Source organism: Lissotriton vulgaris, unplaced genomic scaffold (genome assembly GCF_964263255.1).
Source record: "Lissotriton vulgaris unplaced genomic scaffold, aLisVul1.2 SCAFFOLD_1773, whole genome shotgun sequence".
In the NCBI taxonomy this organism is placed as follows: domain Eukaryota; kingdom Metazoa; phylum Chordata; class Amphibia; order Caudata; family Salamandridae; genus Lissotriton; species Lissotriton vulgaris.
In genome coordinates this window covers 322,822-467,000 of record NW_028254130.1, presented here as the reverse complement: position 1 = coordinate 467,000, position 144,179 = coordinate 322,822, and the positions used below count along the sequence as shown (strand labels likewise).

The 144,179-nt window shown below is 46.5% G+C and overlaps 1 protein-coding gene across 1 annotated transcript; it reads right to left on the bottom strand.

Moving 5' to 3' along the window:
* Window positions 1–29,300: 29,300 nt before the first annotated feature.
* LOC147660659 (E3 ubiquitin-protein ligase TRIM39-like) lies at window positions 29,301–129,300 on the bottom strand. Its single transcript, XM_086951553.1, has 5 exons — window positions 128,861–129,300; window positions 110,670–110,765; window positions 102,109–102,339; window positions 31,818–31,840; window positions 29,301–29,415 (listed from the first exon to the last, which is right to left on the bottom strand). Exons 1-5 carry the CDS (start codon window positions 129,272–129,274, stop codon window positions 29,301–29,303), a joined length of 879 nt encoding a protein of 292 aa, XP_086807679.1. The 5' UTR covers window positions 129,275–129,300.
* Window positions 129,301–144,179: the final 14,879 nt, after the last annotated feature.

The window sequence follows — 144,179 nt, the reverse complement described above, 5'->3', positions numbered from 1 at the left end:
ACACCATTAACACCACCTTAAAGACCGACACCTTCCCCGACGACTGGAAACATGCGTAAGTTAGATCCCTGCTTAAGAAACCATCAGCAGATTCCATGGACCTCAAGAACTACCGGCCAATCTCGCTCCTCCCCTTCACGGCAGAAGTCACTGAGAGAAACGTCAATGCACAGTTAACGAGGTTCATCGAAGACAACTCCATCCTCGACCCCTCCCAATCTGGATCCTGCAGCAATCACAGCACCGAGGCCACCCTACTCGCTGCCACAGATGACATCAGCACCCTCTTCGATCAAGGCCACACTGTAGCCCTCATCCTGCTCGACCTGTCAGTAGCATTCAACACCGTCTCCCACCGCACACTCGCCGCCAGACTGCATGATGCCGGCATACAAGGAACCAACCTTGACTGGATCTGCTCCTTTCTCACTGGCAGAAGCCAAAGAATCAGACTGCCACCTTTCCTCTCTGAACCTACAGAAATCAACTGCGGAGTACCTCAGGGATCATCGCTCTGCCCAACTCTCTTCAACTTCTACATGGCCTCCCTCACGGCCATCGTCAAACAGCACGGCCTCAGCATAGTATTCTACGCCAACGACACCCCGCTCATCCTCTCCCTCACCAAGGACCCCACCACCACCAGACTCAACTTCCAGGAAGGAATGCAGGACATCACATCCTGGATGGGCAACAGCTGCCTGAAGCTCAACTTTAAGAAGACAGAAAGTCCTCGTATTCGTAACCACCCGTCAGCATTGGACAACACCTTGGTGGCCCATCGCCCTCGGAAACCCTCCGACCCCCATGGACCACACCAGAAATCTCGGCATCGTACTCAACTCCTCACTTACCATAAACAAACAGGTCAACGCTGTTGCTTCCAGCTGCTTCAACACCCTCTGCATCCTCCGAAAAACCTTCAAATGGATCCCCCCCCCCCCGAGTCAAGAAAGACAGTCACTCACGCACTCATAACCAGCAGACTGGACTATGTAAAAGCCCTCTATTCAGCAAGCTCCAGACGACCCAGAACACCGCAGCCAGACTCGTTATGGGCATTCCCTGTCAAGAGCACATCAGCCAACACCTACGGAACCTCTACTGGCTCCCCGTCGAGAAAAGAGTCACATTCAGGCTACTCACCCACACCTACAAATGCCTCCACAACACAGGACCCCAGTACCTCAACCTGAAAATCTCCTTCCACTTACCGAAAAGAAACCTCAGCTCCACCAACATTGCACTCGGCGAAACCCCGCGCATCCGCAGAGCCAGAACAGGGGGAAGAGCCTTCTCCTACATCGTGGCCAAGACCTTTAACGAGCTCCCAATCTACATCCCCTGCCCTGAGTGCCCAACTGTGCTGTTGTCTGGATCCCTAATGCTGATTCTTTTGTCATAGAGTAACACAGATCATGTGTGTGCGACATGACATAGGTCTGTCTCACTGATTTCTGTCTTGTTGGACCCGGGAGGGGCACCCAAAGCACTAAAACCCTAGTGATGGAAGGCTACCGCCTTCGCCAGGAATTAAGCAGCATGTGTGCAGTGGTGGCTGCATACCGACTCGTGATTAGTAGGATTTTCTCTTCTCCTCTCTTCTAAACATGGAGGGAACGAAATGAGGTCACTTTCTGTGCAAATGGATGAAGGAAAATTAAGTTATTTTGTCTAGTCTCTTCTTTGATAGGTAGTGTTGGCGGGAACCAATCATGTAACTTCTAGGGGAGATGAATCATGGTGAATAAAGTCCTCTTACAATGCTTTTTCTTTACATATGATTTTGGCAGAAAACCAGGACACAGATTTCTGCGCAGATGGATGATAGGATATGTCCCTAACGTCACCACGGTTTACCAAGTCTTGCAAAGCATAAGCTGAAAAGTCTGAATTGCATGCTGTAGCATCTTGCCAGCCTATGTACTCGCCTATAAGCATGCCACACAGAAAGAGTACTTTTACACATCTTTGTTCTGCTGCGTGCAAGTCAGAATTCAACAATCCAAGCTGGTCTTCAGTGTATCTCCCTTATGTCGTAGGCCTCCTGATGCACAGTGGGAACAAAAAGAGTTCAAGCATTTCTTTATTTACAAAACACAGCATCTCTAGCTTTTTTACATAAAAAGTTACACATTTTTCAAACCAGTGAATAAATTAAAAAAATGCATAAACAATTAAATACATAAATAATCATGAATATACAAACAATTAGAATTCTTCAATTAAATGCCATGGCACCTCGATTGGGCCACAGGAAACCGGGAACTGGCAGTTGAAGTGTCAGGGATCGGTAGAAAGGAGGTGGAATCATCAGCAGGTACAGAGTCCTTGACCATCTGCCTGGACCCAGTCTATACATTGACATCGATGTTTGTTGAGTGACGTGCCACATGCCGGAAGTGAGAGCAGTCCCTCGTACTTTACTGTTTGCTGTAATGATTATAAATAAATAAATAAATAATTGAACGGTCAACAATAAAAACCTGAGAGGAGTCCCTCATTAGGAACTTCCCAGGACGTTGGGCAATCACCAAGTGTCCTTTGGTGTGAGTGACAGATAAGGACTCAGCCTCAAAAGGAGCAACAGATTCTCTTTGTTAGGTTGTCAACAAACCCTGGACCGCCTCGTGTAAATCTAACAGTCTTGACACAATGCTGTCGGTCTACATATGGCTTTATTTTCTGTTTTCAACCAAAGACCATAATCCAAATAGCTTCCTAATTTTTACCTCTGAGGTTGGTTCATTGGGTCCGCGAGGTCAGCATGGCTCTACCAAACATGAGAATCACAGGGATTTCCCCTGTTGTTGAATCAGGGGCGAACGATAAGCTCGAAGAGTGGTGTTTAAAACAGCTTTGAGATCAAGTTTCTCCAGAGCAGAACGCTGTACAGCCTTCTTCAGAGTACTCAAGAATCATTCCACCAGTCCATTGGCCTGCGACCAAGGAGGAGTGTTTTTATGGGTTATATTGAGGTGAATCAGAAAGTCTTTAAATTCCCATCTATTAAAAGGAGGACTGATATAAGACTTCAGGACCGCAGGTACAGCCCATGTTGCAAAGATGTCATCTAATTTTTGAATGATCTTGTCATGTGTAGGGGATAAAAGGTCTTCAACCAATGGAAAACAGGAGAATTTGTCAACAATGACAAGAAGATGATGTCCGTTTTCAAGAGAATTAAAGAAATCAATTGCAATTCTCTCCCAAGCATGGCGTGGCAATTCTGACGTGTTCACTGGGTGCTGAATGACTTGAAGTGAAAGAGAGTTGCATATGTGACACGTCTTTTACTCTTTTTCAACCTTTTTGTTGAGATATAGAACCCATACTTGGTCACAGAGAGCTCTCTTAGTGGCAACTATTCCTAAATGTCCCTCATGGGCGACATCGATCACTTGTTGTGTCTCTCAGGAATGACAGTTCACGTACCTCACGAAATGAGGCCATCTTGTGTTACTGAAAGTTCGTCTTTCACATTCTTGAACTTCAAATGAATGAAATGAGTGAAGTAGTGTGGCTCACTGGTTAGAGGCGGCAGACCCGAGAGCAGAGGACGGCCCGGGACCAGGGTTCGATTCCCAGCGCGGCAGGTTTCTGGACCAGGTTCAGCGGACTCGACAATTCTCTTGCCTCGGTGCCCACTCTGATCAGCGATCACACTCGGCAACTCTGGGCATTAGCTTGCCTCATCTTCACTAACGGCAGGATTCTGATCTTTCCCTGGATGATAACGAATCGTATAGTTGTATTCATGGAACTTCAAACCCCAGCATTCAATCTAAAAGGAATCTTTGCTTTGGAATTGCAGAATATTGTTAGCAATGCTTGATGATCCGTACAAAAAGACATGGAAATATTCACAGGCTCAGACCACTGCCAAACTTTCTTTTTCTGGTTGTGAGAAAGCACGTTCAGTTTGTGACAGGCTTTTACTATTACATGACTCTATGTGTCATCGGGGATTTGGCTGTCCATTGCACTGTGCAAGTATGGCACCTACCCAACAGGGCTAGCATCAACTACATCATCTGTGTGAAGTTTGGGATTGAAGTAGGCCATTTCAGTGGCACTCTCAATGGCTTGCTTGATCTTTTGTAAGTTCTTTTCAATTTCTCTTCACCAATGAACAGACACTTTTTCTTTGTCAATTCTCGTAATTGTGCAATGACGTAGCAAAGTCTTTTATATACCTCAAACAGTAACTGGCAAGTCCAAGAAAGGATCACAATATAGGAATATCTTGTAGGGGAGTTGCAGTAGACAATGCTTTCTCTTTTGCTAGATCAGGCTTCATACCCCTATCATAAAATTCAAGCTGTTCCTATGGAATTCACATTTGGCAGCATTCAGGGTTAAGCCTGCATCATTCACACGATGACACACTTACATGAGAGCCTTGTTGTGCTCTCTGTGTGGCTCGAAAACCAATACGTCATTGCTTTAGTTAAATGCATTTATTACATGCTGTAGGATACGTAGGATGACATCTTAGAACAGTTCAACAGCAGAGTATACACCAAAACTCAATAGCCTTGTCAGAATCATCGCTGGTATACACTATCTGCCCTTCATGCACGGAAACCCGCATACAGAAATAAAACTACATTTACCGGCATGCAACGCAAGTCATGTATCACAGGACTCTGACGTCGCGCTGGGAAAAATAAGGACGGCAGCTGCCTGGAAACGCTGCCGATTATTTTTCCGGTATCCACAGAATCGGACTCCTCAGGCTACTCCTCGGATTGCTGGGCGGTAAGAGTGCTCGCGCACTTCTCTTCGGCTGCCTGTTAATGCTTTGAACAGTGATGAGTTCACTGTGCTTTCCTCTACTGAGTCCCCTGTTGGTTGAGACGTGCAGGACTCGTGGTCTCTTGCAGGGGAGCTTAAGTGAGTTCTCTCACTCTCTCCAGTATTGTGGCCCATCACAGCAGTTACACGGTGGCGAGCACAACGTGCTTTTCTTTTCTTTGAATGTTTTTGGTGCTTCTCATGTCGATTTTTCTTCACTTATAGAGTTTTTCCTCACATTCGACCAGTCCCACATCTACATGCCTTTTTGAAGTGAATATCGACGTGGCACAGTTATCATTGTCACTTTCACTGGAAATTGATACTGAGTATCTCTTTCTCAATGAGTTAGACTATGAGCGACTTCGTTTGGTGTCGACTTGCCTCAGTTGATGTGACCGCTTGGCCTTGTTGAAGCACTTTGAACGCCGCTGAGGTAGCATTTGGTCAGCCATTTTGTCTTCATGCTGTGACCCACTTATTTTTCTCTTTGCCTTGCCAGTTGGCACAAAATGGTTGACTGGGGGTGAGTGTCTGAAAAGTTTCAGCGCTCCGTCCATCATCTCCTTGTGTTGCTTTGTTCGCCCTAAGTTGGCAGGGTATTCCCAGACGTGAGTCCCTTGCTCACTTTGCCACTGGATTCAAGCTAGGCTGGCTGATGAAGGGTGTTACCCAGAAACCAGTCCCAGGATGCTTGTTTTCGGTTCCGGACAGACCTTGCTTGGCAGTTCGGGCTAGACTGTTCCCATAAAGCACAGGGTCAAGACTGATTTGCATGTAGCTGGGTCTGAACTGAGGTGGCGAAATGAACTAAAGAATCATTATGGATTATAAACTCAGATCTGTGACCGGGGGTGAGTGTCTGAAAAATGTCAGCGCTCCGTCCATCATCTTCTTGTGTTTGCTTTGTTCATCACAGCCAGTACATATTTGTCAGATTGCAGGACATTTGCCTTCATGTGGAATGGATAGTCCACATCTGTAACACGTTTTTGTTTTCTGGGGAGACATCACCATGTGTCCCTTGGCCTTGAACTTCAATTTGCTATTCATGCCCATAGCTGATGCATTTTTGGCGCCTCAGGCCTCCATTTCCGTTGCTTGATGATCCGCACGATCTTCAACTCGTGCAGCCTTGAGGACTTGCTCTAAGCTCAGAGTTTCCATCAGCATTCATCGGTGAAAGGAATCTGACAGATATCCGTTGGTTACTCGGAATCGGTGGCTACCTCATTGTTGAATTCATTGAACTTACAATGCCTCACCAGAACATCCAGTCTCTCAACAAACTCATCAATGGTTTCACCCCGTCTCTGGCATTCTTGATTGAATATGTATCATTCACAATCCACATTTAACACTGGATTACATTTGGCATTGAAAGCTGTCCTTATATGATAATACGTTACTTCACCTTCTTGTGGTATCATTTTCATGCCATCTTTCACTGCTTCACCAGCCATATTCTTTTGATACTTTATGATCTTTTTGTCCTATTTTTCTTCAATTGCATCTATGAAGTATTCAAAAACCCTTATCCATGCAGATGAACAATTGCCAATAGTATGTTTCTTGGCAATGCCAAATGGAGATGGCAGTTTTAAGAATGCAACAGCAGTACATACATTGGTGGACAGTAGTGGTATTTCAGGCGCTTCTTGTGGAACTTGGTCAGGTAGAGCCTGTCGAGTACCTTGTGATGTGCTCGCTTCCAGGTAAGTCTTGACGACTTTTGGAGCTGGGGTTTCGCTGTCTGGGCACTTGTGTGGTGGTTTGGGTGAAGGCCTACTTCTTTTGGAACTGCTCCGCAAGCACAATGCCTTGCCCTCTCTCTGGGACCATTCTGCAGGGCACTATGGAACAAAGATTTGTTTCTTGTTTCGGTAAGTAGATGAATCTTATCCATTGCAAGCAGAGAACAATGGTGGGCTTTAGTGGGCTTTGTGTTTATATATTTCTTCAAAAACATCTGGTTTTTCTCTGCTCCGTAACAAATGAATTTCAATGTGGCTTCATTTACACAATTGCTAAACGCTGCTTTAGTAACCTGGTTGCATCCGCCTTTAGCGTTCTTACTCTTGTGAGCATATACTATTAATTTGTGTAATGGCTCTGTACCTTTAATGTGGCTGTTTCATTCAATTCCTGGCCATCAACAGGTAGATTTTTGATGTTGCTTTTTTTTCTTGAAGTGTTTTACACAGGCTGGCATTACACTGAGACTCCACCAGTGTCGACTCCGCACTTCGACTGCAGCACAGCAAGCTCTATGGAAGAGTGCTTTCAGTGTATGGGCTTTGTATCCCATCCTCATTGCCAGTTGTAGTGTCCTGCCAGCCTGAGTACTCACCAATAAGCAAACCGTGCACATAGAGTTGTTTTACAGGTGTTTATTCTGCTGCATGTAAGTTCATCTCCCTGACGCTTACGTCATAGGCCTACAGTGTATAGTGGGAACCAAAAGAGTTCCAGCATTTCTTTGTTTTACAAGACACTACACATGGCAGGTATTTTCAACATGTCATATGTTTATATGAGGAAACTCTGGCAGACAGTTATAATATCTGCCATACACCCTCCTGATGTCCATTAACATTAAGCCTGATCTGAGAAGTTTACCATGACCCCCCTCGTTGTCCCAGCTGCATCATTAAAAATGTAATGACGTGTCTTGGCATCTGGACATGGAACATTATTCCTACTATGCAGGCCAAAAGCAGCTTCGAGCATTTAATGTTAGTGAGTGCCCAGATAAGTCAGAAGTTCAACAAGGCACTGAAAACATTGAACCGCACCTCAGGGACATGTCCACTCAATATTCCTAGAGTGCACATGATGCATATGATGCAGGAAATAAACAGCACCAGTCAAGAAGCACCCCTGTAACTGCGGCAAATCGTGATACGCCCCAAAGCAATGCAGGAATACCACCCCACAGAACAGTTCAAAGTAATGTCTTTCCTCCATCTGATCCTCCCACCCACTGTCCCTTGCAGTTACCAATTGCAGTGTAGCCTTCTATGCAGCATGGATGAGCAGCTCACATCCCGACAGGGTCCAGCCCCTGTGCTGCTCGTTATACGGTGAGTGCTCCTACTCTCCGCCCCTCGGTCAGGAGTTTCAACGCTATTTTGATCAGCCCAGAGATAGCACTGAAGTGACCCATCAAGAGTGGGTTACGGCACCCTTGTTGTAAGGAATGACGCAATACTGGATTCCAGGTTGAAATTAGAAGGATTGATTTTGAAAGATCAGAGACAGCACACAAACTCTCCTGACTGCTCCAGATCACTTCCACCTGCTGTGATCTGGAAGCATCATATAGAATCTACCATGAACATTCCAATAAGAAACACAACACATGTTTCCCCTTAACCCACCATTTACAAAACATTACCCCAAACTGAACAAAGGAATTGTTGAAAGAAAACCAATAAATAAAACAGAAACAGCAAATGAAATCTGGAGGAAGATAACAGGATGCCAAAACAGAAACTGTTGAAGCCGAACATGGGAAACAAATGCTTAACATCTCAATACATGACATCATGTACACCTTAACACAACTTAAAATACAATACTGTAGATTGTTATGGCAGAACATCAAAAGCAAACACACAATCTACCAAGTAATACATCATGAACGCCTTTGTTATTAATCCACATATCATCCTACAGATACCTGGGGCAGCTTTGTTCCCCTTTTACCACTAATCTTCTACCATACTCATATTAGCAGCAGACAGATCATGGACACCACTACCACTATTTATTTTAGTTTTCTAAATTGTTTTTTATTAACCATTAAACATTTGCTTCCATAATACAGTACAATATACATAGTGGTGGTTCAGGGTATACATGCACTAAGCATCCTTTCACAATGCACATTCCCACTAGATCGTTGTTGCCCCTAGGTGTTCATCACTAACCGAAGGTGCAAGCTCTCTGACCATGGGCCCCCTCGCGTGGTTCTTCATTGGTCCCTATAGTTCATCCATGCCCCCCAATTCTTTTCCCACTTGCAGGGGCACCCTCTGCTCCGGTGTACAATCTGTTCGGCCCACTGAAACCAGTCCAAGTCAGTTTTCCAGCGTCCAACAGTTGGTACCTCCGCTGTGCCCCATAGCCGAGCAATAGGGTATTGCACGGTTCTGGGGGCATATGACCAATGAAGAATTCGGAGTTGAACTAATCGGAACCGTGCTCTCATGGCTATTTCTCTGGGGGTCTGCAGGGCCTCTGCCCAGTCATCATCTTTGAGGAGACCAACAACCGACTCCCACGCCTCTCTCAGTAGTCCCAGGGGGTATGGCAAGTTATTTATTAGTTTCCTATATGTGAGGGAAATGCCCCTATAAATCATGGGATCAAGCAGAAGCCTATCCTCCAGTGGTGCACATTCTGGGGGGGAAACTCCCTCTTTCAAGGGGCAATGAAGTGCGTGTCGCAGCTGCAAATACCGAAAGTACTCACCCTCCCCCATCTGGTATTCTGTCTGCTGGGTGGCATCCACGAAAGCCCTTAAGGCGTGCGGTCACAGCCAAAAAATACCTCACCCACAACGGGGCCTGCTCTGTCAGTTTAGTCTCCCACCCTGTCATCCTGGTTGCCTTCTGCCATACTGAAGTTACCGTCCACGTGTGCGTAGGGAGAGACATTTTACACCTTCATTTCGTGTAGAGTGCAGAGAGATAAGTGCCCCTCCCCAGTGCCATTCGGTCGACTTGATATGCAGGCTCCTAGGTCGAAGAGAAAACCCACCCATTGACATTCACAAGCTGCGTCGACCAGTAATATTTTCTAATATCTGGTACTGCCATCCCTCCCTCATACCCCAGTTGTAGCTTCCAAAGGGCAATTCTGGGACTCCTCCCCCCCCCACACACAGTAATGTACGCTGCTCTGACTCAATCGCATGAAAGAAGGCCACCGGGATCAGAAAGGGAGTGTTCTGTATCACGTATAGTAGGCGCGGGACAGCCAGCATTTTAAATAGGACTGCACGTCCCATGAGCAACACCAGTCTGTGACGCCAGTGGATCACCTCTCCCATCAATATATCTAATTGTGCGTGTACATTTAGCTGCATAAATTCCCCCAGGCACCTAAAATTTGCTTTCTGAACCAGGTCTTTGCACGCTGATGTCAACACAGGAGGCTCTCCAGCCAGCGAGAACACAATCGATAGTTGATGCGGTACCCAGAGTACTCACCAAAAGATGCTATAATATGGATGAGTCTATGGAATGTTTGGCTAGGTCTGTGGGCTTATAGGAGGATGTTGTCAGCATAGAGGGAAATACGTTTTTAACAGCCCCCTCCTATTCAATGCCACATACCAACGGGTCCCTTTGCACCTATGAGGCCAGTGGTTTGAGCGCAAAAAGGACCGGCGAGAGCAGGCAGCCCTGCCATGAACCCCTATGCAGTTCAAAGACCCTGGACATGGCCCCATTCACCCTGACCCGGGCCAGCTGCTCCGAATATAGAAGCCCCCAGAAGCTCGGGACAAATCCCAATTTGGCCAAGACTACGAACAGGTATGGCCACTCGATACTGCCGAATGCCACATGGGTGTCGAGCGATAGGAGTGCTGCCGGCATCTCCGGCCATTTTGAGACCATATTCCTCACCCCATATAGGCGTTGGAGGTTTAGTCGGGTGCTCCTATGGGGCATGAAGACAGACTGGTCTGGATGTATCAAAGATTGAATGACCGAGCCTAGCCTGTTCCCTAACACTTTCACCAACACTTTGGCCTCAAAGTTAAGCAGCGAGATAGGCCTATAGGAGCTGCAGAGCTCTTGAGGCTTCCCATTTTTTGAAATCATGACAATGGTCGCAGCTCGCAGGTTTCTCGGCAGTTGGCCCACTGCTTTGGCTTTTTGGAACATGTCGAGCATGTATAGTGCAATAGTCCCCGCCACATTTGGAGCCTATTAGATAGGCTCCAAAGAGTCCAATCTGCGGCTGCAAAACTGGCTCTGGGGCTCCCGAGGCGATCCCATGGAGCATCCGCGTTGGCACAATTGCACTGGCTACCTCTTAGATAGAGAGTGCAATTTAAGGCCTTCTCCACATTGTTTTTAGGGCCCTTCACGGCTGCGGCCCAGCCCCCCTACAAGCCAAATTTGTGTGGTACGCCCCAACCAGACAACTCCGCTACTCGGATGCCAAATTGCCAGTCATCCCCAGATTTAAGAAGGTCAGATCTGGAGGTAGATCTTTTGAGGTTACCGCCGCCAGGCTCTGGAACTCCCTTCCCACCGAGATCAGACAGATCGATGAACTCCTACCTTTTAGAAAAAAGGTCAAAACGTGGCTCTTCCCGGGCTAGCCCACGTCCTTTTTCTGTTTCACGTCCTTTTCTGTCTCTGTCAGCGCCAGGATGCCTGAAATGGCGACAGTCTGCGCTTTATAAATTCTTAAAATAAATAAATAAATAAACACACTTGAAGGACTCCGCAGGAAACCCATTAGAGCCTGCTGCCTTTCTGGACTGTAGATCCCTCATGACCCATTCAACTTCTTCTATGGACAGGTCCGAGTCAGTCGCTTCCCTGTCTTCTACACTAAGCTGCGGCAGCACTATGTCTTTTAGAAACTCTTTGCAGTCCTCTTCCCCTCTCCCGGTCTGTGATTGGTAAATCTCCTCATAGTATTGAGCAAACGCCCCCACAATATCCGCCCCAGCAATCTGCGGTGCCCTCTCAGAAATCCGGATTCCGGTGGCCGAGGTTCCGACTTCTGTCTCTCCTTTCCAGCCATGCTATGAGTTTATTGGCTTTATGACCTAGGTCGTAAACACGCCTCTGCATCGCCAGTGCATGCGCTTTGACAAGGTTTTCTACCAGTTCTCTAAGCTCCTTTTGTTTGAGCTGAATGGCGTGTCTACGCCATGCATCACCCCCGGGATCCAACCCTAAATTGCTGTTCCTCTGGACCCAGTAGTGAACCAAGCGTGGACCAAGAGGGTGTACCCAAACCTATTAAGGGCTAGGTAATTATTCATTTCAGGTGCATTTCCTGAAGATCGCAATATCAGGGGTATGTCTCTGCAAGTATTGAAGCACCATAGTCCGCTTAATTTCATCCCCCAGACTGTTCACGTTCCAGGATAGCACCTGGAGCCTTTTAGCTTTCTGCGCGGCCATTCGAGAGCCGTATTGTACCCCTTTCCTCCCATGCCACCCCTTTAGCCCCCCACCACCCAACCCCGTTTGCACACCTTTGGAAGCATTATAAACATAAACAGATGAAAATAAAACCTGCTAACTGACCCCCTCTCCCTGATACCCTGCCTTGTAGGTCTAAAACTACCCACATCCCAAACTAGCAGAGCGCCTGTCACCCATAAAACAAACAAGTAAAGTAGAGGTTTCCGGTCGCCGCCTCCATTCAGATCCCTGAAGGCCCAACTCAGCCTGAGTCTTACAAAGTTTGTTGCGATAAGGAGTCCATAGCACATTACGGCGTACCAATCTGCGGGCCACTCAGCGCACTGAATGCAGTGACCCACCCACAAGTACATTTTTGTGTACATTACGTGGTTCAGCAGTGAGTTCCAATATCCATACATCTGCAAAGCTGGGATTATTTTCTGTGATTCTCTGATACCGCTGGGCTCATCGACCTTGACCTAGATTGTCGGCCATGGTTGTCTCTCCAGCCACCCTCCTGGGACTGGTTATGCTTCTGGGAGCGACCTCCGTCCAGCCATTCCTGTACCTCCGATGGAGTTGTCAAGAACCAGGACCTGCCACTGTCGAGACCTTTGAGTTTCGCCAGAAAGAACATCATATACTTTATGCCCTTCTTACGGAAGGTGCGCTTTACTCCATCAAAGAAGTGGCGCTCCTGCTGCACCCTTAAAGTAAAGTCCGGGAAAAATGTAATGGACGTGTTTTCAAGGGGTGACCACCATGCAGTCTGGCTGCCTGCAGGATGGCATCCCAGTCCCTGTAGTTCAGGATCCTAGCAATGATGATTCTGGGAGGTACCCCAGGTTTTGGCGGGGGGACTGGGGCCCTGTGAGCCCTCTGCACAGAAAAGAAGGCATTTATGTTTGAGGTGATTCAGTATGATGTCCTCGGGGAAGAGGTCCACACTGGGGCCCTCTGCCCCTTCCGTGACCCCCACCACCCTTATGTTGTTCCTGGTCCTCTAGCTTCAGGGCCATTTGTTTCTGTTGTTTTCCGTGTAGTAGATTGTAGCTCTGCTATACTCGCCTCCGCAACTGTAAACCTCACCGAGGTCTTATTAAGGTCAGCCCATATCAGGTTCATTTCTATCGATAGGTTATCGATCTTTGTTTCAAGCGTCATACCTAGGACTTGAATGGTAGCCATTATGGATCCTAGCAATGGTTCAGACGCTTCCTTCTGCCCACCCTTAGCTCCTTCCTCCAGGTGCAGCTGCTTTTGAACCACATATTTGTCAAGGTTGTTGGACTGCACCGGTGGGGCCCCTTTGGGCTTCATTATGGTGGGGTCTAGACTACAGCGAGAACAGTCTATGACGAGCAATCAGTGTCCTCCTGTCTGACCCGGCTCCTCAGATCCAGGCCTAGCACCACTCTGCGCGATAGTCCTTGTGCCATGGCCGAGGGGGGCCCATAAGTAAACCGTACATGCTTTCTGTTGGGCCCTGATTCGCAATCAGTATCCACTTGGGTCTAGACTACGCACGGGCCCTGCGCCGGGGTGCTCTGGCAGACTGGGTCCTCTCCTCCGCTATGCAAATAGCGCGTCTCTGCAAATCAGGCCATCTTGGAGCCTCCAGCACCTTGTTCCACTACCAACGCCGGTTTTCTACCTTCAGGCGGTTCATTTTACGGGCCCACGGCTTGCGGTGAGCCCTGCCATCTATTTAAGGTGGGTGTGAAAGGAAAGGGGTGCGAACATTGATAAGGGTTGGCCCGATCCTTTGTGGAGGTCACAAATAGGAAAATGGGTAACATGAAGATGGTATTATCTTGTGTACAAACCAAGATGGATTTGGCCTCATGGAACGTTCTTCTAACACCTTTTTGCAGCCGCAAGAAAGATCATCCTGACTGAAGTTGGTTAAAAATGGTTTGAAAAATATTCCTTTTATAGGCGAGATATATGGTCAGTATGAATTCCTCTAATTCCACACAAAAAAAACACTGGTTGGATGCTGCTTCTCTGCGCACCCATCTCTAAATATTTGTGATATTCATTCATCTGATATAAAGAGTGTTGCCCTAAGCAACTAAAATTACCATCACTGGACGGGCCACGGTACTGTTTGAATCTAAATTAAAATTCAAAGGTGAGCAGGAAATACCACTTTCTGCAGGTTTTTTCTTCATGATATTTTCCCCGATATTTGCCATGCACAGCTGGCAGAATTTGTGCAGAATTCTGAGTTTCACAGCAAGGAATGGTGGAAAATGCATGGCATCACTTCGGTATGGCCCATTGCAGATGCAGAGCTTGGAATGATGCAGTAATTCCACACTCATTAAATACCTCAGACTGCTGTTTCGATATTCACCAGGTGTGGTACACCAAAAGACGCCGGGAATTATAACCAGGAACAAGGTGCTTCATCTAGGAAGACTAGGACATGCTCCCCAGTCAAAGGAACACTCCTCTGAGAACAAAATAAACTTCACAAACATTCTCACAGGAGCAACTATATTATTTCGTAACAGTTGTGAGAAGTTGGCCTGGTATATAATGCTCACTAATTCTTAGTGATCACTTTGTACCATGCCAAGCAACCCTTATGATGATGGTTGTAATTCAACCTTGTAGACCAGTTATCCTAGTGGTAACGTTGACAAAGCAGTCTTAGGCTAAACTCTGAAAGGCATGTGAAGCCAGCTGTTATACCATACACAACCCCCTTGAATACCAAATGAAAGGGACACCACACAGATATATATTGAAAATATATATTGATTTATTAACTATAAAATCCCCTGGACTCTTTATGAGCACAGAAGCACAAGCGTTAAATCACAAGACAGTTTAAAATACACAAAAGTTGCACAATATGGATGAGCCCTAGGGGCCACCTAAACCATATACTAAGAAAGTGGTATAAGAGATACCAATAGGAAAGTGAAGAGGCCTAGGGCCTTGGGAATCGCTGGAGCTATTCGAGACTAGCAGTGACTAAGTCGGGAGAGGCCCACGGGACTCGGGTGCAGTGTTCAAAGTGCACGCACTTTCCAACGTAAAGTCTATGGTGCGTAAAAAGTACAAAGTTAGAAAGTTAGGAACCTTCCGAGTGACCTACGGAGTTAAAACTTAAGACACAGGCCCTTGAGATGTGTACCAATGCAGGAGCACTGGCGGAGCTGAGTTACCTCACCCACAGGAAGCGGGTGCACAGGGTCGAACTAGTGTCGGGTTTCGTCACGCCGGTCGATGGTGCTTGGAGCTGAAGATGCTGCAGGCGGCTCGATGTGAAGAGTTCCGGTGGATCCAAGGGTGGATCTGAAGATGTGAAGACCTGAAAGCAGAGGGGACAGTGTTCAAGACACCCTGAAAACTGCAATGTGCACAGCACCTATACTCTAGGCACCCGACTTTTTGAAAGAATTTGTTGTCCAGACGGATGCTTCAGAGCATGGCGTGGGGGCTGTTCTAGCTCAGGTGAATGAAGAGGGCCGAGACTTGCCTGTAGCCTTCATCAGTCGGAGGTTACTTCCCAGGGAAACGAGGTGGAGTGCGATAGAGAGAGAAGCATTTGCTGTGGTCTGGGCGCTGAAGAAGCTAAGACCCTACCTGTTTGGGGCTCACTTCCGGGTTCAGACAGACCACAGGCCCCTCAGATGGTTGATGCAGATGAGGGGTGAGAATCCGAAACTGTTGAGGTGGTCCATTTCCCTACAGGGGATGGACTTTACGGTGGAACACCGCCCTGGTACAGATCACGCCAATGCTGATGGTCTGTCCAGATTTTTCCGCCTTAGTGATGAGGACTCCCTAGGTCAAGGGTAGTTCTCCCCACATTTCAGCTGGAGGGGACACGTGTTAGACCTGACATCATTGGCTTGAGTCTCTCCTCCATTTTTTCTGTTTGCCTCCACTGTTTTTCGATGTTTTGCTGGATAATGCTTTGGGCGCCGTGCCACTGCTAATCAGTGCCACAGCGCAAGTGCTCCCGATGTTAAATTGATGTATCGATTGTATCCATGTTTGGCTTATTTGGTTTACTGTCAGTCCCTAGTCTAGTGCACCAGGAGTGCCGGGGCTTGTAGATCCAAATGCCGCTCGTGGGCTTGCAGCACGTGTTGTGCTATCCACAAGAGCGGCCTCGTAAAAGAATGTCTACGGGTCGGTCATTGCGAGACCCACGTGCAGTCTAGTACTGTCACGCGGACTGTGCAAGTATACCTACTTGCCAGTCCCTCAAACCTTCCCTGAACTTCATGTTAGTCACCCCTATGGTAGGCCCACGGGCCGGGTGCGTTGTAAGTATAAGGTAGGACAAGCCTGACCAAGTTGGCATGTCCTAATAGTGAACTACGGCCATCTTCGTTCTTCACTATTGCGAGGTAACCTGCTCTCCGTTGGTTAGAATGGCCCACTGGGATTATTAATGCTATGATCCTAGTTGGCTCGGGGAGCATGGTGCAATGTCGAGTTTGGTATCCCTGAACTAGGGGTTTAATTACGCATCCGTTGGTGTGGATGGTTTTTGGACTCTGGGTTTGAAAATAGCACTGTTAGAAAGTGTCTATTTTCTTATCTAACCATTTCTGGTTTCTGCTGGTCTTGCGTGTGTGTGACAGGAGCTGGGTGGCTCCAGAGGTCTGGATGAGTCAGTGTGGGATGAGTGGGACATTTGCGTTGAGAGTAGGGGGAGAGTAGTTGCTGATAGCCTTCCCTGCCTGATACAATGCTGGCTCCACCTCCTGCCAAGCGACGGATGGCTCTGTGCCTGCCATGGACGATCCTAGCCCCACCTCCTGCCAGGAGGCCGATAGCTCTGCTCCTGCCAGTAACAATGCTGGCTCCACCTCCTGCTGGGCGTCTGAGGACCCAGCCCTGCTCAGTGAATAAGCCAGGTGCTTCTGCCTGGCTCCACCCACAACAGACCCAGGACGTGGGGAAAGTCCCCTGCATGGACAAAGGGATCAAAGCCGAAAAGGGGTATAAGAGTAGGACCCCTGAACTAAGAAATCAGATCACTTCTGACAAGGAACCCTGTAACCGAGGACAAGAGGCCTGCTGATCTGAGGTCTTGCCTACCCCTTCTGCCAGTGTGCTGTTTGCTGGGGGGAATCCTGCAGTGCTTCTTTATTTTTGCCAAGGAACCAGGAGAGAGGAACTGTGTGTGTACTCTCACGCTTGCTAAGAAAATCTCCAAGGACTGGAAGAGTGCCAGTCTCCTGCCGAAGTCACAGGGCTAAAGGACTTCACCTGCTTAAAGTGCTATTTGCTGGAACCTGTGAATCCAGCACCTCTGAAAGAACCAGCAATCTTGACGCCGACGGACGTCGCCGAATCCAGCTCGACATAGTGAGTACGGCTCCAGTGTCCCGCTTCCTCGACGCCGGCCGCCGGGCCCGATCGACGCCAGCAGCAACGCCAGTGAGTAGTGAGTTCGGCTCCAGCTCCAAGGGACCTCGTGTCTGCACCGCTGCTGATCGCATCGCCTCGTGCCCTCTCGACGCCGTGAGCGCTGCTCACACTTGCAACAGAATCATCGACATCAACAACTGCTGAGGCCTGATCGACACCGAAGACGCGACGCCGGATTGCTCGACGCCGCTGATCATCGTGTGCCTCATTTTCCAAGGTACTGTATATGTTGGGGGTCCGTGTGACTCCGGGCTCGACGTAGCGCTCCTCGCGGTCGACGCCGAACCTTTGGATTAACTTTGCCTCGACGTCGTGTAGCTCCCGTGTGGGTTACCGTGTTGCTAAGAACTGTGTTTCCAAGAAGAAGAATTGCTTTGATACGAAAAGACTTTGTCCTAAAGAAGCATCCGCATTTAAACCTTTATTTTCCCTTCCAAAAGTATTTATTAAGATTGTGTATATTTTTGTCGTTATTTGGTCTTGTGCTAAGCCTTATATAAAAATCCTTATTTTTATAATACTACTGTGTCGTGTCCATTTGTAGTTTATTCACTTTATTACTGTATGTGGTCATTAATGCTTAACGCACAGCCTCTGAGATAAGCCTGTTCTGCTCTACCAAGCTACCAAGGGGGTGAGCAGGGGTTATCAAAGGGTGTGATCCCCTTGCCCTGACTAGAAAAGGTGTGTCCCTATTTGTCAGAAGTGTATACCTCTGCCAACTAGAGACAGCCGGTTCTAACAGTATGTCGGGCACATTTTGTAATTTATCACAAACTACAATTTGTTTTATAGTAACAGTAAGAAATGAACTATTTGGTAATGTAAAGGCCTTCAATGACGTAGTGATGTGAGTAAAGGAGTACAACATAATTGCAGGTGTCTGGATTTGGTTGTAAGCAATATCTGAGACTAGGGTATTAGAATTGAAAAATCAGAACTACCATTTAAAAAAAACTACATTTACTAAAACAATGCGGATCAGCACTTCATTACAGAAATATCAAATATATTTTTATACTTTGTGTTGCAGTTTAGGTTTTCAGGCACAGTGTACAAAATACGTACAATTAGTTTAAATTGGCTTATCTTTTAAACACCAGTTGAAACGAATATGATTTTTTAAATTTAGAACAGGTTTTATTATAAAGAGAAATTAAGGAGCAGTAGTAACAAGACATCGGTGCCACATCCTTCTTTGTTCATGACTAAGGAGTTAGTGGACATCCGAAAGAATGGCTGGCTACATCTTCTGCTGAAATTATGCTCTAAAGAGACACACGGAAGGCGTTAAATCAGTTTGATAAAATAAGAGGTACAGAAAGAGTGAACTTTTTATGTGCCACAACGAGAGTTGACTCGTTGATGCCAAAATACCTTTTCGCGTGGTTGCAAATGCATTAATTCCCCTAAGAAGTCTAATTTTTTGGTAACTGCAACATCATGGAATGTTCTGCTCTGAGAGATTAAACATTAAACTTAATTCCCAAAGGGAACAGTGCTGACAAAGCACTGCTAGAGGTCTGTCTTGTTTTTCTTTTTCTTTAATTATCTTCCATTGACATGAATTTTATTAAAATGAGCAGTGTGCACGCCACTGTGTCCCGCTGCAACAGGTGCCACGGCGCATCCTTGTTCGTTCCCGCAGCAACTGCTTTAAGTTAAGCAAACTGTGGTACTGTGCAGTATCTCCCTTGCATGGACGTGTTATTGGAAAAAAAAAAGGATGTTAAGGCCAGAAACCAACCAACAGCGACTCAACACATGAGTGATTGTGTTCAGGCCAGACAAATACAAACACATGGAGAGAAGAGCTGTCAGATCAAAGTGTGCGTCCCGACACAGCAGGCGTCACCGTGCATGCCTCTGCTCGCTCCCGGGGCAATACTCCATGTGCATTAACTGTTGAGTAAATGTGGGACATGCACCAACCAGTAGCCATTTGGAGGCTACCATTTTTGAGTGACGCAGACAAAAGTCAATCCAAAGCAATGGGAGGAGTCAAACCCCCCAAAGTACAGACAACAGATAGTCCTGCAGCGCAAGCGTTGTAGGCTTGACCTAAATTAGGCAGAGCGAGGAACCACTGAAGTTGCCATTATCTCAATGTTTTGTCTCAATATCAGCAGAATTGCAACAACTGATGCCAAAGATTCTCTTTCTCTAAACTCTGCTGGAGGGCCAAAAGTTACTAACATTTGACGCAACGCAAACAGCAAGACAACTTGCTGCGCTGCATTAATGGCGATAGCAGGGATGTGCCATATTTACCCATATAAGTCGCATTCATGTTCGCTCTCTGCACTGGTGCACTGTTTGCACCCTGGCGCTAACACAGACGCCAATGCGGCATGCTGCAACTGTGGCTGCATTACAGGCAGGATTGTTTTTGTGCAGGAAGGGACACCGGGATTTTTTCTTTCTATGCGTGCTGGGGAATGCAGTACAAGTAGAAAAAGAAAATATTGAGGAGAAATAAACATATTTCTCTTTGTTATGCCTCTGTTGTGATGGCATAATATGTTGACGCAGTCCCAGATTTACTACTCCAGTCTTTTCTGTGTTGGAATTAAATCTACAGTGGAGACCGTGCATTACTCACTTCAGTTTGGAAGTTTTCAAACATTGATATGTGGTCATATCCTGAAATGTATGAACATCAAGACTCAGAGGGGCATACGATTATCATACAATATGAAAACCTGCAGGAGTCGCTATTAAATATGCGGGAAAAAACAACTAAGAGATCCCAAATGCGAAATATGAAGATCAGCTTGTGAGTCTAAAAGTGAACTTGGACTTCAAGTGCAAGACTGAGGATTAAGTTCAGAAGCAGAAATTACAGGCAGATGAATACAGCAAGGCACCAGAATAGATGGTAGCCATGCCTACAATTGAACACTGGACAGTTTTTCATCTCACTAAGGTTTCAAATGGAGAAATTGTGGTGTGTGATGAAGTTTAAAGAGCATATCATTAGTCAGTGAGAACCACCTAAAAGGCATGCCTCACCAGGTAAGTGTGAGGGGCTGGAATTGTCTGGTAAAGAATCAAGCAAGGCAGTTGAAGGTAACACTCACAAAAATGGTTTCGGAGATCAACTGTGGATGGTTAGTCAATTCCTGCTATGTAAAAGGGCTCATCTTAAAAAAGACATGGGGCAATATTACGGAGAGTGCCCCAGGGGTGCATTTGGTGTTTGTGCCCACTTTGCAAGCCCCCGGACACTTTGTAATACAGAAGGGGGACAGACACTTGTGCAGCCAATCTGTAATTCCAATAGCGCTGGCGCACATAAAGCACCTGCGATATCTGCATGAGGCATGCCCTCATTTGCATGGGAGCATGCGCCCGCGCCGTATTACAGACGCATGCGCAGAGGCAAAAAAGCTGTTAAAAGGCACACTAAATGGTGGCGCACTGTCAGTGTGCCCCCTGCGAGAAGCTCTCTGAAAAGGGTAAAGGGGGTCCTATAGACCCCCAGACAACCCCTTGCAGCCACGTGCAGTCGCTGACTGCACCCGCCTGCAGGGGGATCTCTAATCCTCCTTCAAAGGGCAGGCAGGTTGCTGCCTGCACAGTGAAACACGGAGCGGCTGCTTCAAAGCCCCTTTGTTTTTCACAAGAAAGCGCACATGTTCGTTGCTGCCCTGGGGGCAATGCAATGCATTCTATGTAATAGTGCGCACTTACACTGTTTGCAACCCGGCTCACCTCTTTATAGGTGTGCCAGGCTCAAACAGGCTAAGTGCGCCCTAATTGCAAAACGATGGATTTGGGCCCAGATCTTTTGACTGGGGGAGTGTGTGACCTTGATCCACATTCGGTCCATCACCTGTTGTGTTTGCATATTCCACCCTAAGTGCGCTGGGGATGCCCAGACGTGGGTCCCAGGCACTCTACACCACTTGGAGTCAAGCTATCCGGGCTGATGAGAGGTGTTACCTCGAAACCGGTCCGGTCCTCGGATGCTTGATTCCGTTCTGGGAAGGACATGGCTTTTGTAGTTCGGACTGGACTGTTCCCATGGGGCACAGGGTCAGAGCTGATTTGCATATCGCCATTGTCTAACCCAGGGTGGTGTGGAGTGCAAAAAAACGATGGATTTGGGCCCAGATCTTTTGACTGGGGGAATGTGTGACATTGATCCACATTCGGTCCATCACCTGTTGTGTTTGCATATTCCACCCTAAGTGCGCTGGGGATGCTCAGACGTGGGTCCCAGGCACTCCACACCACTGGAGTCAAGCTAGCCGGGCTGATGAGAGGTGTTACCTCGAAACCGGTCCGGTCCTCGGATGCTTGATTCCGTTCTGGGAAGGACATGGCTTTTGTAGTTCGGACTGGACTGTTCCCATGGGGCACAGGGTCAGAGCTGATTTGCATATCGCCATTGTCTAACCCAGGGTGGTGTGGAATGCAAAAAAACGATGGATTTGGGCCCAGATCTTTGGACTGGGGTGAGTGTGTGACATTGATCCACATTCGGTCCATCACCTGTTGCGTTTGCATATTCCGCCCTAAGTGCGCCCTAATACAGAATATGGTCCCAGAAGACATTTCATGCTTTGTAGTCCTCGGTTTGATGTCAGAAGTGCGTGCTGTAACAGTCACGAAAGCAGTAACATATTGCAATGCTTGACACAGAGCCTTCAGAACCATGGTAATACTGCTATTTTTTTTCAATGAGATATGGATATGCAACACTGATAAAGTTAAATACATAATATGAAATTGTAATTTTACCTGATTTTAAACAATCACTGGCCATTATTTCATATATATCGACTGAAAGGCGAAAATGTAGATTCATTTTTAAATAAAGGATGATATATTTGAAAACCAAAACCATTACCTTGAACCATGATGCTTTGCAACCACAGATGAGTAATGTCACTGTACTTAGTATGAGCCCATATTCTCATGTCTCTGTGAACCTCATGCCATGCTCTGTGGTTCAATGCCGCTCCAGGGTATCAAAGGCTTTCCCGTAGATTGCTACGGCCTTTGCTATAGCCCATCCCATGGCCAGCTATGACTCCCCCGTTGTCTTAGTGACATTATGACCTCTCATTATCCTAATCTCACCCATGATTCAGAATGAACCCAATGTTGACAAAGTCCTAGTCTCTCTAAAGGCTCTGTAGACTCTGTCTGCTCAGTATAACCTCAGGGTGTCTTAGCTTCTGCCTGTGGGTCTGTTTGACTCCAGGATATCACAGTAAGTCCTGTGGGTCAGCAAGATCCCGGTGAATATAATCCCAAGGTGGCACAGTATGATCCAAATTCATTGTCTTAACCACTTACACGAAGCCTACAAAGAGGGTGTGGAGTTTGGTACTATCAATGCGAATCAGGTTTACTCACTTGCGTAGGTTTTCATGCATCTCCACTCTAAAAGTAAGGAGAGAAAACTTAGTTTGTGAAATCAAATAAAACAATAAGAACTGAGTTAAAAACTAAAATTTATTATACTGAATTACCTTACCCAGTTCTACAGGAATTGTTGCTGTAATATAAAAGATATTTTGTATTAGATACCAAATAATTTTAGTCAATTCTTACCTGTATTCCTAGTGCTTGTACAGCCCATCAATCCTTCTCACCTCACTCTCTCCAACCCACACAACTTGTACTCTTGTTATTAGCTTAGTTGTAATGTTCGATATAGCCTACAGTATGTGTATGGGATACATCTCCAAATGATCAAATGTGACCCAGGAAGATTTACCAAAGACAGTCACGCAGTAAGAAATTCTAGGTTGATATGCAATATTGTCTGCACAAGACCTCGAACACCCACCACCTCTGAGCATCACCCTCGCTAACGGACTGAAGGAAGAGACTCAAAACTTGTCTCTTTGACTACGCCCAGCAAACCAGCGCCTGGTACCCTCACGGGTGATAAGCTCTGCTCTACAAATACGGACTGATTGATTGATTGAAGATGTTATGTTATAATATGTACAATCTCTCCCATACCCAAAAGAGGTGTCTTGATTCTGAAAGGATATCTGAAGAGAACAAAAGAGAGGTAAGAGTTAGGGGATGAGGTGATTCTTCAGTTGCCTTTGCACAGTAATATGGTCAGTCGCAGAATAAAATTTGACAGGCAAGTAATTCCAGTGTTTAATAGCAAGGTCTAAGAAAGAGCAGCAGCCAATGCAAGCAAAGAAGATTTTAGGATGTTGACATGGGCTAGACGTACTGGAAAAAGGGATCTGTAAAGTGGGGATGTTGCTGAAGATATTGAGATGCATCTGTCTCTAGGCAACCAATGCAGAGTGTTCAGATAGTGAGAAATAGAAGAACAAGTACATAAGCCAAGCAAGAGACCTCCAGCTTTATGTATTTTGAATCAGTTACAGACGCTGCTTAGGATGAGCTGGGAGACCAAGATTCAGTAAATTACAACAGTCCAGGTGTGAGGGAATAAGCAGTGGAACTGTGCACTGGCTGCAGTTATGAAGTGAGAAGGGGACCGTTTTGTATAGAAACCGATGAATAAGGAAATATGAAGTGACCTTACTAACCTGCTCCTTAAATAAATTAACAGTCATAAATGGCTCTCAGGCAGAAGCTAACACTGAGGGTCACCACATCAAGGCTCACCACATCAAGGCTCACACAAATCACAACCTCAGTCTTCTCACTGCGGAGCTTCAACACATTAGTACTCATCCGGTGGCACCTCAGAAGTATGGAAGTGAGACTGGGCCTAATTGATATGTTCATTGAACGACACAAGGATTTGTGGATTGCGCATTAATGACCATCCAAAACCTAAGAACTCAGAGGAATCCTCCCAAAAACTTTGGACTAAAGGAGGATTGGTGAGGGACGTCACTAGGCAAAGGATGAAGAGAGGAATGAAAGGGCCTGATGTACTCAGATTCCAATCAAGAAATTGTAAACTGATTCAAATAACGATGATTAGAATCTACTAAAACGGATTCAGTAGAAGTGGGTGCAATTTGCACATTGACTTCGACAGAATGCATTGGTATTTTGTGAAACAACCTATGTATTAATAGGTTGGTTCACAAAATACCAATTTACACTGGATAGCAATTTGACCCACTTCATTAATATACATAAGGTAGGCCGCAAATTGGAACCCTCTATCATTGATTAAAGTCACAGGCCTGGTGGCCTGCTAGAGTCAGCTGACCACCATGGGCCATATGTAAAAAGCATTGTTTGAGGTCATAAGCAGACCAATTCGCAAACAGGATTTTTAAACTGTGCAAATGCCAAACTGCAATTCGGTAACTTGTTAGGGTACCTCTGCCAAATTCTGAATCGTAGTAGTATGTATTAATGTTTTGCGACTGAAATGCGGTCACAAAACAGTAATATTTTATAGACACATAAAAGGAGGTAGTAACCCATTTGCACACGGGAAGGGTTCCCTAAGGTACCCCTTCACCTTTGTGAATGGTAAAAAAGTATTTTTCACGAGTAGGCAATGGTCCAATGGACAACTGCATACTCTAAAAAAAATAATTTTTTTAATTTACTTTTTGTTTTTTTATTTAAATGCATCCCAATTTCCTTTATGGAAATTGGGATGCATTACATATAAAGAAAAAAATGCTTTATTTAGAAGCAATCACAGACATCATGGTCTGCTGACCTCAACAGACCACCATGCCTTTGATGGCTGCGATTCCTAGTGGGTCACAATTTGCGACCTACCTCATTAACATTCACAAGGCAGATCGAATTGCGACCCATTACAAATCAGTAATTTAAAAAATGACCTAATAGTACATAGGCCCCTTCGCAACTCACCACACTGGGTGCAAAAAATTCTGGTCACAAATTGCAACCAGTATTTTGCAGCCAGTTGTACGTTCATCTGGCCCCAAGTCTGTAATTGCTTGTTAAAAAAATGCAGCCTATTTTCCTAATAGAAAAACAGTATGAGTTTAAAAAATAACATGAATACCTTTATGAATTTTTTTTTAAGAGTAGGCAGACATTCACAAAGGAGGATGATGGGGTTCTTTGGGCACAAAAGAAAAAATGCTACAGCACTATTACTTTTTGTAATTTATTTTTTATTAATTTAAATAGATTAAATTATATTGATGTTTCAGAAGTTTAAATTAATTAATTAATTCCCACCAAAAGACATTTTTTTATTATGCTATAATTATTAGAAGAGATGTACAGAATGAATTACAAATAATTCAATTATATTTTAATAATACATTATATTAATGTTTAAATTAAAAACATAAGTGCTAGTTTTAAATTTGTATTAACATTACAATTATTAATATTTTAAACTATTTTAAAATAATTTAATTTAACATTATTTCCTATAGGATGTTATTTAAAGTTCTTACCGCCATTACTTTCTATGTGGGGATGTTGTAGTAGCAGTAGTTGGCCATGTGTAGTGCTGGATTTACTACTATTTTGTAGTAGTACTATTGAAGTGCAGTTTATGAATAGCATTTTGCAGTGAGTTTGTAGTAGTATTGTACTACTGCAAAAAATCTACAAAATGCAGTTTGTGAATCTGACCCATAATGATTCCTTTTGGCATTCTCAGAAAATTGCTTGTTTGTCCCTAAACCGTCATTGATGGATTAACTTAGGTGACCAATGTCATCTTGAAAACATGGCTCAAGAGAATAAGCTTGGTTTTAACCAATGACCTTTATAACAGTATCTGAAGATCACGGAAATGTATGCATAGAGCATTCTTTCTGCCCCTATTACAAAAACCATTGAGAATTAGCAAAAAATTAGCAAAAATCATCTACTGCTGCAGCTTCTCAGGAAAGAAGATAATTTGACAAGCATTATGAATGTTGAAAAAATATATAAGGAAGCTTTTTGAGAGGAAATTGTGATGTGTAAGATGAGTCGACTTCCTATGAGCAGGAAAAGGAATTAACATCACAAAACAGTTACACGTTGTCCTCTATTTGGCTTTGTGCATTCCAACATGTTTATTTAAGGCATACCACATTCCAACCAGAATGTGACGGTGATTTCAAAACATTATAAACCATGGTTTTTGCATACCTAAAACTAAATACTTTTTGAAAATGTATGTGGTGGAATATATTTCTACTTAACTATTTCATGGAAATGGACCTCGTTTTTTTTAGTTTAACAATACTATTATATAGAGTCAGCCAGCATAAGTAGATAATTTCCCATAATGATTGTGGCTGGAATGATCACTGTCACATACAACTGGAAGGACCACATCGATATCCGTCCTGTCAAATGGTGAAATATTCTACATACGTTTACAATGGAAATTAGTGGACAATTTTGAAGAATTTAAAAGATTTAAGACATACAAGTATCCAGCCATTTATTGTAATCTGAAAACACATACAATAATGAGACATTACAATTGTTGTAGTACAAGTTCATATTAATTTGTTCAATAATTATGTTTCATTATATTTCTTATTGTGTAGAGTTTTCCTGATTCTTCACACAACTTTCACCACCTGCAATGCTATTTTACATTTGTCTGTAATTTCTGGTTTGAGAATTGGTTATATGTAGTTCACTAAACGATTGCATTTCTAAAAAGTAGGATTTTATGCCATTTAAAATGTGTGGATACAAAACAGTTAACAAAAACTATGTTTGCAAAAGCCATAAGACGTCAAATTCATTTTAAAATCAGTTTCAAACGAATTTTAAATATAGTCAAAATTATATAATCTTCAGCCTCCTAAAGTACGGTATGGGGAAACACTGATTACTCACAACGCATCAATACAATCAGCAACAAGAGGATGTTGGTTTATGGGAGGCTGCCTAGGCTGTAGAATTGGCATAATAATCAGCAGGGATCCCTTCTGTTGCGCCATCTCCTTTTAATCAACTGCCAACAAACAACATGTAACACCTGTCTTTCAAACTCCACATAACAGAGTGGCACCCTCATCTATAGACCACCATATCTCCGCACCAACTTTGCAAACACCATCACAGACTTAGTCGGATCACTTATCCTCAACATTAGCAATGTCCTCCTTCTTGGAGACCTGAACTTCTACCTGGAATCCCTCGCTGACCCCAATGCACATGCCTTACTCAATGATCTGGGAAACCTTGGACTCACCCAGTAAGTAAAAGGACCCACACACTCCAGTGGAAACCTTCTGTACCAGTTATTCACCACATTCAACAACATTTCTGTTGACAAGCTAATGGCTATAATCTGAACTGACCACGCTCTCATCAAATTTACCACTCCTGGCTCACACCATCACAGAGCCGCCACAACACGGCCATGACATAGAGATTGAAAAAGCATTACAGAGGAAGACTGGATGACCAAACTCTAGAGCTTCTGATTTAACACAGCAGCCTACCTAGTGCCTTCGCTACCTTCAAGAAATGGATCACCACCTGCACTGACACAGTGGCTCCACTCAAGCCCAGCAAAGCCACAAGGATCCAGACCACAAACTAGTTGGTACGCAGAAAGATTAAGGTGATAAAGAACCACTGCAAACAACTTGACTGCTGGTGGAGAGTGAGCCAAGACAACGTGGACTGAAACACCTTCAAATCTGCCCTGAGAAGCTACTGCCAGTAGATCTGGGCCACCAAACGTGCAGTGCTCAAAAACTACATCAACACCAGCTCCAACAGCAACAATCTTCGATATTATGAAATATTTCACCTCACTAGCAGCCACCTCTAACAGCAACCCCCATACAGTACCGCTGCCACAGGTTCTCACAATTTTTCTGCCGCAAGATAAACAGCATATACAACAACTTCGACCTCTAACCGGACCTATCAGACCTCACATCACATCTCCCAATCATGTTGAAGGACACCACGATGGACACATGTCATCATCATGGGCAAAACCACCATGCAGTCTATTTGCTATAGAGCCCTATTGGAACCTTGCCTCAACCACACCTTCGCCCAAGGACTACATCCCATCACAAACAACTTTCACCCTGATACAGAATGACTCCCACAACACTAGTTAATTACAGGAACATCTCAGTGTTATCGTACTCACCTGAAATCCTAGAGAAAATCGGCAACACATGTTCCACCAACCATCTCAATGACCACCAACTCCTCAAGTCAAAGTCACACATTCTCGCTTCTGGTCAAACCACAGCATTGCAACAGATCTCCTTCTCACTAAAGATAGCATACGCTTGAGCCAGGACAGAGAAGACACTTCTTTCGATACAGTATCCTACTCCCTTTCTCATCAGATGCCCGCGACTTGTCTGTAGAGTAGCACAAGGTTCCTCATTCAGCCCGACTCTCTTCAACACTTACATGACCACACTCAGAAGCATCATCTACCCAGGACATCAACGTTCCCTCCTACGCTTACAACACTCAACATACTCTACCTGTCGGACAACACTCAGATCAAGTTTGCCGCCTGCATGATAAAGATTGGCAACTGGATGAAAACCTACTGTCTCAAACCCAACATTGCCAAGACAGAAGTTGTGATCTTCAGAAATAAACGATCATCTTGGTAGTCTACCAGGTGGTCAGCTGAATTGGGATCCACTTCCACCCCGCATTAAGAACCCCAGTATTGTTATCAACAACCACCTCAATATGACCACCCAAATCAATGCGATCACAGCCTCCTTCTTCCACATCCTGCTTATGCTTATGAAAGTCTTCAAATGGCTGGCTGCCACCATCTGCTAAACCATCACTTACGCCCTAGTCACAAGAAAGCCGGCCTACAGTAAAGCCTGCCATGCCTGGATCAGCAGACAACTCACCAGATAAATACAAATCATTCAGAACTCTGCAGCCAGAATCACACTAAACCTCCCATGCCCCACACATATCGCACTGCATCCGAGGGAGCTCCACTGGCTTCCAGTGCACATAGGTTATGCAAACAATCCTGCAACTTAAATAATTCTGATTTAAATATGCCTTGTCTCGTTGTTAGACATTTATTTTACCTATTAATTCCAGCCGCTTATCCTGTGATGAGGCATATTGGCCAATGCTCTGAAAAGTCTGCTCCTGCTGAGGTTTCTGGGTCTTCACTTTATCACATCTGTAGATTAGGAAACAATATTGTAAGTAACCCTAAACCTCCACATGACTCACTCTCAAATCATACTTTTACCTACTCTAGGACACTGCAGGATCTAAATGCACATATATGTGCGTTTTAGGGTGTGACATCCAGACAACACTAGTCATTTATTCTCCCCACAGCCTGTGAGTCTATAAATTCGATACATCTCGGATGCACTCCTGCCCACCCCAGCCTGGTATTCTGAGACTGCAGCAAGTGGAGAAGTGTGGCTCAATGGTTAGAGCGGCAGACCCTGATGCAGAGGTCTAGCCCGGGACGAGGGTTCAATTCCTGCCTCGGCGGGTCTTGGGATAAATTTCCTCGGACCTGATAATTCTCGCCTCGTGCCTATTCTAATTCATGGGTCCCACTCTGCAACTCTGGGCAATAGCTTCCTTAATCTCCACAACGGCCCCAACAATGCTAGGATGCCTGGCTTCACCTTGGGGGTGCCCAGGTGTGGGCACCTCACAGGGAAAAGCCAGGAAGGGTTCACAGCGGTATGCGTACAAGCGCCAAGATGCCTCATGGGTGATTCGTGCGCTATACAAGTACTACTATATTTACATTTACATATAATAGGTTGAACACATCCAGTGATCACACAAACATGGATTCTTCCCGAGATGAAAATATCAAGCAAATGTCAGGTAGATGGCACAACTATGTACACAGTGCAACGACCTTCATCCTTTTCACTCTTCTCAAATCAGAAGACACGAGCCAGGAGAGTTCTGTCCATCTACTTGCAAAACAGTCTAAAAGCCCATCGGGATTCTCATGGGATGTCCCTGGCTGATGAAGTTCACCACCTGTGGAAATATGGAGCACTATAGAAGCTGTGGAGAAGCTCCCTTACCAGGGGTGCAATAGTAAAGAAGTACCCTACCTCTGTTTTGACAGAGTTTTAGTGTCAGAGAGGTAAGAGTTCTTTAGTGATCAATGTCTGCAAGGCACATACTACAGGAAACATTTCCTGTAGATAATTGAGAAATAAAAGACTTTATACTGGTGAGAATCAAGCAGGAGACACTAGTAAGAGAAACCAGGCCAGGTGTCACATCATTGTGTGTCCATAATAGATCCTCATGGGGTGGTTGCACTGGGGATGCTCATGTCATATTGACTGACCACCAGGATCCGATCGCTTATGGAGACGCAGGTCTAATACTGCCAGTATTGAGCTTGTTCCCAATCCCGAAAGAGACCAGAGCGGCAAAGGAAAGATTTACAGTGAAAATTACTAACCAGAGAGGGATTACTATTAATAAGGATCTCTTAAAACCAAAACCTATTTCCTTCTTCTCCAGGCAACGATTCATGAGAGGCATGAGAGATCTCTAACGATGGTAGAATAGGAAAATGGATCTGTACTATGGGTTTAGATAGAGAAGTGGGGGATCTCTTAGGAGTCAGGATCTAACATACAGTCTTCATGTTATTATAAAAATGAAAGACTAAGTAAGACTAAGAAACCTCCCAGCAGTCAAGATGGGGCAGGGATCTGCACAAGAACTTATTAGCTATTTGGAATGGGATAAAGGTGAAGGCACTTGCCAACAAAAGTTATACATTTAGAGGCTGCCCCAGTCCTGGACAGGATTTTGTGGAAGTGAAATCCTTGTTCGGTCTTCATAGGGGAATACATTCCAGCATTTCTTCACTGGGGTCAGTGATGGCAGAAAGCAATCTTGGCATCTTGGTGGACTTTGCTGCTTACCCCATTTCAGAAAAGGCAGGTTTAATCATCATAAAGCACTAAGACTACTTTTCCTACACTTGAAGTATTTACAACATGTTCTACCTGTGGTCACTTTGGTCTAGATAGGATTAACCAGAGGCATCTACAGGTGCTTCCTGGGCACTTGAAGAAGAAACTAAGACGCTACAAAATGCTGCTTCCCATACCCTCACTAAAACCACTTTGTGGGGACTCATTTCACCAGCACTCAGTTACACTGGCACCCTGTGGAAAAGGGTACAACATCTAACATCATGCATCATTTACAGGATAAGTGGACACCCTTACTGCTTTCACATATGACTAACCAGGTCACCGGTGCTTGAAATAGTTGTTTGTGGATGGCAGGCTGCTACATTATTCACCAGACACCTTATCTTTGAAGCTCACTGTCAGCAAATCATTAGTGTTGCTCAAATCATGCTTAGTTCAGCGACCTTCTTAAAACAGGACTACTTAACCTGCCATTTAAGATCCATACACAAGTTAATACTATTATAATGTAGCAATACTACGAAAATACTACTTTTAGTGAATGTTATGATTTATATAAAACTTGTACCATAATCTAAGTGAAAATAAGAACTCATGTAATTGACAATATTGAGTCCTGGTTGTCCATGGGAAAAGAACATACCTGCTCAAGATGATCTGCACATCCTAGAGAGAAATTAAATAGATAAATATTAATAACACATGATTTTACTCATGGATTCCTTTAACATCAGACACTACGGTGCATCTGGCGTTGGCGATTGTTCGGAATGATGACAAGATACATTGGTCCATATTGAGCCACTCTGCAGCCTGGGATTCAACACTGAAGGTGTTTGTTATGCCAGGTTGTTAATAACTAATGAAGCACATAACATACTGAATTATGGTATCTTGCTGCTAAGCTTACAAGGGAAGCAAAAACCAGCTTCCCTCAGCTATTAAGTGGAGGCTAAATGATAACCAGTGCTTCTAATTGCTCTGGAATGTGACATCAGAGTCAAGAATCCATATATTGATGCAGCGTACCCTGGGATTCTCTCTTATTTCTGAGCATCTTCCGTAATACCATACCTGGTTGTATAACTGCGATGGAATAACCACCTCAGTGGAACCCAGCAAAATAAAAAGTTCTAAATCATTCGGTTCATGGATCTGAAATCATAAATCTTTCTGGAACTTCTCCAGAATCTTGCACAAGTTATGGGCTCTTTAAACCCTCGATAGTACAAATGTAGTCAACATACCAACATGAGACAGAGAACCCAGTGGACTGTAACCCACATAACCCATTGAAAATCACATGAGGAAGGTATATATTGACTCACAGAAGTCGCTGTTATTTATGGGCTTCAAACCTCCTTTCACCGTGAATAGACACACTCAAGAATTTACAACAGGGATATACTTTGATGATTTTAATAAAAGGTGTGCATATAATATGACTAGCGTTTACTACAAAGGCAAAAGATGGTTACAATATTGGCAAACAAACCAGTATGACATATTACAACATAATAACAGCAACTTTTCTACCCCTCCCTTCCTTTCTCTAACTAAGTTAATATTACCACCAGAAGGAAAGGAGCCAATGAGAGCTTCTGAGATGGCCTTGTTCTCACCCTCATACCTTAATGGAACAGCAGAAGTACTGTTTCATATGAAGACAGCTGTTAGTTATCGCTCTGCACTCACCAGTAATGCTGTTCCAGGGTAGCCGATTTGGCTTTTTGGAGGCTCAATGTGCCTTCCTTTAGCCTTCATATAGCAAAAGGTTAGTGCTTACTTTGTAAAATAACAAGTGCTAGACCTCCAGTCAGGTGGACCAGCAGCTAGCTCCACCCATTGCCACTGCCAACATTGCCACTGGCAGCACCAACACAAGTACCAACCATCACACTGCCCCACGTGTGACAATTCAGACTACTCCAGGCCTCCACAGCCATAGAAATGGCTTGGGCAGCAGGTATTAGTTATTTTTTAATGTATCCTTTTAGGCAGCCTTCGCATCCGCCACCTTCCGGGAGAGTTGGAAACACGCCGAGCTGAGCGCCCTCCTGAAGAAACCCACTGCGGACCCCACGGATCTCAAGAACATCCGCCCCATCTCGCTCCTCCCCTTTCCAGCCAAAGTCATCGAGAAGACCTTCAACAGACAACGCTCCGCCTTCCTCGAGACCAACGGATCCCTCGACCCCTCACAGTCTGGCTTCCGAGCAAACCACGGCACCGAGACCGGCCTCATCGCAGCCACCGACTACATCAGGTCCCTGCTCGACAACGGGGAAACGGATGCCCTCATACTCCTGGACCTCTCAGCAGCCTTCGACACCGTATGCCACCGCACCCTGATACAACGCCTCAGCAACACTGGAATCCAAGGAGCGGCACTGGAGTGGATCATCTCGTTCCTCGCCGGAAGAACCCAGAGAGTCCGCCTCCCCCCGTTCTCATCCGCGGCCACCGGAGTCATCTGCGGCGTCCCGCAAGGATCCTCACTCAGCCCCACCCTCTTCAACATCTACATGAGCCCTCTCGCAGCCATCACCCGCCAACACAACCTCAACATCATCTCCTATGCCGACGACACCCAGCTGATCCTCTCCTTCACCAACGACCCCGCCACCGCCAAAGCCAACCTCCAGGAAGGAATGAGAGACGTCGCAGAATGGATGAAGATCAGCCGTCTGAAACTGAACTCAGACAAGACGGAAGTCCTCATCCTTGGACCATCTCCCTCCGCCTGGGACGACTCCTGGTGGCCCCCTGCCCTGGGCAGCGCACCCAAACCAACGGACCACGCACGCAACCTGGGCTTCATCCTGTACTCCTCCCTCACGATGACCAAGCAAGTGAACGCCGTCTCATCTTCCTGTTTCAACACCCTGCGCATGCTCCGAAAGATCTTCCGATGGATCCCCACTGAAACCAGGAAGACGGCCACACAGGCCCTCGTCACCAGCCGTCTGGACTACGGGAACACCCTCTACGCTGGAACCACAGCCAAACTCCAGAAAAGACTCCAGCGCATTCAGAACGCCTCAGCACGACTCATCCTGGACATCCCTCGCCGCAGCCACATCTCTGCCCACCTGAAACACCTTCACTGGCTCCCCGTCAACAAGAGGATCACGTTCACACTCCTCACCCATGCACACAAGGCTCTCCACGACATAGGCCCGAAGTACCTCAACAGCCGCCTAACATTCTACAGACCCACCCGCCAGCTCCGATCCACCAGCTTCACCCTAGCCTCGGTCCCACGAGTTCGGAAATCCACCGTCAGAGAAAGATCCTTCTCCTACCTGGCAGCCAAGACATGGAACTCCCTCCCCACTCACCTACGGCTGACCCAGGACCACCTCTCCTTCAGGAATCAACTCAAGACCTGACTGTTCGAACAGTAGCACAGTAGCGCAGCAAACACAGTAGTCTTCATTGGAAAGGCAGACACGGCAGCGCAGCCGATGCAATGGAAGTCTTTTATGGCCCTGAGACTTCTAGGAACAGGGGGAAAGCCAACATGCCCTTGGAAAACACTCTTAGTTCCACACAGTGCAAAAGTAACAGGCCGCAGGCCAGCACAGCAAGGCAGGCCGCAAAGTGGCAGTACTGCCTGCAGCTCAACACGTAGCAGGTCAATACAGTAGAGCAGTTAACAGAATGGCAGGCCATCCTGGCTGCAAATCAATTCCTTCTGACAATGGGCAGTTATAGAGCCAGCGATGACTGGTTACATGTCCAAAAAGTGTCTGATTAGATGGGCCAGGTACCCAGTACTTATACCCAAATGTGCCTTTGATGTGGTGGTGACTTCAAAACAAATCTCTGAAGTGCAGATGTCTCCTTTCATCCCAGTCCTGTCTGCCATCATAGCTATGGGGAGGTGAATCAGCACTTTGTAGGAAGACAGTGTTATCTTCTCGCCTTCCTCCTGCCCAAGATGACCCATCAGTATGCAGATGAATGCATATGCAGTTGAATGTCCTGTGCTGTGACTATCTAGAGGGAATGCACAAATCCAACCTCACCAGTAAGTAGAATTTATCAATAAGGGAAGAGGTGTGGTGCCGCGGCCAGGGCGACTGATGCTAGAATCTGGGGCTCACAGTTCGATCCACGGCACCAGCGGAAGGTCAGCCCAGCACCATGTGACTCTGGCCAATAGCTTGCTTAATCTTCCAGACGGCCCCTAGCACCTGGACACCTCCGTCGGAGGTAGCTGTGCCCTTTACAAATGCTGGCATTTACATTTACCTTAATGTCAAACCATCGTTTAATCAGTTGCCTGTGTGATTGAAATGTTCGGTAGTGGGACTGATTTCACTTTCTCTTGTTCTCCAGTAGTGATTACACATACACCAACCACGAGCATGTTTAGGGAAGAAGCACATGCACTTTAGCACTGTTTAGCAGTGGTAAAGTGCTCAGAGTCCTAAGGCCAACAAAAAGATACAGCAAAAACGTGGAGATCCAAAGCAAACAGGCGGAAAGAAAGCCACCCTAAGGCTGACCGGTCTAACAATACTGAATTGATGACAATTACTGTTTTGCTCATCTCTAAATTATACAAACAGTGCTACCATGGGGCACCGGCTCAAAGGAAGCACCAGAAAAGCTGTTTACAGCTTTCGTCTGCGAGACCCGAACCTTATATTATCCTGCAAGCAAAGATTCTACACTGAAATAATGCTGCTTACCTACGCCACTTAAACTATGATGAGTATTATTAAAATATTCAATATAGGAGACCCAATCCTTATTCATCTATGTATGTTCCAGTGAAAATAAATATAATACTAAGATCTCAGATTATACTGAAACAAACATTAAACAGTGCATTTGCAATTCCAATAAATACACTTGAATAAAATCTATACTACTATTATAAAGAGAAAACTTGCACCTTTAGGCAAGGTAAACTCGGGAACTACAGCGCCAATCCACACACCCAAGACATCTTAGAAAACCTCAGGGCAAGCAGAAGGACATAGGCTACATAAAAATAAAAATAAAACGTTTTTTAAAATATTAATAAATTTAAAAAAAGTAGTCCCTTGCAACTAGCGCCGGCAGCGACGTCTGCGTGAGGGGAGGAGCAGCGTTTCCCCAAACCAGGAAGAGCGGACGAAATGAGGGGAGGAGCGGCGTTTCCCCAAACCAGGAAGAGCAGACGAAATGAGGGGAGGAGCGGCGTTGACCAGAACCAGGAAGAGCGGAGGACAACAGCGCCGGTAGGAGCTGCGAGAACCTGAGGAGCAGTGGCAGTGAGAGGTACATTGCTGAGGCGGGAGGCGGGAGGCGGGAGGCGGGAGGGAGTCGGCGGGTGTTTAATGTTTAAGGAGTCCGGGCGGGAGGCGGGAGGCGGGGCTGCTACTTCTTAAATTAATTCAAGTCCGGGAGGCGGGAGGGAACGGAGAACATGCAGCCCCCAGCCCCCTTCTGCCCAAGTCAACGCTGGGGCGGGCTGCTAGGTCTACACCACGGTTATTTTCACGGCACCCTGCCTGGCGTGGCAGATCTGTTTGCTTATTAGTGTGAATGTCTCCCGTGCATGTCAGGCAAGGTGCTGCGCTCTGGCGTGTCTGTGAATGAGCAGCAGGTAATGCGATCTGGGAGCTTCAGCCGACAGCGAGTGAGGAAGAGCGAGGGAAGGGGGGTGGGGTGGGCTGCTTCATAGCAAGGGAGAGGGCAGGAGGCAGAGGAACCGACTACAGGAGCTCCTTCGGCATTCACCTTTCCGCCCAAAGGCAAGGAGTACAAATCCCGAATATAATCTTATCTAAACTGCGTTAACAGGAAGAGCGGCAAGGGAGAAAGGGGACGCGGGCGGCCCGGCCGGGACTAAGCAAATGCACAAAATGCAGCCCCCAGCCCTCTTCTGCCCCCGGGCAACGCTGGGGCGGGCTGCTAGTAATATATAAAATGCAAAAGGGGATACCTACATGGAAAATATGAATATTATATAAGCTCCATACATCTAGTGCTCCCAAAAAAACAATTCCTGACTTTTAATTATGCTAAGGATAATGACCTATTAAGGAACAATACTTTGGGCAAACCAATATTTACTAACCAAACACAATTGGTCAATGAAAATTCCAAAAAGGAGCACAAACTCTGAAGGAGCTTATGTACAATGCTAATGGTAGAAGAGCTCAATACAAATACTGATAAAATAATGTAACTTCATTTTTAACCTGCCAAAATCCGCCTCAGCCTCCCAAGTTAGGCTAGAATTTGGTTTGCAAAACCAGACGTTCCGGAGCATGAGCGGTTTCGCGAAATTCTGTTGCAAACTTAGATCTGCAGATCCAGATACATTGGACTGGCTAGGCTGGGAGGAAATTAAAAAACGGGGGGAATCTGAATCTGTGAACAATTGGGGAAAGTATCTGATACTCTGCGTGGGAAAGTTAGAACTGGAAGCCGTCTGGAAATCTGGGACCGATAAGGCAAGTCTAAAAAAATTAGTTAACTCGGCAGCAAAATGGAAATCCTTTGTGGAAGACAAAGAGTTATTATCAAAACATCGGCATGCTTGGACCATCATGAACTCCTTTACAACCCCTAAAATAAAATCATATTGAACATCCCACTTCAGTGGTCATCTAAAAAAGGCTTTTATAGATTATCGGATGGGGATGCATGTTACAAAGGATTTACTACTGGCGTGGAAAGCAACACACCAGACGTCCCAATGTCGCCTTTGCGGGTATAAAAACGAAACCCTCGTCCACCTTTTCTGTATATGTCCGGCCCTGACAATCCAGAGACGACTGTTATTGAAATCCATCTTCAATGTGTTAAACATTCGATCTTGCAGACACGCAGTTACAAGTTGGCTCGGAGGTACCTCCATAATTCTAGCATGCCGTGGAGTTAAATTCTTGGCAGAAGCAAGAAAACTTTTAGAACTAACAGAACAGGAGGACTCCCAGTTGGCGGGCAAAAATGGTAATTCCAGCCCTCGGATTTCATGAACGCTGCCACAAACAAAACAGAGGCCGAGAGACAATAATTTTAGCATTTTAATAATAAAATTGTACTGTTATTTATTATGTGAATTTTGTAACAATTTTAACAAATTATGCAAATAAAACCTTTTTGACTTGCAAAAGGGGATACCTACATGGAAAATATGAATATTATATAAGCTCCATACATCTAGTGCTCCCAAAAAAACAATTCCTGACTTTTAAATATGCTAAGGATAACAACCTATTAAGGAACAATACTTTGGGCAAACCAATATTAACTAACCAAACACAATTGGTCAATGAAAATTCCAAAAAGGAGCACAAACTATGAAGGAGCTTATGTACAATGCTAATGGTAGAAGAGCTCAATACAAATACTGATAAAATAATGTAACTTCATTAAAAATAGATAATAGATGTTTTAAGAAATAGTGCTATCTTCATACAAAGCTGGTACACGGGAGGTAGAGTTGATCACAGTCAAGCAGTTGTCAGTGAAATGATTTTGATCATTGAGAAATACGGAGGGCACCTTCTCCCAAATTTGTGGAACAAGCTAGTATATTTTTCTGGTCTCAAAGGACCCACCTGCCTCTGCAAAGAACAACATCTGCATTCATCGTCCATCTGTGCTGCCACAGGGGCTCCAAAATCCTCGAGACCCTCGAGCACAGATGAGCAGTGACAGAGGCAACTATGGTTCTGAGCGACAATAATCCTCAGGGAGATGTGTCCAAGGCTTCCACTTGACAGCCTGTTCTCCAGTTCAGCAGACATTACTGCTTGTAATGAAGTACCTGAGTTCTTGTACAATTGAGAAAGGCAGCGCTCAGTAACCTGTTTTGGTGTAAAGTGGTATCTTTTATTGTAACAGAATAGACAGCAATTCTTTTATTTTTTTAATTTTTAATTTTTCAAAAACCTTTATTGACAAGTTCGATACAAACAGAATACATTTTCCATCAGGTCAGAGCGACATACACAGTGAATTTTTTGCCAAATATTGTAAATGTAACAACATTACCAACGTGCAAGAGACGAATTCCCTGAGGCACTGTTAAGGCAGCAAAAAAAAAATCTTTTTTCCCAAAGAAGGTGCGGGCACAACTTCAGGAATGGTGAAAAGCAAAGCGAGCAGGGAAGGCGAAAGGATAGAGAGAGACAGTTACTAAGTTACCTATATGTGATCGGACGAGATCTCGCAGGGAGTAAATCCCAGAATTCCGATAGCAAGGTCTGACATCTCGAGGCGTCTTCGAGCCAATGAGCGAATTGGGGCGCCGGTTTGCGACCCCAGCACATGGCCACCTTGCGCCTAGCCAGAACGATCAGCATTGCAATCAGGGGGCGAGAAGCATCCGGGCAGAATTTTACAAAGCCTAGCAGACACAACGTTGGTTCGGGCTGTACTGGTGTGAAGGTTATCTCAGAGATAGCGGTGCATACCGCCTGCCAAAAGTCTGACATCGTAGGGTACATCCACGCTAGATGAGCAAAATCCGCAGCAGGGGCAGCGCAGTACATGCAACTATCATTAGGAATGAGTCCCAATTTGTGATGCAGAGCAGGAGTGCGATATAGCCTATGTAAATATTTTAAATGAATAAGATGAAGCCGGTAGTTGGGTGACAGTTTCTTTGTCTGATTGCAGCAGTAGAGCCAGTCAGCCTGGGCGATGTCCATGCCCAAGTCCTCGCCCCATGCCACGTGCGCTCGGTCTGTGGAGACGGAGGTGATAGCATGAGGGCAATCATTTAGTGACTATTTTGTGAGGAGTTGGGGATGCGTATATGAAATCGAGAGCAGGCATCATTGGCGGAGGCTGGGGGAACGTAGGATGTAACTCCCGGCATATAGCATGCAACTTATTAAACAATAGTGTCCAAAGGACCAGCGGAGGCGGGAGGATAATAGAACGTGTCACCAGGATAAAGATCTGCCAATGTCGACAGGCCCAAGTGCGATGCATGTCTAGACACGCCGGATGGCTGAAGAGGGGGGAAAAGCAGGATGCCACACATCGGCATGGCGTTAGCGGAGAGCATCGGAAGATTAGATTTATTTATTTATTTATGCATTTTTATATAGAGCGGACTTTACCCGAAGGTGTCGGAGCGCTTCACAAAAGGAACAGAAATGAAACATAATGAGAAACATTACAAAGTAACAGATTACAAAAGCATACGTTACGTTACATAAGGTAAAAGTGACAATTGTGAGCAAACAAAATACATGAGGTAGTAAAAATTGTGAGCAACCAAAAATACATGAGGTAGTAGAGGTAATAGTGACAATTGTGAGCAAACAAAATACATGAGGTAGTAAAAATTGTGAGCAACCAAAAACATGAGGTAGTAAAAAGTGCACAAGAGGAGAAAGTGACAAGTGTGCAGTTACAAGAGAAAACAAAGTGTAATTTGAGGTATAATACTGCAATAAGTATATAATAACTCAGGCACAAGAACAAGCGTTACGTAGGCAAAGGTGGCACTTGTGCAAGTATCAAAGGTAAAAACATGTGAGAGGTAGCAAACCGTGTGTTACAAGGGCAAAGTGGTGTGTGCATGTTACAAAAGGGCACCAAACACAAGTACATGGAAAATACTGCAAAAAGGCAGACACTCCAACCCCAGGAATACACTGGGAAGGCACTTCCATGGTCATGGAAAGTAGAATTTATCAGTAGTGGGAAGTCTTCCTCCAAATAACACGAGGACATGAATTACTTTTGGAGGTGTCTCTGGAGGAGGAGAACTTTGAGGTCCCTTTTGAAGGCCTGGGAGGAGGCGGTGGTCCGGAGCTGAGGTGGAAAGGAGTTCCAGATTCTCACTGCGTTGCCTGAAAAGGATTGGGCCATTGTTCTCTCGTTCTTGAAAGTGGGAGGTTCAAGCAGTAGATTCTCTGCATTGCGTGAAGGTATAGAGCCTCCAGAGAGTTTCAGTTTATTCGCCAGGTAGCGAGGAGAAGAGGAGTGCAAGGCTTTGTGGGTGATAAAAGCGGTCTTGTAGATAGCTCTAGCCTCGAAGGGAAGCCAGCGGAGGGTGGATAACATCGGTGTGATGTGATCGCTTCCTTTGTTATGTTATGTTATGTTATTATAGGTCTTCTATAGCGCACGGCTACTCCAAAGGAGTGTCCCGGTGCTTTGTGCTCCAGACCTAGGAGAAGGAACAGACAAAACATAACAGTGAAAAGGTAAAAAAGACACAAACCTAAGATGGGGCAGAAAATCTCTAACGGGTAAAAAGCCAGGTCTTTAAACCCTTCCTGAAAGCGAGTAAGCTGGACGTGGAACGCAAAGACAAAGGTAAAGAGTTCCATAGCTGAGGGGCCAACAGCCTAAATGACCGTCCTCCGATGCGGGCTTTCTTTATTCGGGGGACTACTGCCAGTGCAAGAGACTCCGATCTTAAAGATCGTGCCGGAAGGTAAAAAGCCAGCCTCTTTTGCAAGTATTGGGCTCCCGTAGCATGCAGAGCTTTGTGGGCCAGTGTCATAGCCTTGAATATTATCCGCTTCCGGATGGGGAGCCAATGTAGAGTTTGCAGTAAATTCGAGGCGCTAGCTCGCCGATGCAGGCCAAAGATGGCTCGAGCGGCAGCATTCTGAGCCACCTGCAGGCGTTGTAGGAGGTATTCCGGAAGACCAAGGTATAGGATGTTGGCATAATCCAGTCTGGATCCAATGAGGGCCTGAACAATTGTTCTCCTATGTTCTTCAGAAAGTAACGGAAAGAACTTCCGGAGCATCCTGAGGATGCCGAAACATGTTCCTGTGAGAGTAAGCACCTGGGATTTGAGCGTGAGCCCGTTGTCTATTTTAATTCCCAGGTTCTTGGCTGACTCGGATGAATGAGCTGGGGGGAACAAGTCGGCAGGCCACCACCCTTGCCAATCCGGATCCGATGGACATCCGAAAAAAAGTATCTCGGATTTGTCTGAGTTGCACTTGAGGCTGTTCAGTTGGAACCAGTTAAAAACAGCCCCAAGGCACTCACGGATACTTTCGCTATCAAATTCTTCACCCTTCCGGCAGGTAAAGAGAAGCTGGGTGTCATCGGCATAGGAAACGATCTGGGCCCCGTAGGACTCCACCAATGTCGCCAGAGTGGTCATAAAGATGTTAAATAGAGTTGGGCTCAATACTGGGCCCTGAGGAACTCCGACTCCCAAAGGCGACATTTCGGCAGAACCAGGGGAGGCCCAGACCGTTTGTCGGCGGTTGGCTAGAAAGGAGCGAAACCAACTGAGCACCGTCCCCCTCAGACCGATGTCATGCAGTCTTACGATGAGATCCTCGTGGGGGACGGTGTCAAAAGCCGCCGACAGGTCTAACATGACTAGCATCACCCTGCCTCCGACATCCAGCGTCTCCTTAACGACCTCTGAAACCTCCAAAAGCACGGTTTCTGTGCTTAAATTGGGTCGGAAGCCAGATTGAGACGCGTGCAGTAGCTCATTGGACTCCAAAAAATTGGAGAGCACGCCATGAACATGCTTCTCCAGGATTTTAGTGAGTGCCGGAAGGAGCGAGATGGGCCTATAATTGGCAGGGACTTCTGGGGCAAGGCTTGGCTTTTTAAGAAGGGGGATGACCATGGCCTGTTTCCATGAGTGAGGTAGGGCCCCCTGACTCATAGAAAGATTCAGGATAGGGTTAGCTAGAGGGTTTACAGTGGCTGCCATTCTAGCTAAAAATTTGGCAGGGCACGGGGTCACGTGGCGATCCAGATTTGAGATTCATCATAAGTGATAATGATGAAGATATCGTAAGAGGCGGAAAGACCGCCAGTACAGGGCCAGAAGTGGAAGAATGGACTAACCCCTCCGGCAAGGTCGAGAGACCGACCGTCGGTCTAGAGGGGAAAGAATCCTGTATCTGCCTAATTTTCGTGGTAAAAAAGTTAGCTATGGTATCGGCCCAGGTCTCAGACGGAGCTTCCTGTGCTGAGTTAGATCGCAACTCAGCACAGGAAGCTCCATGGCCCCATAAATGAAGCAAGCTGCTGAATGGAAAACAGACTTAAGTGGGGACAGGTGAGATTTGGGAAGGCCAGTAAGAAGAGAATTGCAGTAGTCTAGTCTGGAGAGGACCAGCGATTGCACCAGGGTTATCAGGTCCTGCTCCGGGAAGAAGCGTCGGATTCCCCAAAGAAGGTGCAGTTGGTAACGAGCAGATTTTGCAATAGAATTGATGTGAGGAGTTAGAATGAGTTTTTTGTCTAGAATGACACCAAGGGATTTTGCGCTGTCGACAATGATGGGTTTATTGTTTAGTAGATTCATCTGATCCATCCATGATTGAACCGGGGGAGGAGAGAGTGAGGAGGAGAAGAGGAGGAATTCAGTTTTGGAGGGATTCAGAATCAGTTGATAAGTTGACATCCAGTATTGGATGGAGTTCAGAGTAGAGCTTAGGATGGAGAGATCATGAGTGGAGGCAACCTTGAGGTAGAGTTGAGTGTCGTCTGCATAGAGATGATAGTGAATCCCGGATTTGTTTAGGAGGTTTCCCAGTGGTTCTAAGTAGAGATTGAACAATGTGGGTGCAAGTATAGAGCCTTGAGGAACACCCTGACCTACCGCCATAGGAGAAGAAAGACTGTTCGCTATTTTGATCATTTGGGATCTGTCAGAGAGGAAGGATGCAAACCATTTAAGCACAGTGCCCTCCATGCCCATTCTCTGTTGAAGGATATTGAGGAGGGTGTTGTGATTGACAGTGTCAAAGGCTGCAGAAAGGTCAAGGAGAATTAGAAGACAGGACCCCCCCGAATTGAGTATCCTCAGCGCGTCATCAACCACTTGCAGTAGAGCTCGTTCAGTGCTGCAGTTTTGGATGAAGCCGGACTGACAATTTTCAAGAAGATCATTGACCTTGATATGACGAGAGAGTTGTTTTGCTACACATCTTTCTGTGATCTTCGCAAGAAAGGGAAGGTTAGTGATGGGGCGGAAGTTGTTGAGGTCCTTCGCATCAGCAGTGGGCTTTTTAAGCAGAGGGGGGACCTGCCCAGTTTTGAAGGAGACAGGAAGGGAGCCTTGCCAGAGGGAGAGGTTGATCAGAGTGGTCCAATAGGAAAGGGAATGGGTATAGAAGTCAAAGGCAATGGCACTGGGGATAGGGTCAAGAGAATGGTTGGAGGGCTTTGTTTCGCGTATGCACTTGAGAAGGGCATCTTCAGATATGGGGTCAAAGCTCTGCCAAATGGCTAAGGATTTGCGCTCCTCTGGAGGTGTAGGATGAGCGACCTGATCCACAAGTGATTTCACTTTTTCATCGAAGAAAAAAGCGAAATCCGCTGCTCTCTTAGTTGAATCCTCCACCTCGGAGGATGGGGGAGAGCAGCTCGGAATCTTGATGAGATCGAATAGTTTTTTGGGTCTATTTTTGGCGGAGTCAAGGAGGGTTTTGAAGTGCGCCGCTTTCTAAAGGAAGATATGCTTGTGGTACTTGGATCTTGCTGTGCGAAGCATGGCTAAATTGTCTGTGGAGGGCACTTGCCTCCATTGCTTCTCCAGGAATCTTAGCTGCTTCCTTTCCTCATAAAGGGATTTGTTGAACCAAGGTGCTGAGGGAGTGGGCCTTATCCTTTTGCTTTTGAGTGGAGCGACGTTATTAATTTCAGCTGCAAGAACTGTGAGGCATTGGGAGGTGAGATCATCAACAGCTATGTTCGGGTCTAGCCTTGGAAGTGATAGCAAAGCTGATTCATTGAGGGGACCGACATCAATATTTTTGGCATCTCGGAACCAGGAGTCGGCCCTCTTGGGTTGGCCAAGAGTTATAGAGTGTGAGAGTTGAAGAGAGAATGGGATGAGGTGGTGGTCAGACCAATCTACATGGATTGGGGTAGTGGTAGAAAGCATGCCTGCTTTAGAAATAACAAGGTCCAGGATTGCGACCTTAGAGTGGGTTGGTTCAATGCAGTGTTGGATAAGATCGTTTGTAGAGAGGAAGGTGGCCAGAGAGTTCGCAGAGGAGTCTTGCGGTGAGCCCCAGTGGAGATTGAAGTCACCCATGAAGGTCCGATTGTCACTTTGTGTGTATTGGTCGCTAATGAAGTCAGTGAGATCTTCTATAAACGAAGGGCCACTTCGAGGCGGGCGGTAAATGATATGGAATCTGAGCGGTGAACGGTGTTTCAATTGAAGCTCAAGAAAAAGGCATTCAAAGGTGAGGGAGGAACTGATTGGAGAAGCCTTAAGTTGGAGGGCGTTTCTAAAGATGACTGCAACACCTCCCCCCATGTTGTCAGTTCTGTCATTCCTAAATATGGAATAACCTGTGGGTAATAGGAGATCAAACATAGTGAGAGGTATCTTTGAACCAGGTCTCAGTGAGGAAGAGCATGTCAAGTTTGTGAAGGGTGATGGTATCGGAGATTTCAAGTTTGTGTTTTACTGCAGATCTGCAGTTGTGAAGCATACAGTGCAGCTCTGTCAAGACTGTTTTGGTGACGGGGGCACTTGGGCTCTGAAGGGTGATCGGGATATTGTACTTATGTGGGGGTGCTCGGGAAGGTTTAGGTGGATGCTTTGTTCTGACAGATGTGATGGTCGGAATAGTGTAGATAGTGGGGTTGCTAGGGTATGTCTGTTGAAGAAGGGTGGCGTTCAAGGGCTTGTGTGAGTTAACGACGTTTGCAGACGAGAGGTTGAGTTTGGCTGTATTGGGGTGAAGGGGCGATGTGCATCTCATGGGAAGTTGGGAGGGAGTAGAGGTGCATGGATGGGTGGAGATCTTAGAGCATAAAAGTGAAATGGCAGCTGTAAGCTGGGAGATGGAGGTGATCAGAGAGCCTAGCGTATTTTCCAGTGAGAATGAGGCAGAGCACGGAAGGTTGGGTGGCTGGATTGAGACAAGGGGGGGTGGAATTGGTGGTGGAAGGCAGGGAGAGGTGGGGGGATAGGAGGTAAGTTGGCGAGAGGTGGGGGGACAGGAGGTAATTTGGGGTGTGGGGTTCACAGGTGGAGTAAGTGAATTGGGCATTAAGGGAGAGTTGTCATTGTTGGAGGTGCAAGAGGGAGAGGCGTTAAGGACAAATTTAGAGGGAGAAAGGTGCGGAACACGGCGGTAGGGAGGTAGGAGGGGGGTGGGGGGAGGCCTGAGTGGCGTCATGGGAATGTAGGAGGTTTGGGAGGAAACGAGGTGCAGTGGTTGAGGAGGTCCTGTCAGTTAGGAGAGGTGGCAGTGAGGGAACGGTCATCTGGCCGAGTGAGGGGGGTTGAGAGAAGGGGAAGTTGAGGAAGGGAAGTGGTCCTGCTGGGCCCGAGGGAGGGAGATGGAAGGGGTTACTAGGAGGGGAAAGGGGGTAGTGCAGCAATACTGGAGGAGTAGGAGGGAGGAGAGAGATGCAGTGGGAATGTGGCGAAAACGGGATGAATGGCGAGGGGATGAAGGGGTGGAGAGGAGGGATGGAAGGAGGGATAAGGGGAGCATAGGGAAAGTTAATTGGGGGAGAGGGTTGGAGGAGAGGTGGACTAAGAAGGGGGTGATAGGGAGAAGTATTAGCTAGTGGTAAGGCTGAAGTAATGTGGGAGGGGACATACTGTGAGGGGGGAGGAATAGGAGATGATGTAAGTTGGGGCGGGGAGGGAAGAGGGCCGACCTGTGCTTCTCGAGAGTGCAGCCAATTGGAGTGGGGTGGGGTCGGCGGAGGAGAAAGGGAGTAATGGGTGGAGCTGGAAGGAGAGACAGGGGGAAACCCGGTTGCAGAGGAGGGGAGTAAGGAGGGGAAGAGGTGGTCAAAGAGCGAGAGGCAGGTGTCTTTGCCTTGGATCATGACAGTACAGTTGTTATAGATTGAGATAGTGAGGTAGCCATTGAAGCACTCAGAAGGTGAAATTTTTAGTTGTTTCCCATAAGGGATAGAGGAGGAGGAGGTGACGTTGAGGGAATTGTAAAAACTGTTGGACCAAGAGGGGGTGTCACGAGTGAAGAAAATTAAATCGTTTTTGAGCCTCCAAAGACAACCATTGTAAAATTGATCAACAAAAAGGGAGTCCGGGAAACGTTCAATAGTGTTATGCTTCATTCGTTTTATTGTAGCTTTAGACTGGTCGGGAGGATAAATGATTTTGTAGCAATTGGCTCCAGACTTAACTCGAGAGGTGGCCATGTTGGGAGGATGAGGCGAAGAAGGGTGGGGGAGGGATGAGAGGGGTGTTATAGGGAAAGCGGTGGTGAGGAGAAATAAAAGGGCAAAAAGGGGGCGCATAATCCAAACGTTTATGGTGAGATAACCGAGTTAATGTGCCGTCAGGGAAGTGAGGTGGGAATTTGTTGGGCCCTTCATCTAGGAGTATGAGGTGCCACCTAGCACTAGATAAAAGTTACAGGGGAAGTGTTTGCAAATAGTAGGGACCCACCACAGAGCAAATACCGACAAAGTAGAACAGAATAAAAATGACCACCCAGTGACCATTGGAGAACACTGAACTTAGTACCAGCCTGCTAATAGAACCATATTCGGTACCAGCCGCCATGTATGCCGAAGTTCTCAACAGACTACTATATGACCTTAAGCTCCTATGAGACACTAACGTTAGGGCAAAGAGCATAGGGTGGATCACAAATTGATTAGCAATGACTAGAAAATGCACAGCAACCTCGTCATCTTCAGACCACCTCTGATGCAGCAGGAATCATGACTCAATTTGATCTGACCCCAGGGAGAAAGTTGCTTAATAGGTGCAGCAGGCACTACTTGATGTGCATCTGTGAAAAGGTCTAATCCATGCAGCTGGCATTACTTGCTGTACATCTAATTGATGGCCTAGACGGTGCAGCTGGCACTACTTGCTGCGTAGCTGTAAAAGGCCTAGACGATGCAGCTGGCACTACCTGCTGCGCAGCTGTAAAAAGGGCCTAAGCGATGCAGCTGGCACTACTTGCTGCGCAGCTGTAAAATGCCTAAACGGTGCAGCTGGCACTACTTGCTGCGCAGCTGTAAAATGCCTAAACGATGCAGCTGGCACTATTTGCTGCACAGCTGTTAAAGGTCTGAACGGTGCAGCTGGCACTACTTGCTGCGCAGCTGTAAAAAAGGCCTAAACGATGCAGCTGGCACTACTTGCTGCGCAGCTGTAGGAGGCCTAAACGGTGCAGCTGGCACTACTTGCTGCGCAGCTGTAAAATGCCTAAACTGTGCAGCTGGCACTACTTGCTGCGCAGCTGTAAAAAAGGCCTAAACGATGTAGCTGGCACTACTAGAGAGTTGGTGCAGTCCGGACCAGGTCCAGCGCAAGGTCTCAATAGTGTCCACCTCCGCACGCTGGCGGCCAAGGAGATGCAATGTCTGTCTCCACAGCTACGAGTGGGTGATAAGGAGAGGGGTGGATCCAAAAATGCAGAAAGCTGGCCTGGGCGTTTAAGGCATAAAGTTTAAAATTAGGAGCTCCCATGCCTCCTACCAACATAGGGAGAGTGAGGATGTCATACGCAACTCTAGGTTGCTTACCAGCCCAAACTAGAGAGATGATCAAGGAACGGATTTTACAAAAGAAATGAGCAGTGAGGAGGATAGGGATGTTTAAAAAGAGGTAAAGGAATCTTTGCAGCACCACCATCTTAGCGATGGCTATGCGGCCGGCAAGAGACAGTGGATGCCGATTCCAATGCGGAATTTTGGACTCCAGCCAATCCACCGCTTGCCCGAAGTTAGACCTCCAGAGGTCGTCCAAGTCCCTACTCAACTAGATCCCCAGATAGCAGGTGGGGCCCGAGGCCCAGTCGAAGGGGAAGTCCGACGTAAATGGTTTGGGGGCATCCGTAAGGGGGAACAACATAGACTTGGTCCAGTTCACCTGTATGCCCGACAATCCACCGTATTGTATTATCTCACCTACAAGAGGGCTGAGATTCTCTTGGAGGTGGCGAACATATAAAGTGATGTCATCAGCATACATAGAGTCTAGGCGTAAGCGGCCCGAGAAACCTATACCCCTCTGAGTATGATGCTGCCGGAGTCTGGCCGCAAGAAGCTCCATCACGATGGCAAAGAGCATGGGTGATAGAGGACACCCCTGCTGAGTACTGCGTCCAATCAAGATGGGATCCAATACCTGCCCATTGATTCGGAGATGAGCCGAACGGCGAGTGTAGAGAAGAGATATCTTTAGTATGAACATATCGTTAAAACCAAGGCGTGGTAGAAGAAAAAATATAAAGGGCCATTTGAGCATGTCGAACGCCTTTGTGGCGTCTAGAAGAGCAGCAACAGCGGGAAGACTGGGATTGATTTGATGAAGAACCAAAACAATGGTCCTGAGATTGTGCGAGGTGGCCCGACCAGGAATGAAGCCAGACTGGTCAGGGAGAGCAATGAGCGGCATGAGTAGGAGAAGGCGGGAGGCAATTAATTTAGCAAAAATTTTATTATCAATGTTAATTAGGGAGAGGGGCGATAGGAGTCGCCACAGTCAGCAGGTTTGTCAGGCTTGAGTAATAGGGTTTTCATCGCTTCGCGGAGGGACTGAGGAAAGAGGCCATTGTCGAAAGCGTCGTTGTACATGGCCGCCAAATGTGGTTCTAAAAGCGCTGCAAAAGTTTTATAAAAAGTAGCTGGAAGACCATCCAGACTAGGGGCCTTATCGGTCGGTAGGCTATTTATTCCAGCAAGTATCTCCTCCCTAGTGAAGGGCTCGTCTACCAACGCAATGATCTCAAAATATTGTTCGAAGGTCTCGCGCGAAGTGGGGGGGGGGATAATGGGGGGAGGAGGGGGGGAGTGGGGGGGGGAGTGGAGGGGGGAGTGGGGGGGAGAGTGGGGGGGGGGGTTGGGGGGCGGTGAGGGGAGGAGCCGGCGGTGTAGAGCTGCGAATAATAGTCCGTGAAACGGGCCTTGATTTCGTCAGGAAAGGTGGTTCTAGTGGGGCCACCATCACTAAGAGCCGTAATGTACGACGCAGATCGTGGGGGAGTTGGAGGTTGGCTAAGGTCTTTCCAAGTCGATCGCCTTCCCCAAAATGACGGGCCTGGGCCTCTCTGTCCAGAAAGGCAAGCTCTCTATCCACCTCTTCAGTAAATTCAGTATGCTTCTGCCTTAAAAGCGCGAGGGTCTCGGGCCTGGGGTGGGCAGCCTGAGCGCCATCCAGAGCCCTGATTTCAGTTTCCAGCTTTGCCAGAGTGGTGCAGATAGAACAAAGGACTCCTGCCTCTTTAGAGATGCACTTGCCCCGTATTACTGTTTTGAAACCTTCCCAAAGAACGGATGCAGAGTCTACCAAACCCACATTTAGTTCAAAATAATTGGTGATAGCTCGTCACAGAAGACTGGCAGCCCGATTCATCAAGCGAAATTGCGCTCGCAAAGGGCCAGATTCTGAGAATCTGGCCCTTTGCGAGTGCAATTTTTGCATTTGGGATTCATCATCCCAAATGCAAATATTGCTATTAGCGAAATCGCATATTTGCGAGGAATTGGATTTAAGTAATTTCTAATAGAGATTCCTTAAATGCAATTCATCAACCAATTAGAAATTGCAATATCGCAATATTTGGTCGCAATTTACCACGAAGTCTGACTTCGTGGTAAATTGCGAAAAAAGAGTAAAAAGCACTTTAGTGCATTTTTTTTTTTGCATGTTACACACACACATGTCCTTTGGACATGTGTGTGCGCAACACCTGTTTAAATGTGCATTTAAGGGGTGCTACAGGGTGTCCTTTGGACACCCCTGGCACCCTTCAAATCGCTATCTTATTTGCGATTAGCAAATTGCTAATCGCAAATAAGGAATACTCCCCATTCATTCCTATGGGCCTTTTGGCCCATAGGAATGAATGGGGAGTATTCCTTATTTGCGATTAGCAATTTGCTAATCACAAATAAGGAATGTGTAGGAATCTCATTTAATTTTGCGATTCCTACATGAATCCCGTTTTGCGAGTCTGTAATAGCGATTCCTTATGAATCACTATTAAAGACTCGCAAAACGGGTCTTTGATGAATCTGGCTGTGTATCTCGGAGTGTGTTCGGAGGGAGCCACCATGTGAATGCTCGCTGCCCAGAGTGAGGGAGACGGAGGCAGATTTGAACTGGTGCGTGATTCGAAAAAGTCTGTGCCATATGAGTGGCAGATGTGAGCCAATTGAGGACGTCCGGGGGGTGAGCCAAAGATCAATGCGTGACCAGCAGCCCTGAGCTCCCGTGACGCAGGTGCCCTCGCAGGCATCTGGCCACAAATGAGGCCAGGCATCATACTCCGAGTTGTCAATAAGTATGGACTGGAGTAAGGTGGTAGCGCACGGATGGGAAGAATGGGGCCGGGACGGTCCAATGCCGCCGAAAGAGTAACATTAAAATCCCCCCCCAGAAAAGAGCAGCCGGTCCGAGGGAAAAGATAAGATGCCATATATGGGTGAAAAGATTGGGATCGTCCGAATTGGGGCCGTATACAGCAGCAATCGTCATGGGTTGAGTCAACAAGGAGCCATGTAGGACCACGTATCTACCGTCGGGATCCGTAAGTACCTGAATAGTTTGCCAGGGGAGACCCCTACCTATCAAAATGGAAACCCCCCATGCGTAAGAGGAGTAAAACGAGGAATGTGATTCTCCCCAGTAGCGCGACTGGAGTTTGGAGGAGGTCCCGGGCAAAAGGTGCGTCTCCTGTAAGAGACAAAAGTCTACCCTGTGTCGCTGCAAGTGATACTGGATAAGCCTGGCTTTTCGGTGATCGTTAAGACCACGGATGTTCCAGGTCCAACAAATGGTGTCAGTCACGTTGTGCTATACAATAGGGAAATGAGGTGCAGAGGGAATAGGGCAGGCATCGGGTAGAACCAGATGATGTGCCGCAACGTAATGGCTCTCACCGGCAGGGAGGCAGGATGGTCGCCCTTAACTAATAGTAGGGTAAGTTGGACGTAAGCGGCATGGGCCAGCCAAGTCGTGAAGGAAGCTCTCAATGCACAGAAACCGGGGAGGGGAATAAAAGGAAGGGAATAAGCAGTGCCTTTTGGACAGGGGGGAATGTTGTGCACAAACTAGCTGCTAAAGGAAACAATAGTCACAATGAGGTGATGCAATCTGACCACACAGAACCAGCAAAGATTAATCGTCAAAACTCCAACCCCAGTGGAGCGCCAGGCAGACCCACTGTACACCCTTCCCCAATCGCATCCACACTTCTGAGCTCACCCCAACCCCGATTCAAACAGATGTAGTACCAGAACCACCCCACCTAGCAGACCCTCCCAAAATTGCAACTCAAAATACAATCCGAGTAGTTTTACCAAGTCCCCAACCACCACCCATCAATACCACCCCAATCAACCCAAGCTCAGCATCAAAAGGAACCCCAACCCCGCACCCACTCCAACCCCCCAAAGAGGCTGAGATACCACCCCAAACCACCCCAGGTACCTAAGACTTGGAAGAGAGGAAACAACATTAAGAAAGGGAATTATCCTGTGATGGCCAAGGTAGCCAAGCTTGAGGAACATCTGACAATCGATACAAGAATAAACATTTTACGTATCACAGCATTTCAATTGTTATCACTGAGGTGTCCAGTAGCGGCAAGCTGAGAGCTGGATGGAGAAGAGCATTCTGACTTGTCGTGATTTTGCAAAGGCAAGGGCGTCTCTAGGGTCCTGGAACACAAGCATTTTAGCGCCCTGCCTGACTCTCAGCTTTGCTGGGTAGGCCAGTGAGTACGAGACCTCATGATTTTGGAGAATCCCCTTTGCGGTAAGGAATTCACAACGAGCGGCCTGGACAGTGAGGGTGTAGTCCGGGTAAAATTATAGTGGGTTGCCTTGATGTACAATTTTGAACTTATCACGAGCTGTGCGGAGTCTAGCGTCCCGATCTCTGAAATTTAGGATTTTCACAATGATGGTACGAGGCGGCAGCCCAGGACCTAGCTGAGGGAACCATGTGCGCGTTCAACAATAAAAACTGAAGATAGAACGTCACTGAAAGGTCCATTGACAAGTTGCTCCACAAAATCCTCCATGCGGGCCATATTTGTGGATTCCAACACAACAGTAATACGGAGGTTGCTCCGGCGTGAACGTGCCTCCAAATCCTCACTTTTCTCACGGATCGCAGCGAGAATTTTGTCCATTTGCAACAGCTTCTGGTGATCCCGGGTGGCGTAATCCTCGGCATCTGATACCCTGGACTCAACGTGGAGGAGGCGATTGTTGTGGGAGTCAACCCGGGCTTTAACCGAGTCCAGGCGGGCGGAGAGTTGGTCCAATTGACTTGCAACGCTGGTGACTGTTGATTTCACGTCTAGCATGATTGCTTTGAGGTCGTCATCTCGAGCCAGAGCCGTATCCATGAGGGGTACAGAGTCGCGACCATCCGACTGGCGCCATCCTGGCGAGTAGACTTACGCTGTTCAAATGCGACTTTGGGATCTGTCCTACCCATGATGGTGAAGACCAGGCGGCAGGCCGCGCCAGGCAGCAGAGGAAGAGTGGTGCAATCCAGATGAGCTGCAGAAGGGAGTTAGAAGGGCAGGCCCCCAACTCACAGATGGCAGAAACGCAGTCAGGGGAGAAAAGTGAGGCGACAAAGGGTGACGGCAGCCACCAGGAGCATCAAGCGCACCAACCGCTGGTGCAGAGGAGCCGCAAATCGCATATGCCATGGGGCTTCCGCAAGTGCAGTGAGTACCCCACCAGAGCAACACCACACTGGAGCTGAGGACTCAAAGGAAGACCTGTAGACGGGCCAAACACTGCAGCAAGGTAAGGTGACCCTCCAGTGCAAGGTCCTCCGCAACGAGCAAATGGCGGTGGTGTTGAGTGAACAGTTAATATAACATAAAGGGGTGCAGGATGCCTCCTGAAGGTTTCAAACATCTCCCACGCAAGCGCCTGGCATGTAAATGAAGGAGATAGGAGCCCCTCCAAAAGGTATTGAAGTGTGGCCACAGGATGCAGAGGCGCCCTCCAGGGGCTGCGGAACAACCAGATCCGGCGGTAGCGGCCTGGGCCTCCGGCAGAGTCAAGTGCAGTCATCAGAAAGGCAGGCCCCACACCCAGGGGAAGTGGCAAGTGGAGCACCGAGCAGCCGCATCCACAGGAACATTTAACAACAAGGGGTGGTGATGGACAGAGTTTCTGAATTAAGCAGAATACTCTCACCCAGTCAAGAGATCAGGGCTAGATCCAACACCGTTTTATAGCTCACTGCACCATCCCAGCTCAGAACCTGGCTATATGCAAATTAGTCTGTTCCTGTCCCAGTGCATGATGGGAACAGGGCAAACCAAACTACCAAGCCAATTCTTACACTGGGAAGGAAACAAGCTACCGGGGACCGTTTTCTGGCATTTCAGCCGTCGTCGGCCCGGCTTGCTTGAATCCTGATGGTGCAATGAGCAAGGGACTCGCATCTGAGTATACCCTTCCACGCTTAGGGTGGACAAAATATTTAACAACAAGGGGTGGTGATGGACAGAGTTTCTGAATTAAGCAGAATACTCTCACCCAGTCAAGAGATCAGGGGTAGATCCAACACCGTTTTTTAGCTCACTGCACCATCCCAGCTCAGAACCTGGCTATATGCAAATTAGTCTGTTCCTGTGCCAGTGCATGATGGGAACAGGGCAAACCAAACTACCAAGCCAATTCTTACACTAGGAAGGAAACAAGCTACCGGGGACCGGTTTCTGGCATTTCAGCCGTCGTCGGCCCGGCTTGCTTGAATCCTGATGGTGCAATGAGCAAGGGACTCACATCTGAGTATACCCTTCCACGCTTAGAGTGGCCAAAATATTTAACAACAAGGGGTGGTGATGGACAGAGTTTCTGAATTAAGCAGAATACTCTCACCCAGTCAAGAGATCAGGGCTAGACCCAACACCGTTTTTAGCTCACTGCACCATCCCAGCTCAGAACCTGGCTATATGCAAATTAGTCTGTTCCTGTCCCAGTGCATGATGGGAACAGGGTAAATCAAACTACCAAGCCAATTCTTACACTGGGAAGGAAACAAGCTACCGGGGACCGGTTTCTGGCATTACAGCCGTCGTCGGCCCGGCTTGCTTGAATCCTGATGGTGCAATGAGCAAGGGACTCACATCTGAGTATTCCCTTCCACGCTTAGGGCGGACAAAATATTTAACAACAAGGGATGGTGATGGACAGAGTTTCTGAATTAAGCAGAATACTGTCACCCAGTCAAGAGATCAGGGCTAGATCCAACACCGTTTTTTAGCTCACTGCACCATCCCAGCTCAGAACCTGGCTATATGCAAATTAGCTGGGTTCCTGTCCCAGTGTATGATGGGAACAGGGCAAACCAAACTACCAAGCCAATTCTTTCACTGGGAAGGAAACAAGCTACCGGGGACTGGTTTCTGGCATTTCTTTTCTTTTCTGAATCATTTTTGGCCACTATAGGTGTGGCAGGGTATACTCAGACATGAGTCCCTTTCTCACTGCACCATCAGGATTCAAGCAAGCCGGGCCGAAGAAGGCTGAAATGCCAGAAACCGGTCCCCGGTAGCTTGTCTCCTTTCTGGTGAAGAATTGGCTTGATAGTTTAGTCTGGCCTGTTCCCATGATGCACTGGGCCAGGGACAGACTGATTTGCATATAGCCAGGTTCTGAGCTGGGATGGTGCAGTGAGATAAATAACGGTGATGGATCAAGCCCTGATCTTTGGACTGGGTAAGAGTGGTCTGTTTAATTCAGACACTCTGTTCATCACCACCCCCTTTTCTGAAGCATCCACAGGAACAGCAGCAATGTCAGACTGCAATGGTGGTAGCACAGGAGCGGCAGGCCGGGCAGACTATGAAGCGGCCACTCATAGAAGGGGCCCGGTGCACTTATTTGGGGCCCGAGCCAGCCCAGGAAGCCAACGCAGCGCCACACTCACCAGCGGGACCCACCGGGGCAGCGCAGGGGGCAAATAAGGTGAGGATCTAAAGCACGGGCCGGCCTTCAGTAGCGAGAAAGTCCGTATATCCCCAACAGCAGCCCGGATGATCAAGGGCGAGGGGAGTTAAGTGCGCCCGCACCTCACAGCAGGCAGTAGGCCGGGGGGCGCACCTCAAACCAGGGCCCGCCAGCGGGAAGACAAGGGGGGCCCACCGCTCCTGTCACCTGGTCCAGGCGCGTGTGACCATAATGCGGCCGGATTAGGAAGGAAATGGCGCCACGGCTGCCAAGGCCCGGACCGGGCGGTACAGCCTGTGAGCCCCCACCACACCAGAGACTGCCACTGCGGCCGCAGCACTCTCCAGACCACACCGCGTGGTGCCCGCCGATATCCCGTGGGCAGAGGAGGGCCAGGAAACTCCGTACAGGAGGCGCTAAAGGAGGGCCGGATCCGATTGGCCGCATCACCCAGGTTAGGCGCTGTCTTCAGGCGGCGCCGCCCGGCCCCAAGTTGTCACCAGGAGACCGAAGCGGGATCAATCGGCTCCGCCAGAGGCTCTGACTCAGGAAATGCTGCAAAAAGCCAGGTTGGAACACGATATCTGCAGGATGATGTTGGATAATAGAGCTTGGCTGGCAGAGCCCACTCAGAGTGCGACCCTCTTGCAGCCGGCCAAGCCACACCCCCATAGACAGCAATTCAAAAGCGTACAAAGAGCCACAGGCTTCATTGTTCTTTAGACCTATAGGAGTGGTAAGCTGACTGTTGGGTGCTCTGGGACAATAACTTGCCATTGAACCAAAATATCTTACATTTTCTTAAATGTAAGATGTTCAGGTTCCCTTGTAAGGGTGTTTGACTGGAGAATCCATGACTTGGCTGCCAGAAAAAAGACCGCACCCAATTCAGAAATTTGAGATCCAGTTTTGGGATCTTGGAATAAAAGTAGGAATGGAGCCAAGCTTATTGGGTGGTAGTGGCAGTATTTACTCGAAAATAAATGTGTTCTTAAAGCCTAGAAAGCCCAAAGGACATGGCATGAAGATTGGTCATTGACTAATGGACAGGGAGGCAATGCAGACTGAAAATCATGATCAGATGATTCCTATTTGAACAGCATGTGGGGGCCTACATCCTGGACCTTCTGAAGAAGCTATAGGCTTCAAAACACAAGGGTTTACATACTTGATGTGGAAGGTGTTGCCAGGAATGAAAAGGCATTTCATTCATTTTTTTAGGCATAAAAAGTGCTATTGGGTGAGAATCTTTGCTGGAATGTATAGGCTGACAAAATGCTTACTGCCCAACCCCCACAGCTACGGGATCAGTTAACAATGGGAAAATACAACTTTCTTTAATGGATATTGACTTAGTATAGAAAAATGAGAATTGGATACAACTTTCATTTTTAAAATGTGGAGTATGACCACAGATCAGATGAAACAGTGTTTCACTCCTGGCTTGTTGCATCATTAGAAAGTGAAGGGATACGTCGTATTTACAGCAATACAACGCATTCCTGTGCTTCCCTCTGGACTTGCAAACAATTGGCTTCCTAGCACCGATTCAGGGACCCTTGCACCATGGTGCAAGGCTGCCTGCATTGCAAGGATGATTGTTTTTTAGCAGGACGAACACCTTCCTGCACAAAAACAATAATTGACAGCGTTTTCCTCCCATGTGTGCTAAAAAGAGCAAACAACGAAGAGAAATAAAGGCATTTCTCCTTGTTGTGCCACTTAACGCCTCACCTGGGAGGCGATAGAATCGGATACATTCCCTGGTTTAAGAAACCTTGTAATCTGGCAATGCATCAGAATCCATGGGTGTTGCTTGGGTACACCAACAGTAACACTCATGCAATGCCCTTTTCACGCAGAGTAATGCATGAAAGGGGGCCATATTTACAAGGCCATTAAAAGCCAAGCAGGGTGGCTTTGCATGGCCTTGTAAATATGGCTCAGCATTTTGCGCCCCTGGAGCATCAGAAAAAGTGAAGCTCCGGTGGCACAGGGGCCTTATAAATGTGCCAGTGTTCATCCCTGCATAATTTAGACACTTTTAAAGTTTCTGAACCAACCTTATCAATGAAAAGTAATATTTTAAAACTAAATATGTAATTAATGGATATGTGGTTATATATTTGGGAAAAGGTGATAAATTCAGTTTAGAACAATAAAGTATTCATTCAGGTGCAATGCAAAATGTAGAAAAGTACTGCCTGGCCGCGCCTTCCCCCCACCTCCCCCTTTATCACTATGGCACACTCTTGCAGAAGGAGGACTTCAGAAGGAGACTAAAAGCCCTTCTTTTTGAACAGGTTGTTGGTTTTCATTTCAGCGACTGAACCACACTTAAATCTACTCATCTTCCACGTCTAATAATTGGCCATAAGTGGTGAATAACAACCTCCCTGCCTCTGTAACACTCTCTCCAGCCAAAAGCACTTTGGCATTGACAATACCTTTAATTTATGTTTTAAAAACCAATGCATAAATAAAAGGCATTGTCATTTACAATGCTAATACCTCCAACTCACGTAAATGCGAGACCTATTGCTTTGCAAATGCTTGTTTAGGGCGTGTGCCCTGGTTGGGAAACAGGGAGTGGTTGAAACAGCCAGAGCAGCAACCCCTTGACTAGCGAAGGTGGCCAGGCCCGAACTACAGACTCTAGCGTATTCGGGGAGCAGCAGAATGGCAGGGGGAGGACCTGTTGTACTGACAGATCTCTAGGACTTCCTGGAGAGTCGTGTTCATGGATCTCTTGTTTTCCAATCATGACTTGCTACCAATATGACGTTAAGTGTCTAGACACATTTAATTTTTGAACGACTATTGAACAAATAAAGTACCATTGATGTGATGAGTTTCGTCTTTGTAGCTTTTGTACAAGGAGATGGTGGCTCGTGACTTCAGTTTTCTATGCAATTGTGACGTAACTACTTATGAAAAGTGTCTTCATGTAGAAGGAGCCTTTTTAGGTCTCGCCTAGGCAGTGCGCAAGCGCTGTCTCTCCGAGACATCCAGTAATCCCTATAGCGAGAGTAATCCCGCCTGCTGCTTGCCTGTGGCTTCTTATTTGGCTCTGTTACTGTCCTTCACGAAAACTTGTTTGCCAGTGGGTAACCCTCCCTTTTTGTCAATCCTTTTAGTTTCCATTTGGGCCGGATGCAGCACTTCCCAAGTACTATATTATTACACCGTAGGTGTTTATGTCTTTGTTTGGGGCCTTCTTTTGTTTATGTAGGCAGCGCACATGCCTGGGCAAGAATAATGGTGGTTGCACCTTTCTTTTATTATTTACGGTGCGAAAAAGTACCCCATACCTTTCTTTTAATTCTTAACCAGCTCAGAACTAACAATGTTCTTGCGACCGCATGCTAGCAGGCACGAGACGCTCCTCCATGATGCTTTTTTTTAACCAGCTCAGCAAAAACAACGGCAGCGTGCCTGCTTCTGTTCGTTGCTATTGCATGCCTCTTCCGTCCCGATTTTTCACTTCAGCCACTAAAAAAGGCACCCAGGCTGGCAAGACCGCCAAGAAAACATTATGTGTGCACTTTAACTTTTACAATGGCGGCCGCGCGTCAGACATCTGCAAACTGTTCTGACGTGATCTCCACTGCCAGCGTGCCGCTCATTAGACTGATTTTCACGTAAAAGTTTCTAGTATTAGCCGTCTCTAAGGGCAATTAGGAATCCATGGATCCGTGTGATGGAGCAAGGATTCGCACGTAAAGCGACTTGCTCTTAATCAAGAACCTTGCCTAACTTATAATCATATTAATTCAACCTGTCCGTCATTTATTTAGCGTTTTCCCCAACACGCGGGTGTCCCCAGGAGGCTTGCCTGTGTGTCTTTTCATCCTAACCATGCTTGCACTACAGAAATGGCTGCTTCGCAGAAATCCAGTCTGCGCATGCGTCGGTCATACTCACGTGATGTGACGCACTCGCATTTTGGAAGGATTTTGTTGCTCATGCGCATTGTTGCAAACATGGCCGCTTGTCTCTAACCATGCTATCTGCTTGCCACCGCTGCTTATGCCAATCTGTCTTTTCGCACTAAACCTTAATGCTATAGATATTATAAAGTAAGGGGTACAGTGTAGTTCTTTAACGGTGTACAGTGTAATCATTTTTATGTATGATTCTAATTTGTTTTCGCTTACTTTTCATGTATTACGCATCCATGGGCTGGGGTCGGGAGATGGAATCCATTTTGAAGTCTGTAAACTCCCCGCACACGTGATGAGGGAAAGTCCCAACTGCGCAGAAGCAAAACTCAGCCAGCTGGCTCCTGAAGCAAGATGTGCCTGGGAACCTACCTAGGCCATGGGAGAAGATGCTGACATTCACCTTGCTAATGCAACAATGTTTCTATATGCTGTGCACTCTCATTGTTTTCCATATTCCTATGCCTGGGAACGTGAACGCAAGAGGCGGGTATGAAAAATTGAATATTCATGGTGGGAACACTAAATTTTAGGAGGTGACAATGACATAACCTCCTCGCTTGACCAATCATAAGCTAGGACCTTGTCACTTGCAACATTTGTGGGTGGTCCAGGGGTCCCAAAAAGGTATAACTAGCCTAGTATAGCTTAGAGAAATTGTCCGACTTGTCCGAGTAGCAGACCTGTCACTGACCCTACGAACTCTATAGGTGATTAATACAGAGCCCTGCGGAGTACTCTGTCCGTATTTTCCACAAAACTCCAAGGGGTGGAAATAGTCTTAAGTGCTGGCGGAGCACTTTGCTGGGAGATTCGAAAACCCAATCGGGGTTACTGGCGGATTACTTGCAGAGAGGGGGTAACGCAGGCATTGCATCCGAAGCTGTGGGTGTTGGTCGTACCTTGGTGAGCCCAGTCCTGACCCAAACCTGAGGGGTATCCTGTCCTGACTGTCCACGAGCTGTACCTGCTCGCTTTCTGGTATTCCAATCCTTGAGGGTCCTTGTCCCCGTCCTTCCAAAGCTGACCCGTGGCCAGGGTTAGTCCTCATTCTTGCCTAGGTAATTATTAAACTGTGGGTGTACGTCTTTCTATCACTCTTTCTTCTCTTCTTAATAAAGCACTCTTGCCCGTGATATTGCCCTATCACTTTTAAGTGATTTATATGCAACTGTTTATTAGTGATGTTCCACTTCTCTCCCTACCTATAGGATATTATTGAACTGTCATATTATTTTAGTGTGTTTCATTTTCCCTTCCCTTTAGTATGTTTGCCGTGAACTTAGTAAGAATAGCATAAGATCTAGGGAGTAGGTTAAAGAATATTAGTGCATATATTAGGTCCTTCTCATGTCCCTTAGTTTAAGCCTATGTTGAATAGCGTTTTCCCTGATACTCATACTCTGTAGTGTTCCCTAAATTCTCTAATGGTACTTGCCCTAATTCATAGTTACATCGTGGCTTTAATACTGATAATTGATGTACTATTTTGTATCTGCCTCATTATACTGGCATATTCATTCTGAAATTTCTTATATAAAACTTTAAACCTCATCAGGTGTCTGTGGTCATTTTACAACGTAAATGCTATTAATATATTAAACGTGAAAATATTCTACAACTGTTAGGAAATCTTGTTACCTGTCCACTGCTAGCTCCTGATCCATCAGGAGTAATGTGCCTGTGGTAAGTCAGGTACATGAACAGTAAGTGGTGTAAGTGACACCCCCCGGATTACTCATAGTAGCGTGGCAAAGGTTTCACCCGGTTCATGCAAAACACTGTCATCATACGCACGCCAGGGCCCAGTGCGTGCAAATTGGTAAACTAGTGACCCGGGTGACCTGCGCGCTCTATCAGTAATTTTCTGGTAGCAGAGGAAATGGTTAGGACTAGTTAAGATAGGTAGACAAGATAGTTAAATAAACCGTGAAAATAAAATGTGCTGCTAAAATTTTATATTGACTGTATTGTTTCAAATATTGCGCAAATGTTCTAAAGTTTTTTTTATATATATGATTTTGCATTGCTGCTATAAGTGTTATATGTTACATTAACAGAAATTGTTTGTAAGTGTTCAGTGTAGTCCGAATCCCCGGGGAAGTCTATAGCTAACGGTGAGTAGAATCCGGTTAGCTGATGAGGTCGCTTGTCGTGAGTTATTAGTGCAGGGTCAGGAGAAGACCAGAAGCGCTAATTAGGATCTTTTGTTGTATCTGAGTGATTGATAGGTAGCGAGTCCTTGTATAAAACTTCCATTGTGATATCACCTAGTAAGGGTCACATACGGAAGGAGTAATTGGGTCTCCAAAGCTTGAATGAGAAGCAAGGTAGTCCGCTGGTGAAATCCTGACTTAGTATATATCCCGGAAAGAAGTGGATGAGTCAGGGGAATAGCAGGTTCTATATTGCGCGTTTGTGAGGTTAGGCTGAGAAGTCTACCCTAAGTGAATGAAAAGTAGACAGAAGTGGTTTACTTGAAGTGAAAAGAAAACTTTCTATCTCTTTAGAACACTCAGACACAGCGGCGAATGTTGTACATTGTTAACTAAAATAAGCGTTCGTACTTTAGGAAAAATTTAAAGTTTCCGTTACCTTGTACAGGAGGGAGTCGGTCGCAGGGCTGCGCTGACGTCACTCCGTACCGCGCTGGTATTGGTCAGAACAGCGGGTGTGTAGCGAAGCTGAGTTTGTAAGGGAGGGGTGAGTGCCGAAGCGTGAGACCGTGTCTCGTGAAAGGCCGCGCACCCATTGGCTGAAAAGTTTTGCAATCTTGGTTTCAATTGGTTGCTGCGAGATAAAAGTCGCGCTAGCATTGGAAGCACTAAAGTAGACAAAATTAATCAACAGGAGCTTGAGGATAGTTTGGAAAAGTGTATGTGGTACCCTGAGTTTATACCTAATCCACAGCACTTAGGCTTCTATAAGGAACAGATTTTACGAGGTAGACCAAACAAAATGTACGGAGTTAAGAGGAAGATGTCTCTTGCTGACAAAATTAAGAATTATTTCAAGAAAGACCAGCCCATTAGAACTAGGGAGGGTGTGATCATTCCTCCACCAGATACTCCTGCCTCCTTCATGATGTTTGATAAGGGGTATCACACTTGTGTGTGGTTAGAGAATTGGGTAAAGTATACTGCAGATGACGGAGTCCTAGCATTTCCTATCAATGGTTCCTTTAATGGCAGAATCCTGTTTAACCTGAGGAACCGAATGAATGAATTACACCCCAGACCCAGATTAACACAGTACGAGGCACTAGAAGAATGGGAGATTGAGGCTCTGGAAAGAGACAGGCCCAGAATGGATAAGGGTTTGAGTAGATGGTATCCAAAATTGCAGAAAGAAACCAAAGAGCAGAAAATGAAACAGTGGAGGCAGAATATGATGGTTGAGGGGTTGTTTCCAATGATGGGGGTACTGGAACAAGGGAAAGGAAAATGTACTGAGAAAACCCGCCACTTAATGACCGTGGGGGACTCAGAAGATGAACACCTGGAAGATTTGTTGATGAAAAACCCCCCTCCCTATGTTGCAGAGTCAGAGCCTTTGGGTTCACCAAACCCGTTTTCTAAATATCCTAGATGTCGGAGGGATAGTGAAACAGATGGAACGGGGACAGATAGTAAAACCAGTGATGGGGATGGGTTTTGCAGACCTAGTTCTACAGTCCCGAATTACCGTCCGTTTGGGGAAGACCCACCTCGGTTGGTTACTCCAACAGCCCCAAATATTTACCCTCCCTTGGTACCCCAAGTGTTGCATGACAATTCCGCAGAAAGGGCTTTGCGTGAGCGAGAGAAGGAAGCCCTAGCCAGACAGCGAGATGATTTAATTCGGACCATAGCCCAGATACATCCCCATCCAGATTCACTGACTATCCCAGTAACTATCGGTCCAGCTATTCCTCTTTACGGAGATAGACTGGCCAGTCCACGGACTCCTGTTATAACCCCAAATATGCCAACTCCTAGTATTCCACCCCCGAGAAAAGAGACGCTCATAGATGATGATCAAGAAAGCGAATGTGAGTCCATGGTCTTAATGGATCTGCCCGTAAGGGAACCTAGAACAAGTGTGCCAAGAGCAAGAAGTCAGAGTAGGGCAAAAGAGGTTATGATTGAAAGCACCTCTGGGGTTAGGAGTGCCACAGTAGTATCTCCAGAGGAATTGGACAGATGGACCAGAGTTAGAGAAAGAGACCACACCTCAACCGAAACCCTTAGAAATCTATAGACTAAGGATAGAAATAGAGGAACTAGTGGCTGGTAATGTAGGATTAGACCGGTTAAACTCCTTTAGTGAAGATGAGTTACTGTTTATCAGCAAAAACCTTACCAGGAGCACTAGATTGCTACATGAGAGATTGATGGACATAGCCACTGACATGGGAATCGATATTAGTCGATCCAAAGTCCTTAAGAACCTTACAGAGCAGATTTTTCCGACAAAGTCCTAGAGAACATGAACATGGTAGGAAAACAGATCCAGATAAAAGAATTACTGAAAATCCTACAGAATTGGGGAAATGTAGAAAAATGGAAATCCCGGTGGGCGAAAAAGAAAGAAGAGAGTAAGGCTAATCCTAAGGGTTCAGAATACTTACTAAAAGATGTAGAACCAGCAGAAAAATTGTGTCCCATGAGAGAGGTACCGGGGGGAAAATATATCCATGTCCCTTGGTCCCGACAAGACATTGTGTCATTTACTAATGACTTTCCAAAATTGCGGGAAAAACCAGTCGACTGGTACCGACAGGTTGAACGCTTCATAAAGGTTCAGAAATGCCTTCTGAAAGACCTGGATGGGTTTTTCGACATTGTGGTGCCTGTAGATTTGTGGACCGATTGCAAAATTGAAATTGATTGGCCCAATGATGAATATGTGAGAGACCCTAGAACCGGAGCTCCCTCGCCTGAAGTAATGAGGAAGTATGAGCAAGTCATACAATACCTGAAGAAAAAGGTGCCCGCAAAAGAAACTGATTGGACCCGGATAGATAGAACTACCCAAGAGCGCGATGAAACTGTTCATTCCTTTTATGAAAGGTTATTGCAGGTGTTCAAAACTTACAGTGGAATTGATAATGTGGACTTGAAAGACATGACCCATTTCAGTTACAGATTCGTGTTAGGATTAAGGCCTGAAATATCCCAGTGGATTCGAGATAATAAAATCAGTTGGCAAGGCAAGCCCATAGATGATGTCCTCAAGTACGCCAAGTACTGTGAGGATGAGATAGAAAATAAGAAGAAAGCCCTAAAGGAGAAGGTGATGTGGGCACAAGTGAAATTGGCTGAACAGCAAGAAAAACAGTTAAGTAAAATGAATAATGCTAATAATGCCCAAAATCCCAATGCTGGGGGAGGAGGAAAACCCCGGGTAAAAATGAGTAGGGAGGAGGCTATGAAGAAGTTCCCCTGCCACGGGTGCGGTCAGATAGGGCATTTGAGAGACGAGTGTCCACATCTGCAGGCTGGTAATGCCCCTGTAAATGGTTTAAATCCACAGGTGCAGAAAGAGGGGATACGAAAGAACCAGCAACAGGTAAAGCTACCTCCAGTGCCTCGCGCTCCTAGACCGAATTATAAGAATCAGGGTCAGCAGAATGAAAGGGCCGAGGTATGGGAAGGAGAGAATGAGAGAAATGCAGCGATTCCACAGTTTTTGTTAAATGATTCCTTTCTCTGTGATGATCAAGATTGACGGGGCCTGAGGGGGGAGGACAAGGAGTGCGTGTTTGGCGCCTCCTTACCGGTAGACCAGACTGGACCATATATTGAAGGAAAGGTTGAGGGAAAAGACGTCACCTTTCTGTTGGACACTGGTGCTACCCGTTCTACTGTGAGAACAGTGGATGTTCCTAACCTACCCCTCTCGGGAGAAGCAATCCAAGTAGTGGGTGTTTCAAATCAGATAATCAGTACTCCGGTAACTGAACCAATGGAGATCTCCATAGGGAACTTCAAGGAAATGCACAGATTCGTGGTCTGTGACTCCAGTCCCGTGAACCTGTTAGGACGAGATTTGCTGTGCAAAATGAATTGCACCATATTTTGCACACCAAATGGCGTCGAAATTCAGACCCCTGATGAAGATGGCCTGTACAAATTGATGCTGCTAAGGCCAGATACAGAAGTTAGACCCCTGTCCATTGAAGACCTTCCTGAAGAACTACAGTCAAAGGTGGTACCTGAAGTTTGGGATTTCACTGGAAGAGATGTAGGCTTAATGGCAAATGTAGACCCAGTTAAAATAGCAATAAAAACAAATGCTGTTTATCCAAAAACCCGGCAGTACAAGATGAGTGCAGAAGTAAAGGCTGGAGTCGCAACTGAAGTAAAACGGTTGCTCGAGGCAAACATAATACAGGAAGTAATGAGCAGTCCCTGTAATACACCATAATTGGAATTAAAAAGCCTAGCGGAAAGTACCGGGTAGTGCAGGATCTGCGCAAGGTAAACCAAATTGTTGTACCTTGCTGTCCCATTGTGCCCAACCCCGCCGTGATACTATACCAGATTCCTTGGAATGCAGAATGGTTCACTGTCATTGATCTGTGCCATGCATTCTTTTCCATCCCATTGCATCCAGAAAGCAAGTTCCTTTTTAGTTTTGAATTTGACAGCCATATCTATGTCTGGAATCGTGTCCCCCAAGGGTACACCGAAAGTCCATCGATTTTCAACCAGATCCTGAAAAGATGCCTTGAATCTTTAGTACTGCCGAGAGAGTCTGTTCTGGTACAGTACATAGACGACCTTCTGGTGGCGTCTAAAAGTCAAACTGACTGTGTCACTGATACTATTGCCTTGTTAAATCACCTAGGAAAGGGAGGACATAAGGTCTCGCCTGACAAATTGCAGTTCTGCAGAAACTCAGTAAAATATCTGGGGCACCAGATAGAGAAAGGAATTCGAAAAGTCACTACAGAAAGGATCAAGATAATTCAAAATATGGGCCTACCCATGACCCAGAAAGAAGTGAGAATGTTCCTAGGAGTTGTAGGATACTGCAGACAATGGATTGTAGGGTTCGCAGCTCTAACAAAACCTTTGATAAACATGACCAAGAAGGGAGTGGAAGATCCAATGAAGTGGAATGAGGAAAGCATGTCCGCTTGGGTAAAATTGCGAAATTGTCTATGCTCAGCTCCTGCATTAGGAATGCCTGACTATTCCAAGAACTTCGAATTGTTCTGTGACACAAGAGACAATTGTGCGCTCTCAGTCCTAATCCAGGAACATGGGCTGATCAGGCGTCCCGTGGCCTATTTTTCGGCCACTTTAGATCCAGTGGCTGCTGGATTACCAGGATGTCTGAAAGCAGTAGCTGCTACTTGTGTAAGTCTAGAACAGAGTGAGAACATCGTCATGGGACATCCTGTCACTGTATATGTTCCTCATTCTGTTGTGATCTTACTGACCCGAACAAAAACCCAGTATCTCACCCCTAGTCGGCTGACTAAATATGAGAGAATTCTAGTTGGTGCCGAGAATGTAATTATTTCCCGGTGCAATGTCCTGAACCCTGCAACCCTGTTGCCTATTCCTCTGGATGTAGAAGCCGAGGATGAAATGGAGCATAACTGCATGGATTTAACAGAATTTAGCACCAAGCCACGTCCTGATATCAGAGAAATAGCCTTACTTGATGAGGATATTATGATGTTTGTGGATGGCTCATGTTTAAGACATGAAGATGGAGGTCTGAGTGCTGCCTATGCCGTAGTCACATTGACGACAACCCTGGAAGCATCTTATCTATGCGAAGTGAAATCTGCACAAGTAGCAGAACTAATCGCATTGACAAGAGCTTGTAAGCGGGGGAAAAACAAAAGAGTAACTGTGTATACCGACAGCCAGTACTGTTATGGGGTTGTTCATGACTTCGGCCAACTATGGTTACAAAGAGAATTCATGACTTCCTCAGGTACCCCTATCAGAAATGGAAAGGTGGTACAGAACTTACTGGAAGCAATTCAATTGCCCAAAGAATTGGCTGTGGTCAAGTGTGCGGTTCACAGATCTGGAAATGATGATGTGACAGCCGGAAATCGATACGCTGACCAAATTGCCCAGTTTTGAGCCCGACACAAAATGTCCCTCCAAATTGGATTATGGGGTGGTGGAAACAGCTGCCAACTGATGTTGTTTGAAAGTGTGTCTACATGGGAGGAATTGAGAAACTTACAACAGGCAACAGACAGGGAAGAAAAGGGCAGATGGAGGACGAACGAATGCAGAATCAGGAATGATGGTGTGGTGGTGAACCCAACTGGTGTGCCTGTACTGCCAGACAGCCTGGTAGACCCCATGGTCAGAATGATACATGAACCAACACATATGGGAAGGGATGCAATGTGTCGTGTGTTTGACAAAGTGTTCTATAATTCAAAATTCAGGAACCAAGCGGAAAGACTTTGCCAGAGGTGCCTAGTGTGCCAGCAATTCAACGCAGGAAAGAGGACAGTAGTCGAGCAAAGTACAATTGGAAAGGCAGAAGGTCCCTTTGTCAGGATGCAGGCGGACTTTATAACATTGCCCAAGTGCAAGGGATATAGATATGTCCTGGTCATAGTTTGCCTGTTTTCCAGGTGGGTGGAGGCTTACCCAGCAAAGAAAAATGATGCCATAACCGTAGCCAAACTATTACTCAGGGAACTGATACCTAGATATGGAATTCCAGAGACTATTGAAACAGACCAAGGTGGGCATTTCTCAAACGAAATCCTAAAAGAACTCTGTACAGCCTTTAAAATGGAGCAAAGGCTGCACTGTGCATATCATCCAGAGGCTTCTGGAATAGTTGAACAGATAAATGGTACGATCAAGTCCAGACTGGCGAAGATGTGTGATTCCACCAAAATGAACTGGATAGAAGCTTTGCCCCTAGTGCTGATGAGTTTGAGAAGCATTCCAAACCGAAAAACAGGCCTGAGCCCCCATGAGGTACTAATGGGGAGAGTGATGCGACAGGCATGGGTACCTGGACACAAACTGCTAAGTATCTCTGATGATTTGGTACTAGAATACTGCAAGCAGCTGGGTGACCAAGTGCGTTCTATCTCTCACCAGATTGGAGAGACTGCTGACGATTGGCCCAAGACTCCAGCACATAAACTGCAACCAGGCGATTGGGTGGTGTTAAAGAAACACACCCGGAAGAGTTGCCTTGGACCAAAGTGGGGAAAGCCAAGACAAGTGATCCTTGTCACCACAACTGCTGTAAAGTGTGCTGGCGTACCGAAGTGGATCCATGCCAGCCACACGAAGCGGGTAACCGGAGAAAACGCGACTGAAGCTGAAGGTAGTCCAGCTGAGGAGACTCCCGAAGAGGGTCCGGATCTTGCTGACATCGAACTACCGAGCACAAGTCAAAACGTTGATTTGTTCCCTGCCGACGACCAGGTTCTTGATCCAATACGAACCAGAAAATATTCCTACCTAGATAGTGAGTGGGATAGTGAAGGAGAGACAGAACTAGAGGACAAAGGTCAGGTCAACGAGACTCACATCAAACCTGATCAGGAAGTAGGCCAAGTAGGGACAGATCAAGTCATCGACACCCCTCCTGAAACTCCAGAATCTGGAAAGGGACAGATAGTGAGTAAAGTTGAAGTTCATGCGGAAGAAAATCAAGAGAACGAAGTGCATGAACAGAAGCAGATAGATATAGACGAACGTGTTCAGGAAACAGAATCCAGATCGCCCGAAAGTAAAGAAAACCTACCACTCCAACCTGAACAAGGCCAGCTTAGAAACCAGGCAGAAGAAATAGATGAAAGACCTGGAACTAGTCAGACAGGAAGGGAAATAGACACTGCCAAAACAAAAGTACCACAACAAAGCGAAATCAAAAGAGTGCACGAGGAAGGCCAAGTTTCCTCGACCACTGAAAGCCACCAAAGTAAGGGTGAACCCTGGTACATCAAAAGACTGAGACTCCGAATAAAGACAGTTGAAGAAAAACTAAAAGACCGAAAAAGGGCTGAAAGTGAAAGGAAAGAAGCCCGAGGCAAGTCTCTCAGAAAAGGCGACAGAGTAAAGAAACAGAACAGATTGTATCGGAGCCCTGAATGGACTTACTTGGTGTTGGAAGAAATTGACGAGCCCAACCACAGTGGCAAAAGTGACGAAGAGTCCATTGCTGATCGGAGCTCTGACGAAGACCCTCCCTGAAACACACCTAAGTGAGCTTCTGGTGTAAAGAAACAAAGAGGGGTTGAAAAGCCACCTGTAAGCTATAATGTCTGATTCAAGTGTCAATGGAAGATCCAAATTTAGGTGTTGCAAAACTTGCTGTAAAATATGCTTATGTAGTGTAGCCATGTTGATAGTGATATGGATAGGACTAACAGTCTTTATACCTTTTATGGTTAGTAAAGACCCTAACTTGTACCCAACTGAACCAGAGACGTTAGACACAGAAGTTGTACAGACTGAAGAAACACCACGAAGTTTAGAAAAACGTGACAATACAGTCAGCCTGAGACACACACGACCTAAATTAGAAGCATCAGATGAGGGTGGACTACATTTTCACAAGATGAGAAACAGGACACATTTAAATGTCTTCGCTAACCTTTTAGTGCATTATGTAGAGGCTATGGAAATAGAAGACTGTTATGTCTGCATGAAGCTACCCACTTCTGTAGCTGAAGGTGTGACATATCACCATTTACCCCTAACCTATGGAATTTCCTGTAGTATATTAGCTAGCTTGTTTTATAGAAGCACTTTACAGTACTACTACTCAAACACTGACGTAATCTTTTCAGAACTCCCTATTCGAGGAAACCTGAACCTTGTACATATTAGAAGTGAGGTGACCCGCTACATGGGAGAATATTTCCTGACCATAGGTGAAATAGACTTAAATGAAGCAAGACAAGCTAATCTGACCTGTTCCTTACAAGAGCAGGAAAAGATGTTTATAAAAATGGCAGATAGGAGAGAAAAGTTTCAGAAAAAGGCAAATGACGAAAAGGATAGAATCCCTAGGTGGGCAGAACATATGGACAACACCTCTCAAGGCGAAGCTACTCCTGCATTGTTGCTGGATTTTGAACGGAAAGGGAAACTTTGTCTCCATAGAGAAAGGACAGATTATTATAACAATGTATTCATCGGTTCCAGCGAGTGTGAACATAATTATAAGGTAATTGGAGGTTGGGGTTTCAAAAATGGGTCAGAACCTGTGTTTCCCGGAATTTATTATATATGTGGGAACAAGGCTTATTTCAAATTACCGGATCACTGGTATGGGAGCTGCTACTTTGGCATTGTTTTCCCAAAAGTATACCATGTGAACAACGCTGCTGGAAGCAATGAAGAAACTAATGGCTTAGTGCGTAGAAAAAGAGAAAGTGTAGGAGAAATTGTAGGTGATATTTTTAGTGCACTGATACCTGGAATGGGGGTAGTTCTGAATACTCACAGAATCTGCAAATTGTCTACAGTAGTGGATCGGTTATCAACTGACACTGCTGCCGGATTTCTGCTGGTCAATACTGAAATGGTTGCGATCAGATCAATGGTTTTACAGAATCGCCTTGCTCTTGACACCTTATTGGCAAAAGAGGGCGGAGTCTGCAGGATGCTGAAGGCGCAACATTGTTGCACCTACATACCTGACAAAAGTATCGAACTTAAGAAATATGTAAGAAACATAACTAATTTGGAAAAAGAGCTCAAACCATTAGAGGTTGACAGTGCCTGGAAGAGACTGACTGATGGTCTCTCCTCTATAGGTAGTTGGTTTTCTAACTTAGGTAAAAGTCTTCTGTGGAAAATACTGATGCCAATAGCTGGAATAGGTGTGGTTATATTGATCATCTTCATCTGCTGTAAATGTCAAAAATGCAAAAAGTACACAGTAAATAAGAGAGGAGTGAAGCGAAATATTGATGAGCTAGAATTAGAAGAATTGAGAAACAAGATCTATAAAAATGCTAAGAATTACCACTCTCATAGAGAACCCGAAAGAAAACTCAACAATAAGTCTGTTGAAAGTGAGATGGATGATATGGAAGAATGAAGTTGGCATCTGTTTCCTTTATAGTGATGATAGTAAATATCATCAAAGAGGGGATTGATGGAGCAAGGATTCGCACGTAAAGCGACTTGCTCTTAATCAAGAACCTCGCCTAACTTATAATCATATTAATTCAACCTGTCCGTCATTTATTTAGCGTTTTCCCCAACACGCGGGTGTCCCCAGGAGGCTTGCCTGTGTGTCTTTTCATCCTAACCATGCTTGCACTACAGAAATGGCTGCTTCGCAGAAATCCAGTCTGCGCATGCGTCGGTCACTCACGTGATGTGACGCACTCGCATTTTGGAGGGATTTTGTTGCTCATGCGCTTTGTTGCAAACATGGCCGCTTGTCTCTAACCATGCTATCTGCTTGCCACCGCTGCTTATGCCGATCTGTCTTTTCGCACTAAACCTTAATGCTATAGATATTATAAAGTAAGGGGTACAGTGTAGTTCTTTAACGGTGTACAGTGTAATCATTTTTATGTTTGATTCTAATTTGTTTTCGCTTACTTTTCATGTATTACGCATCCATGGGCTGGGGTCGGGAGATGGAATCCATTTTGAAGTCTGTAAACTCCCCGCACACGTGATGAGGGAAAGTCCCAACTGCGCAGAAGCAAAACTCAGCCAGCTGGCTCCTGAAGCAAGATGTGCCTGGGAACCTACCTAGGCCATGGGAGAAGATGCTGACATTCACCTTGCTAATGCAACAATGTTTCTATATGCTGTGCACTCTCATTGTTTTCCATATTCCTATGCCTGGGAACGTGAACGCAAGGGGCGGGTATGAAAAATTGAATATTCATGGTGGGAACACAAAATTTTAGGAGGTGACAATGACATAACCTCCTCGCTTGACCAATCATAAGCTAGGACCTTGTCACTTGCAACATTTGTGGGTGGTCCAGGGGTCCCAAAATGGTATAACTAGCCTAGTATAGCTTAGAGAAATTGTCCGACTTGTCCGAGTAGCAGACCTGTCACTGACCCTACGAACTCTATAGGTGATTAATACAGAGCACTGTGGAGCACTCTGTCCGTATTTTCCACAAAACTCCAAGGGGTGGAAATAGTCTTAAGTGCTGGCGGAGCACTTTGCTGGGAGATTCGAAAACCCAATCGGGGTTACTGGCGGATTACTTGCAGAGAGGGGGTAACGCAGGCGTTGCATCCGAAGCTGTGGGTGTTGGTCGTACCTTGGTGAGCCCAGTCCTGACCCAAACCTGAGGGGTATCCTGTCCTGACTGTCCACGAGCTGTACCTGCTCGCTTTCTGGTATTCCAATCCTTGAGGGTCCTTGTCCCCGTCCTTCCAAAGCTGACCCGTGGCCAGGGTTAGTCCTCATTCTTGCCTAAGTAAATTATTAACTGTGGGTGTACGTCTTTCTATCACTCTTTCTTCTCTTCTTAATAAAGCACTCTTGCCCGTGATATTGCCCTATCACTTTTAAGTGATTTATATGCAACTGTTTATTAGTGATGTTCCACTTCTCTCCCTACCTATAGGATATTATTGAACTGTCATATTATTTTAGTGTGTTCCATTTTCCCTTCCCTTTAGTATGTTTGCCGTGAACTTAGTAAGAATAGCATAAGATCTAGGGAGTAGGTTAAAGAATATTAGTGCACATATTAGGTCCTTCTCATGTCCCTTAGTTTAAGCCTATGTTGAATAGCGTGTTCCCTGATACTCATACTCTGTAGTGTTCCCTAAATTCTCTAATGGTACTTGCCCTAATTCATAGTTACATCGTGGCTTTAATACTGATAATTGATGTACTATTTTGTATCTGCCTCATTATACTGGCATATTCATTCTGAAATTTCTTATATAAAACTTTAAACCTCATCAGGTGTCTGTGGTCATTTTACAACGTAAATGCTATTAATATATTAAACGTGAAAATATTCTACAACTGTTAGGAAATCTTGTTACCTGTCCACTGCTAGCTCCTGATCCATCAGGAGTAATGTGCCTGTGGTAAGTCAGGTACATGAACAGTAAGTGGTGTAAGTGACACCCCCCGGATTACTCATAGTAGCGTGGCAAAGGTTTCACCCGGTTCATGCAAAACACTGTCATCATACGCACGCCAGGGCCCAGTGTGTGGAAATTGGTAAACTAGTGACTTGGGTGACCTGCGCGCTCTATCACGTGCACCAAACAATTTTTTTTTAAATCAGCGCAAAGCGATTCCAGTTTAACAATACCAGCAGCCTCGGCTCCTTCATATGTGAGAAAGTGAGCAGTGCTCCCTTCCACATTCGGCATCTGTATACGTTTTGTCTTGCAAAGACACTCTCCCACTTAACCGCCACGCAGCAAGATGTGCTTTCTGGGAACCGATCATAAGGTTTGATTTTTATTTCTGTTTACATTCTGCATTTTGCAGCAAACGTAATGTCTTCCTCATGTTTTAGTCCCTTTTAAGTGGCTCCCGTAGAAAAAGAGCATGTATAGCATTAAATCTGGTGATGTTTCCTGAGCGTGCAAGTCTTTTTAGCATTCCAGGAATTTAAAGATGTAGACTTAACCTCTGACTCCATTTTCCACATTCCGTTCTAACTTATTGTGATTTACACGATGTCCACCCCATGCTTGTTTCATATGTTGTTCCTTATGTTCGAGCCGCAGCGCCATTGTTTTCACAAGCGCCAGGAGCACAGATGGACTAGCGGGGGACTCGAAGTCCCAGGAGGCAAGAGGCAGCTTCCACAGATCGCCCTCTCCTGAGCCTGCAGGGGGACTTAAAGCACATCGACGCTCCCGCTACGTGGTACGAGCCTGGGCGCGCGCCAGGTAAAGCCCGGGCCAAGGGTGGGCCCTTTCGAGTACGGAAGAGGACGGGCCGGGCACCCCCTCTAACCTGCTATATCCGAAAAGGTTAGTTTACACTTTTTGCTCAGTTGATAAACGGTCTCTGTCTCGCTCTGGTTTCCCAAATTTTCCTGGCTCACCACTATGGCAGTGAGGTCCTTATGATGGCTCTTGCTGGTGGAAAGGGGAAGCACTCGCCTATGAGCGGCTCTGTCGCAGGCACCCTACACCAGTTTATAATCAGGGCAACCTCAGTCTTGGCTCAAGAAATTGCAATTACCGAGTGGAGACTATCTCTGGAGACAGTACAGCCCAAACGTTCATCCTTGGGAGGGCTGACGTACGCAAGGTCCCCGGAGACCCGTGGACGGAACCATTGAAATTCCAGCTCGGGGAGAGCGTTTGATCAGTCCCCGCACGGTTCAGAGACTACCTCCACTCTGGAACTCCCAGCTAATTCCAAACCAGTGGCCCCAGCACAAACAGTTCCTGACTGTATATTACCACGATTATCAACAAGGTCAGTACGTAGCTCTAAGCCTCAAGCTACGAACCATGTGCCTGAATCTGCAGCAAAGATAAAACGGGGCGGGGGTCCACAAAGGAATAAAAATGCTTAAACTCATAACCGAATCCGATTGGCACTTCTCAGCCTCCCATATTGCCGGCCTCTCCTGAAAGGTCAAGTCAAGTCAAGTCAAAGGTTTATATAGCGCACTACATACCCGGAGGGTCTCAAGGCGCTTGAAGAAGGGTGGGGAATTACTTGTCGAATATCCAAGTTTTAAGTTGCTTTCTGAATGCTAGGTGGTTCTGAGTGAGACGAAGGTGAGTGGGGAGTGAGTTCCAGGTTTTAGCTGCGAGGTAGGAGAAGGATCTACCTCCCATGGTGGTTTTATTGATGCGAGGTACGGTAGCAAGCGCTTGGTTGGAGGATCGTAGTTGGCGGGAGGGGGTGTAAAAGGAAAGTCGTGTGTTGAGGCATTCGGGTCCAAGTTCGTAAAGTGCTTTGTGTGCGTGGGTTAGGAGGAGGAAAGTAATCTTCTTATTGACGGGGAGCCAGTGGAGGTTTTTCAGGTGACTAGAGATGTGGTCTTTACGTGGGATGTCTAGTATGAGTCTGGCTGATGCGTTCTGGATGCGTTGGAGTTTTTTCTGGAGTCTTGCAGTGATACCGGCGTACAGGGTGTTTCCGTAGTCAAGGCGGCTGGTGACCAGTGCATGGGTGACCGTTTTTCTGGTTTCGGTGGGGATCCAGCGAAATGTCTTTTTGAGCATGCGAAGAATGTTGAAGCAAGATGATAAAACGGCGTTGACTTGTCTGTTCATAGAGAGTGAGGAGTCCAGGATGACGCCCAGGTTCCGTGCGTGGTCCGTCGGGATGGGTGCTTTTCCAAGGGCTTCTGGCCACCAAGAGTCATCCCAGGCGGAGGGGGAGGTACCTAAGATAAGGACTTCTGTTTTGTCTGAGTTAAGTTTCAGACGGCTGTGCTTCATCCACTCGGCTACATCTTTCATTCCTTCATGTAGGTTGGTTTTGGCGGTGTTAGGGTCTTTGGTAAGTGAAAGGATCAGTTGAGTGTCATCCGCGTAGGAGATGATGTTGAGGTTGTGTTGGCGTGCGATGGTCGCGAGGGGGCTCATGTATACGTTGAAGAGGGTGGGACTGAGTGAGGACCCTTGTGGTACGCCGCAGATGACTTCAGTGGCCTCTGAGTGGAATGAGGGAGGCGGACTCTCTGGGTTCTTCCGGTGAGGAACGAGGTGATCCATTCCAGTGCTTTTCCTTGGATTCTGATGTTTCTGAGGCGCTGTAGAAGGGTGCTATGGCAGACTGTGTCGAAGGCTGCGGAGAGGTCGAGGAGGATGAGGGCGACTGTGTCTCCATTGTCCAGTAGAGTTCGAATGTCGTCTGTTGCTGCGATAAGGGCGGTCTCAGTGCTGTGTTTGGCTCGGAAGCCGGACTGTGAGGAGTCGAGGGATTTGTTGGTTTCGAGGAAGGCGGCGAGCTGGTTGTTGACAGCTTTCTCGATGACTTTGGCCGGGAATGGGAGGAGCGAGATGGGGCGGTAGTTTTTGAGTTCGGTGGGGTCAGCTGTGGGTTTTTTCAGAAGGGCGCTGAGTTCGGCGTGTTTCCAGCTTTCTGGGAAGGTGCCGGATTTGAGGGAGCAGTTGATGACGTCTCGGAGGTGTGGTGCTATGATGGAGTCTGCTTTGTTGTAGATGTGGTGAGGGCAAGGGTCTGAGGGGGATCCTGAATGGATGGAGTTCATCAGGCGAATGGTGTCCTCAGTGGAGATTGGGTTCCAGTCATTAAGGATGTTCAAGGGGGGTGAAGGTCCTGCAGAAGGTTGGGTGGGTTGGTCTCCGGGTCGGTTGTCGAAGCTGTTGTGGATGTCTGCGATTTTTTTGTGGAAGAACGAAGCTAGGGAGTTGCAGAGGGCTTGAGAGGGGGTGTTGTTGTTGGAGTTGGCTGAGGGTTGGTAAATTCTTTGACGATGTTGAATAATTCCTTGCTGTTGTGGGCGTTGTTGTCTAGTCGGTCTTTGAATGCGGCTTTCTTGGCAGATCGGATAAGTTGGTGGTGTATGCGGGTGGCGTTTTTGAAGGCGTCCCTGGTGCTGGTGTTTGGGTCTTTTTTCCAGGCCTTCTCGAGGGAGCGACAGAGTTTCTTTGATTTCTTAAGATCATCGTTGAACCAGGAGGCGTTTTTGCGGCCTAGTTTGATTTGACGTTTTTTCAGCGGTGCTAGGATGTCGGCGCTGTTGGATAGCCATTGGGTGAGGTTAATTGCTGCTTGGTCGGGGTTTGAGGAGTGGGCAGGGGGGTTTTGAAGAAGCGATGAGGAGATCTGGTCGATGGTGATTTTGTTCCAGTTTCTTCGCAGAGTAGGTTGAGGATGGTTGTGAGTTGTGGTCTTATTGTAGGTAAAGTGTACGCAGCTGTGGTCCGTCCAATGGAGAATAGTGGTGTGACTGAAGGAGACATGTTTGCTGGAGGTAAAGATAGGGTCAAGTGTGTGACCTGCGATGTGGGTGGGCGTAGTGACAAGTTGTTTGAGTCCGAGGTTGGCGAGATTGTCCAGAAGGGAGGTGGCGTTGCTGTCATTGCTCTTTTCCAGGTGAAAGTTGAGGTCTCCCAGTAGAATGTATTCCTCGGAGGGGAGGGCGTGTGGGGTGATAAAGTCAGTGATAACATTGCTGAATTGTGCACGGGGTCCTGGAGGTCGGTAGAGGAGTGTGCCTCTGAGTGTGGACTTGGGGTCGGTGTGGATCTGGAAGTGAAGGTGTTCGGTGCTGGCAAGGTTGACGTCTGAGCTGGTTGAGATGCGGATGGAGTTCTTATGGACGATAGCGATGCCTCCTCCTGTTTGGTCGGTGCGGTCCTTACGGATGATCTTGTAGCCTTCCGGGATGGCAATGGTGATGTCTGGGGCTGATGAGGCGTTCATCCATGTTTCTGTTAGGAAGGCGACGTCGGGAGAAATGGAGTCTAGTAGGTTCCAGAGGTCGATGGCGTGTCTGTGGAGGTCACTTTCTACTTCCTTGGGCTCATCATCGATCGATTTGGTTGGGGCCCTACCTTTCCAAGTTGAGGAGGCCTTCTGGAACAAGCTGGGTGTGATACTTATCTCCTCATTGACTCCTATCATCGAGATACAATAGCTTATCGAGGATAAATTGCTGCACCTTGACTCACTTTTTGCAACAAATCATCTTAATGGGGATAAATCACTGGGTTCCCAACGGGAGCCCCTAGACTCCATAGAGAGTGCTTCTTGTAATCCTCATAGTACCATCCAGCAGCCATGTGTACCGTCCAGTTTGCCATCTATCTCTGCTACTAGGATTGTTGCGGGCGGTACCGTCCCGAACCCTGGCAACATGCCAATTTGGGGGGGGGGGCTCATTGAATAAGCCTTTGTGTCCGGGGCCAGGGAGATAGTGTGCCCAATCCCTCGCACAATGTTAAAGCCCACGACCATCGACCGCCCCACTTTAGCCCTAGCGTAGTGACTCCTTGTCTACTCCTTGTCTACCATGTATTGACTTACCCCCGGCTTCGACCCCATACATGGTTGTTCTGGTAAAAGTACCGGTGTTGGATCAGGGTGTTGAGGAGACATATACCGAGCTAAAAAACAAGTGCACTCATTGGTAAAAAACACTAACAAACCACTACCACCACAGGTGCACAGCGAATTCCTATTCGCTCGAAGAGTTAGTTGGGTGGGCCAAGGCACGAAATGCTTTTAGGGAGACTGTATTGTTGTCATTAATTTTAGAGACAGGATGGTGGTTGACTATATAGGTAACTGGGACCCGAGGAGGGGCGTCCGTGGGATTCAGTCATTCCCCCTAACCTTCTTCTATCCTCATCAATTGGCTCACTCACCACCAGAGAGGAGAGCCAGATCGTGGGAAAGATGGGACACCCCTGCTCGGGTGGCTAGTGTAAACTACTGGAATCATACCCTTAATAGTTTGCCATCAGTCCCTCTCCATGCAAGCAATAGGTTCAGCGTTTTGGACCAGGTGGATTGACTGACCCTTGGATATAACTATGGTGCCAGGCCCCACCTACCAGGACCTTGAATCAATTATGAGGGTCCTCATCCCTGTGGTGGCACAGGAGGAGGGGTGTGGGGAACCCCCCAGGGTGGTGGCTGGGGATGTACAGGTTGTTAGCACTCTCATGTTGGGTTGGGAGGGGGCCAGTATCCCTATATTTAAGCAGGGACATATTGCCAGTCCATGACAGGTCAATGAATCCCAGAGGTTACAGGTTGGTGAAGTTTGCGATCAGCCATCGACGATGTTTGTTCCCCCCAAGATATAGTGAATGCTGTAGGGAATGTAGTTTGTAACTCTAATGATAATGAAGAATTTATTGGCGAGGGCGAGATAGTGAATACATCTGAGGACATTGATCTAGGTCCACCTATTGTAGCTACGCAGAATTACAAGATAGCAGTGAATCAGGTTCTTAAAATCTTGTCCTGGAACGTAGCTGGTTTAATTGCCAAGATAGATCAACCGGACTGGGGCAAATTCATTGATACCCAGGAGATCTGTCTATTCCAGGAGAAATGGACCCTGAACCCTACACATAGAATAGGGTTTGCAACTTTTTGCAAAGCAGCCACACAGGGGCCTAGGGGAAGACCCTCTGGAGATTTGAGTATATGGGTTGGTACACATCTTGAATGTGAAGTAAAGTCGATAGAAACCCACTCCCCGGATATCCTATGCATTATGGTCTCCCCTAGTAATTCTCCAAAGTTCGTCATCATTAATGTTTACTCTCGTCCTGTTAGGCATGGTCAGACCTCACAGACGCTAGATTGCCTGGCGGCCTTCCTTACTACATTCATTGGGGGGAATTTAATTGCCATTTCGAACCCTTAACTGGCTTACCCCACCCTATCACGAGCAAAGAGGACTCATCCTAGGGAATCCCATTCTGTAATCATTACCCAATTAAGGCTTGGACTCCCCTAGTTCTGCAGTTGACTACTCTCACTCTCAACCACTCTTTAAGGGCTTGTAATGGCCGCTTATCTGGTGACAACCCCGGCAAATTTACCTTTGGGAGGATGGGTCAGAGCTCAACTATAGATTATGCCTTGGTAAATGTGGTTTTTTGGCATAGGATCTTAGATTTTCAGGTGCAGCCTCGCATGGAAAGTGACCATAATCCTCTGATTATAACTTTGGACTGGTCCAAACAGGAACCAGTCCAGGCTGACAAGAGCTTACCTCCCCGTGACTTGCTATTAACAGTCAGGGGTAGAAGGATTCGTTGGGCAACTTTCACACAAACCTCGGAGGCAACGGCATCCTTGTATTAATCCATTATCCCCTTCCTCGAAAGGGCGTGCCTTATTACTGAAAGTGCTGATGCCAGTGATTACCTTGAGCAGTTGGGGAAAAATCATCTGGATTTGGTGGGAAACCTGGCAGGGTTCTTCTTTAACGAGTCAATCCCTAAAAAGAAAAAAAATAGATGCAACAACCCCTGGTACAATAGGGCTTGTAGAGTTGCTAAAACTTCCCTTTTGATAAACCTTCGTGAGGGGGGTAATATGAGCATTAAGGCAGAAAGGGCACATTTTAAGAATACCATTTCAGCTGCAAAAAAGAGAATGGGGTATCGATAGGTGGCAGGCAATAAAGACTGCGCTAATTGATAAAGATCCAAGAGGGTTTTGGAACCTGGTGTAAACAGGTAAATCCGAGTGTAGGTCTGCCATGGAACCGAACCTCAGGGAAGAGGTCTGGTGTTCCCATTTTATATCCTGGCCGCCTCCTCTAATCACAACGCCAACATCTACACTGCACCCATAACCCCCCTGCACCTCCTGCGTTTAAGCACCTCTCCCTTTCAGTACCTCTACACATGATCACTCAATCACAATAAGTATCTGTTGCTAAACCAAACGATGCCCCTGGGTCCTTTGACCTAAACACACCCCTTCCCCCCCATTTCAATCCATCCCAAAAATCCTATTGTTATTTGTAATATAAATACATCTAACTCACGTTAATATAACAAATATTGCATTACAAATGCTATAGTTGTCACATTTGCGAAAGTTAACTCCTTCCATGCTCATGACGAGCTGAGCTCGTCATGAGCTCGTCATGAGCCACGGCGCTCCGGTGCTCATGACGAGCTCAGCTCGTCATGAGCCATGGAACGCTCGCATGCGGGGATTATTCCCCTGCTGTGCTGAGCGTTCCATGGGAACGGGTGTGGTCATGACGAGCTGAGCTCGTCATGAGCACAGGAGCTCAGCTCGTCATGAGCATGCGGACGCCGTGCGCGCCCCCCTTACCCCAGCACAGCGGAGAAAAAAAAACTGCGGCGAAGGGGTTAAAACTATTGGCATTGTAAATGACAAAGCTATTAATTTCGCTATTTTCAAACCAACACATAAATAAAAAATTTGTCATTTACAATACCAATAGCTCAAACTTTCCTAATGCGGGACCTATTGCATTGCAAATGCTTGTTTTTCTAGCATTTCCTCCCGTCTTTCATTTGGCCCCGGTCACAGGGCTTAGGAGTAGTTGTAACATTCTTGGTGAACTCATCAGAGCGGATTAAAAAAAATTAAGACAATATTTCCGTCTTTTAGTTTATATCGTAGCGCTTAGTGAAGCGCTGGGTATTGCCTTATGTAAGACCTCACAGTAGATGTCACAAGTCTCTAGCCCATCTCAAAAATGTAATCCTTCAAAGCCAAAAAGATCCACACCTCGTACAGCTCCTGTGCTGTAGCACTTAGCAACTCCTGAGCATGCTTCATGGCGCCGCGCCGCCATTACTACAAAAGTCAATAGATTAAAAATAAAGTTAAAAAAAATAATTGCCTTATTATTTTTATATAGCCAATAGCTCTGCATTTCACTAATGCGAGACCTATTGCATTGTAAATGTTTGTTTAATGAAAGTAATCTAAGTGTCCACTAGAAAGATTTTACTTCAAAGAGCTTTCCACATTTTTATGCCGTGTCCTTGTGTAAAAGAACCTAGCTGTAAACCGTGCCCATGGCACCTTCTGTTCAGGTAACCCTACTGAATGAATACAGCTCTCAGGATACACAAGCAGTCCCGGTTCTAAGGGGTATGGGGCAGGTGGGCCTGGCTGTCCTAAGAGGAAGCTCAGGCCACCCAACCCTTTCACAAGTGGAAAGAGCTCAATTTGCTTGTTTTTTTAAAACACTTCACACGGGCCTGCAGTCCCACACTCAGCTCAACTTGCAAGATAACAAGGGGATCGTTGGGTGATGTAAGACCCTGGGGACGGGTGTGAATTCAGCAGGGTTATCCCATTCCTCCAGAAAGAACATATGAACAGCAGGGTATCCCCCTGTATCACAAAAGGAATAGCAATAAAGGGATGTGTCCGAAAGAATCTGAGAAGGATGACCAAGAAAAGACCAGAGCCTCGGTGAGTGGCTTAGTTTATGTGTATCTAAGCTTCCCAGCATGGCAGGCAAATAGCTGAATCAATCCGTTCCTTAAGAAGAAGAAAAACCTTGCAGATTGTAACCTGGAAATACGTTAAACAAGTATGTTTTGCATTAACAAAATGAACGTTGGCGATTTCTTTCTTATGCGCATTGTTTCCAAAGCTGTGTGTGTCAGACTGGCTACAAAGATTTCTTTAAGTGCTGTCTGCAAAGGCATGCGCGAGGAAGGGAATAGCGCTATATTTGTGGCTTGCATTGTACCACTCTATGCTTTAGGGTGGTAGGTTTCTGTTGGGAGAAATGTGTAGGCACATTGCTTGTTATGTTATGTTATGTTACGAACTTTTGTATTGCGCACAGCTGCCCCAGCTAAGGGGCGTCCTGGCGCATGGCAAGTAATAAGCAACACCTACAGGGAACATAACAGAAGAGGAGACAAAGGCAAATTATTCGAACAGGAAAGTTTTTAAAGCTTTACGGAAGGTTAAAAGATCAGCAAGCAACCGCATCGCAACAGGAAGAGAATTCCAGAGCTCGGCCGCTCTAACCCGGAAAGAGCGGCCACCGACCCGACACAGCCTGTATCGGGGGATCACCGTAAGGGCTTGGCCCAAAGATCTCAGGGACCGGGTAGGCACATACCAGGACAAAAGGTTCGCAAGAATTTGAGGGCTCCCACCCCTCAAAATCTTGAACGCCAAGCACAGCGCTTTAAACTGAATTCTTGCCCTGATAGGCAACCAGTGCAGTGATCTCAATGTGCCGGAGACGGAACATGTTCGGGGTAAGCCAACTATGGCTCTCGCCGCGGCATTCTGAACACGTTGGAGGCGGGTAACCTCTGCCACATTGGCCCCTACCAAGAGCGAGCTGGCATAGTCCAGGCGAGATAACACTGTAGCCTGGACTATCAGCTGCCTGGTACGATGGTCGAAGAACTTCAAGACGGGACGCAGCGACCGTAGTATACCAAAGCAACAGGCCGCGGTTCTCTTCGTATGGCCCACAAAACTGAGGGAGGGATCCATCCATACTCCAAGGTTCTTTAATTCTGTGACCGGAATGGGGCCGGCCCCAGCTCCGCAGGCCACCACCTGTCCCCCCATAGTTCCGACCTCCTACCGACGATCATGATCTCCGTTTTCTTTGCGTTGAGCTGGAGACAGTTGTTCTTCATCCAGCTCGCCACCGCCCTAAGTCCACTCTGAAACCTGGGGGCATCCCGGTCCGCATCCCCGCTGATCGTAACCGCTAGCTGAGTGTCGTCGGCATATGAGACCATGGTCATGCCCCATTGCTTGACGACCTCAGCCAGCGGTCTCACGTAAAGATTAAACAACGTGGGACTCAGCGAGGAGCCTTGCGGCACCCCCTGTTTCAAAGGATGGAATTGGGACTGGAACGGTGGGATGGCAACGCTAAAGAAACTATCGTCTAGGAAGGACCGGAACCACTGGAGGGCCGAACCACTCAGCCCAATCTCCTCCAGGCGATGCTATAGGATGGGATGCGAGACAGTATCGAACGCGGCACTCAGATCTAATAAAACGAGCGCCGCTGTCTGCCCCGCATCCATCACCATGCGAAGATGTTCAGCCATGGAGAGAAGGGCGGTCTCCGTGCTGTGCCCAGCACGGAACCCGTTCTGGGTGGGATCCAAGATGTTAGCATGGATGAGGTGGGGCGAGAGAACTTTGTTGACATGGGCCTCCAACACTTTAGTCGGCCACGGGAGCAAGGAGATAGGCCGATAATTCTCAGGTTTCTCTCGATCCAGGGAAGGTTTCTTTAAGATGGGAGAAACCACCGCCCGCTTCCAGCTAGTGGGTACAGTGCCTGACTCCAACGAGATATTAATCAAGGAGTTTACCGCGGCCCTGCCCACGAACGACTGATCTCTAAAAAGAGTCGGTCTGAGCGGGTCAGCGGGGGACCCTGATTTAACCTACTGAGCCAGGAGGTCAAACCCCTCAGATGTCAATGGGGGCAGCACGTGCAAAGAGGTGTCTCCATAGGTGTTAATCGGAGACTCAACTGGAGGCCCTGTATAAGGGAACGTCTTATAGATGTTTTGGACCTTTTCCAGAAAAAACAAAGCAAGAGCCTCACAGTGAGTGGTAGAGCCAGTCGTCGGGGCACAGGCTCGCTTTGCTATAAGATCCTTCATCACTTTAAAGATGGTTTTGGAGGGGTTAGAGCTGTTGCCGAATTCAGCAGCGTAGTAAGCTGCCCGCGCACGGCAAACCGCCCGATGGTAAGTTTTGACGGAGGCGAGATAAATAGCTTTTTTCCCGTTATCGTACGCCTTCCGCCAAGCCCTCTCCGCTCGCCTACAACTACCCTTGAGTGTACGTAAGGCGCCATCGTACCACGGACTTGAGTCCCTGGAGCTGATCTTACGAGCGGTGATAGGAATAAGGGCGTCAAGCGCCTTGGAGATCCAGAAGCAGAACCTATCGTAGCCTGTGTCAACATCCACCAGAGATTCTAAAGGCTCCGCGGCGAGGACACGATGTAAGTCCTCTAGCCGTAATTTACTCCAATGCCGTCTCGCGACCAACTTAGCAGGGGGAGTAGTAATCATTCCCGGCAAGGGGGTACAGATGGCAACCAAAGAGTGGTCCGTCCAGCCAAGAGGTGTAACGGCGGTGACAGAAGCGTCTGCCATGTTGGTAAAAAACGGATCTAAAGTATGGCCACCTGAGTGAGTAGGCTGCCTAACCAATTGCACAAGCTGAAGGGCCTCCAAGTCAGCAAGAAGACCGCTTACCGTAGGGATGTTAAGATTATCAAAGTGTAAATTAAGGTCTCCCAAGATGGAAAAGTTGGGACAACCTACCGCCAGAGAGCTGACCACGTCGGGGAAGGCAGCTCTAAACGCCACATCGCTACCAGGGGGGCGGTAGACCACCATCCCCGAGAGTGAAAAATGTGAGGTGACCAGAATCTTAAACACCGCACTTTCACACCCCACAATGGTCAGCCCAGACCAGGTACAAGTGAAGCTGGAACGCATGGCCAGAGCGATGCCCCCTCCCCTAGTAGATCGATTAAGGGTAAAGACAGAGAAGTCAGAGGGGAATGCCAGATTGATAATAGCCGCATCGTCATCCTTCAGCCACGTCTCTGTGATGGCCACGATGTCCGGGGCCTCCTCCTGTATCAGGTCAAACACGGCCTGATAATGCTGCACCAGAGACCTGGCATTAAGACTGAAGATGCAAAGGGCATGCTCAGGGCGATTGCTGCAAAGAGCGACCGTAGGATTTTCCTGTACGATCGAGATTGGAGGATCCAAAGTCCACCTGCCGCAAGCACAATGATAAGGGCCAACTAAAGGCGGTACAGGAGGAAGACTGCAACGTACAGTCGAGCGTCCAATATCCCGCAAAGTTTCGCTAGAGTACACAAACATGGCAGGGAGTGCCGCGACCACCACTCAGAAACAACAGGTGCCCGCTGAGCCCTGCGCGCCCTGCGCGTCCTTAGCGCGGACGGGCGCAGACGGGCAGGACTCAGGCACGACTCCGGCTAAGCGACGGCGTCCCACTGCGCGTTGTCTAATTTGTTTCTTGTGGGAGAAGAGAGACACACTACCAGCAGGAGGGAGGGGTGCCGAAAGGGGCTGAATAGTGTATAGCGGTCTTGTGAAAGGAGGGGCAATGCTGCAAAGATTGCTATCGCTCTCCTGAACTGCATATGGGTCTGATTTGGGAACATTCAGTGAATTTGTGCGGTAGAAAAAAGGAAAACATGGTGCAGGTTTATTCTAAAGGTTTATATAAATAAGCAGGTACTTTTAGCAAAGGCACAAACAGGTTGTTGAACGTAAAGAGTTGGAGTAGCTGCTTGTATTTTTAAAACTTACATTTCGCAGTGCATTTGCGCAAATTGAATGTGCAAGTAGGGAAGGGGATGGCAACGCACGCTGGTTTCAACCTCTACTGTACACATGAGGCAGGAATGACATGGAGAAGTACATCTCGAGTGCTACTTGAGCAAGCAACGGAGTGGGAAGCATGGCAGGTGAGGCAGCAGTAACACAACGTAGACATTAAGAGGCGGTGGGAGGAAGAATACTTAAATGTAAGCAGCTAGGGCACTGAAGTTGAACACAAACAGTAACAGTAACAGGGCAGGAAACCAAGAAAGAAAGAGTCTCCCAGAGAAGAGATAAAGAACCATAGCGGAATGAGGCAGTGCTAAGCCCCTGCTCTGTGGAAGGAACAGAAGAGACAAAGGAGAGACAAAGAGGCAAGACTGACCACCAGCAAGCAAGGACTTTTAAAGGACACTGACATAGACAAATATAAAGCACTTGCAAAAAAAGGGGAAGAACTTGATGTACACATACTGATTACAGCAGGTCTCGAAGAGACAGTGCATGCACTGTCTAGCTCGACCTAAAAAACTGTTCTACTAGTTCCACATGTTGCAGCAGACACTTCTGCCCTCAGTGTTCTACAGATAGTTAACTCTCACTTTTAGTAGCTGTAGATTCCACGGCTCACACTTACTTCCTAAGGGGTACTCTACTCTTATAGTTCCTTAGACATTTAACTCTCACCTTCGGGCGGAGCTAGCCGAGCCAGCAAATGGCCGCTTTGTGAGGGAGATACTGCAGTCGCTGCGCAATCCTGCAAATATCCTGAACATACAGCCTGCTATCAGTCACAAACTTGACGGAATCCTGTGTCGGAAGATAGCAACAACATGGTGTCCCAGTTAAGGTGATCCTAAATGCCCCCGAAAAGACTGTAAACGGCTGGCGACTCTGAAGAGGAGAGAGGCTTAGGGGTGCCCGTGAGTTAAGGAGGGTCTATAGCCAAGTGACAAAATCAAAATATGTTTATATGGAGATCATGGTTGATATAGCTTACATATGAGATTGAGAATGGAAAGTCCAACTATATATAGATAATCTTAAACAATCAAATATTCTCATTTGATTTTATTGGTATATATTATATATATTTATCAATTCTTTTAAGATTTACATATTTTATATTCTTTTTGTGTTTTTCTCTTCTGTTTTCTTTTCTTTTATTATAGTTGTTTTTCAATATAGCAAAAGTCAGTTAAAAGCATACTAGAAAAAATATACATAACCAATAGACATGAGACTGAACAAAATGTTGAAGGCAAAGCGGTAGATGTCACAACGCGCGTTTCGGCTCTTGAGCATTCTTTAGGTTACCGTCTATTGCTAAAAATTTGTGCGAACTCAAACCTAATTCTTGGCTAGGATGTGACAGGTCAGTCGATATTTTGGGTTTCTTGATATCTTCAAATGCAGGTAGATGAAAGCGAAAACCATATATGTTGTAGCTGTCAACGGATGGGGGTGATATCTAGGAATCACTAGATCAGTTCCTGTCCGTTATCTACAGTTTATTGGCACTGGGGGTAGTATAAGAATGAACTTGCTGGACATGAAAATAAAGGATGTCTATGAAGTTTCTTCACACCTTTAAGTTATGAGGCAAATGAATGACGGGGATAAACGATAATAGCATCAAAGGAATGGTTCATTATCTAGGGATAGCCAGAGAATTGCTTCCGGGAGTTGGGATCTGTGTAATAATTAACGTTCATATTGCCATATCTGCTGAGAATGGCTGAAGGTTTCTAACTCCCGGTATTTAGAAGAAACGACCGCCTGTGACTGAGGACGCTGGATACAAACACATGTTGCAGCAGGCACTTCTGCCCTCAGTGTTCTACAGATAGTTAACTCTCACTTTTAGTAGCTGTAGATCCCAGGGCTAACACTTACTTCCTAAGGGGTACTCTACTCTTCTAGTTCCTTAGACATTTAACTCTCACCTTCGGGCGGAGCTAGCCGAGCCAGCAAATGGCTGCTTTGTGAGGGAGCTACCGCAGTCGCTGCGCAATCCTGCAAATATCCTGAACATACGGCCTGCTATCTGTCACAAACTCGACGGAATCCTGTGTCGGAAGATAGCAACAACATGGTGTCCCAGTTAAGGTGATCCTAAATGCCCCCGAAAAGACTGTAAACGGCTGGCGACTCTGAAGAGGAGAGTGGCCTAGGGGTGCCCGTGCACATGGCCCGCAACCCCAGTACTGAGATTCTGGCCGGCGCAGCGATCGAGTGAGCAGAGACGCTTTATCAGTCCTAGGAGCGCTGGGCGGACTTAGCTCCCCGACTTGTCCTACAGTGCAACCTGTTCTACATACCAGCTAGAGGGGGTGAGGAGGTCTTTACTTCTCGCTCCTGATTGGGTGGCAGGAGCCACCTGACGTGTGCCTCCAGATCACTGAATACGATCTCCCGGAGACGCAACTGCGGGGTGTGTATCAAAGGACCCCACTGCAACTCGCTGTGCCTGCGGCAGCCACCAATCCTGTTGGGCACTCGGTCCCGCCAGCGGGCGGTACAGAAACGCCTGAGACGGTCTCTTAATATCTAGAGGCCTCTTGAGTTGGGTCTTTGATGGCACACTGTTGCGGATCCCCCCTCAGGTATGGTAAACTTTCTTCATTACTGAGCGGGGCTGCAAAGGACTGCAAAGAAAAAATGTAATGTGAGGCGGCACATACATGGCGCAAAAGGTGAGGATGGCAAACGTGCACATAAAAACTGCACAACTGAAAATTGGCGCCTCTCCCTTCTGATCTGGGCCTAATCCTACGCCAGTGGGCCTCACATTGACTACATTGATTGGGCCACCAGGGGCTGAACTGACTGCCTGCGCACGCGGCTTACCCATGGGGTGCGCTTGAACAGCGGGCCGTGCTGTGGTAATGCTGGGGGCGGCTGCGATGGCGCTCTGGGACACAGAGAAGGGCCATCTCTCGCCAAGGGGTGAAAGAGTGTATTCGCCGCACAATACCTGGCCAGACCATTATTGTCCTTCACCACTCATCTAACATTGCGAACTTGGAAACAACTGGTCACTGCTGTGGAGTGCCGAGTGATGAGGATCCCTGGCCCATGCAAAGACGTGGGCTAACAAAACAATTGACTGCCCACAATTTTGTAACAATGGGGAAGCCTGACAGGAATCAGCTTAAAATCCATTTTGACCAAGCGAAGAAGGCAGCAGATAGCAGCGGAACAGACCAGGCATCAGCCCAACTGCCTGCATCGGATACGGGCTCCCCTGCCGTTGTGGGCTTACAGTCCATGTTCACAACGATCCAAGCTACCCTGACAAACATCGATGGGAAAATTGACTCTTTGACCTACAGAGTTGATCGCATGTCTGAAAGACTGGACAGACATAAGGAGCGGATCGATATGGCAGAAAGGCGAATTTTGGACGTGGAGGACGTGCAACGCCAAACAGAGACGAAACAGGAAAAGTTCGACAAGATGCTCACAGCTCTTATGGAGAGATCCGAAGATTTAGAAGCGAGGTCAAGCTGCAACAATCTGCGCATTCTGGGAGTGGCAGAATCGACAAACACGGGCAATATGGAGCGCTACATTGAGACTGTTGGTGACACTGTTTGGGCGTGAGACTTTATCGGAGGTCTTCATCATCGAACGGGTGCACAGGTCCCTTGCTCCACAACCACCTCCTGGGGCAAAGCCGCACCCGATCACAGCTTAACTATTGAATTACAGAGACCGAGACACGGCCCTCAGGAAAGCCAGAGAGCTTGGGAACCTCACACATATTGGGATGAACATATCCATTTACCCGGATTTCACGCAACAAGTACAGGAAGTACGGAAAAAAATAGTGGCAGTTAAGAAGAAATTACGCGACCAACAAACTCCATATGCAATGATTTACCCAGCCCATCTCCGCATCACAGATGGGGGGAAACTGTGATATTTGCCGATCCTAAAGAAGTGCTCAAGTTCACACAACACAAGAACTCTCAGGCACCGCGCAGGAGATCACCCAGAGGAGAACAGGACGAACAAGGGAACGCCTCGGATGTTGAATAATATGAGAGGCTACTGTTATCTGCACACTGCTGACACATTTCCCATGAGTTGCCCTCGTCTACGGCTGGCATGGCCATAGCGGAGTGCATCTCACAACCTCCTGGTTTGTTGTCCTCCTACTGAATATGATTGGGGCAAAATACGTACATATGAGGGGATGCTTTGTTAAAAAGCATTTGCAATGCAATAGGTCTCGCATTTGCGGAGTTTGAGCTACTGGCTTTGCAAATGAGAATTCATTTTATTTGTGTGTTTTGAAAACCTGCGAGGGCGCACTTTGTACTTATAGTCATTGCTTACAAGATGCAAGGCTGCCAACAACTGCGCTTCTTTTACTGCCACCCTTGCTTCTCATAAGCAAGGACTAGAAGTACAAAGTGCGTGTTCACGCACCGCTTGCAGCTTTTCAAAACACATAAACAAAACTACATGTGTTATGTCACTTACATTTGTGTGGACACTCATGTATTCAGACTCACCTACGCAGGATTAGCAGTAGTTTCTTAAAAGCACTACATTTTTCTGCCAATACCTTCACGTCCGCCCACTTATGCTTGCGTTTTAGCCCTGCTCCGCACTGTCTTAAGTATAGACACACACACTCGAGCACACACACACACATATATACACGACAGACAGCACACACAAATGATGCAAACACACACACTGCTACAAAAAAATGCAGACACGCACCAGTGCCTGTCAGGGGGTCACTGCTGGCATCCACACGCAGGTCCTGCACGTCCCTCACTGGTGCACACCAGGGTTTGCCGATATATACCGTGCATTGTATGTCGTTTGGCGACACAGCCCTTTCTCTGCACATTGTAGGACAGAAATGGGGGTTGTGCAGGGAGTGTGGTTTCTTCTTTCCAACAATGGGCGTGCCCCGGTTCTTTCGGAGTAAACACAGACTAAGCGCTTCTATTGTTAGCGCCACGAGGACTTGGGCCTGCTCTTCAGGTGCATGACACATCTGCTTCTTGTGCACTCCCTGACAAAGAAGTAAACCCCCGGTTGCTGTTACTGAAGCCTCGAAGGATCACGTTACCGGCCACGTGCCTGCCAGCAGTGAGAGGCGCTTTGTGTGGCCCTACAGAGCCAGGACCCAGCACAAGTGAGGCCGAATGGGGCCTCCGGGCCTACTCTGGCGATCATTGCATTAGATTGGAGATACTTTTTGTCACACATATCTTTAAACAACGTACATGCAGTCTAGGACTGTTGACTCAGGGCGCTTATGCTTCCACTTTAGAAACCTGTGTTTGACTTCATGACCGCAGGTTCAGATGCTAGAGGGCCTACTAAGATGTTCATCCTTCTGAGGCCGATACAATGAGCACAATTGTTTAACTATTAATAAAATACAGCTATTTTGTGTGAAGGTGCACTTAAAAACTACGTGTTATATCACTTACATTTGCGTAGACACTCCTGTATTCAGACTCACCTACGCAGGATTAGCAGTAGTTTCTTAAAAGCACTACATTTTTCTGCCAATACCTTCACGTGTGCCCAATTATATTATATAAGTATAGACACACACACTCGAGCACACACACATAGGTACGCACAGATACACAGACAGCACGCACACTGCACACACAAATCACACACGCACAGACACACTGACACAGAGAAACGCAGACACGCACCAGTACCTGTCAGGGGGTCACTGCTCGTGTCCACATGCAGGTCCTGCACGTCCCTCACTGGTGCACACCAGGGTTTACCGTTTGCCCATATATACCGTGCCTTGTCTGTCTCCGAATGTAGCTGCGCCTAGACTCATGCACTCTGCTCTGCTTTTTGGACAGTGGCAAACTTTAACCCAATTGACCAGTTTCTACTGGTATATTGCCCCGTTAGTGGTACGGAGGGAGGGAGGGCGGGCACCCACTGCAGTGCGCGCTGTATCAAAATACACCCACGGCGAAGTTACGTGCAAAAGTTACTCAGCTCTTTTACGTGGGACCCTGGCAGTCTACAGGGTGTGCGTTTCCAAGGGGGGTAGTGCCCGCTCTCAAGTGACGCCTCCTGCGCCACGGTTTAGCACTGCAGGAGGTTGTGGAATCTCTAAGACATATATCCTTCACTAAGTGCATGTTTTGTAAACACCACCACACACTCATGCAGGGGCCACTGAGCAAAGCCGAAGTCGGGGCAGGTCAAGTTGAAGGTTTGTGCAGAACCACATGAAACAAAAACACCCACACACAAGGATAAGCGAGAGAACTTCAATGCCATTGGGAGATTCGGTATCCCAACAGTCTAGACATTTTTGTAAACTACTGCACGTGGGTGGTGATGTACTTTAACATATGTAAATGCTGTAACAAAAAGCTATTGTGATTGGGAGCGTTTGTGTGCAGGGGCGTAGGAGATACTAAAATTCTGGGGGGGACAGGGACAACCTTGTGGACTTTCCAGTGACCCTATACAAATCAACGCCCGTTAAACAAATACAATTGCATACTTTCGAAGTGAAATATTGAGAAAAGCAGGCATGTAGACACAGTTTGCAGGTATGCTTTATTGTTATTTACATTCACATAGTAATCAGACCAAATGTTAAAAAAACATGTATATGAATCTTGCATCTTCCTGCACTATGCAAGCAAAGGTCACTGACTTCGGGTGAGGGCGTCATGTTTGTAAGCGCATTATGATTTGAAAAGCACCTGCTGCTGCATTGCTGGTCTCCAGCAATTTTCAGGCAACAATAAAAATGTGAAGATAACTTTGGTGATTAATGATCTTTATTGAGAGAGATCAGAGGTTTGTCTAGTGGAAGTTTTGACTCATGGTAAGGTAGACACATTGGGTTAATATGCCTGCTGCAAAGAATGTGTACCACGCAGATCACAAAATGCATATCATGTAAATAGGTCAGTGAGTTACTGCTTCTGTCTGAGAGATTATTTTGGTATTTGCAGTTTATAAGTTAAAATCCTAACATTGAACAGTGAGCTATTAACCGTCATCAAAGAGCTGCATGAAAACTTCAAGGTATAGATTAGAACATTATGATTTTTCCCCAGTCTTTCCTTATCCTAAAGTTGGAAAATGGGTTCATTAGGATAGAAATCAATTCTGATTATTAAAGAGAACCCCCCAACCATGGTGTTATGTTTTTAATTCTGAGTTTGTGCTTCTTTAGTGTTGCAAAGCCATCCTGTGCCCTCCCCAATGTTTTGCCGACTGGTACTGGTGGTACCTGACTGACTGACACTGGCCTCTGCCTGAACAGGCACAGGGCCAGTGCTATTCTGAAAGAGACACTTAAAGATACTGTGAAACACCTACATACACTAGGGTGCACTATGGATTAGGGTACCCCTATGATTGGCAGGACCTCTCCTATAAGGCCCTAGTTCATAATAGGGCAGGGAGATTAGAACTACCTTTAAGTCCCTAGAATATAATAGGGCATGGCAGTTTAGAGACCAGCAGCCCTTTCTGCGTTTGCATGTGTGCACTGCTGAAGCCTGAGGTCAGTTTAAAAGTAGCCCTCTGTTGTAGGACTGCTTTGAAAAATGCAGATTGTGCCCAAACTCGACTTTTGGGTTTGGGGAACTTATAAATTGATCAACTACATATGCTGGGGCAAAATTAAGTTAAGTGGAAAAATGTTTTCAAGTTAACTATGGCTTATCATATTTGCCACATAATACATAATCTGCTGAATAATCTAACAATTTGACCCAAAACAATTTTGTAGCTCAAACGGATCAAAAATTACTAAAAGAAATGTGACTTATGTTCTGTGAAGTGCAGGGCCCTTTGCAAAGGTTGACTGGTCACCTTTCCCTCTGCTGCATTTGTATGTTACACAGGTACTAATGAGGCAAAAGCGTTGCAGAGGCTGTTAGTATGTATAAATATGTTAAAATAATAAAGGATCATAAAATGCACTAATCACACTGCAGCATTTTTATTGTTGCATCATTTAGTCAACACTGCAACATAATTTTGGCCTCCATTGCTGCATAATTCCAGTGGCCCAAAAGAAGGCTGCACATGGTAAAAGTGTTTGTGCATGAAGCAGAGACCATGAAGTTTGCAAACTTAAGGGCTGATTACGAAGGCAGGCGGACTTCAGTCCATCCGCCATTGAATCGGGGAATGAGACCGCTGGCCTTCAAGGTGGCGGCCCCACGATAGGCATTACAATGCAACCGCCACTATGGCGTTCGCTGTGCCTAGTTTTTACATTGCAGCAGGTGCTGCTGGCTGCATCATCTGCCGCAATGTAAAAACTGACAGGTTACATATATCACTGCACTAAGTGGCAGACACAATGCGGTGCCTGCCACATGGTGCAGTGATATGTAGGGGGGCTTCTTAGATGCCCCCCAGGTCCCATATCTGGGGGCTGGGGGAAAGGGGCCGCTATGGGCCTCCAATGTCCCTTTCCACCAAAATGTCATGGTGGGTGAACTGCCATGGATAGGCTGGTGGGTAAGGGGTATGGTAATCGTTAATGTGGTGCCTGGTAGGTACCACCAGCATTGTAGGAACCACGAGCCCCTCCTCGGCACTGGTGGGCTCAAGGAGCCAGTCAGGTGCGTGGCGGTTGGTCTTTCCGACCACCAGGGAACCACCCGCCATTGTAATATGGTTGGCGTAGATGCAGTCACCGATGGCGGTGGGACCGCTACTGACGGGGTGATGTGGCGGTTCCACCTCCATTATAATTACCCTCTAAGTTTGGTGTGCATGCAAATCCTACATTGCCAACCCCTGGTAAGTTACACCACTACTGCTGAAAAAGGCCAATGGAGGTACCAATGGATGCGGTGGACTGGCCTCAAGGGTCTTGAGACCTCAGTGACAGTCACTGTCAATCTAAGGTGTGCTTCTTCGTATGCCTGCTTGCAAGACTGGAGGTGAACTGCAGTATGGATTGTGGTGGACAGGCCTTCAAGGTTAACTCACACTTGCCACCGTTAGGGTCCACCTGCGGGTGCTAAGACACCAGGGCTTCTAAGGTCGATCGGTCCTTCTAAGGTGTAGCATCGGAATGAGCTCGGTCAGGAGTGCAGTCTGGTGGACTGGTCATGAAGGCTGAAAATGGTGTTCCAGTTCCAAAGTTGGCAGCTCTGGCCAGAGTGCCACATCCTCTCCCACACTGAACACCATAGTGCCCCACTGAGAGAAACTTGCACTGCCTTCAGCTACAACTCAATTGTGCTGCAACTAAATTCAAATTATGCACTAGACAACAGTAAAATGCTGCCTCAAAAAAAAATGAAGAACATCCTGAAAAAAGCAAACACTCATAAGGAATGCAAGAATAAGCAAATCATGTGAAATGTATTCATGAACAACATAGTTACCTTAACAGTTTTAAACTCATTATTCTGAAATGTAAGTGATTTTTCCTGAAAAATTCAGGACATGGCTAAAGGGCCAGGAAGGGACCTGTTTCAATGTCCATTGCTTATATCCTTTTAAAATGTAAGCAGTTTGGTTTAAAAAAATAAATCATATCCCCGAACACAGAGCCGCAGTACACATTTTATAAGCTGAAATAATTAAAACAGTTGAAAACGATCATATTAAACATTTCCACTTCACCCATCAACCAGGTATTGCAGTCCCTTTAGGAATGGTGCACTTCCCCACCCTGGGAAAACAATGTTGTTCAAAGAATGAAGAAAAAAGAAAGCGCTTTCACTGGCAAACTCTGTAAAGTGGTTCTAATGTGTGTGGGTGTAAAGAACAATCTGTCCTGTCTGCTGACTACTCTGTATTGCTTAATTTAGGTATTTCATTTTTTTCTCTCCGTCCTGAGGTTTTTCTTTGGAATTATAAAACGGTCAGTAAATGAGGAAATATCCAGCCAAAGTGTCCGCCTATTTTGGGTCCATTTCACAGAGAAACAAATAAAGAAAAGATGATGCAAGAGAGAGTACATAAGAGCTCTTGAAATCCGAACTTAAGCAGGAGCGAGACAAAGCAGAAATGGGTATGAAGGAAAAGAGAGTTTTTTTCCCCTTCTCTGCCCTTCCCAGAACGCCGAGCCTTCCTGCAGCATAACAAAGAGCAGGGGGCAGGGGCCTCTTTGACTCCAGGCAGGTCAAGTGCAGGGCCATTAGGTAGCGCTTTCACGCGCTAATGGCCCTGCCACAGACAGGAGAGAGAGGGGAAATTCTTTGTCCCCTCGCCCCCCACTCTTGTCCCCCGTATCCCCACCCACTCCAAAATCTGGGGGGGATAGATCCCCCGCGTCCCCCACACTTCCTACGCCCATGTTTGTGTGTAGTAATGCCCTCAGCTGTGGTAAGGCTCCTTTATCGTGGAAATTGTCCCAACTTTTCCCGAACGTGTTGCTCTTTGATAAGTGCGTGCGGGGACGCTTAGTTGTTATGGATAATGTTTTGTGGGTCTGTCCCTCCGTGCGAGCCGGTGTTGTGTGTATTGGTATCTGACCAATTTAAGAAAGCACGAAGCCCTGGGAAAATAACAGACGCTGCATGTAGCGCTGACTGAACTGGAATCGCTCAAGGCGCTGGACTACCCACCAGCCACGTGAATGACCCGGTGTCAGGCAGTTGGGGGGTTTCTTGTGTGAGGAAAGTGGGAGGGGAAACAGAAGGTCATGTTCAGCAACTTAGTAAGGGGCTCAATGTCCATAACAGCTGCAAAGAGGGAAGGAAGGTCGGGCATCTCTGTATTTTTAACATAACACGCTATGTTGTAAAATAAGCATTCTAGCTGGATGGCCATGTGTTTTTAAGCTGCATCTTAGTGAAGCGCAGACCAAGCGTTGACAAGAAGCGCCTGCTTGGTATAGGGCGAAGATAGAAAAAACTGACTCCGTGGAGCCGAAGTGGGGAGGGAAACCGAAAGCATGCAATGCACGTGCTGCCAGCCTCCGGGGACAGGAGATGTGCAGTGCGCGTGCACATCTCCTGTCCTGTCTAAAAAGCGGACAGGGTGGCAACTGAAAGTCCTCTTTTTCAATGGGAAACCAGCGTTTACCCTAAACGATGATGCTACCCAATGAAAAGGAGGGGCGGGGCTTTTAGGACCCTTTTTACAACAAAATCTCTCGTAGGGCGTGGCTAGCAGCTTCACTGCTTAAGCCACGCCTCTACAAGACCTAAAAATGTGGACACCTGTACTATGGACAGGGCACCGGTTCATTGGTACAAGTGGCAGACTGTGTTGCATAAGATTGACTCTTTAAAGCAACCCCCCAGGTGACGGTGTTACTGGGGTATCCGTCTCCCACCACTCTGTGTGAACCACAATTAACTATTGTTTTATTGTGGGTTTGTTTGGGGGGTAGGATGGATGGACTGTTAGAAATAATCTGGGATGGCTTTGGCGGTTGGGGTCTGCTGAAGTGGGTGTGGGAGGGGGGTTGGGGAAGTTCTGAGTTGGGGAATGTTAATGTGATTGCACCGACAAACCAAGCAAAACTCATCTCTACCACAACCTTTCACAGTTGTGACCAACCTGCAGATTTATTCAGTGTATCTCAAGATGGGTGAGAAATATAACTGCCTGACATGGAACGTCGGAGGTTTAAACACTCCCCAAAAAATCAGATAGGTCTTTGCCTACTTAGATCGACACAATATTCAGATCGCGCTCCTTCAGGAGACGCATTTGACTACAACCTCTGAGGCCAAGATTGCTCTTAGATGGGCTGGTTATAAATTAGCTGCATCGTATTCCTCGTATGCCAGAGGGGTCCTCATTTTAATTAAGAGGGGCGTCTCCTTTAAACCCTAACAACACACACACGGACGTTGTGCCATGGTACATGGTAAGCTAGGTAACTCCCTGGTCACTCTGATTAATGTATATGGGCCCATAACAGATGAGCCGGAAACCTTTACACTTTTCTACACAGTTCTACGAGAGTGGCCTGAGGCGGCTGTTCTCTGGGGAGGTGATTTTAATACTTACTTAGACCCACACCTTGATTAATCGAGCCCATTTGGCCTGCGTACATCCAAGATATCCCAGAGTGTCAATGATGCAATAATTGAGTTTGGTCTCCTCGATGTCTGGCAGCTGCGTCATAGCTCAACTAGGGAAGGTACACACGCTACACCTAACTATGGCAGCTGGTCCAGACTGGACTATTGGCTACTAAGTGATGGGGCGAACGACTGGGTCAGGGAAGTTACTATACTACCGCGCACACTGACAGATCACAATCCGGTACGACTCACTTCAAATCGAGGGCAACATCCATCACCCTTACACTTGGCGCTTCAGGGCCCAGGCTCTACTAGACCCTGTTTACAATGACACTATCAGACAAGCCATGGAACAATATTTTACCATTAACACGGGCACTGTAGAGAGTGCAGCTACATTATGTGAGGCTTTTAAAGTGACCATATGCACACGGGTATGCATCAGTACTACAGCTGGCATTTTAAATGATATCCGGGGTCAACTTGAACACACCGAACATAAACTCGCAGAGCTAGAACTCCAATAAACAACTGCACTTTGCCCCGAAACAGAGCTAGAACTCCAATAAACAACTGCACTTTGCCCCGAAACACTCACTCGTATTCATGACTTACTGACTAAATACGACTCTCTGGTGGAATCGGAGATCCGATATAGAAGTCGTAAACACACAGCGCGAGCATAGGGCGAGGGTGGCCGTCCAGGCCACACTCTAACCTTTCAAACTAAAACACAGGAAGACCACCATCATATAACCAAGATTACAGATTCCCAGGGAGTGGAACATTATACCCCTAGGGGATCAGTTCTGCAGGTTCTACTCAGAATTATATGCCTCTCGGGGTGACACATCTGACCAAGACTTAGCAGAGTACCTATCAGATATAGCATGCTCTTAGTTGTCGGACAACCACCGGGAATACCTAGACCAACTAATAGATGAAACGGATATTAAATCTGCGATTCGCACACTGCCCAACCAAAAAGCTCCAGGGCCAGATGGGCTCACTGATGAGTTTTATAAGGAATATATTGATCTGGTTACACCTCCCCTACTAGAAATGTATGCGGAGGCACACAAGAATGGTGTACTGCCACCGTCCTTTCGAGAGGTGCTAATCATCACTCTGTTAAAAAAAGACAACGCCCTAGACGCCTGCAAATACTATTGCCCACTGTCCTTGATAAACTTAGATGCAAAAATGTTTGCAAAAATATTAGCTACACGACTTCAATCCCTTAGGCCCAACTTGGTCCTCCCGGATCAATCGGGCTTCAAACCTGAACGTTCTACATCACACAATTTGATGACTATCTTTGCCATGTTTCATGTTTTGGATCCTGCTCTGCCTGCTGCTGCAGTGATGTTGGACACAGCGAAGGCGTTTGACTCCATAGAATGGGATTACATGTTTCACATACTTAGATGCATGTGGTTTCCATTGTTATTTTCGGGCTGGGTTCGGCTATTATACAGACACATTCGCATTGGTACGCGTCGGGGGGCCTAATGTCTAAACCATTTAAGATACACATAGGCACGCGGTGAGGGTGCCCTCTATTGCCCTTGCTGTTTGCATTAGCACTGGAGCCTCTGGCATGCGCAATCCGGCAGCGCCATGGAGAAACAGCACTTAAGTTGATACACAGACCGGAGGGCATATCACTCTACGTCGATGACATGGTTCTGTTCATAAGAGATCCAACACAACATTTAGCGAAAGTGTTGAGGGAATACATCCGATTCGGGCTTTTCTACGGTTTGCAAATTAACTGGAATAAATCGATAATGCTACCCCTTACAGCTAATACACCACCACCGAGCATGGAATAATCTTTAGTGTGGACCACGGACCCAGTGAAATATCTGGGCATCTGGGTACACCGAGACCCAGAAGTAGTAATAAGAGAAAACTATGGCAGAGCCTGTGCCACACTAGACCAAGAAATAGACAGATGGAATCGTCTGCCACTCTCTCTGGCTGACCGCATTGACGTTATTAAAATGGTTATCCTACCGCGTTTTTGATATTTATTTAGTAATATCCCGATCAAGCTGACACAATATTTTTTCAAGGGGATTCAATCCTCACTACTTCGATTGATCTGGGAGGAGGGGGGGGAGGTGGTAAACAGGCCAGGGTGAGCTGGACCACACTGATGCTAGACTACACCCATAGAGGTTTCAACGCTCCAGATATTCTTATATACTTATGTGCACAAGCACAATATGCATGCTATTGGTTCGGACCGCATGCGTACACTCCACATGTTGCAGTAGAGAATGGAGATGCCAACCCTGTCCCAATATCGAGTGTGCTCACACACACAAGCAGAGGCACGCCCAAAACGGAAATAAACTCCATAGACACGACTATTGCTGCTTGGAAAACTATAGGCAACATTACTGACAAACTCCCAATATATGTGCCAGCAATGCCTATTGCACATCATGCAGCACTTTCAGTAACACAAGAAAGGGCTCACTCAGGGCGCTGAGGGAAGTGGGCATGGTAACTATGCAAGATATATTTCCAGACGGACACTTTCTCATGGCGGACGACTTAGCCCACAGTTCAAACCCTTCACTATTGTTCAATTTTACAGTACATAGACTGAGACAGGCGGGTAAGGCCCATAACATCACATAGTCGGCTGAACCGCCCATATCACATGCCTTACAGATGATATTGGTTGCACCTTCACAGTGTAAACTAGTCACAAAACTGTATAAAGAAATACGAATTGACAAGGTCCCCGACGCGGGCAGAAGGTTGGCTCGATGAAATAATAGCCTACACTCACCACTTTCAGAATTGGACTGGGAACACATTTGCAAACTGACTGGAGCCCTTACACCTAATGGAAACCTGCGCATTATTCATTTCAAATTCATTCATCAGACTTATCACACCCCGTTAAATTACATAATTGCGGCCTAAGGGAGACCAGCGCTTGTAAACAGTGCAGTCACTTCGATGCAGACTTTCTACATCTTGCATGGGGATGTGATAGAGTGAGATCATTTTGGGACGCTGTACTGAAACACATTCACAAAATGACGGAGACTTTGCTGCACTGTACTCCACCAATTTGTTTACTAGGTCATGTACCGTATTTAAAAGGGGCTACGCTGTGTAAGCTTGTGCGCATCGCACTGCTGCTGGCCAAACACAGAGTGGCTTTACATTGGGAAAGTAAACTGCCTCCAACTTAGCACTATATGCGGAAGATCTACAGGTAACGACAATGCCCAGAGACATTTGGGAACCTCTGCAAATATATCTGATAAGATTCACTGTTAATGATTAAGACACTTACTAATAATGATGTTAGGTATAATCCTGGATATCTGATAATGCAACTGTACATACTGCTGTAGATGGGTGGGTGGACATTACTTGAAATGCCAATAAACAGATTTAAAAAAACCTCTCACCTTCAGTAGCTCCACATCCTGCTGCTGACACTTCCCCTCTATCTCTTTGATCAGGTCCTGGTGGGTGGATTGCTGCTTCTCCAGTTCACTCAGTTTCTCTTGAATCTTCATCATCTTTTCCTTGTGTTCCTCTTCCAGTTTGCTAAGAAGTTGTTCCTTTTCCTTCTCCAGAAACTTCTTCAGAAATTCAAATGTGTTCAGAATCTTCTCGGTCTGCTTCTTGAAGATTCCCTTCATTACCAATCAAACAAAGCACACCATATTTGTATTTTTATAATACAATTAAATATATCACATTCTCACTACATATTTCACTGATGCTGGTTTCCAAGTCAACCATTTACCTACTGTCACAAACAGAACCATTTCCTTGGGGCAAGCGCTATGTGCAGTCAGTCAGATCCCACAACTACGTTTTTTTCCCCGCCTGCGTTCCCCAACATCAATTTGGCGAGTGTGAGTGAGAAAAATCAACCTCCGAGCGAGATTTTCCCAACTCAGGTGGTCGTATTTCTCAATGCGGGCGGTCGCGGAAGGTCGCTACCACTCGCGTTGAGAAACCTTACGTTCCCATTGAGAAAGTTGCTTCTCGTGCAGAAAATCTACTCCAGCAGCAGAACAGAAGCATCGCTCTCTTGCGCTGTGCATGGTGCCATTCACGTTGATTTTCAAGCGCAGGACCAACAACTGGCACTGAAAATCAAAGCAAACAGGCGTGATCAAGTGTGGTTTTCGGGTCACTGAACTCGGCGCAGGTTTAGTTAGGAAGTGAGACGGCCATAATGCTGTATTAAGGAATTCAAAGGGCTGATGGAGCCATCTTTAACCCAGTCATAGTATTAAAGTGAAATATGAAAACTGCATAGTCCACTGAGAAGAGTATCTGAACTACCAATAATTAGGGATCTGTAGGTAAGTAATCACAACGGTGATGGATAACCCATCCCCTGAAATATAAATTCCATTATATCCTATGGGATTTATATTTCAGCAGACGGGAAACTGACATCTAAATAAGGGCCTTATGTCCTCTGGCTCCAGATCTCTAGAGAATAAGCAATCAGCACACTCTGTTTTCAGTCCAAGAATGAGGAAGGGATAAGACAAAATAAAGCAGACCACAAAACAAAATAAATTAAAATAATGTGCCAAAGAATGTGAGTAAGCTGGAATGGTATCCCTAGGATTACCAGGTGCGGGAACACAATGCCCAATTGTATCAGAACCAGAACACTTGGGCTTTGGGGCCGACCCAAGGAAGAGAGGTTCTTCCGGCTTCCACCTGACCACCTTCTACAGCATGGTGGAGCATCAGACTCTCAACCTGGCCACATCAGAGTCTGCTCTCTCTACCCACACCTTCCTCATCGTCACCCATGACCCGCTATAGCCCCCCACTCACACTTTCCAGCTGCTCATAGCAAAAGGGCCCATAATCAGTGATACCCTGAGAAAGAATACCTGGCAATCTTGGGTGCACCTACTGTAGGGGCTAAAACCTCAGATGCCCATCGTTTGAGGGGAAGATACGCCCACTATCACCCACTCTACATAATGGGCACCTGTAATGTGGCACTTCTCAAGCACTAGAGTATTACCAACACAACACAATCATCTTTTCAGCACTGCATTCCCCGTTACAGCATATACTCCATATGGTGGCGCTGAGTTTAGCTGCTTCAGATGCAGCAAAAGAATACCAGGTCCTCGGTCATTAATATCAGAATGGTCAGTGTGCAAAAGAGGTTTATTAACTGCTTCTGCAGCCCCTCTGCTGCATATGTGACAGAGGAAAAGGAGAGACTATAACTTTTTCCCCTTCCAGGAGTCTTCTAAGTTCAATGTAGGCCCTGGTGGCTGTGAATGACCAAGAACAAACCAACTGAGAAGAAACCCTCTGCCCCACTTCTCCCCTGTATAGCCTAGAACATTTGACATGCACAGATCTGGAATCCCCAGCAACACTCATCATATATCAGCAAAAAGGAACCCAGGCGCTACCAACCTTGAACTTCCTACCTACCCTTCTTTTCCACGTGGTTCACCAATGGCATTGCCAACCAAACTTGTGTAAACTCATGCAAAGCTTTCCAGGCCACCGCAAAGCACCTGTCTCAAGAGACAACTATACAAGAACGACCCGCCCCCTTGCGCACCTGTCCCAACAACGAGACTGCAAAACAAACAAAAAAACACTGAAAGCTCAAGTTTGGGGCTTGGAGGCGGGCCAAAAAGATGACCACAGAGACTCCCAGCCACCAGTAACCAGGTCACCTGTACCGAAAATGGCTGCAGTGAGCCCCAAAACAGCCCCTATGAAGCAACAATGGGCTCTAAAATAGCCCAAATACAAAATGGCAGCCCTGGGCTGCACCACCCTCCCAATTTGCCCAGGGACGGACCTCCCTGTGGTTGGCTGCCCCAGAGACCCTTGGGAGGGATGGGTGCAGCAAAGACCACTTATATTGTGTGAAAAAGGCCGCTTTATTGAAGCAGGTGCAAATCACATACTTTACCCGGGCAATCTGCCTTACAAAAACTAAAACCTCACTATACATCAAATGAACTATAGAATATTTTACCCCCATACCTACTGTCCCACCCACATACCCCACCCCATAACTATCTCATTTGGATTGTAGTGCATTTGTAGTGCATTTCAAAGTTTAGCAACTTTAACTTTCCCCTACAGCCTGTGACTGCAAGTATTAACTTCTAAGCATCCAAACTTCCTATACTTAACCTATTGAACTTCCTGCCTACCTTCTTTTCCACGTAGTTCACCAATGGCAACACCAATCAAACTTCTGTAAACTCCAGCAAAACTTTCCAGGCCACCGCCAAGTACCTGTCTCAAACGCCAACTATACAATAACGACACTGAAAGCTAAAGAGTTGGGGACGGGGCAAGGCGAAAAGATTACCAGAGTCTCCCTGCCGCCAGTAAAAATTTATTTTTGCAGTTTTTTATCTGCTCCAGTATGGTTACCAACAGCACACCGATGATACAAGTGTGGCCCAGAGCCTCGCCTTAAGGAAGCATTCAACAACAGATCAATGTTTACCCCTTACAGTATGGCTGGCAAGTAGTCCACTAATGTTACACACGCTGACCTCAGTCTTGCTCTAAGGATCACTGGATGCATGCAGTACAGATCGCAATTGAATCTTCTGCGCTCATTTTCACAGACCGTGCAGGCACCAAGCAACAGATATTTTTGGGATCTTTATTCTTTTCCCCTTCCTCTTCTGGTTTGAGACAGATTTGTGTAATTTGCTTAGTTGATTACTACCAGTATTTTCAGCCGCCTCGGTGTAATCCTATGCACAACTACTAAATATTTGGTAACTTTCTGGCATGTACTCCTGACTTTATCTGGTTTGGCTGCTTTATACCAGCTACTGGTATATTGCCCCTATTGATTTTATTTTGAACATTGCTGATATATGTATATTGTTATCTAGGACTGTGGTAATTTAAACAAGCATTGCCAAGGACCCTGAGTCTGGCGTTGATGCATTAATTATCGAAATGAGTATTTCTGCATGCCTAGAACATTAAAGTTTTCCAATTCTTATTTACACTATGTCAGACTGTGTTTTAGCCTTCATCACAGAGTAAGTACAAATCTCCCATACCTCAAAAATATAACAGCGATACCCCCACCAAATGATAAGAAGCCTGGTTTAACTAGTGTCATGCGAGTATTATTGATTTCAAGTGGACATGAAAGAAGGAAGGTTGAGGAACACGCTGTAATGCATATGTTATTGAGGTAATACTAATTCTACAACTTTGCAGACACCTGAATACACCAAAATGGGCAACTAGTGACCACCTAGACCTCGGTCCAGGCCAGCACTCTAATAAGTAGCGCCGCGTGCAAGCGCCGCTTGCTGAGCCCTCCTGCTGCCTCCAGGGTTCGCGCCAGCAGCCCCTGCTCTCTGTTGCTCTGGTATCTTTTCTCGTGTGACCACATGACCTCCCTAGTGTCATTATCTACTGGCTATCGGTCAGGAATTGCATAAAATTCAAGACACTGTATGTTGCCTACAAAGCTTCCCGTAAAATAGGCCTGCAGTTCCTCATAAACCAGCTAGCCATTTATCTTCCTAACAGATCGCTCCTCTCCTTTATGGCATGTCAGCTAACTGTACCACGGACAAAAAACGTATCCTGGGGTGACAGACGATTTGTCGTCACGGCAGCCAAACTCTGGAACACTCTCCCGTTGGAGATCAGAGCCTGTCAGTCACTGCTTCTATTTAGAAAGAAGCTAAAGACCAGGCTGTTCAGCCAATAATCTTGCCCACCGATTCTGCAGCTGTCCGCAGCGCCGAGATGCCCCAGGGCATTTGAGCGCTTTATATAAATGTCAAAAATAAATAAATAAATATTTCCTTTTCGTGTGGTGTTTATTTTTTAGCATTTACCTTTGCCTCTGTTTTGCCTTGTGTTATGTTTATTTTTGAGCTTTTGGCATTTACTTTTGCCTATGTTCCCTCTGCTGCTGCCCCGTGGCCCCTCCCACAGCCTGAGCCCCGCTCCCGCCTCCCTACCTACAGTCACGTCCCCTCCCCTACTTTATGGCAGTTGCTGCGTGGTCGCGCCGAAGGCACACCTAAGGCAAGCCCGTTTGTGCCCGTCCGTGTCCCGACCGCGGCCAGCGCCAGGACCCCTGGTTCTCCCAGGCTCCACCGCTCCAACTCCTCCAGTCTCCACGCACTCAATCCTGGAAGGCAAACCGACTGCAGAAGATCCTCACCGAACACCACCCACAGACAGTTCTCATGCAGACCCTGCCATAGGTCCTACACCATCGACAAAGCCCCCATGACCGCAGAAGGCCAGAGTGATGCGCCCAATGCTGAAACATTGACATGCATCCTCTCAACGTTCGCTGGCTGCACTGCCACGCCATAGACATCTGAGACCTGATTGACACCCTCTCGCCCGATGTCGCCTTCTTCACGGAAACCTGGGCCAGCGCCACCTCTGGCCCAGACATCGCCACTGCCATCCCTGAATGCTTCAAGATCCAGGGAAAGGACCGCCCCCGCCGCCCAGGAAGAGGACTCGCCATCAAGCACAAGATCCCTCTCCGACTCTGCACCTCCAGCACGAGTGACCCCCCCACTCCAACACTTAATGCCTCCACTTCCTGATCCAGACCAGCCCCAGGACCACGCTATGAATCCTCATCTACAGACCACCAGGACCTCGCACCCAGTCCGCAGCTACCATTGCAGAGCTCACCGCACCTCACGGCATCGCCTCCACGGACTATATTCTGCTCAGGGACCTGAACTTCCCCCTCAACAACTGCAACAACCCCAACTACACCTCTCTCCTCGCCAACCTCGGACTGAAGCAGCTGGTCAACATGCCCACCCACAAAGCTGGACACATCCTTGATCCCATCTTCGCAGGAGGGACACACATCCGCTTTGGCCACACCACCCAGCCCCCTGGAATGATCACAACTGCGTCCATTTCACCTTCAACACCACCACCGCGCTCAACCCCGAACCACGCCCACCACGAAGGAACTCGAGCAAGGTCACAGAGGACCACCTCAACAGCACCCTCCTACAAAGACCCTTCCAGTGCCACAACCGACACCAACACCACAGCCAAAGAACTTCATTGCTGGATTTCCTGCTATGCCGACAAACTTGCACCCCTCCGCCGCCCCGCCAAACCTCGCCCTCTGAAAGCTACCTGGTTCACCATCGAACTACAAGAAGCCAGGCGCTCCTGCAGACACCTAGAGAAAACCTGGCGAAGCCAGAAAACCTCAGAAGCATGGAACAACCACAGGAGCGCCCTGAAGGAATGCCACCAGTGCATAAGAGACACCATACAGGCCTTCATAAGAGACAAAGTCCAGACCAACGCGACCAACACCAAGGAACTGTTCAACGCCATACAGCAGTTCGTCAAACCCCGCAGCAAAGCCACGGACATCACACCGTCACAAGAACTCTGCGACAAGCTCAGCTCCTACTTCCACCTGAAGAACAAGGGCCTCTACGACAACTTCAGCGAACAGATGCCTGACACTACCCCCCTCCCCACAGCCGCTGATAAGCCTACCACCATGACCTGGAATCCCACCTCCATCAAGCTCATCACTGCAACAATGAAGAAGACCCACTCAGGAGCACCAACGAACCCCTGCCCACCACACATATTCCACAGGGCCGCTGCCGCCATCGCACCCGAATTAGGATGAACCATTAACGCCTCCTTCAGATCCGGCGTCTTCCCAGATGGCTCGAAGAGGGCGGAGGTCAAACCCCTCCTCAAGAAACCAAAGGCAGACCCAACGGACCTGAAAAACAACCGGCCCATCTCTCTCCTCCCCTTCGGGGCCAAAGTCACAGGGAGACTTGTATACGCCCAGCTGACCTCTTTCATCGAAAAGAACTCCATCCTAGACGCCTCCCAGTCCGGGTTCTGCAGCAACCATAGCACTAAGACCGCCCCCCTCGCCGCCACTGATGACATCCGCATACTACTCAATCAGGGACACACTGCGGCCATCATCCTTCTAGATCTCTCTGCAGCCTTCAACACCGCCGCTCAGACTTCACGACCTGGGGATACAAGGAACAGCTCTCAACTGGATCCAATCCTTTCTCTCCGACAGATCTCAGAGGATCAGACTCCCTCCCTTCCTATCCGAACTCATCAAGATCAGCTGCGGAGTACCCCAAGGATCATCGCTCAGCCCCACACTTTTCAACATCTACATGTCCCCCCTCGTCGCTATCATCAAACAGCATGTGCTCACCATAGTATCCTACGCTGACAATACCCAGCTCATCCTCTCACTCACGAATAATCCTGAAGACACTAGACTCTGCTTCCACAAAGTAATGAAAGACGTTGCAGCCTGGATGAAGGATAACTGCCTGAAGCTCAACTCAGAAAAGACAGAGGTCCTCATCCTCGTACCCTCCACCTCCGCCTGGGACAACACATGGTGGCCCTCCGCCCTCAGGAATCCACCCACCCCTACAGACCACGCACAGAACCTTGCCATCATCCTTGAACGCTCCCTCTTCATAAACTGCAAAATCAATGCCGTCACCTCCACCAGTTTCAACTGCCTGCGCATCCTCTGCAAGACCTTCAAATGGATCCCACCCGATGGCAGAAGGACCATTACACACGCACTTATAACCAGCATACTGGATTATGGCAACGCTCTATACACCAGATTCAACAGAACTCTTCTAAACAAACTTTAGACCATCCTGAACGCCGCAGCCAGACTCATCCGCGGGACACCGCATCACAAACACACGACCCAACACCTACGAGACCTTCACTGGCTCCTCGTCAAGAAGAGGATCACCTTTACATTTCTCACCCACATCTACAAATCCCTCAACATCATACCCAAATACCTCAACGAGAGAGTCTCCTTCCACGTACCCAAGAGGAACCTCCGCTCCATCAATCTCGCCCTGGCAGAAGTCCCCCACATCCGCAAACACATAGCAGGTGGGAGAGCCTTCTCCTACATCACAGCCAAGACCTGGAACGAGCTCCCGGTGAACATCAGACGCTCCCCGACCCTGCACAAGTTCAGGAAGGACCTCAAGACCTGGCTCTTCGACTGACCCAGAGCAGCTCCTCCGCGCCTTGGGACCCTCACAAATGAGCAGTGCGCTCTATGAACCCCCTGATTGATTGATTGATTGATAAGTGGAGGCTGTAATAGAAGGAGTCAGTGAGGAATAATTCCTTATAGGATAGTTAGGAACCTATAGACGTACATTACACTAAAGGAATCTCTCTTGTGGCCATCTGCCAACATACACCCATTTTAATTTATCTCTGCTGCTTGGCTGTCAAGAGAATCATAGGTTTGTCACAGCAACTGTCTCACCTCATGCCTGGTTACTGCTCACAGAAACTCAAGGAGAGGTCCTCAACAACAGATCTGACTGTCAGCACCAGGTCTCTCTCCGCTCTGTCCTGATGCAGTTTACACAAACACTGGTAGGACTCCTCTTACCTCCAGATCTGACTGTCGGGGGTACCCCGGTGTCTCTCACTTCACTGCCCTGTCACAGTTTATGTAAACACAAGCTTGGCCCCCTTCACCTCTAGTTCTGATTTTCAGAGGTACCCCTGTGTCTCTCACTTCATTGGTCTGCCACAGTTTACACAAATACAAGCGGGCTCCCTTTACCTCTAGATCTGGCTTTCGGGGGTACCCCTGTGTCTCTCACTTCACTGCCCTGCCACAGTTTACCTAAGCACAAGCGGGGATTCCCTCATTTTAGTTCTGACTCTCTGGGGTACCACTGTGTCTCTCACTTCACTGCTCTGTCACAGTTTATGTAAACACCATCAGGGCTCCTCTCAATCCTAGTTCTGTCACTTGGGGTGTACCCCTAGGGGTGTGTCCTGTTACAGTTTACATAAACTCCATTGAGACCTCCCTCCCCCCTAGTTCAGACTCTCAGGGATACCGCCATGTCTCTCGACTCATTGCCCTGTTACAGTTTACATCACATGAACACCACCACCCGGCTCCCCTCACCTCCAGCTCTGATGTGGTCCTGCTTCCTTCAGCTGTCCATGTCTGCAGGTCCTCCAGCTCCTTTTTCAGTCGCTCCACATGGTCACAAAGTGATTTCTAAAATGCAACCATAGATTGTTATTATTCAATCCCTTTCCTGAAAATCAATATCTGTCACGGTTACATTATCTGTTACCATCTGGCTAAATGTGAAAGTATGTAGCGATGACTAGCAATGGTAAGATAATCCACAGGATATCTGGTGATCATTTTTGTTGCAAACCTTATATCTTGAATGTAGAAAGTTTGATTTCCTCTAACTACAGCCAACTCGTGTTTCAATCTGGCTTCTATCACCATAGAGCGTCCTTAAGAGGGTAACAAATAGTCCCATAACTATGTCTACATTGTCATAGTTGCACGAATTCTGCTCAGGAACAAAACTATGCTTGGGACCATAGAACATCAGCATGAAGGACTGAGTCACCATACTACTTCAGTACCTACGAACCTGAGTCCGACTAGTTATAGTTTCTGACTTGCTCTCCTAACCTTACCAGAGAAAAAAGTGAATTCGCACCCCAGTACACAACCCTCTTGACCCACTCAGTGATCGCGGTAACAAGACACACCCTTCCGCCCTCTCACTTGTACTTATCCACAATAAGATACCAGGAGACACGAAGGAAGTTTGGAATATTTCTTTTAACTATCATGCTCTGAAATGCAGGAATCGTGCCACAATTAGAAAACAAATACAAACTAAAAACCATATGTCATGAAAAGCCCTGTCATTATATAGGACAGAGTAGCCTAACACCCTCTCTCTGGGATAAGTGGCAGACCCTGTACATTAGCGATACAGAGATGAACGTTCTACATCTCAACAGACGTGGTGTTTTTGTCTCAGAACACTCATTCCAAGTGTGTTTTTTCAGCTCCTTTGCTCATCTATATGACAAGACGTGCGGGCATAAACAACAGCTGCATTTTTGTGTTATGTCTAGGGGCTAGTGCCTGACCAGAAAGAATAACAAGGTTGACCTTGTCTGGGGCGTTCAGACTAAATCCGAGGAAAAGAACAGAACGCAAACACATATGCAGATTTTGTGTGAAAGTACAATGTGGCACAAAGCAAGCATGTTTATATAGTAAGATGTACAAAAAGGAAATGAGGTCTATAACGTGAACAGTTAGGCTAACACAGCGAAAACTACAATGGGCCATGAGGAAAAAAGATCATAATTTGGTCAGTTGTGCTACTCCATCTCTAAGGGTTGTGAAAAGCTTATATCAAGTTCCTCTTGTCTGTGCTGCCGCAGAGGGATCTGTGGGGTCTTAAGCACATACATCAGCTTGTGCTCGGAAACACAGAGGCTATTATTGCCCTGTGTTTCCAAGCTACGCTATCTGCAACCCTTGCAACCCTTGCACTAACTCAGAGATTTTTCTAATCAATATATGCACTCATGGCGCACAGCACAGAAAAAGGGATCATAATACAACCCTGGTTGTTAGGGCAGCAGACCTGATTGTGGGTTTATGTACATAGTTATCTGCTCTACATATTTATGGGATCACTTAGTGCCTCAGAACAGTAAAGGAAGTGAAAGTGGTTGTGAATAAGGTGAAAGCCCTAAAGCGCTATGATGTGACTGACATAATAATGTGACTTCAAGTGGCCCATGGGTATGTTTGGCTCTTGCAGACATGTTTTTTCCCACTTTGGTTCCGCTATCTCGGTCTAGTTTAGTTTTTGCTGCACATTTCAAACGTTTGTATGTTTGAATTAATATTTGGGGTTGTTACGTTTTTCCATCACCAACTAGAAAGAAGATTTATCAAGTTCTTTGCAGAAACAGAAGTGTGAAATTGAGCAGGAGGGAAGTGGGCAGGTCCACTCAGCTGGAAAATATTCTTGACAACAGGAATTTTTATTTGCCTTTGTATTCCAATGAGAAACATATTTTTGCCTTGTAATGTGACAGAGCTAGCTGCACTTTTCTAAGAGGAATAGAATGAGGGCCTTGTTTCACAATCAAAACTGAATAAATCCCTTCTGCCTGGAACGAAGTAAACGTTTAAGAGCGATATTTGTCTTTGGTTAATAAGCGCTGGTACGCATATACTTATCCAGCCCCTGTGTGTTTCATCACTTGTGCTTCATTCACAGATTAATGATCGGAGTGGGCATTTCAGCTGCATTCGAGTACCATTTGATTATGTACATGTAATGTGCATTTAGGCGACTTTTAACAAATCTCTGTTGGTAGGTTCATTTGCTAATTGTGTCGCTTGTGTGCCTTTTGGTTTGTATGTCTTGCATTTATTTTGTGCTATATGGAGTTTATTTAATTTACTTGTATATCTGTTAACTAGTTTCTGTCTCCTCTTTGGTATTATGTAGTACCTTGAGTTTTTGGTGCATGGGTGTTGTCATTTGGGTGGATATGTTTACTTTTGTTTGTACGTATAGCATTTATTGTGTTTGCTGCTTATCTTTATATTCCAGACGGTACATGTGTGTATGTTTGTGCCAGTTGTCCTTTATGCCATTTAATATGTATGTGACATTTAGCGTTTCGGAGTTCCTGTGACGATTTCGTTATTGGGCCTGCCTTTTGTTTTTAATTGTATGTCCACGTTCTGCTTGCTGCTGAGTGTGATTGTGGTATTTTGAGTATTTCTGATTCCATGTGTATACTCCGTGTGCCCTGTATTTTGATTTTCAATTGCCCATTACGCTCATCTGGGTATGGAGTATCCTTTGTTTGGGGTGTCTGTTATTTGAAAGGGTGTTCTGTTTAGTGTATGTATGGCACTTATATTTATTTCTAGTTCTCCTACTTATCTACTGCTCTAGTCTCTGTGCTGCAGCTGGCTCTATTTGTGGCACCAGTCCTAGTCACAGTGCTGCAGCGGGTTCTATGTGTGTTCTCCAGCTCTAGTCTATGTGCTTCTCAAATTTGCTTGAAAATGTACCATTTACCCACTCTTTTTTCAAAATTTGCTTGGGGGGGATCCCCTGAACCCCCCTTAAGGTATTTGTGCTTGCTCACTCCGCTCCCTTGCTGCTTTGCACCCACCACTTTCAAATGTCACCATCCGCCACTGTGCAGTGGTATTGTCGTATATCACTGTTTAGGGACCTAAGTGTGAAAGGGAGAATGTATAGCGAGGACAGCCTATAAAATCGCAGCTTTCAAGTATAGGGATCATTGCGTATACCGACTAAACCTTATAGCTGGGAGAGTAATAGAGCTTAACCCGAGCTTGTGAGAAGGGCAAAGATAGAGGGAAGTGCTACTTTATCGGTGAGTGTAAAATTCTGTGGTAGAGAAGAGGTAAGCGTTGTCTACCGGAAATACAGAATAATTGTGTGATTGAGAAAACTATCACTTTGTTTAGCGAAACAGACGAATGGAGTTGTTTTGTGTAAGTTACTAACCGATTCAGGTGTATATCTTGTAAATACAGCTTCTTGAAACTCCTTGTAAGGGAGGGGTCAGTCTGCGCTGCAGGAGCCGGAGCGCCGCTGACGTCAAAAGTGTCGCGCAAGGATTGGTCCTCGTGACCAAGACAGAATAAGGGCTGATTGGTGCATCAGTAAAGCAGCGAAACTATTGGTTAAGCACTAAGGAGACGTATCTTGTTCTAATTGGTTCGCTAGTGTAAACCGTGCTTTGATAGGCTGGTGTTACGGGGCAGCAACAGAAGAGTGCTCAATCTTTTGAAAGACAGGAAGTTAACGGAAAAATGTATTATATTGGTAAAGAGAAGAACGTTTCACTGTTTGGAAAGGTAAAAAGATTGTTTGTGAAAGACAAGCCTGTAGTAAAATCGCAATCTAGATTAGAGTTTTCCATGAGAACGCCTGTATCTTACATGCTCACAAAATATGGCTGGCTCACTTGTTTGTGGGTCGAGAATTGGGTGCAATATACGAAAGGTGATGGTGAGCTTGCATTTCCTCCAGAAGGCTCTTTTAACATAGAGGTTTTACGAAATTTGAGAGAAACAATGATGAAACTTAAGCCTACACCTAAACCTTCACAATTTGAAGTGTTAATGGAGTGGGAAGATGAGGTGTATAAGAGAGATTAACAAAGATCAGGAAGAGGATATGATTTTGGTTTGGATAAATATCAGAATGAGAATATTGAGGACAAAATATGTAAATGGGAACAGGTAGATGTACCAAATGATTTGTTTCCTGTTAGGAGTATGGGAGGATCTACAGGAGATAAAAATAAAGAGGAAGAGAAGCATGTTCAAATTTTAGACTGTAGATACAGTGACACAAAAAATGAATTGCTAGATGACATTCTGGATAACAGATCACCTCCATATCAAGGGGAGTTTGCAACAGTGGTGCCAAAGACACCGCCAGCAGAAACTACAAACGTTTTCCAAACTGTTCCAGCCCCCATAGGGAGTAATGCAATAAATAGACAGGAACCTGTTCAAATTAATAGTACAGTAATGAAGCAAGAACTCCTTCCAATGAGTATTTGGCAAGAAAGACAAGTGATAAATAGGTCAAATAATGAAGAAGAAGAAAACAAATTAGCAGTCAAAACACGAGAATTGTCTGAAAAATTAAAAGAACTGCCCATGAATATAGAAGATTTAACAGTCCCAATGAATATAGATTCTGAAATTTCAGTTTGCAAAAGTGAGGTAGAGGAAGAACATTCACTGACCATACTGTTAAATGAGGTAAAACCAGATCCTAAAGGAGAATTATTATCTGAAAATGTCAGGAATAAACTGCCTAGTGTGTACCAATTAGATACAACAACAAATCTGACAAAAGCTCTGACTTACGCAAATGGAAGTAAGATACTAGCTGAAAAACAGACTGGATGGTTGCAGGGAACGGAACCTAGAGAAAGATTAAATGAAGTCTCTTTGGGTCTGACAAGTGAGGAATTGGGAGAGTGGATATAAAGTGGCTATAGAAAAGATGCAGAATGCCAACAGACAGACATTGCAGAATTAAAGGTAGACATGGAGGAATTACATTCTGGAAAGGTAAGTATGAACAGATTAAAATGTCACCAGGATAAAGAGATACTCCTTATGAGTAAAAACATTACCTGGAAAAGAAAACATTTGCAGGAAAATCTTGAAGCTACAGGTGAGACAGGAGTAGATATTTCCAAATGTAGGGATTTTCAAAAACCATATAGATTAGACTTCATAGAGGAAGGCATAGAAAATGTAAACAAAGCTGGAAGAAAAGCTAAAATTAAAGAATTGCTGAGAAAAAGAAAGAAAGTTGAAGAATGGAAGAGCAGGTTGAAAAAGAAGAAAAAACGAATAGCTAATAGGGAATCATGAGCAGTTCCTGCTACTCACAAATGTGAAACAGACTACATTACCAGAGGGAATTGGTTTGCAAATGAATTGGCAAAATATTGCACAAAACAACATTGTTCTATGAATCAGACATGGGTGAAGAAAGACACTTTTTCCCAATATCACATGCTTACTAACACAGTAGAAACATGGGAAGACGTGAGGCAGTTGCAGGATCAGGCAAGAGATGAGGAAAAGGAAACATGGGTAAGAGAAGTTTGTACACAAAAAGAAGAGAATGATGTTTGGGCCTTCCAAGATGAAAGTGCTGTTATGCCCAACAATAGTTTTGCCCATTTTGCAGACATGTATCAGGGACAGGCACACACAGATAGGAAAACTGATCTTGCCAACAAAGTTATCAGTCTGATTTATAAAATACTGAGCACTAAAAAGAAACTGTATTGTGCCTATTGTCCAGAGGCTTCTGGAATTGGTGAACAGGTGAATGGCACAATGAAGATCGAATTAGCAAAAATGTGTGATTCCACGGTCTTGAATTGGCTGGATGTTTTGCCCCTAGTTCTAGTGACCATGAGAAATACAAATGACAGAAGGACATATTTGAATACCTTCAAGGTAATAATGGGACAAGTAATGAGAAAAGCATATATACCTGATCAACAAGGCAGGCCACTGAGAAATAGACAGCAGAGTCTGGATACATGTTCAGAATCAGATGTTAAGCAACCAGAGGCTGTTAACACAAGAGAAACAGACTGTCAAACTGGTGATTTAAGACCAACAGACTGTGAGAGTGTACAGCATGGTGTAAGACTTAATGATTTTTCACCTGACAACCATTTAACAGAACTAGGACAAGAGACACAGAGACCAAATCTGACGTACGAGTCACTGGAATGGACATACATGGCACTTCCTGATATACAAGAGGAAGCGGATAGCCAGGAAAGTCTGAGAGTGACTGTACGAGAGGTGGTCAAGGAAGAAGAAAATTCGAAAATACTGAGAGATATCTTATCCGATACTAGAGGAGGAAAGGATGATCAGGAAAATCCAAAGACTGTGAAGCTATAGATAGGGATGATTTACACATGAATTCAGGGATTACTTGAGGTGACCATAACAATGTTACAGAAAAATAAAAATTATTGAGAAGAAGTGTCTGATCGAATAAAATTTAGTTGAATGTATGGGTGGTTTTGGGTTTTGGTGATGATTCACAAATCGTTTAAGGTATTCAGAATTTGTGATCATCAAAGGAGGGAAATTGATGGAGCGAGGTACAGAAGATTTTGTGCGTACCCCATTCTGATCAATCACCCCCAATAACAAAGTAATATATTAATTTGATTGCTGTGTATTAACCAAAACACACACAGCGCCAAGATGCTCCCTCTGGAGCGAACGTTCGCGCTTTACAAATACCCATAAATATCAAATATCAAAACATTACATGTGGGAAATGCTTTGCACTAACAAGTTTGATTGACATATTAATGATGTAAAACGCATGTTTAATCTATTTTGTGTATTTAAGTGGTATAATAATGCATGTCTATGTACATTGTGCATTGCATGCTGCTTTTCTGCTTCATTTTAATGGCTTGCAGTGTGATGCTTTTCTGCTAGGTAACAGTTTTAAAGGATAAATATTAGCACTGGTGGGTGGGGGTGACAGAAAATACTTATATTCTGTGTATTTACATTTTCTTTTTGTGTTTATCGTAGTTTTGGTTGGTTGCCAATTCCAAAATGCCTTCGCTTTTCCCGGTTCTACGCAGTAGAAAGAACTTACATCATTTTGCTGAGAGAAGCTTTTCCATGCAACCTTAGGTAACTATATTTGAGGCCACTTGATATGAACACTGGTGAAGTGGCTGTGGGCCAAAGTGATAACCACGAGAACAGCTGAATGTCTGCCAAGGATAAAAGACAAATGCCTTCCAAAAGATGAGTACGTGAAAGCAGCTGAATCACTGCCAATGAACATTTAAATGCCTGATGCTGAACGAGGACAGTCGAACTTGTATTTATCAGTTTGTTAAACAAAGTTGTTCACGGACATACTGGAAGTTGAGAAATGCACGGACGGTCAAATTTGTATCTTTCAGCTTTTTAATCAGGACGTTATTCATGGACATCTTGAAAATTAACAAATACATTGTCAATTAACGGACATCCTGAGAGCTAAGAACTGCAATGTCATGACCAATCAGAGAAAGAGAAACGACAAGAGTTGAAACATTTGAGGGTAGAGAACCAGCAAATACAGTATAAATATCAGAGCAAAATTGAGGTTTAATGTCACAGGAGCTGATCGCAGAGAGAGAGAGGCTGATTCCACTGCAGCTGTTTGCAGAGATGCTGGGAGCCTGAAACTATGCCAGAATGCTCACTGATAACCCCTATAGGTTGGAGATTCGTTGCGGGACAATAAACCTGGGAGACTGCGTCCGAGGAGGACAGGGTTAGTAAGTATAGTTGGGATTTAGTCCTGGGTAGGCATGTTTTATTGTAGAAATCTTTAGACTTAAATGCATGTGTTTTTAACTATGGTTCTCTGATCTTTTCAAGCAGAATTTCTCTTCCAGTTGCATTGACCAAGGTTTGATGTTTTATTTTAGAGAATAATGGAATTAATGTGAACCTGAATTTTCTCTTCATGACTTTTATTAACAGTTTTTCTTGAATGATTTCCTGAATAAATGTCAATGCTTAGTGAAAATTAACAATGACAGAATAAATGATAATTTTCTTTTATGCAAATTAAATACATAAAATCTTTTAAATTATTTCAGGTGTTCTTGATTTTTCTGAGTCAATTAATTATGCAAATCAATGTATTGTTGTGTGAGGTTAAGCTGGTCTTGACAATCACCATCAACTTGCTAAACTAATTGGTCCATCGACCTAATTGGCGGGGTACATTGATGCATAGATTGGTTTAGTAGAATTATTGATGAACACAAATGTTGGGTTTAAAATCTGTGCTTATAGGTATCCTGTCATAGGAGAGAATTCACTCAACCCATTTTGTTTATAGGTATATTTGCAAGGGTCTGGGGTAAAGTGTGTGTGTATGACTAAGGGGTGTTGTACTTAGGTGTTATGGGCTCCACCGGAGTGACCTGGACCCTGGGTTGGAGATATTTCTGGGTGAGCGCTGCATCACAGTGACGGGAAGACAAGAGGTCGACTGTGAGAAACAGCTCGCCTACCCTTCAGGAACCAAGAGAACAGAACCCCCCTGCCATGACGAACACAGCAGCATGAGAATGTACTCTTTCTTACACAAGCACACAGAGAAAAGAAATGTCTCAGTGGAAGCTGAACCTGGATGCGCTGTGGGCATTACAGCAAACTCTGCTTCACAACACTTGCTGGATGTTATTGTGGTTTATGTTGGTATGAGGCACTGCAGAACTATTCTGCTAAGGGGCATACGGAGTGTGGTCATTTCGGTAACAGATCTGCCTAATGTCAGAAAGACCAGTATTTCTGTTTTATTGCATATGTTACTTGTTGCATCTTCGTTTTACCTACAACAGCCAGGTAAATCCGGGATGAGGCCTTCTGAAATATGCCAGTGTGAAAACACAAATCCAATTTTGGGATAGTCTTTGCACTGCCTTTCTCCATCCTTCGCAGTCGGGCTTTCGGCCTCGGCACTCAACTGAGACTGCCCTCCTGGGGGTAACAGAGCGTCTTATGCACGGTGTCGATCAGGGAAACACCATGGCGCTCATCCTGCTGGATTTGAGCGCAGCTTTCGACACCGTGTCGCATTCCATCCTTATTGACTCTCTGAAATCTCTAGGTGTGGCAGGCCAGGCCCTGGCCTGGGTGGTGTCGTTCCTTAGCGACCGAACCTTTCAAGTGTTTTCCCCTAAAGCAGCTTCCACCATCTGTCCATCTACCCGCGGCGTTCCCCAAGGTTCAATCCTTAGCCCTTTATTATTTAATATTTATGTTAAACCCTTGGCGACCATAGTTGAACAGGCTGGGCTAACCTTGTTCTCCTATGCAGATGACACCCAGATAGTCTTCTCCCTATCAGGGAGAGACGAGAACAATACCTCCGCACTAAAGTCTGGCCTCATCCTTGTGGCCGACTGGATGCGGAGAAATTGTCTCAAGCTGAATGGGGAGAAGACCGAGGTGGTCATTCTGGGTCGGAACAAACATCTCTGGGGCCCCCGTCATTGGCCCATTGAACTGGGAAATGCGCCTACACCATCCACTGCAGTTCATAACCTGGGCGTCATTATTGACGACAGGCTTACTATGAAGCAACAGGCTACTAAGGTCGCAGCCATTTGCTTCTCAACGCTGCGGTGGCTTCACAAGATTTTGTGGATGCTCCCCCTCTCCTCTCGCAGAACCGTAGTCCAGGCACTTGTAACATCACGCCTGGGCTATGGCAATATTCTCTACCTGGGCGCAGATAAAGCTACCATACATGTGCTTCAGGTTGTACAAAATGCGGCTGCGCGCCTGTTAAAGAACGTCCCTAGACGCACTTCAGCCGCTGCCGCCTTGCGTGACCTTCATTGGCTGAGCGTCCCCGAACGTGTTAAATTCAAGGCACTCTGTTATATGTTCAAGGCCAAGCAGGGCAGCGCTCCAGCTTACATTCAAGGGTTGGTAAAACCTTACAGACCCTTGCGCTCACTAAGGTCATCGGACACTGGCAATTTCATAGTGCCAAGATGTAAGCTGGCAAAAATGGGAGGCCGCTCCTTTTCTATTTTGGGCCCTAAATATTGGAACTCCCTCCCTCTGGCACTAAAGCTAGAGACCAACCTACTTCGATTCCGTAAGGCTCTGAAGACTCTACTTTTCACTAAGCGTAACCAATAGTTGGTTGTGGCCTCAAGTCAGGTGCTGTACCGTCCTTTCTTCTACAGTCTATCCCTGGCGCCGGGAAACCCACTGTGGGTAGCTGTGCGCGATAAAAGCTTAAATAAATAAATAAATAAAATAAATAAGTGTCTTGTGTTTTTCTACAGTCTTATGTGCTGACTTTGCATTCAGAACACCCACCCAGCCTCCCCTGAAAGGTGCTGTGAGTGACCCAAGTTTCACTGTTATATTTACCATGCGGACCCCAAAGTTCTGCCCCGTAGAGGGCTGCAGATTGTGCCTTACATTTATACACCTCAATGGCAGGTGATACAGCCTTCGAGGTACTCCCTCTGTGTTTAATATTGGCATAGAATTTTGGAGCAAGATTCATTTGGTTTTTTCTAATTGAGGTTTCCACGACATTTTGGAATCTACCGTGATACCTAAATAGTTAATACTATTCACATATTCCAATGATTCGCCTTGAAGTTCCAACTTTTTTTTGGACATTTTACTTGGGTTAATGGACATGTATTTTGTTTTGCTCGGGTAAATATCAAGACCCTTTTTAATGCAGTATAAGTGGAAAGTGTTTATCAAATTTTGGAGCCCACCGGGAGTTTGGGAAATTAGAATAGTATTGTCTGCAAAGAGTAGTGCAGGAATTGCCTCCCCCCCTAGCTTGGGTGAATCACTCTTACTGCTTTCAAGGAAGGAGGGGATGTCATTTACGTAGAGGGAGAGCAAGGTTGGTGCAAGCACACAACCTTGTCGCACCCCACGCTTCACTGGGATTTCTCTAGTGAGTTCTCCCCGAGGCCCCCATCTTACTTTTGCAAAATTATTTTCATGTATTCGAATTATTTGTACTAACAATTCGATGGGGATTCCATGGTTTCTCAAGTGGATTCAGAGACTGCTTCTAGGAACCAAATCGAAAGCAGCTCTTAGATCCACGAATGCTACATGCAATGTACTATGTCTAACCGTAATATATTTCCAACACAGGCACAAAAACCTGAACACCTGGTCGATCGTACTGATCTTTTTTTTTAACCCTGCTTGGTATTTTGTTAGCAAGTCCACCTCTTCGATCCAGGACGATAGACGCAGCAATATGTGTCTAGCGAATATTTTCTGTGGAATGTCTATAAGACTGATCGGGCGGTAGTTCGCCGGATCCAGTCTGTTCCCCTTTTTAAAAATTGTAACAATCTCCGCCCCCCTCCATGTTTTTGGTATTGGGTCAAAGTTTGCTATAGCGTTACATAACCCATTTATAAAAGGGACCCAAGTTGTCAGATCATGTTTTAGAAGGTCTGCGGGGATTTTATCTATTCCCGGCGCTTTCCCATATTTTAATGTTCCAAAGACATAGTTTGTTTCTTTCAATGTGAAGTGTAAATTAGCTGCCTTCGCTGACTCAATCATTTCACCCGTCAACTCTGAATTGTCAGTAGTAGATTCATTTTTTGATTCAGAGTAGAGCATGGAGAAGTGATTGACCCAAGTATCCTCATCCAGAAATAGATCTCTCTGTTTGCTACCAGCCCTATTACCTTTCGTCATTAGGTTCCAAAAACCTGCCTGATCCTTTGTCTTGGCTGCTCTAATAAGACCTTCCCATATCTCCTCATCCCAAGCTCTTTTGGCAGCATCAATTTTTTGGTTACATGCACGCCTTAGTTATTTTGGATAGATCCTTTTTTTTGTATTGCTACTATTAACTCCGACTTTGCTATACGACAATCCTTAGAGAACCAAGGTTTTCCATGACTGACCCTTTCAGTTGTCTTTCCCCTCTTACTTTGGGTTGCTTTACCATGTAGGTCAGTCATTGTAATTGGTGCTATGTTGCTCTCAGTATACATAAATAATATTTCTGAGAAAACTAGATAAATATTGGTCAGTGCCCTTACATCCCCTAGGATATTTGGCCATTTTATAGCACGATCGTTCCTATTTAACATTATCTGGTCAACTAAAGTGCCATAATTATCTTTTGTAGAGTTCGCTATTGAAAAGAGTTCTGGAGAAGCCCTCAGGGACAAGGGTAAATGATCACTCTCTGTTCTAGTGATTATTTTAAGGTCACACAAGAAGCTCCAACAACTTAGTGACACCATTATATAGTCTATGTAACTTTGCGAATTCCCTCTACAAAACGTGTGGGCCTTAGGTCTGTCAGAAGGAAGGCGACCATTGCAGGATCTAAGGTTGTGAGCCAAAGTTAGTCCTAGAAGCTGGGTCACTGCTGCAGTGCATTTGACCTGTTTTTTCACTAGCCAGGGATGGAATGATATATGCTTGATCTTGTAGCTCCATCAAATCACCAAAACCATGCACCGGCTCAAAATTACAGTTAAAATCGCCGGCAATAAATACCCTTGGGCTATGGCCTAATGTATCTAGAGCACAGTCGAGCTGATTAATAACATTCGATACACCCTGTGAAGGTGTTGGTCTATTGTAAACATTAAAGAGGTATGTAGCTTTATCTTCTTTATTCCTAAGCTTTAAACCCAGTATGTCTTGGGAATCAATGTCTAGGGAGGTAATCTCAATTTGCAAGGATACAGGAACCCAGGTGATAAGTCCTCCAGAGGGTCTTCCTTTTATTGAGCGCGTTGCCCCGACCCCGTACGTTTTATATCCTACCCTGTGGGGGCTTTCTATCATCCAAGTCTCTTGCAGGAGTATGATATCATACGTTTCAATGAATGAATGCAGAGTTGGATCCACCAAATTTCTATTTAGCCCTGCGATGTTCCAAGAGACGATAGATAGGTCTGGACAATTGCTATGCTTTCTAAGGCAGCAAGATCTATTGGTCAGGGTTTCCACACTCAGGTTTACCTTTGGATCTTGTCCTATAGTAGGTAATATGCTGGGCGGAGTTATTTGGATAGCCGCCATACGTCTATCCCCAATAATGTTGTTTACCTCTCCTATAGAACTAGTTGTCTGTATGTCATTTATTCCCTTTGGCTCGCCCCTCTGAACTAGGGTTGGAAGAGGCTCGTAATCCCCCACAGACTTAACACTCCCAGTTGGCAGTCAGTCAACCCCCTCCATCCCCATGAGTGAAGAGAATCAGTTGTAGGTGGGAATGTTGAGCATGGGTGGCCTGATGGCACGGGAGGTTTGGTTTCCATATGTCCACGGGTTGGCCATTAAAGATATCGAGTAAAAATAACTCAAGGCTCTTGCAGTTATATCTCACTCGTAGCCCTCGCAGTACCATTCACGAATGTGATTTGTCACCCTGCAATCCCGGAAGTTTATTATAATTATGTCTCCAGTGATGTCCTTTGGTCTCCTCCCTACCCATCCCGTCCTTCTGACGTTTATGATTTCACCGTGCAAGTGTGGAGGTAGTGGTCTATTTGCCCTTAGCCAGTACATGGCTTTGTTCTTGAGGGTCTGATAGCTCTCAAATTTCCCTGCTGGAAGTGGAGGCACCCCTGTTAGTACAATTACAAGGGGTTCTGCCTCTGGTGGAAGATCAATGCAAATAGGAGGCCCCGTTGTCTGTTTATCCTTGTTAGGGGACCTCTGCTATCATTCGTGATAGGAGATCTATTTTCTGCTATTTCTTTTTGTCCAGTAAATTCTGGGGCCGTATTCAAATTCTGCATACTGATTGTGTTATCATGGTCTTTTGGGGTTGGCTACCTGCTATTTTTACTAATGGGAGCAAACTGTCCTACTCTCGCCTCAGGGTCAGTCCTAGGGGATTGTCTGGGTAACGGCTCTTTAAGAATGTTGGAGTTGGCAATTCCAGTGTCAGTGAAAGACCCTAGTTGCTCGTTTATATGCTTAACTCTTTCCACTATAGGTAACAGCAAAGATTTAAGTAGTTGCTCAATATTACTCATTAAACTTTGCTGAGAGACTGTTATCAGATCCCCTGGTTGTTCTCGCTTAAGGCTGGACCTATGTTTTTTCTTAGGGGTATTAGTGGACCTACGGGATTTGGCTCTGCTTCCCCTTTGTTTCACACCCCCCCTCTTCCTTTTTAGGGGAATGCCCACCCCTGTAGGTTTAACACTTATGGTCTTCTTAGAGGTGTCTTTGCTGGTAATTTCAAGCAACTAATCTTCCAGGGAGGTTTCCAGTAGTGAATCTAAGGTTGTATCAGAAATAATTGGGTCCCTGTGTGTCGCTGATCGAACTGGAGAGTCTTGTAACAGCAATGGGATGCCTGTATCTCTCAATTGGTCATTGTTATTAATGATGTGTGTTGGCGTTTTAGCTAGATTTATAGCCCCCAGGGACGAACGTTTATTTTGCCATTCAGTAGATATTCGTCTCTCAGTTAAAGCTATTTCTTTTTCCAATACTGAAGTAGCCCTTGTAATAAAAGCGTCCCATGTCCCTCTAACAGACCCTCCCATTGATGACTTCCGTCCCAGACTCGAGATGTTATTCATTATTTGTGCACTATAGGTAACACAATGGACAGTACAAGGGAAGTAAGACCAGTTAATGCACAAAAAAACCTTACTTGGATGTCCAGGAGATCAATGGATCAAAGGGGATGGCCCTGCCCGGCCTCGTACGGACCCAGCTTCGTCCGGCTCGTCCCGCGCTGCGGGAACCGGATGCTGATGTTAATGCAGTTGGGCGTGCCTCCGCACAGGTGGGATCACGCATGGGCTCCTGGACAATGGAGTCCCATGCAGCGTGCAGGAAAAGCCCTCCTCCGATGTTTTGGCAAACGCTGGATGCAGAGCCCCTCCAGGGGCGGTGGCAGCTTTAATAACGGTGATGATTCCCACACGAAGCAGGACCCGCGCTAGCGGGTCCGGCAAGAGGTTTAAAGATGCCAGTGGGCGGGCGTGCCTCCGCACAATTGGGATCACGCACGGGCTTCTGGACAATGGAGTCCCGTGCGGCGTGCAGGAAAAGCCCTCCTCCGATGTTTTGGCAAACGCTGGATGCAGAGCCCCTCCAGGGGCGGTGGCAGCTTTAATAACAGTGATGATTCCCACACGAAGCGGGACCCGTGCTAGCGGGTCCGGCGAGAGGTTTTAAGATGCCAGTGGGCGGGCGTGCCTCCGCACAATTGGGATCACGCACGGGCTCCTGGACAATGGAGTCCCGTGCGGCGTGCAGGAAAAGCCCTCCTCCGATGTTTTGGCAAACGCTGGATGCAGAGCCCCTCCAGGGGTGGTGGCAGCTTTAATAACGGTGATGATTCCCACACGAAGCGGGACCCTGCTTAGAGGAATGCAGGGGCTCCGGCCTGTATGAGGTTATCATTGCTAATGTGTTTATAGTTACAATAGCCCTACTCCTTTACGCAGAAGACATGACAGCATGGTCTCTGCCTACTGCGTTTTGGGAATATAATTGAGACACGAGGATGGGGTGATACATGGATACCCAGGCATTCCATAGATAGTGCTGAGAGCCCATGCATACAATAAGCACAGTATATAGCTTCTCCCTTTTTCCATATGGGTGATACCTAAATGCCCAGATAACCCTTAGAGACGAGGTCATATATGCTGGTTACTGTATATAGATAACTTGTACAAAGCCCTAGATGTGCCATTGGTTTAGAGGCATACCATTTTGAGTTCTAACATGCTATGTTATGTTGGGCATTAACAGTAACAGAAGCAGTGGTCCTGTTTTTAATAAGCGGAGGGAAACCTTTATATACATGTCTGACCACATACCACAATGAATTTTATATACCTTCGGAGTCCTGTGACCTGCTACCAAAGGACTTATGAAGGTGGACGTTGACTAGTAGTCTCCAATTGGCGAGACTCAACTATTAACTGTTCACTAAGTATGACTATACACTTTTGCAGTGATGGTGATAGACACTGGTGTTTAACAATTGGGACTGTAAATAAGCATATTATGTTTTGATATGTGCTTTTATATCCTTACAGAATGTGAACCTGACCATTGGCGTTTCCACAGACTATTTCCATACCAGTAAATGTATGGTATTTTCACTTATATTTTTTTTCCACACAATTTGAGCGGAGTGACATACATAGCAAATGGTCCTGAAGAATGCTAAGAACCTTTTTGGTCTATTGAGGCAGCAACATGTTGACCCTTTCCTAATAGGGAACATCTATATCCCTATTTTCACCAAGCTTTTTTAATGTACCCATTGGGGACATCAATAAAGGATTGACCCTGTCAACCAGGAGATAGTTTTAATTTCATCACCGTAGAAATTTATTTTTGCACTCTGCCCCTCTGCCTGCCCTACATTGGATGACATTAAACACCTCACGCTCCACTCCTATGGGGCAGTTGTAGCCCACACTGCATACCTTGCGGTACCAGTGTGTAAGAGGGAGCCAAATGATGAAGCATATCACCTTAGGGTGAGTGAGGGTTCTTGTCTTAACCTATATGCATGTCAGTCCCTTTCCCACTTACTTTTGATTGCTTTGGTAAGTAATTAGGATCAACCATCTTGTTACCTTTTTGTGAGTTTTTATGCACAAATGCTTTACACATTGCCTCTGGGATAAGCCTGGCTGCTCTGCCATGCTGCCAAGGGGGTGAGCAGGGGTTATCTTGGGTGTGTAACTCCCTTGCCCTGACTAGAGGGGCGGGTTCTGCTCGGCTTAGGTGCAAACCCTAGCAACCAGGAGGTCCGCATTTCCAACAGCAATGATATCCGACGCTGCTTCCCTGAAAACTGACCAGAGTGAGGTCTTTTGAACTGAGGTAAGATGCCGCCATCAGCCCAGCCTTAGGGGGACATATCCCTCATGAGGGGCCGAGGCAGCGTATACACCCTTGATCAAGGTCAGCCAGTTTGTTCCTTGTTGCAGGGATCCAACACGCAGTCCACATATGTCCAGGCAACGTCCAGGCCACAGAGGACTGGTAAACACACCCCTGGCCAGGTACAGCGCGAAGGGAGAACAAATAGGGAAGATACAGAGTTAGTTTAACCCATATATAAGAGCCCAGCGATGGGAGAAATTTATTTATTTCAAATCTTTGGGTGGCGGTAGTGGTGTCTACCTCGGGGTGAAGACTGAAACAAGAATATATTAGAGGGCGCTATATGGGGCTGTGTCCACCTCTCAGCCGGAGGTACACAGTAACTGTTAACACTCCGTGTACTCTTGGGCATATTGTGATGCTCCACCTGTGATTAACACCTGCTCTAGGACACCAACAGCCTCCTGCCCAGGAAACAACCTGCCAGGTCCAAGCTTCACTAGCGCATGGCACCACCAGACACCTTGTACTCTTGGAAGCCTCGGGAGGAACATGAGAGCCCCGACCCCCTCCTCACCTCCCCCCCCCCCCCCCCCTACACACCCCTCGACGAGAGCTCCAGTTTGGGAGACTCTTTCAAGAGAGCGCTGTGTGATACAAGAACTAAAAAATACACACCGTGTGCTCCTGGACAGCCGCCGGAATGGGAAAGCCTCTGGTCTGACTAAACAAGCAAAACTCTATCTGCGTCCGTGTCCGCCTAAGATTTACGCTTATTTCAGAAAACATTACACCTGCAACTTGAAATATCGTTTTTTTCTAATACAAATTGTAATCCTTGTGCACTGCATGTTGGTCGACGGTTGGGTGGTTTCAGATTATGTAAGCATTGCATTTGGCAACTGTTAATTTTTTGCCTGTGCGCTCACTAAAGCCTAATTGTGATTCAGTCAACTGACCTTTGTGGACTCGTTTTTCCAGAGTTTTTTTGAAGCAAAAGTCGATTTTTTTGCGGCTGCAGAAAAACCTACCGCCAAAAAATGGAATAATGTAAATCGGACCCTTTGTGCTGCCCACCATGTTTGCCCAGGTGTGTGCCTACTCACCCTGTGCTCCTGGACAGCCTTTGGGATTAGAAGGGCCGACTGAGACCACACGCGTATTACAGAGCTGTGGCGTACTCCCCGTGTACTCCTGGGCAGCCTCTGGAATGAGGAGCATCGCGTGATACTCCACCGAACCTGTGGCAGACTCATCTTGTACTCCTGGGCAGCTTCTGTTATGGCATGGCGTGAGAACCCACCCATATCACAGAGCTGTGGCAGACTCACCTTGTACTCCTGGGCAGCCTCTGGAATGGGGCGCACCGTGTGCTGCTTGTGTTCCTTGGCCTCTCGACAGATCACACAAATGGTTTCCTGGTCATCGTCACAGAATAGTTTCAGTTTCTCTTCATGTTCTCGGCACAGGTTTTCCCCCTGGATGGTCGCACTCGGGGTGTGAATCTGTTTTAGCAGCTCCACCATGTTTCCCAAGTGTCTGTTGGGTCTTAAGGTTTTGTTCGGAGAAGTTTCTCTGCACTGAGGGCAGGGGAAGTCTGTCTGCATCTCCTTCCAGTACCGAGTGATACAGGACAGACAGAAGACATGCCCACACTCCACGGACACGGGATCTGTGAAATATTCCAGGCATATGGAGCAGGTGGCCTCCTCCTTCAGACCTTGGAGCTGGTTTGCTGCAGCCATGTTCCCTCTGAGGTGAAACAAGTGTAGTTTCGTTTCTCGTCAGATTGTAACATTGTAAGGAGAGACGGTGTCTCCGTCTTCCCTTCCTCATACGCCCCTCAGGAGCCGTAGGTTTTTACTGGCTGGTTTACACCTGTAGAGCTAGATGGACAGTGACGTGGTAACCCTGCCACGGGCCCTAAGACAATCAAAAAATATTGATTGCCCGTAATAGTTAAGCAGCAAAAAAAAAAAAAAAAAAAAAAGCATTGTCATTCATAACATTTAAAAAACAGAATAGTTATCATTTATCCTAGCTAGAGATCTAAATTCACATGATTTTATTTAAGTGTATTGTTATTTTGCACTTTTCTAGCTGCCTTGTTAACAGCTCGATACAGTGGCATTAACTTTTATAAACAATTAGGTATGTTTTTACATCTTTTTCGATACTCTAATAATTCAACTATGGATTAATCGACTCCCGTTTTATGTAACGTTTGTATTAATGTATGTACTTTCATCTCTGGAATCGTTCTATTGGTGATTTTCTTAAGAACGTACTACTAATAGTATGCATGTTTATAGTGTTTGTACTTTTATGGCCCTGGAGGCCGAAATAAAGTGATTTGACTGAAAAAAGCATTGGCATAGCCAATAGCTCTCGCCTTTGGCACCTTGTAAGTGTTTAGCCAGACCTATTGGTTTTGCCAAAGCCTTTAAACTACGTTGTAGAGCAGTGGTTCCCAAACTTTTGACTCCCGAGGACCCCCATTGAGTCACCACTGGAAGCCAGGGACCCCCAAGCAATTTATAGGATTTACATTTCAAACTTTAAAACAGTAATTCGGAAAAAAATAACACACTGGTGCACTCAAAACAATTACTCAAATTACTAATGATTTTAGGGGCATATTTACAAACCCCTATCACCATGGGAACATCACTTTTTGAGACGTTTCTGATAGGGATTTTGCCTTATTTACAAGGCAACGTTAAGCCACTTAACGTGGCTTAACAGTTCCTTATAAATAAGTCCCCCTTTCACACAATGCTTAGCGTGAAAGGGGTGGGAAGTGGGTGTTGCGGTGGGCGTTTCCCCTGCAACACCCATTGATTTTGACACTGCCCCCTATTTACAAGAGCAGCCTAAATGGGAAGAAGAGCCAAAATTAAGACCAGGGAAAACCTGGTCTTAACTTGGCGAAACAAGGGGAAATGCTTCACTTCTCCTCGTTTTTGCAAAACGCCTTGGATTGTTTATGTTCAGGAAGGCGACCCTTCCTGCACATCAACAATCTTTTTAAAAAATGACATTTTGTAACTTCCATCTGCGATGCATTAAGCAGCACACATAGAAGTGACAAAATGGCATTTCAAGGTTGTTTATGTGCACGAATGGGGACCTTCCTGTACATAAACAATCTTCCCCTGTTAAGTGTAGCTCCAGCGCAGGGGAAACGCAGGGCTTGATACATTGCAGTGCTTTTAAAACTGCTGCCTGCGGACCCCCTGGGAATGTGTCAGAGACCTCTGGGGGTCCGTGGACCACAGTTTGGGAAACACTGTTCTAGAGCATTGTGGCTTCTATACACCATGTTGAAAAGTTATAATATAAAATGTTACGCAAGCAGTCTTCAAGCACGATAAAAAGTAGAGTAGAGTGAGAGAGCAAGAGTTATAGGAAGTGAAAGAAAGAGTAAAAGAGAGATTTGAGATGGAGGAAATAAGCAGGTGCATGAGGCTGGGCCTGGAACAGTATTGGAGCTCGGTCTGCAAGGGATAGTCGAAGTACTTGGCACAGGTAAGTGGGACAGGCAGGTCCAGGTAGTGTCGGCTTAATGGCTGGTTAGCTGCAGCTGAAATTAAGTAGCAACGTGACTAGGAAGGACTTCCGGGGGCAAGGGCCAGGACTGGAGTGGGCAGCAGGAAAAGCAGGTGGCAGTGCAGTACTGGGAAAAAAATTGGGGTGTGGCGGGCGGTGCAGAACGGAGAGCAGGAAAAGCAACAAAGAAGGCTGAAGCAGAGGTTAATCTTGTCAGGCTCCGTCACACTTCTCCTCGGGGCTGTGATGAGAGACCTATACCTACACCCACACAACCACCACGTGGCCCGGTATATCACAGACCAAGCGGATGGTTCCGTGAGCACGGGAAAGGAAGGGGACAGCGGGGAGGGAGATCTGAAATGACAAAGACAAGGTGTTATAGTCACACCCCTCCCTGTCTGCTCTAGAACTCTAACTCTATTTCAATGGTAGATTCTTGATCATACTTTAACACAATCCTACCTGAAAAGGAAAATACATAATCTTTGTACAGGAGAGGTTGGTAGGGTCCTATCAGTGGCAATAATCAATTTCTGTCATTGTTCTGCCTTATTCCACTTTTCCAATATAACTAGGCACCCCCAAGTTCCTCTCCTGCACATAAAACAAAGCACAAAGAGGTTGTCGAAAATACAAAGCATAAACGTTGTGTAGAAGGTTCACTGCACCTTTAAATCACATTTCTCTTCTCCAACAAAAGAATAATTGAATACACTCAGTAGTGTTGGCACCCCCTTGATGGAGGGATCACTGCACTCCTCTGTAAGTATCAGTCCAATACTGCCCCTTGTCAATTGGGGAAAATAGTTTCTCTCACACACAGTTCATCGTCTGATAAACCCAAAAGTCATTTGACCAAATCAATCCGAAATGGGGCTTTATCCAAAGGAAACTCCTGAAAGAGACTGCAGCCGCGAGTCTCTTGACACCCCGGAAAACAAACACAGGCACTTCAGTCAGGGAATATCAGACGGGACACACATTGCCTCGTCCTGTTCCTGACCAATATATTACTACGCACCACTTGTCTCTCCGTCGTGTGTTCCCAGCCGGTAAACACACGGAAACTCATTACTCACGGTTTCCCCAAGAAACTGACGAACTTCTCTTCAGCTCTGCTCCGCACGGCGAATTATCGGCTCTGTTCTCCCGTGTGTTCAGGCTTAAGTTCCGGGACTGCGCGGCATCATCCTGCGTCGCGTAACCCTTGGCCCTATGGGAATTGAAGTTCCAAGCCTGAGGTCACCCAAACCCCACGCATTGCGCCGACAGCGGCCCACAAGAGACCGATTCTGACAGTACATCCCCCTTCACAAGGGGCGCTGTCCAGGAGCAGGCCTGTCGGGAAACTGACTGTGGTACTGGGACACCAACCGGGGAGCATGCACAGACCCTGCAGGTTCCCAGGAGTTTTCTTCCGGGCCGTAGCCCTTCCAAGAGAGCAGGTACTGAGGATTACCTCTCACCCATCTGGAGTCTAACACCCGGCTCACCTCAAACTCCTGTTCCTTTTGTACCCAAACCGGCACCGGTGGGCGATGAACAGGACTCCGTGAGGGTTTAAGAAGGGATACGTGGAAGACAGGGTGGATGTGGAAATGTGCAGGCAACCGCAATTTTACAGCTACTGGATTGACCATTTTCACCACCCGGTAAGGCCCTATAAATCTAGGGTTGAATACACTATACCTCCGAAATTTGATGTGTTTAGTGGACAACCACACCAAATCACCTTTTCTGTACACTGGACTCGGTCTGCGGTGTTTATCTGCTTGAATCTTGTACCTGTCCTTGGCCTGAATAAGATTCTTGCGCGTCGCCAATAGAATCTTGCGAATGCGCAACAATCTTGCTTTGACGTCTGGCTGCCGTACAGTGTTACTAGGTAGGATCAAGGGGTTAACACTAGGGTGGTGGCCATACGTACTAAAGAATGGGAGTGACCTGTTAAGGAATGTTGTGTGCTGTTGTAGGCCAGCTCCGCCACCCATAACCAGTCTACCCAGGAATCAGTGTCAGCCTGTACATAGCAACGAAGGTATTGTTTTAGTGACTGGTTGAGTCTCTCAGTTTGGCCATCAGACTGGGGATGAAAACTGGTGGATAGGGAAGACGAGATATGTAACTTTTCACACCAGGCTTTCCAGGAACCTGCGGTGAATTGAGCCCCCCTGTCTGACACTATCACTTTCGGAAGACCATGCAATCTAACAATGTGTGTTAACAGGAGATGAGCTAATCGACCCGCTGTAGGTACTTTGTCACAAGCGATGAAATGCCCCATCTTTGTAAGATAGTCCACTACTACTATAATGGCTGTTTTCCCTTGGTCTTTCGGCAAGCCAACTATAAAGTCCACAGACACACTGTCCCATGGTGCTTCAGGGGTAGGTAAAGGTTTTAGCAAACCCTAAGGTTGTTGTCGATCTGATTTCATTCTGGCACATTGTACACATTGATTTCCCCAGCGTTTCAAGTCTAGACGAATAGAGGGCCACCAAAACTGCCTCAATGCTTTTTCCAGTGTTTTTACATATCCCATATGTCCCGCACTGGGCATTTCATGGCACCATTGAAACACAGTACGTTGTAAGGCTTTGGTGGGCACTAACGCCTGGTTTCCTTTCATGGCTACTCCTTGTCTTAACTTCCATTCAGGATGATGGCGGAGCCAAGTTCTCCAAACACATGACTGTATCCCTGAGCGGAGTAGTTGAACAAAGTCACTGGATTGGGTCACACACACCACTTTCGCTGGATCTATGATCGATCTGGTCGGGGTCGTGTTATGCAATGCCGGATGTTCTTGCCGGGTCAAAGCGTCTGCTTTCTTGTTCTTTGCTCCTGGTCTGTATGTCACCACAAATTGATACTCCTCAAAGAATAGCATCCAGCGTAACTGCCTGGGGGTAAGGTGATGGGCGGCTCGTATGAATTGTAGGTTTCGATGGTCCGTGTAGACTGTTACCTGATGAACCGCTCCCATTAGCCAATGCCTCCATTCCACAAAGGCGTCTCGTATAGCTAGTAACTCTTTTTCAGCTATCGTGTAATTAATCTCAGCCGGGCTGAGTTTTCTGGACATATAGGCAATAGGGTGTAAAACGCCCGTCTTTTCATGTTTCTGGGAGAGGACTGCTCCCAATGCAACTTCAGAAGCGTCTGCCTCCACGATAAACGGTAAGGCGGGGTTAGCATGTGTTAAAACAGGAGCGCTGCTAAAGGCTTCTTTCAACTCCTCAAATGCTTGTTGTGCCTCTGTATTCCAAAGAAACGGGACATTATTCTTAGTCAGACGCGTCAAAGGGGTTACCAAAGCTGAGAAACCACGGATGAACCTTGTGTAAAAGTTCGCAAACCCCAATAGACATTGGATGTCTTTGACTGTGCATGGACGTGGCCAGTCCTTTATGGCCTGTACTTTTCTTTCAGCCATTACCTGGCCCGATGGTGTGAGCATCACTACCAAGAACTCCACGGTCGTCACGTGGAATTCGCATTTCGTGATTTTACAATAGAGATGATGTTTCATCAGGGCACCGAGTACTTGTTTCACGTGGAGTTGATGTTTACTCGTTGCGGTAGAATATACCAGAATGTCGTCGATGGATACGACTACAAAGAGGTCTAGAAACTCCCTCAATACCTCATTCAGAAAAAATTGAAATGCAGCAGGGGCGTTGCACAGCCCGAAGGGCATCACAAGATATTCGAAGAGCCCGTACCGCATTTTAAAGGCCGTCTTCCACTCATCGCCCCTTCTTATGCGGACCAGGTGGTAGGCTCCTCGCAAATCTAACTTGGTGTAAATGGTGGCGGTTCGGACTTGTTCCAATAAAACGGGAATCAGAGGTAATGGGTATTGATTCTTGACCGTAATGGTGTTTAATGCACGATAGTCGATGCAGCACCTTTTGTCCCCGTTGGCTTTTGGAATAAAAAATAACGGCGAGGATGCAGGCGACCTAGAAGGGCGTATATATCCCAACGCCAGATATTTGTCCAGATTTTCTCTCAAGTACTCGTTTTCCGGTATAGTAAGAGCATACAGTCGGCCGTTTGGGATTACTGCTCCTGGTACTAGATCGATACGGCAATCGAAGGCTCTGTGGGGCGGAAGAGTTTCCGCCTGTTCCTCACTGAAGACCCTTGCGTACTCGATATAACAGGACGGGAGTTTCACTTCTTTCTCAGCCTCTGTGGCGATGTTGTACACCCTTGCCAAGGTCTGTGAAGGACTCTCAGTATTCACCAAACAGTGTTCCTTGCAATAGTCTGAAACAAAACTAATCGTTCTTGTGGTCCAATGGATGGAAGGTTCATGTTTTTGAAGCCAAGGAAGTCCTAAAATGATGCCATACTGAGGTGCTTGAATGATGTTAAATGAAATGGTTTCCTGGTGCATATCGTTACTGATGCACCTATACTCCGGCGTGTGGTATTTAATGGGTCCTGCGATCAGTTCACTACCATCGACAGCATATACAGGTTCAGGTTGTTTCTTTTCTATGAGCTGTATACCCAGTCTTTCAGCTTCAGTATAGTCCATAAAACACCCAGTGGCCCCAGAATCTACCATGGCCTTGACTCCTTGTTCTCCGGTTTCCATCATTAGCAACATAGACAGGAATACATGATTCTTTTCTTGTTTGCAACATGCCATGATTGAAGGGATGGTGATCTTGCTTGAGGGTTCCCCTCCTTCCACACTCAAGCACTGAAGTTTTCCGACTTCTTCTCCAAGGTACCAGCAGCGGATTGACCAGTTCTAAACCTTCCGGTTTTGGGTTTCACTGGACACTCCCGTAGGTAGTGTCCCTTCTTTCCGCAGTATAAGCAGAGTCCATTCTTTCTGCGATATTCCTTCTCGCTAAAAGACAGGGAGGCCCTGCAGCCCCTATCTCCATAGCATCTTGAGCGGACACAGGCTTCTCACCACCGCCTCCTCCTCTCTCATGTACCATCACAACAGGCTTTTTCTTTCGTAGATCTCCTTTACGTTCCCTTATGCGATGGTCCAGGCGGAGAGCGAGCTCTATTAGCGCAGAACATGTGCATGGTTGAGGGTCTATGTGTGCCAACACATCCTTCATTTCGTCGTTTAATCCTTGGTAGAATAACGCGGACTGTTTGGCCTCAGGCCAGTCCATTTCTGCAACCAGTCGACGGAAGTTGTTCAGATAAGACACAAGGTCCGAAGTGCCTTGTTTAAGAACCAACAGTTCACGGTCTGCTGAGAAGGTTTCCGCTCTCCGGTCGAAGGTCTTTTCGAATTCTGTCCTGAATTCGTCCCAATCATAGAGTAGAGGATCATCTCTCCTAACTACTGGAACCGCCCACTGAGCCGCTTCCCCACCTAGGTATGAAATCAAAAAGGCCACTCGGGCCTGGTTTGTCGTGAACATCTTAGGCTTACACATAAAATGCAGGAGTACTTGCGTTATGAACACCTGTACCTTTTTGTTATCTCCATAAAATCTTTCGGGGGGAGCCAGTGGTATTTGTGTGGGGATTTTGACAACTAGGGGGGGTGGTGTGGTTGTGCTAGTCCCTGCGTTAAACGGATTTCCTTGCATGCTATCTATGCGAGCTTTTAACTGAGCGTTTTCAGTTCTGGACGCAGCGACCTCTCTATTGGAGGCAGCTAGTTCAGTCTGAACTAAGGCTAGGGCAGCCAGAACGTCGTCAAGCGTGGCCATTGTCTGTCAACACAGCCAAGAGGAGGTCAGTCTCCGTGGGCCGATAATTCTGTCAGGCTCCGTCACACTTCTCCTCGGGGCTGTGATGAGAGACCTATACCTACACCCACACAACCACCATGTGGCCCGGTATATCACAGACCAAGCGGATGGTTCCGTGAGCGCGGGAAAGGAAGGGGACAGCGGGGAGGGAGATCTGAAATGACAAAGACAAGGTGTTAGAGTCACACCCCTCCCTGTCTGCTCTAGAACTCTAACTCTATTTCAATGGTAGATTCTTGATCATACTTTAACACAATCCTACCTGAAAAGGAAAATACATAATCTTGTATACAGGAGAGGTTGGTAGGGTCCTATCAGTGGCAATAATCAATTTCTGTCATTGTTCTGCCTTACTCCACTTTTCCAATATAACTAGGCACCCCCAAGTTCCTCTCCTGCACATAAAACAAAGCACAAAGAGGTTGTCGAAAATACAAAGCATAAACGTTGTGTAGAAGGTTCACTGCACCTTTAAATCACATTTCTCTTCTCCAACAAAAGAATAATTGAATACACTCAGTAGTGTTGGCACCCCCTTGATGGAGGGATCACTGCACTCCTCTGTAAGTATCAGTCCAATACTGCCCCTTGTCAATTGGGGAAAATAGTTTCTCTCACACACAGTTCATCGTCTGATAAACCCAAAAGTCATTTGACCAAATCAATCCGAAATGGGGCTTTATCCAAATGAAACTCCTGAAAGAGACTGCAGCCGTGAGTCTCTTGACACCCCGGAAAACAAACACAGGCACTTCAGTCAGGGAATATCAGACGGGACACACGTTGCCTCGTCCTGTTCCTGACCAATATATTACTACGCACCACTTGTCTCTCCGTCGTGTGTTCCCAGCCGGTAAACACACGGAAACTCATTACTCACGGTTTCCCCAAGAAACTGACGAACTTCTCTTCAGCTCTGCTCCGCACGGCGAATTATCGGCTCTGTTCTCCCGTGTGTTCAGGCTTAAGTTCCGGGACTGCGCGGCATCATCCTGCGTCGCGTAACCCTTGGCCCTATGGGAATTGAAGTTCCAAGCCTGAGGTCACCCAAACCCCACGCATTGCGCGGACAGCGGCCCACAAGAGACCGATTCTGACAAATCTTTTGCTACTGCTATTTATACTTGAGGTAATTTTTGATTTTTTTATTAGCATTTTTAGTGTTACCTCTAGTAATTATATGCCTTCTCCAGATTAGAAATAGTCCAGGGAAAAAGCGTTTGAATAGCAATGTGCATTGGTGGTTGCGCTCACAGTTTCATGGCGTTCCCACTAGTGCAACACCCATCTCTCTATAGGAGAATTATACACGAAAATATTTCTGCAAATCTTTCTTGAGTATAGAACACGCTTTTTGAATGTCAAGTGGCAGTCCGGCCATCTTCACCTGTACACTAAACATACACTGCTACATTGTTTTGCACTTAAGCTGAGACTTGTTTCAAGTTGTGGAAGAAGGCCTAAGCCGGTTCAACATGGAGAGTTCTGCTATATCGAGTACATCGATTCATTTATTAAACACATGATGGAGAGAAGGGGGAAGAGACTACAGAGGAGGTAGACATAAAAGAGAATTGAAGGGCCAGTTACACTGCAGAATGGTTACGCCAATGGAAAAAGGAGAGAGTGAGGAGGGAGCGGATAGTTACATGTGGAAAATGGAGGCAATCTTTGGAAGTAGCGAGACACAGAGGAAGGGAGAATAAAGAAAAGGAAGGATGGGTGAAAACAGGAAGAATAAGGAATAAACGGAGCGTGAAGGGATACGTTGGGAGAGGAGGGACAAGGAAGGCAGGTGAAAGTGAGACAGAGGAAGGAAGATATGCAGTAAGAAATAGAAACATCAGCGGACAATGGAAAGGCATGAGGAGTGTGGAAATGAAGGAAGGGTATTAGCAAGGGAGGAGAGGAAGGGGTAGGAGACATACAGGGAGTGATGCAGGAATACAGGAACGAGGAGATATAAGGGAGCAGGGTGCAGATGGAAAATGAAAGGACCCTGTACATGTTGGTAGTGGTATCGCGTTCAGGAGAAATATCGATAGTGAAAAAGAAGCGCCCTCTACAGGGTCACTCTGCAGAACACACTCCCAGACCTGTGAGCTGCGCATTGGCCGCTGCTGAGACTAATTCCTACTCTCACAGGTCAAGGAGGCAGCAAATGCCCGGTTACTCACCATATTCATTACTCCGAGTCCTGGTCTTCAAATCCCATTCCTTAACATTGAGCCCATACCCCACGGTGATTGTAAGAATAAAGACCAGAAATTGAAGCAAAACAGGTCAATTTAATCAAATGAAAGCAGTACAAATTAAACATCATGTACAGCAGACAAAACATGAGAGCCAAAGGCAACCAAGGCCGCCATCCCCGACTGAAGATCATAATGAGAAACAAACAAATGGGGAGAGGCCCAAGTGGCAGCATTACAAATGTCACGCAAGGAGGCACCCTCGAACATGGCCCATGAGGAGGACACACCCCGGGTAGAACAACCCTGTACCGAAGAAGGGAGAGGACAGTGAGCTGATTCATAAGCAGAAACCACAGCACATTTCACCCAATGTGACAAGGTGGATAAGGTAGGACGAAGCCCTTTCCCCGAGGTCATGTGGGTAACAAACAAAGAATCAACCTTACGAAAGGTACTGGAGGGATCAAAATAGATGCAGTGAGCCCGCAACGTATCCAAAGTATGCAGGACCACCTTCCCCTGGGAGGAGGGGTCTGGAAAAAAGACAGGGAGGACAATATCCTCCTGACAGTGGAAAGTAGACACAACTTTGGGCAGAAAGAACTGACGAGGACGAAGAATCACTTTGTCCAAGCAGAAACACAAAAAAAGGGGGAGAGGCCATCAAGGCACCAATCTAACCAACCCGCCGACCCAAAGAAACAGCCACCAAAAAAACAACCTTAGCCATAAGGAACTTAAGGTACCCCGACAGCAAAGGCTCAAAGGGGGGCCCAGTCAAGGCCTGCAGAACAAGGGGAAGATCCCAGGCCGGGACAGGAGAGCTAGAAATAGGATGATAAATCAAAAAACTCTGCAGAAGGCGGGCCACCAAAGGGGAGACAGAAGACACCTCAGAACCACAAAAGGCAAGAATGGCAGCCTATTGTGCATGGAACGTCGAAACAGCGAGCCCCAGGATAAACCTATCACGCAAGAAGTCCAGTACCCGTGCAGCTGCACAGGAGGAGGACAAAAAACCCTTCCCAAGGCACCAGGAGGAAAAGTTATTCCAATGACGGGTGTGAGACTTCAAGGTGCAAGGATATTTAGACAACTGGATACTCTGGGCCACTTCATCAGAACAACCCTGGACCAACAAATGTAACCTTTCAAGTGCCAGACCCCCAGCTGGAGGCGGCACAGAGAGATACCTAGAGAAGAGGAGTCCGCAGAGTGGACGGCCATAGAGGAAACTGCCAATGGGGGCAAACCGACAAGGACTACAGAAGGGGAAACCAAGGCCGTCTGGGCCACTCCGGCACCACCAGAAGAATCTCCACCCGATCCAACCGAAGTTTCAGGAGAACCCGGGGGATCAAAGCAAAAGGCGGGAAGGCAAACAGAAGACCCAGGAACCAAGGAACCGTGAAGGCATTGATTGCCAAGGCAAGCCGAGAAGGAACCAGGCTGCAAAAATGGGGAAGAAGGGCCGACTCCTCTGAGGCAAACAGATCCAGAGAGGGAAAGCCGAACTGGAGGACAATCTGACGGAACAGAAGATGGGTCAGACACATCGCCCCAGAGAATGGGAACACCCTGCTCACAGAGTCCGCAGGCCCATTCTCCATTCCGAGAAGATACACCACCATCAGAGACAACAGAACTCGGCCGAAAGACCGATCATCCTGGAGAGAAGAAACAGAGACTGGCACATTCTCCCTTGGCGATTCATATAAGCCCGATTAACCTGGTTGTCGGTCTGCACCGAAACAGAATGACCCAGAAGAGAGGAGCAAATCACAGGAGAGTCAACCAAAACGCCCTCAACTCCTTCCAGTTCGACGACTGGCGGGACTCAAACAGGGACCAATGACCCTGAGCCTTGGAAGGACCCATGACCACCCTCCAACCAATGGCACTGGCATCCTTTGACAAAACAACCACAGTCGGAGGAGGAAGAAGGTCTAAACCCCAGGAAAGAGACTGAGGGGACAACCACCACTGGTGGGCAGCCCGAATACCCGGGCTGACAGGAATAAGAGCCTCATAGTCCTGAAAGGCAGGATCCTAGTGGGCCAGAACGTGATGTAGGAGGGGATACAAATGCAGCCGGGCCCAAGGGAGGAGATGCAGAGTGGAAGCCATCTCCCCCTGACTCCGCAACCAGAGCCTGGCAGACACCTGGGATTCGGACAGAACCCAAGAAAGGTGGCGGAACAAAGTCAACTGCCGCTTCTTGGAAAGGAACATCATCCCCAGATCCATGCAGAACAGAGACCCCAGAAACTTCGGAGATTGGGTGGGCATCAGGGAGGACTTCCGGTGGTTGATGAGGAACCCAAAGTACCCTAGAAGATGACACACCTGGTCCACATCCGACAGAGCCTGAGAAAAAGAAGGAGAAACAATCAACCAATCATCAAGATAGGGAAAAACCTGAAGACCTCTGGAATGGAGAATACCCACCAGAGGGGCCAAGAGCTTCGTGAAAACCCTTGGCGCCACAGAAAGGCCGAAAAGAAGCAACCAGAACTGTAACCAACAGCAAATCAGAGATACTTCAGATCCACAGGATGTATAGGGACATGCAGATAAGCATCCATCAGGTCCAGGGACGCAAGGAAGCACCCCCGAAGCACCAGATGCAGGATGGACAGGTAAGTCATCATCTTGAACGTATGTCTGGGAATGAAGAGATTGACCCTCTTGAGATCCAAGACAGGATGAAGATCCACCGTATCCTTCTTGGAGACCAGGAAGAGACTAGAATAACAACCCTCGCACCTCTCCACAGGAGGAACCACCATGATAGGCACTTTCTCCAACAGAAGGCACACATCCTCCATCAAGGCCTCCCGCCGCAGAGGATCATGGGGCAGAGGGGTCACCCTGAAGACCAGAGGTCCTCTGACACAGTGTTCATTGCCCAGGGGTCCAGAATCTCCAACTAACGGTGCAGGAAGAAACTAAGGCGACCCCCAGCTGGAAAAGGCAGAAAGTCATTGTGCAGCGGAAGGAGCAGCGGCCACACCACCGGCAGGGGCACGGGGCATGGCACTTCCAGGGGTCCCCCGGCCATGACCCCTGCCACGAAAGGGCTGTGAAGCACCAAGAGCAGAAGGCCCATTGGCGCGGCCGTGGCCAAACCCACACCCCCGAGAAGGAGGGCGGACAGGAGCCACCACCTTGCGGTTTTCCGCTGACTGCTTGACCATGTCTTCCAGCTGGGGCCCGAACACTTTGGACCTCACAAAGGGCAACCGAAGTAGGACCGCCTTTTTGCGAAGACTCAGCCTTCCAGGAACGCATCAAGAGATGACGCTGTGCAGCAATCAAAGCCCCAGAAGCAGCAGCACCCAGATTACTAAAACGAGATGTCCGATAAACAGCGAACCTGCAACTCCATAAGGGCCAATAGAGGCAGAACACTACGCTCATCCAGTTCACATGAATTGGTGGTACCCCGTACCAAATCTGTCTCATGGGGAGACAGAAGATTCCTTGTAGCTGCACCTAAACTCTGGAACACCTTGCCATACTCGATCAAAACAAGTACCTCACTCTGGTCTTTTTGCAAGCAACTCAAGACCTGGCTTTTTAATCAATAAACTCTAGCTCCCCTTGTTGGTTAAACACTGCAGAGATTCTTAGCGCCGAGATGCCCAAGGGCCTTCGTTCACGCTCTATAAATGTTTTAATAAATAAATAAATAAAATCCTGCAGAAGAATAGACAGGGCCTGGAAATCCTTGAGCAGGGACTGGACCATGTAAGTAGAATAGGCCGTCACCCGGACCGAAAAATTAGAAGCAGCATAGGAATGCTTCACCGCTCCCTCAAGACGCCTATCCACAGCGTCAGAAGGAAGGGCGTCATCAGGCAGAACCAAACCCTTTGAGGAGAGACCAGCCATTAAATTGTCCACTTTGATGGACTGGGGAAATTCAGCAGCAAACCCCTCTAAAGGATAACGTCTGGACAAAAAGCGAGGGAAGGTGCACTTATAAATCTCCTTCCATTCATGATCCAGAACCTTGCGCGCAGCACCATGCAAGGGGAAGGATTCCGGAGTCGGTTGGTAAAACTGGATAAAGAAGTCATCCTCCCGGACCTCAGATGTAGGAGACCCGAACCCCAAATTATCACGCACATGGGAGAATAAATCAGAGAGCTCCACACCCTGAACAAAACGCCCACGCACACACTCCTTCTCCTCAGTCAAATAGTCGGCAGGAGCATCAGGTGGAGCAACAGACCTACGAGCCACCTTGGCAGGAGAGTCAGCTGCCTCCGGAGCCCAAAAGCAGCAGAGACAGCCTCATTAATAGTGAGGTGCAGGGCATACAGAGCCTGAGGCACCATGGTCTATGGCAGCGAGGAAGCAAAAAGCAATACAAGCACTTCAACAACCAGCAAAAGGTTGGGGGCCAACAGAAAAAAAGATCTCATGTGAAAGGAACGAAGTCCCGAGGCCCCCGACAACTCGTGCAACTAACAGAGAGGGCGGAAGTTGAAAGGGAGAGCCCCGGCCACCGGATATCCCTTAATGAGGCGGCTGTGCCGCAAGGAACTACCGTAGACCCGTACCCGCTATAGCAGGGCGCTATGGGAGAGCCAGAAGGTGAGCGGCAGCTACAGCACGCCGCACACCACACGTGAGGAAACAGGCACAATCCACACAGAGTCAAAAGCTACAAAAAGCATAAAAGGCAGCCGCTACAGCAGGCCACCGAAACAAAAAAGTAAATAAAGAAAGGAAAGATACACTCACCGGACCCACGTCCTGCTAGGCAAAGAGACTGCGAAGGCAGAAAAAAACTAACAGGAAGTTGTGTGATGCACTTTCCCCTATATGCTCGCCTGATTGGTCGCGCCATATTGGGGGAAGTGCTAAAAAGTTCTGCTAGGTATAGTGTTCTGGGGAGCAGACTGGCTGCTCACTGTTAAGGAATGGGACGGGAAGACAGGACGAGGAGGCAATGGTCGGTGCAGGAACAGAGGTGCTGTGATGTCACAGGGCACCTGTTAATATTACAACACACTAGAAGAAAATAAACTTCAGGCCTTCCTATGAAGCCAGCCTCCCTGTCATTTAAAGTGGGCAGTGCGCTCAGACTGAAAAGCCTCCTTCGCTTCATCATACTGACTGAGAGGGCAGCACATTTCAGGTGCGGGGTGGGT

What these genes read in the sequence shown, in the direction of transcription:
- LOC147660659 (XM_086951553.1), bottom strand. Translation starts at nt 129,274, where the DNA reads ATGGCTGCAGCAAACCAGCTCCAAGGTCTGAAGGAGGAGGCCACCTGC. An exon ending in AGGCTGCCCAGGAGTACAAG is followed by an intron (nt 110,766 to 128,860) that starts GTGAGTCTGCCA and finishes GTTGCATTTTAG; the next exon opens with AAATCACTTTGTGACCATGT. An exon ending in AGGATGTGGAGCTACTGAAG is followed by an intron (nt 31,841 to 102,108) that starts GTGAGAGGTTTT and finishes ATTTCTCTCTAG; the next exon opens with GATGTGCAGATCATCTTGAG.